We start from the raw sequence: 144179 nt of genomic DNA on the forward strand, positions 1-144179 counted from the left end.
CGTGCTCAGCCTGATAGGTTACAACAGAATATGTCCAAAGGCTCCAAGAAATCTCGGTGAAAGGCTCCAATTTGACGAAATAATCACAGAATTGACATTACAAGCAAATTCTAAGCATTTCTGTGCATTTGTCGCAAAAATCGGTACTTACCACTGAATTGCTTGATGCCCTTGGGCATTTTTTTGCTCAGCCTGACAGGATACAACAGAATATGGCCAAGGGATCCAATGGGAGTCGGTGAAAGCCTCGAATTTGGCCACATTTGGCCCAAATTTCGACGTTTTGTATGGAAATTGAGCCAAAAACGGGGTTTTGTCGCCAAATCCGGTACTTGCCAGCCTCTCTGTTGATTGTCTTTGTCATTTTCGTGCTCAGCCTGACAGGATACAACAAAATAGGGCCAAGGGATCCAAGTGGAGTCGGTGAAAGCCTCGAATTTGGCCATATTTGGCCCAAATTTCGACGTTTTGTATGGAAATTGAGCCAAAAACGGGGTTTTGTCGCCAAATCCGGTACTTTCCAGCCTCTCTGTTGATTGTCTTTGTCATTTTCGTGCTCAGCCTGACAGGATACAACAAAATAGGGCCAATGGATCCAAGAGGAGTCGGTGAAAGCCTCGAATTTGGCCACATTTTGCCCAAATTTCGACGTTTTGTATGGAAATTGAGCAAAAAACGGGGTTTTGTCGCCAAATCCGGTACTTGCCAGCGTCTCTGTTAATTGTCTTTGTCATTTTCGTGCTCAGCCTGATAGGTTACAACAGAATATGTCCAAAAGCTCCAAGAAATCTCGGTGAAAGGCTCCAACTTGACGAAATAATCACAGAATTGACATTACAAGCAAATTCTAAGCATTTCTGTGCATTTGTCGCAAAAATCGGTACTTACCACTGAATTGCTTGATGCCCTTGGGCATTTTTTTGCTCAGCCTGACAGGATACAACAGAATATGGCCAAGGGATTCAATGGGAGTCGGTGAAAGCCTCGAATTTGGCCACATTTGGCCCAAATTTCGACGTTTTGTATGGAAATTGAGTCAAAAACGGGGTTTTGTCGCCAAATCCGGTATTTGCCAGCCTCTCTGTTGATTGTCTTTGTCATTTTCGTGCTCAGCCTGACAGGATACAACAAAATAGGGCCAAGGGATCCAAGTGGAGTCGGTGAAAGCCTCGAATTTGGCCATATTTGGACCAAATTTCGACGTTTTGTATGGAAATTGAGCCAAAAACGGGGTTTTGTCGCCAAATCCGGTACTTGCCAGCCTCTCTGTTGATTGTCTTTGTCATTTTCGTGCTCAGCCTGATAGGTTACAACAGAATATGTCCAAAGGCTCCAAGAAATCTCGGTGAAAGGCTCCAATTTGACGAAATAATCACAGAATTGACATTACAAGCAAATTCTAAGCATTTCTGTGCATTTGTCGCAAAAATCGGTACTTACCACTGAATTGCTTGATGCCCTTGGGCATTTTTTTGCTCAGCCTGACAGGATACAACAGAATATGGCCAAGGGATCCAATGGGAGTCGGTGAAAGCCTCGAATTTGGCCACATTTGGCCCAAATTTCGACGTTTTGTATGGAAATTGAGCCAAAAACGGGGTTTTGTCGCCAAATCCGGTACTTGCCAGCCTCTCTGTTGATTGTCTTTGTCATTTTCGTGCTCAGCCTGATAGGTTACAACAGAATATGTCCAAAGGCTCCAAGAAATCTCGGTGAAAGGCTCCAATTTGACGAAATAATCACAGAATTGACATTACAAGCTAATTCTAAGCATTTCTGTGCATTTGTCGCAAAAATCGGTACCTACCACTGAATTGCTTGATGCCCTTGGACATTTTTTTGCTCAGCCTGACAGGATACAACAGAATATGGCCAAGGGATCCAATGGGAGTCGGTGAAAGCCTCGAATTTGGCCACATTTGGCCCAAATTTCGACGTTTTGTATGGAAATTGAGCCAAAAACGGGGTTTTGTCGCCAAATCCGGTACTTGCCAGCCTCTCTGTTGATTGTCTTTGTCATTTTCGTGCTCAGCCTGACAGGATACAACAAAATAGGGCCAAGGGATCCAAGAGGAGTCGGTGAAAGCCTCGAATTTGGCCACATTTGGCCCAAATTTCGACGTTTTGTATGGAAATTGAGCCAAAAACGGGGTTTTGTCGCCAAATCCGGTACTTGCCAGCCTCTCTGTTGATTGTCTTTGTCATTTTCGTGCTCAGCCTGACAGGATACAACAAAATAGGGCCAAGGGATCCAAGAGGAGTCGGTGAAAGCCTCGAATTTGGCCTCATTTTGCCCAAATTTCGACGTTTTGTATGGAAATTGAGCCAAAAACGGGGTTTTGTCGCCAAATCCCGTACTTGCCAGCCTCTCTGTTGATTTTCTTTGTCATTTTCGTGCTCAGCCTGATAGGTTACAACAGAATATGTCCAAAGGCTCCAAGAAATCTCGGTGAAAGGCTCCAACTTGACGAAATAATCACAGAATTGACATTACAAGCAAATTCTAAGCATTTCTGTGCATTTGTCGCAAAAATCGGTACTTACCACTGAATTGCTTGATGCCCTTGGGCATTTTTTTGCTCAGCCTGACAGGATACAACAGAATATGGCCAAGGGATCCAATGGGAGTCGGTGAAAGCCTCGAATTTGGCCACATTTGGCCCAAATTTCGACGTTTTGTATGGAAATTGAGCCAAAAACGGGGTTTTGTCGCCAAATCCGGTACATGCCAGCCTCTCTGTTGATTGTCTTTGTCATTTTCGTGCTCAGCCTGACAGGATACAACAAAATAGGGCCAAGGGATCCAAGAGGAGTCGGTGAAAGCCTCGAATTTGGCCACATTTTTTCCCAAATTTCGACGTTTTGTATGGAAATTGAGCCAAAAACGGGGTTTTGTCGCCAAATCCGGTACTTGCCAGCCTCTCTGTTGATTGTCTTTGTCATTTTCGTGCTCAGCCTGATAGGTTACAACAGAATATGTCCAAAGGCTCCAAGAAATCTCGGTGAAAGGCTCCAATTTGACGAAATAATCACAGAATTGACATTACAAGCAAATTCTAAGCATTTCTGTGCATTTGTCGCAAAAATCGGTACTTACCACTGAATTGCTTGATGCCCTTGGGCATTTTTTTGCTCAGCCTGACAGGATACAACAGAATATGGCCAAGGGATCCAATGGGAGTCGGTGAAAGCCTCGAATTTGGCCACATTTGGCCCAAATTTCGACGTTTTGTATGGAAATTGAGTCAAAAACGGGGTTTTGTCGCCAAATCCGGTACTTGCCAGCCTCTCTGTTGATTGTCTTTGTCATTTTCGTGCTCAGCCTGACAGGATACAACAAAATAGGGCCAAGGGATCCAAGTGGAGTCGGTGAAAGCCTCGAATTTGGCCATATTTGGACCAAATTTCGACGTTTTGTATGGAAATTGAGCCAAAAACGGGGTTTTGTCGCCAAATCCGGTACTTGCCAGCCTCTCTGTTGATTGTCTTTGTCATTTTCGTGCTCAGCCTGATAGGTTACAACAGAATATGTCCAAAGGCTCCAAGAAATCTCGGTGAAAGGCTCCAATTTGACGAAATAATCACAGAATTGACATTACAAGCAAATTCTAAGCATTTCTGTGCATTTGTCGCAAAAATCGGTACTTACCACTGAATTGCTTGATGCCCTTGGGCATTTTTTTGCTCAGCCTGACAGGATACAACAGAATATGGCCAAGGGATCCAATGGGAGTCGGTGAAAGCCTCGAATTTGGCCACATTTGGCGCAAATTTCGACGTTTTGTATGGAAATTGAGCCAAAAACGGGGTTTTGTCGCCAAATCCGGTACTTGCCAGCCTCTCTGTTGATTGTCTTTGTCATTTTCGTGCTCAGCCTGACAGGATACAACAAAATAGGGCCAAGGGATCCAAGTGGAGTCGGTGAAAGCCTCGAATTTGGCCATATTTGGACCAAATTTCGACGTTTTGTATGGAAATTGAGCCAAAAACGGGGTTTTGTCGCCAAATCCGGTACTTGCCAGCCTCTCTGTTGATTGTCTTTGTCATTTTCGTGCTCAGCCTGATAGGTTACAACAGAATATGTCCAAAGGCTCCAAGAAATCTCGGTGAAAGGCTCCAATTTGACGAAATAATCACAGAATTGACATTACAAGCAAATTCTAAGCATTTCTGTGCATTTGTCGCAAAAATCGGTACTTACCACTGAATTGCTTGATGCCCTTGGGCATTTTTTTGCTCAGCCTGACAGGATACAACAGAATATGGCCAAGGGATCCAATGGGAGTCGGTGAAAGCCTCGAATTTGGCCACATTTGGCCCAAATTTCGACGTTTTGTATGGAAATTGAGCCAAAAACGGGGTTTTGTCGCCAAATCCGGTACTTGCCAGCCTCTCTGTTGATTGTCTTTGTCATTTTCGTGCTCAGCCTGATAGGTTACAACAGAATATGTCCAAAGGCTCCAAGAAATCTCGGTGAAAGGCTCCAATTTGACGAAATAATCACAGAATTGACATTACAAGCTAATTCTAAGCATTTCTGTGCATTTGTCGCAAAAATCGGTACCTACCACTGAATTGCTTGATGCCCTTGGGCATTTTTTTGCTCAGCCTGACAGGATACAACAGAATATGGCCAAGGGATCCAATGGGAGTCGGTGAAAGCCTCGAATTTGGCCACATTTGGCCCAAATTTCGACGTTTTGTATGGAAATTGAGCCAAAAACGGGGTTTTGTCGCCAAATCCGGTACTTGCCAGCCTCTCTGTTGATTGTCTTTGTCATTTTCGTGCTCAGCCTGACAGGATACAACAAAATAGGGCCAAGGGATCCAAGAGGAGTCGGTGAAAGCCTCGAATTTGGCCACATTTGGCCCAAATTTCGACGTTTTGTATGGAAATTGAGCCAAAAACGGGGTTTTGTCGCCAAATCCGGTACTTGCCAGCCTCTCTGTTGATTGTCTTTGTCATTTTCGTGCTCAGCCTGACAGGATACAACAAAATAGGGCCAAGGGATCCAAGAGGAGTCGGTGAAAGCCTCGAATTTGGCCTCATTTTGCCCAAATTTCGACGTTTTGTATGGAAATTGAGCCAAAAACGGGGTTTTGTCGCCAAATCCGGTACTTGCCAGCCTCTCTGTTGATTTTCATTGTCATTTTCGTGCTCAGCCTGATAGGTTACAACAGAATATGTCCAAAGGCTCCAAGAAATCTCGGTGAAAGGCTCCAATTTGACGAAATAATCACAGAATTGACATTACAAGCAAATTCTAAGCATTTCTGTGCATTTGTCGCAAAAATCGGTACTTACCACTGAATTGCTTGATGCCCTTGAGCATTTTTTTGCTCAGCTTGACAGGATACAACAGAATATGGCCAAGGGATCCAATGGGAGTCGGTGAAAGCCTCGAATTTGGCCACATTTGGCGCAAATTTCGACGTTTTGTATGGAAATTGAGCCAAAAACGGGGTTTTGTCGCCAAATCCGGTACTTGCCAGCCTCTCTGTTGATTGTCTTTGTCATTTTCGTGCTCAGCCTGACAGGATACAACAAAATAGGGCCAAGGGATCCAAGAGGAGTCGGTGAAAGCCTCGAACTTGGCCACATTTAGCCCAAATTTCGACGTTTTGTATGGAAATTGAGCCAAAATCGGGGTTTTGTCGCCAAATCCGGTACTTGCCAGCCTCTCTGTTGATTGTCTTTGTCATTTTCGTGCTCAGCCTGACAGGATACAACAAAATAGGGCCAAGGGATCCAAGAGGAGTCGGTGAAAGCCTCGAACTTGGCCACATTTGGCCCAAATTTCGACGTTTTGTATGGAAATTGAGCCAAAAACGGGGATTTGTCGCCAAATCCGGTACTTGCCAGCCTCTCTGTTGATTGTCATTGTCATTTTCGTGCTCAGCCTGATAGGTTACAACAGAATATGTCCAAAGGCTCCAAGAAATCTCGGTGAAAGGCTCCAATTTGACGAAATAATCACAGAATTGACATTACAAGCAAATTCTAAGCATTTCTGTGCATTTGTCGCAAAAATCGGTACTTACCACTGAATTGCTTGATGCCCTTGGGCATTTTTTTGCTCAGCCTGACAGGATACAACAGAATATGGCCAAGGGATCCAATGGGAGTCGGTGAAAGCCTCGAATTTGGCCACATTTGGCGCAAATTTCGACGTTTTGTATGGAAATTGAGCCAAAAACGGGGTTTTGTCGCCAAATCCGGTACTTGCCAGCCTCTCTGTTGATTGTCTTTGTCATTTTCGTGCTCAGCCTGACAGGATACAACAAAATAGGGCCAAGGGATCCAAGAGGAGTTGGTGAAAGCCTCGAATTTGGCCACATTTTTTCCCAAATTTCGACGTTTTGTATGGAAATTGAGCCAAAAACGGGGTTTTGTCGCCAAATCCGGTACTTGCCAGCCTCTCTGTTGATTGTCTTTGTCATTTTCGTGCTCAGCCTGATAGGTTACAACAGAATATGTCCAAAGGCTCCAAGAAATCTCGGTGAAAGGCTCCAATTTGACGAAATAATCACAGAATTGACATTACAAGCAAATTCTAAGCATTTCTGTGCATTTGTCGCAAAAATCGGTACTTACCACTGAATTGCTTGATGCCCTTGGGCATTTTTTTGCTCAGCCTGACAGGATACAACAGAATATGGCCAAGGGATCCAATGGGAGTCGGTGAAAGCCTCGAATATGGCCACATTTGGCCCAAATTTCGACGTTTTGTATGGAAATTGAGTCAAAAACGGGGTTTTGTCGCCAAATCCGGTACTTGCCAGCCTCTCTGTTGATTGTCTTTGTCATTTTCGTGCTCAGCCTGACAGGATACAACAAAATAGGGCCAAGGGATCCAAGTGGAGTTGGTGAAAGCCTCGAATTTGGCCATATTTGGCCCAAATTTCGACGTTTTGTATGGAAATTGAGCCAAAAACGGGGTTTTGTCGCCAAATCCGGTACTTGCCAGCCTCTCTGTTGATTGTCTTTGTCATTTTCGTGCTCAGCCTGATAGGTTACAACAGAATATGTCCAAAGGCTCCAAGAAATCTCGGTGAAAGGCTCCAATTTGACGAAATAATCACAGAATTGACATTACAAGCAAATTCTAAGCATTTCTGTGCATTTGTCGCAAAAATCGGTACTTACCACTGAATTGCTTGATGCCCTTGGGCATTTTTTTGCTCAGCCTGACAGGATACAACAGAATATGGCCAAGGGATCCAATGGGAGTCGGTGAAAGCCTCGAATTTGGCCACATTTGGCCCAAATTTCGACGTTTTGTATGGAAATTGAGCCAAAAACGGGGTTTTGTCGCCAAATCCGGTACTTGCCAGCCTCTCTGTTGATTGTCTTTGTCATTTTCGTGCTCAGCCTGATAGGTTACAACAGAATATGTCCAAAGGCTCCAAGAAATCTCGGTGAAAGGCTCCAATTTGACGAAATAATCACAGAATTGACATTACAAGCTAATTCTAAGCATTTCTGTGCATTTGTCGCAAAAATCGGTACCTACCACTGAATTGCTTGATGCCCTTGGGCATTTTTTTGCTCAGCCTGACAGGATACAACAGAATATGGCCAAGGGATCCAATGGGAGTCGGTGAAAGCCTCGAATTTGGCCACATTTGGCCCAAATTTCGACGTTTTGTATGGAAATTGAGCCAAAAACGGGGTTTTGTCGCCAAATCCGGTACTTGCCAGCCTCTCTGTTGATTGTCTTTGTCATTTTCGTGCTCAGCCTGATAGGTTACAACAGAATATGTCCAAAGGCTCCTCGAAATCTCGGTGAAAGGCTCCAATTTGACGAAATAATCACAGAATTGACATTACAAGCAAATTCTAAGCATTTCTGTTCATTTGTCGCAAAAATCGGTACTTACCACTGAATTGCTTGATGCCCTTGGGCATTTTTTTGCTCAGCCTGACAGGATACAACAGAATATGGCCAAGGGATCCAATGGGAGTCGGTGAAAGCCTCGAATTTGGCCACATTTGGCCCAAATTTCGACGTTTTGTATGGAAATTGAGCCAAAAACGGGGTTTTGTCGCCAAATCCGGTACTTGCCAGCCTCTCTGTTGATTGTCTTTGTCATTTTCGTGCTCAGCCTGATAGGTTACAACAGAATATGTCCAAAGGCTCCAAGAAATCTCGGTGAAAGGCTCCAATTTGACGAAATAATCACAGAATTGACATTACAAGCTAATTCTAAGCATTTCTGTGCATTTGTCGCAAAAATCGGTACCTACCACTGAATTGCTTGATGCCCTTGGGCATTTTTTTGCTCAGCCTGACAGGATACAACAGAATATGGCCAAGGGATCCAATGGGAGTCGGTGAAAGCCTCGAATTTGGCCACATTTGGCCCAAATTTCGACGTTTTGTAAGGAAATTGAGCCAAAAACGGGGTTTTGTCGCCAAATCCGGTACTTGCCAGCCTCTCTGTTGATTGTCTTTGTCATTTTCGTGCTCAGCCTGACAGGATACAACAAAATAGGGCCAAGGGATCCAAGAGGAGTCGGTGAAAGCCTCGAATTTGGCCACATTTGGCCCAAATTTCGACGTTTTGTATGGAAATTGAGCCAAAAACGGGGTTTTGTCGCCAAATCCGGTACTTGCCAGCCTCTCTGTTGATTGTCTTTGTCATTTTCGTGCTCAGCCTGACAGGATACAACAAAATAGGGCCAAGGGATCCAAGAGGAGTCGGTGAAAGCCTCGAATTTGGCCACATTTTTTCCCAAATTTCGACGTTTTGTATGGAAATTGAGCCAAAAACGGGGTTTTGTCGCCAAATCCGGTACTTGCCAGCCTCTCTGTTGATTGTCTTTGTCATTTTCGTGCTCAGCCTGATAGGTTACAACAGAATATGTCCAAAGGCTCCAAGAAATCTCGGTGAAAGGCTCCAATTTGACGAAATAATCACAGAATTGACATTACAAGCAAATTCTAAGCATTTCTGTGCATTTGTCGCAAAAATCGGTACTTACCACTGAATTGCTTGATGCCCTTGGGCATTTTTTTGCTCAGCCTGACAGGATACAACAGAATATGGCCAAGGGATCCAATGGGAGTCGGTGAAAGCCTCGAATTTGGCCACATTTGGCCCAAATTTCGACGTTTTGTATGGAAATTGAGTCAAAAACGGGGTTTTGTCGCCAAATCCGGTACTTGCCAGCCTCTCTGTTGATTGTCGTTGTCATTTTCGTGCTCAGCCTGACAGGATACAACAAAATAGGGCCAAGGGATCCAAGAGGAGTCGGTGAAAGCCTCGAATTTGGCCACATTTGGCCCAAATTTCGACGTTTTGTATGGAAATTGAGCCAAAAACGGGGTTTTGTCGCCAAATCCGGTACTTGCCAGCCTCTCTGTTGATTGTCTTTGTCATTTTCGTGCTCAGCCTGATAGGTTACAACAGAATATGTCCAAAGGCTCCAAGAAATCTCGGTGAAAGGCTCCAATTTGACGAAATAATCACAGAATTGACATTACAAGCTAATTCTAAGCATTTCTGTGCATTTGTCGCAAAAATCGGTACCTACCACTGAATTGCTTGATGCCCTTGGGCATTTTTTTGCTCAGCCTGACAGGATACAACAGAATATGGCCAAGGGATCCAATGGGAGTCGGTGAAAGCCTCGAATTTGGCCACATTTGGCCCAAATTTCGACGTTTTGTATGGAAATTGAGCCAAAAACGGGGTTTTGTCGCCAAATCCGGTACTTGCCAGCCTCTCTGTTGATTGTCTTTGTCATTTTCGTGCTCAGCCTGATAGGTTACAACAGAATATGTCCAAAGGCTCCAAGAAATCTCGGTGAAAGGCTCCAATTTGACGAAATAATCACAGAATTGACATTAAAAGCTAATTCTAAGCATTTCTGTGCATTTGTCGCAAAAATCGGTACCTACCACTGAATTGCTTGATGCCCTTGGGCATTTTTTTGCTCAGCCTGACAGGATACAACAGAATATGGCCAAGGGATCCAATGGGAGTCGGTGAAAGCCTCGAATTTGGCCACATTTGGCCCAAATTTCGACGTTTTGTATGGAAATTGAGCCAAAAACGGGGTTTTGTCGCCAAATCCGGTACTTGCCAGCCTCTCTGTTGATTGTCTTTGTCATTTTCGTGCTCAGCCTGACAGGATACAACAAAATAGGGCCAAGGGATCCAAGAGGAGTCGGTGAAAGCCTCGAATTTGGCCACATTTGGCCCAAATTTCGACGTTTTGTATGGAAATTGAGCCAAAAACGGGGTTTTGTCGCCAAATCCGGTACTTGCCAGCCTCTCTGTTGATTGTCGTTGTCAATTTCGTGCTCAGCCTGACAGGATACAACAAAATAGGGCCAAGGGATCCAAGAGGAGTCGGTGAAAGCCTCGAATTTGGCCACATTTGGCCCAAATTTCGACGTTTTGTATGGAAATTGAGCCAAAAACGGGGTTTTGTCGCCAAATCCGGTACTTGCCAGCCTCTCTGTTGATTGTCTTTGTCATTTTCGTGCTCAGCCTGACAGGATACAACAAAATAGGGCCAATGGATCCAAGAGGAGTCGGTGAAAGCCTCGAATTTGGCCACATTTTGCCCAAATTTCGACGTTTTGTATGGAAATTGAGCCAAAAACGGGGTTTTGTCGCCAAATCCGGTACTTGCCAGCGTCTCTGTTAATTGTCTTTGTCATTTTCGTGCTCAGCCTGATAGGTTACAACAGAATATGTCCAAAGGCTCCAAGAAATCTCGGTGAAAGGCTCCAACTTGACGAAATAATCACAGAATTGACATTACAAGCAAATTCTAAGCATTTCTGTGCATTTGTCGCAAAAATCGGTACTTACCACTGAATTGCTTGATGCCCTTGCGCATTTTTTTGCTCAGCCTGACAGGATACAACAGAATATGGCCAAGGGATTCAATGGGAGTCGGTGAAAGCCTCGAATTTGGCCACATTTGGCCCAAATTTCGACGTTTTGTATGGAAATTGAGTCAAAAACGGGGTTTTGTCGCCAAATCCGGTACTTGCCAGCCTCTCTGTTGATTGTCTTTGTCATTTTCGTGCTCAGCCTGACAGGATACAACAAAATAGGGCCAAGGGATCCAAGTGGAGTCGGTGAAAGCCTCGAATTTGGCCATATTTGGACCAAATTTCGACGTTTTGTATGGAAATTGAGCCAAAAACGGGGTTTTGTCGCCAAATCCGGTACTTGCCAGCCTCTCTGTTGATTGTCTTTGTCATTTTCGTGCTCAGCCTGATAGGTTACAACAGAATATGTCCAAAGGCTCCAAGAAATCTCGGTGAAAGGCTCCAATTTGACGAAATAATCACAGAATTGACATTACAAGCAAATTCTAAGCATTTCTGTGCATTTGTCGCAAAAATCGGTACTTACCACTGAATTGCTTGATGCCCTTGGGCATTTTTTTGCTCAGCCTGACAGGATACAACAGAATATGGCCAAGGGATCCAATGGGAGTCGGTGAAAGCCTCGAATTTGGCCACATTTGGCCCAAATTTCGACGTTTTGTATGGAAATTGAGCCAAAAACGGGGTTTTGTCGCCAAATCCGGTACTTGCCAGCCTCTCTGTTGATTGTCTTTGTCATTTTCGTGCTCAGCCTGATAGGTTACAACAGAATATGTCCAAAGGCTCCAAGAAATCTCGGTGAAAGGCTCCAATTTGACGAAATAATCACAGAATTGACATTACAAGCTAATTCTAAGCATTTCTGTGCATTTGTCGCAAAAATCGGTACCTACCACTGAATTGCTTGATGCCCTTGGGCATTTTTTTGCTCAGCCTGACAGGATACAACAGAATATGGCCAAGGGATCCAATGGGAGTCGGTGAAAGCCTCGAATTTGGCCACATTTGGCCCAAATTTCGACGTTTTGTATGGAAATTGAGCCAAAAACGGGGTTTTGTCGCCAAATCCGGTACTTGCCAGCCTCTCTGTTGATTGTCTTTGTCATTTTCGTGCTCAGCCTGACAGGATACAACAAAATAGGGCCAAGGGATCCAAGAGGAGTCGGTGAAAGCCTCGAATTTGGCCACATTTGGCCCAAATTTCGACGTTTTGTATGGAAATTGAGCCAAAAACGGGGTTTTGTCGCCAAATCCGGTACTTGCCAGCCTCTCTGTTGATTGTCTTTGTCATTTTCGTGCTCAGCCTGACAGGATACAACAAAATAGGGCCAAGGGATCCAAGAGGAGTCGGTGAAAGCCTCGAATTTGGCCTCATTTTGCCCAAATTTCGACGTTTTGTATGGAAATTGAGCCAAAAACGGGGTTTTGTCGCCAAATCCGGTACTTGCCAGCCTCTCTGTTGATTTTCTTTGTCATTTTCGTGCTCAGCCTGATAGGTTACAACAGAATATGTCCAAAGGCTCCAAGAAATCTCGGTGAAAGGCTCCAATTTGACGAAATAATCACAGAATTGACATTACAAGCAAATTCTAAGCATTTCTGTGCATTTGTCGCAAAAATCGGTACTTACCACTGAATTGCTTGATGCCCTTGGGCATTTTTTTGCTCAGCCTGACAGGATACAACAGAATATGGCCAAGGGATCCAATGGGAGTCGGTGAAAGCCTCGAATTTGGCCACATTTGGCCCAAATTTCGACGTTTTGTATGGAAATTGAGTCAAAAACGGGGTTTTGTCGCCAAATCCGGTACTTGCCAGCCTCTCTGTTGATTGTCTTTGTCATTTTCGTGCTCAGCCTGACAGGATACAACAAAATAGGGCCAAGGGATCCAAGTGGAGTCGGTGAAAGCCTCGAATTTGGCCATATTTGGCCCAAATTTCGACGTTTTGTATGGAAATTGAGCCAAAAACGGGGTTTTGTCGCCAAATCCGGTACTTGCCAGCCTCTCTGTTGATTGTCTTTGTCATTTTCGTGCTCAGCCTGATAGGTTACAACAGAATATGTCCAAAGGCTCCAAGAAATCTCGGTGAAAGGCTCCAATTTGACGAAATAATCACAGAATTGACATTACAAGCAAATTCTAAGCATTTCTGTGCATTTGTCGAAAAAATCGGTACTTACCACTGAATTGCTTGATGCCCTTGGACATTTTTTTGCTCAGCCTGACAGGATACAACAGAATATGGCCAAGGGATCCAATGGGAGTCGGTGAAAGCCTCGAATTTGGCCACATTTGGCCCAAATTTCGACGTTTTGTATGGAAATTGAGCCAAAAACGGGGTTTTGTCGCCAAATCCGGTACTTGCCAGCCTCTCTGTTGATTGTTTTTGTCATTTTCGTGCTCAGCCTGACAGGATACAACAAAATAGGGCCAAGGGATCCAAGTGGAGTCGGTGAAAGCCTCGAATTTGGCCATATTTGGCCCAAATTTCGACGTTTTGTATGGAAATTGAGCCAAAAACGGGGTTTTGTCGCCAAATCCGGTACTTGCCAGCCTCTCTGTTGATTGTCTTTGTCATTTTCGTGCTCAGCCTGATAGGTTACAACAGAATATGTCCAAAGGCTCCAAGAAATCTCGGTGAAAGGCTCCAATTTGACGAAATAATCACAGAATTGACATTACAAGCAAATTCTAAGCATTTCTGTGCATTTGTCGCAAAAATCGGTACTTACCACTGAATTGCTTGATGCCCTTGGGCATTTTTTTGCTCAGCCTGACAGGATACAACAGAATATGGCCAAGGGATCCAATGGGAGTCGGTGAAAGCCTCGAATTTGGCCACATTTGGCCCAAATTTCGACGTTTTGTATGGAAATTGAGCCAAAAACGGGGTTTTGTCGCCAAATCCGGTACTTGCCAGCCTCTCTGTTGATTGTCTTTGTCATTTTCGTGCTCAGCCTGACAGGATATAACAAAATATGGCCAAGGGATCCAAGAGGAGTCGGTGAAAGCCTCGAATTTGGCCACATTTTTTCCCAAATTTCGACGTTTTGTATGGAAATTGAGCCAAAAACGGGGTTTTGTCGCCAAATCCGGTACTTGCCAGCCTCTCTGTTGATTGTCTTTGTCATTTTCGTGCTCAGCCTGATAGGTTACAACAGAATATGTCCAAAGGCTCCAAGAAATCTCGGTGAAAGGCTCCAATTTGACGAAATAATCACAGAATTGACATTACAAGCAAATTCTAAGCATTTCTGTGCATTTGTCGCAAAAATCGGTACTTACCACTGAATTGCTTGATGCCCTTGGGCATTTTTTTGCTCAGCCTGACAGGATACAACAGAATATGGCCAAGGGATCCAATGGGAGTCGGTGAAAGCCTCGAATTTGGCCACATTTGGCGCAAATTTCGACGTTTTGTATGGAAATTGAGCCAAAAACGGGGTTTTGTCGCCAAATCCGGTACTTGCCAGCCTCTCTGTTGATTGTCTTTGTCATTTTCGTGCTCAGCCTGACAGGATACAACAAAATAGGGCCAAGGGATCCAAGAGGAGTTGGTGAAAGCCTCGAATTTGGCCACATTTTATCCCAAATTTCGACGTTTTGTATGGAAATTGAGCCAAAAACGGGGTTTTGTCGCCAAATCCGGTACTTGCCAGCCTCTCTGTTGATTGTCTTTGTCATTTTCGTGCTCAGCCTGATAGGTTACAACAGAATATGTCCAAAGGCTCCAAGAAATCTCGGTGAAAGGCTCCAATTTGACGAAATAATCACAGAATTGACATTACAAGCAAATTCTAAGCATTTCTGTGCATTTGTCGCAAAAATCGGTACTTACCACTGAATTGCTTGATGCCCTTGGGCATTTTTTTGCTCAGCCTGACAGGATACAACAGAATATGGCCAAGGGATCCAATGGGAGTCGGTGAAAGCCTCGAATTTGGCCACATTTGGCCCAAATTTCGACGTTTTGTATGGAAATTGAGCCAAAAACGGGGTTTTGTCGCCAAATCCGGTACTTGCCAGCCTCTCTGTTGATTGTCTTTGTCATTTTCGTGCTCAGCCTGACAGGATACAACAAAATAGGGCCAAGGGATCCAAGTGGAGTCGGTGAAAGCCTCGAATTTGGCCATATTTGGCCCAAATTTCGACGTTTTGTATGGAAATTGAGCCAAAAACGGGGTTTTGTCGCCAAATCCGGTACTTGCCAGCTTCTCTGTTAATTGTCTTTGTCATTTTCGTGCTCAGCCTGATAGGTTACAACAGAATATGTCCAAAGGCTCCAAGAAATCTCGGTGAAAGGCTCCAACTTGACGAAATAATCACAGAATTGACATTACAAGCAAATTCTAAGCATTTCTGTGCATTTGTCGCAAAAATCGGTACTTACCACTGAATTGCTTGATGCCCTTGGGCATTTTTTTGCTCAGCCTGACAGGATACAACAGAATATGGCCAAGGGATTCAATGGGAGTCGGTGAAAGCCTCGAATTTGGCCACATTTGGCCCAAATTTCGACGTTTTGTATGGAAATTGAGTCAAAAACGGGGTTTTGTCGCCAAATCCGGTACTTGCCAGCCTCTCTGTTGATTGTCTTTGTCATTTTCGTGCTCAGCCTGACAGGATACAACAAAATAGGGCCAAGGGATCCAAGTGGAGTCGGTGAAAGCCTCGAATTTGGCCATATTTGGACCAAATTTCGACGTTTTGTATGGAAATTGAGCCAAAAACGGGGTTTTGTCGCCAAATCCGGTACTTGCCAGCCTCTCTGTTGATTGTCTTTGTCATTTTCGTGCTCAGCCTGATAGGTTACAACAGAATATGTCCAAAGGCTCCAAGAAATCTCGGTGAAAGGCTCCAATTTGACGAAATAATCACAGAATTGACATTACAAGCAAATTCTAAGCATTTCTGTGCATTTGTCGCAAAAATCGGTACTTACCACTGAATTGCTTGATGCCCTTGGGCATTTTTTTGCTCAGCCTGACAGGATACAACAGAATATGGCCAAGGGATCCAATGGGAGTCGGTGAAAGCCTCGAATTTGGCCACATTTGGCCCAAATTTCGACGTTTTGTATGGAAATTGAGCCAAAAACGGGGTTTTGTCGCCAAATCCGGTACTTGCCAGCCTCTCTGTTGATTGTCTTTGTCATTTTCGTGCTCAGCCTGATAGGTTACAACAGAATATGTCCAAAGGCTCCAAGAAATCTCGGTGAAAGGCTCCAATTTGACGAAATAATCACAGAATTGACATTACAAGCAAATTCTAAGCATTTCTGTGCATTTGTCGCAAAAATCGGTACTTACCACTGAATTGCTTGATGCCCTTGGGCATTTTTTTGCTCAGCCTGACAGGATACAACAGAATATGGCCAAGGGATCCAATGGGAGTCGGTGAAAGCCTCGAATTTGGCCACATTTGGCGCAAATTTCGACGTTTTGTATGGAAATTGAGCCAAAAACGGGGTTTTGTCGCCAAATCCGGTACTTGCCAGCCTCTCTGTTGATTGTCTTTGTCATTTTCGTGCTCAGCCTGACAGGATACAACAAAATAGGGCCAAGGGATCCAAGAGGAGTTGGTGAAAGCCTCGAATTTGGCCACATTTTATCCCAAATTTCGACGTTTTGTATGGAAATTGAGCCAAAAACGGGGTTTTGTCGCCAAATCCGGTACTTGCCAGCCTCTCTGTTGATTGTCTTTGTCATTTTCGTGCTCAGCCTGATAGGTTACAACAGAATATGTCCAAAGGCTCCAAGAAATCTCGGTGAAAGGCTCCAATTTGACGAAATAATCACAGAATTGACATTACAAGCAAATTCTAAGCATTTCTGTGCATTTGTCGCAAAAATCGGTACTTACCACTGAATTGCTTGATGCCCTTGGGCATTTTTTTGCTCAGCCTGACAGGATACAACAGAATATGGCCAAGGGATCCAATGGGAGTCGGTGAAAGCCTCGAATTTGGCCACATTTGGCCCAAATTTCGACGTTTTGTATGGAAATTGAGCCAAAAACGGGGTTTTGTCGCCAAATCCGGTACTTGCCAGCCTCTCTGTTGATTGTCTTTGTCATTTTCGTGCTCAGCCTGACAGGATACAACAAAATAGGGCCAAGGGATCCAAGTGGAGTCGGTGAAAGCCTCGAATTTGGCCATATTTGGCCCAAATTTCGACGTTTTGTATGGAAATTGAGCCAAAAACGGGGTTTTGTCGCCAAATCCGGTACTTGCCAGCTTCTCTGTTAATTGTCTTTGTCATTTTCGTGCTCAGCCTGATAGGTTACAACAGAATATGTCCAAAGGCTCCAAGAAATCTCGGTGAAAGGCTCCAACTTGACGAAATAATCACAGAATTGACATTACAAGCAAATTCTAAGCATTTCTGTGCATTTGTCGCAAAAATCGGTACTTACCACTGAATTGCTTGATGCCCTTGGGCATTTTTTTGCTCAGCCTGACAGGATACAACAGAATATGGCCAAGGGATTCAATGGGAGTCGGTGAAAGCCTCGAATTTGGCCACATTTGGCCCAAATTTCGACGTTTTGTATGGAAATTGAGTCAAAAACGGGGTTTTGTCGCCAAATCCGGTACTTGCCAGCCTCTCTGTTGATTGTCTTTGTCATTTTCGTGCTCAGCCTGACAGGATACAACAAAATAGGGCCAAGGGATCCAAGTGGAGTCGGTGAAAGCCTCGAATTTGGCCATATTTGGACCAAATTTCGACGTTTTGTATGGAAATTGAGCCAAAAACGGGGTTTTGTCGCCAAATCCGGTACTTGCCAGCCTCTCTGTTGATTGTCTTTGTCATTTTCGTGCTCAGCCTGATAGGTTACAACAGAATATGTCCAAAGGCTCCAAGAAATCTCGGTGAAAGGCTCCAATTTGACGAAATAATCACAGAATTGACATTACAAGCAAATTCTAAGCATTTCTGTGCATTTGTCGCAAAAATCGGTACTTACCACTGAATTGCTTGATGCCCTTGGGCATTTTTTTGCTCAGCCTGACAGGATACAACAGAATATGGCCAAGGGATCCAATGGGAGTCGGTGAAAGCCTCGAATTTGGCCACATTTGGCCCAAATTTCGACGTTTTGTATGGAAATTGAGCCAAAAACGGGGTTTTGTCGCCAAATCCGGTACTTGCCAGCCTCTCTGTTGATTGTCTTTGTCATTTTCGTGCTCAGCCTGATAGGTTACAACAGAATATGTCCAAAGGCTCCAAGAAATCTCGGTGAAAGGCTCCAATTTGACGAAATAATCACAGAATTGACATTACAAGCTAATTCTAAGCATTTCTGTGCATTTGTCGCAAAAATCGGTACCTACCACTGAATTGCTTGATGCCCTTGGGCATTTTTTTGCTCAGCCTGACAGGATACAACAGAATATGGCCAAGGGATCCAATGGGAGTCGGTGAAAGCCTCGAATTTGGCCACATTTGGCCCAAATTTCGACGTTTTGTATGGAAATTGAGCCAAAAACGGGGTTTTGTCGCCAAATCCGGTACTTGCCAGCCTCTCTGTTGATTGTCTTTGTCATTTTCGTGCTCAGCCTGACAGGATACAACAAAATAGGGCCAAGGGATCCAAGAGGAGTCGGTGAAAGCCTCGAATTTGGCCACATTTGGCCCAAATTTCGACGTTTTGTATGGAAATTGAGCAAAAAACGGGGTTTTGTCGCCAAATCCGGTACTTGCCAGCCTCTCTGTTGATTGTCTTTGTCATTTTCGTGCTCAGCCTGACAGGATACAACAAAATAGGGCCAAGGGATCCAAGAGGAGTCGGTGAAAGCCTCGAATTTGGCCACATTTTTTCCCAAATTTCGACGTTTTGTATGGAAATTGAGCCAAAAACGGGGTTTTGTCGCCAAATCCGGTACTTGCCAGCCTCTCTGTTGATTGTCTTTGTCATTTTCGTGCTCAGCCTGATAGGTTACAACAGAATATGTCCAAAGGCTCCAAGAAATCTCGGTGAAAGGCTCCAATTTGACGAAATAATCACAGAATTGACATTACAAGCAAATTCTAAGCATTTCTGTGCATTTGTCGCAAAAATCGGTACTTACCACTGAATTGCTTGATGCCCTTGGGCATTTTTTTGCTCAGCCTGACAGGATACAACAGAATATGGCCAAGGGATCCAATGGGAGTCGGTGAAAGCCTCGAATTTGGCCACATTTGGCCCAAATTTCGACGTTTTGTATGGAAATTGAGTCAAAAACGGGGTTTTGTCGCCAAATCCGGTACTTGCCAGCCTCTCTGTTGATTGTCTTTGTCATTTTCGTGCTCAGCCTGACAGGATACAACAAAATAGGGCCAAGGGATCCAAGTGGAGTCGGTGAAAGCCTCGAATTTGGCCACATTTGGCCCAAATTTCGACGTTTTGTATGGAAATTGAGCCAAAAACGGGGTTTTGTCGCCAAATCCGGTACTTGCCAGCCTCTCTGTTGATTGTCTTTGTCATTTTCGTGCTCAGCCTGATAGGTTACAACAGAATATGTCCAAAGGCTCCAAGAAATCTCGGTGAAAGGCTCCAATTTGACGAAATAATCACAGAATTGACATTACAAGCTAATTCTAAGCATTTCTGTGCATTTGTCGCAAAAATCGGTACCTACCACTGAATTGCTTGATGCCCTTGGGCATTTTTTTGCTCAGCCTGACAGGATACAACAGAATATGGCCAAGGGATCCAATGGGAGTCGGTGAAAGCCTCGAATTTGGCCACATTTGGCCCAAATTTCGACGTTTTGTATGGAAATTGAGCCAAAAACGGGGTTTTGTCGCCAAATCCGGTACTTGCCAGCCTCTCTGTTGATTGTCTTTGTCATTTTCGTGCTCAGCCTGATAGGTTACAACAGAATATGTCCAAAGGCTCCAAGAAATCTCGGTGAAAGGCTCCAATTTGACGAAATAATCACAGAATTGACATTACAAGCTAATTCTAAGCATTTCTGTGCATTTGTCGCAAAAATCGGTACCTACCACTGAATTGCTTGATGCCCTTGGGCATTTTTTTGCTCAGCCTGACAGGATACAACAGAATATGGCCAAGGGATCCAATGGGAGTCGGTGAAAGCCTCGAATTTGGCCACATTTGGCCCAAATTTCGACGTTTTGTATGGAAATTGAGCCAAAAACGGGGTTTTGTCGCCAAATCCGGTACTTGCCAGCCTCTCTGTTGATTGTCTTTGTCATTTTCGTGCTCAGCCTGACAGGATACAACAAAATAGGGCCAAGGGATCCAAGAGGAGTCGGTGAAAGCCTCGAATTTGGCCACATTTGGCCCAAATTTCGACGTTTTGTATGGAAATTGAGCAAAAAACGGGGTTTTGTCGCCAAATCCGGTACTTGCCAGCCTCTCTGTTGATTGTCTTTGTCATTTTCGTGCTCAGCCTGACAGGATACAACAAAATAGGGCCAAGGGATCCAAGAGGAGTCGGTGAAAGCCTCGAATTTGGCCACATTTTTTCCCAAATTTCGACGTTTTGTATGGAAATTGAGCCAAAAACGGGGTTTTGTCGCCAAATCCGGTACTTGCCAGCCTCTCTGTTGATTGTCTTTGTCATTTTCGTGCTCAGCCTGATAGGTTACAACAGAATATGTCCAAAGGCTCCAAGAAATCTCGGTGAAAGGCTCCAATTTGACGAAATAATCACAGAATTGACATTACAAGCAAATTCTAAGCATTTCTGTGCATTTGTCGCAAAAATCGGTACTTACCACTGAATTGCTTGATGCCCTTGGGCATTTTTTTGCTCAGCCTGACAGGATACAACAGAATATGGCCAAGGGATCCAATGGGAGTCGGTGAAAGCCTCGAATTTGGCCACATTTGGCCCAAATTTCGACGTTTTGTATGGAAATTGAGTCAAAAACGGGGTTTTGTCGCCAAATCCGGTACTTGCCAGCCTCTCTGTTGATTGTCTTTGTCATTTTCGTGCTCAGCCTGACAGGATACAACAAAATAGGGCCAAGGGATCCAAGTGGAGTCGGTGAAAGCCTCGAATTTGGCCATATTTGGCCCAAATTTCGACGTTTTGTATGGAAATTGAGCCAAAAACGGGGTTTTGTCGCCAAATCCGGTACTTGCCAGCTTCTCTGTTGATTGTCTTTGTCATTTTCGTGCTCAGCCTGATAGGTTACAACAGAATATGTCCAAAGGCTCCAAGAAATCTCGGTGAAAGGCTCCAATTTGACGAAATAATCACAGAATTGACATTACAAGCACATTCTAAGCATTTCTGTGCATTTGTCGCAAAAATCGGTACTTACCACTGAATTGCTTGATGCCCTTGGGCATTTTTTTGCTCAGCCTGACAGGATACAACAGAATATGGCCAAGGGATCCAATGGGAGTCGGTGAAAGCCTCGAATTTGGCCACATTTGGCCCAAATTTCGACGTTTTGTATGGAAATTGAGCAAAAAACGGGGTTTTGTCGCCAAATCCGGTACTTGCCAGCCTCTCTGTTGATTGTCTTTGTCATTTTCGTGCTCAGCCTGATAGGTTACAACAGAATATGTCCAAAGGCTCCAAGAAATCTCGGTGAAAGGCTCCAATTTGACGAAATAATCACAGAATTGACATTACAAGCTAATTCTAAGCATTTCTGTGCATTTGTCGCAAAAATCGGTACCTACCACTGAATTGCTTGATGCCCTTGGGCATTTTTTTGCTCAGCCTGACAGGATACAACAGAATATGGCCAAGGGATCCAATGGGAGTCGGTGAAAGCCTCGAATTTGGCCACATTTGGCCCAAATTTCGACGTTTTGTATGGAAATTGAGCCAAAAACGGGGTTTTGTCGCCAAATCCGGTACTTGCCAGCCTCTCTGTTGATTGTCTTTGTCATTTTCGTGCTCAGCCTGATAGGTTACAACAGAATATGTCCAAAGGCTCCAAGAAATCTCGGTGAAAGGCTCCAATTTGACGAAATAATCACAGAATTGACATTACAAGCTAATTCTAAGCATTTCTGTGCATTTGTCGCAAAAATCGGTACCTACCACTGAATTGCTTGATGCCCTTGGGCATTTTTTTGCTCAGCCTGACAGGATACAACAGAATATGGCCAAGGGATCCAATGGGAGTCGGTGAAAGCCTCGAATTTGGCCACATTTGGCCCAAATTTCGACGTTTTGTATGGAAATTGAGCCAAAAACGGGGTTTTGTCGCCAAATCCGGTACTTGCCAGCCTCTCTGTTGATTGTCTTTGTCATTTTCGTGCTCAGCCTGACAGGATACAACAAAATAGGGCCAAGGGATCCAAGAGGAGTCGGTGAAAGCCTCGAATTTGGCCACATTTGGCCCAAATTTCGACGTTTTGTATGGAAATTGAGCAAAAAACGGGGTTTTGTCGCCAAATCCGGTACTTGCCAGCCTCTCTGTTGATTGTCTTTGTCATTTTCGTGCTCAGCCTGACAGGATACAACAAAATAGGGCCAAGGGATCCAAGAGGAGTCGGTGAAAGCCTCGAATTTGGCCACATTTTTTCCCAAATTTCGACGTTTTGTATGGAAATTGAGCCAAAAACGGGGTTTTGTCGCCAAATCCGGTACTTGCCAGCCTCTCTGTTGATTGTCTTTGTCATTTTCGTGCTCAGCCTGATAGGTTACAACAGAATATGTCCAAAGGCTCCAAGAAATCTCGGTGAAAGGCTCCAATTTGACGAAATAATCACAGAATTGACATTACAAGCAAATTCTAAGCATTTCTGTGCATTTGTCGCAAAAATCGGTACTTACCACTGAATTGCTTGATGCCCTTGGGCATTTTTTTGCTCAGCCTGACAGGATACAACAGAATATGGCCAAGGGATCCAATGGGAGTCGGTGAAAGCCTCGAATTTGGCCACATTTGGCCCAAATTTCGACGTTTTGTATGGAAATTGAGTCAAAAACGGGGTTTTGTCGCCAAATCCGGTACTTGCCAGCCTCTCTGTTGATTGTCTTTGTCATTTTCGTGCTCAGCCTGACAGGATACAACAAAATAGGGCCAAGGGATCCAAGTGGAGTCGGTGAAAGCCTCGAATTTGGCCATATTTGGCCCAAATTTCGACGTTTTGTATGGAAATTGAGCCAAAAACGGGGTTTTGTCGCCAAATCCGGTACTTGCCAGCCTCTCTGTTGATTATCTTTGTCATTTTCGTGCTCAGCCTGATAGGTTACAACAGAATATGTCCAAAGGCTCCAAGAAATCTCGGTGAAAGGCTCCAATTTGACGAAATAATCACAGAATTGACATTACAAGCACATTCTAAGCATTTCTGTGCATTTGTCGCAAAAATCGGTACTTACCACTGAATTGCTTGATGCCCTTGGGCATTTTTTTGCTCAGCCTGACAGGATACAACAGAATATGGCCAAGGGATCCAATGGGAGTCGGTGAAAGCCTCGAATTTGGCCACATTTGGCCCAAATTTCGACGTTTTGTATGGAAATTGAGCCAAAAACGGGGTTTTGTCGCCAAATCCGGTACTTGCCAGCCTCTCTGTTGATTGTCTTTGTCATTTTCGTGCTCAGCCTGATAGGTTACAACAGAATATGTCCAAAGGCTCCAAGAAATCTCGGTGAAAGGCTCCAATTTGACGAAATAATCACAGAATTGACATTACAAGCTAATTCTAAGCATTTCTGTGCATTTGTCGCAAAAATCGGTACCTACCACTGAATTGCTTGATGCCCTTGGGCATTTTTTTGCTCAGCCTGACAGGATACAACAGAATATGGCCAAGGGATCCAATGGGAGTCGGTGAAAGCCTCGAATTTGGCCACATTTGGCCCAAATTTCGACGTTTTGTATGGAAATTGAGCCAAAAACGGGGTTTTGTCGCCAAATCCGGTACTTGCCAGCCTCTCTGTTGATTGTCTTTGTCATTTTCGTGCTCAGCCTGACAGGATACAACAAAATAGGGCCAAGGGATCCAAGAGGAGTCGGTGAAAGCCTTGAATTTGGCCACATTTTTTCCCAAATTTCGACGTTTTGTATGGAAATTGAGCCAAAAACGGGGTTTTGTCGCCAAATCCGGTACTTGCCAGCCTCTCTGTTGATTGTCTTTGTCATTTTCGTGCTCAGCCTGACAGGATACAACAAAATAGGGCCAAGGGATCCAAGAGGAGTCGGTGAAAGCCTCGAATTTGGCCTCATTTTGCCCAAATTTCGACGTTTTGTATGGAAATTGAGCCAAAAACGGGGTTTTGTCGCCAAATCCGGTACTTGCCAGCCTCTCTGTTGATTGTCTTTGTCATTTTCGTGCTCAGCCTGATAGGTTACAACAGAATATGTCCAAAGGCTCCAAGAAATCTCGGTGAAAGGCTCCAATTTGACGAAATAATCACAGAATTGACATTACAAGCAAATTCTAAGCATTTCTGTGCATTTGTCGCAAAAATCGGTACTTACCACTGAATTGCTTGATGCCCTTGAGCATTTTTTTGCTCAGCTTGACAGGATACAACAGAATATGGCCAAGGGATCCAATGGGAGTCGGTGAAAGCCTCGAATTTGGCCACATTTGGCGCAAATTTCGACGTTTTGTATGGAAATTGAGCCAAAAACGGGGTTTTGTCGCCAAATCCGGTACTTGCCAGCCTCTCTGTTGATTGTCTTTGTCATTTTCGTGCTCAGCCTGACAGGATACAACAAAATAGGGCCAAGGGATCCAAGAGGAGTCGGTGAAAGCCTCGAATTTGGCCACATTTTTTCCCAAATTTCGACGTTTTGTATGGAAATTGAGCCAAAAACGGGGTTTTGTCGCCAAATCCGGTACTTGCCAGCCTCTCTGTTGATTGTCTTTGTCATTTTCGTGCTCAGCCTGATAGGTTACAACAGAATATGTCCAAAGGCTCCAAGAAATCTCGGTGAAAGGCTCCAATTTGACGAAATAATCACAGAATTGACATTACAAGCAAATTCTAAGCATTTCTGTGCATTTGTCGCAAAAATCGGTACTTACCACTGAATTGCTTGATGCCCTTGGGCATTTTTTTGCTCAGCCTGACAGGATACAACAGAATATGGCCAAGGGATCCAATGGGAGTCGGTGAAAGCCTCGAATTTGGCCACATTTGGCGCAAATTTCGACGTTTTGTATGGAAATTGAGCCAAAAACGGGGTTTTGTCGCCAAATCCGGTACTTGCCAGCCTCTCTGTTGATTGTCTTTGTCATTTTCGTGCTCAGCCTGACAGGATACAACAAAATAGGGCCAAGGGATCCAAGAGGAGTTGGTGAAAGCCTCGAATATGGCCACATTTGGCCCAAATTTCGACGTTTTGTATGGAAATTGAGCCAAAAACGGGGTTTTGTCGCCAAATCCGGTACTTGCCAGCCTCTCTGTTGATTGTCTTTGTCATTTTCGTGCTCAGCCTGATAGGTTACAACAGAATATGTCCAAAGGCTCCAAGAAATCTCGGTGAAAGGCTCCAATTTGACGAAATAATCACAGAATTGACATTACAAGCAAATTCTAAGCATTTCTGTGCATTTGTCGCAAAAATCGGTACTTACCACTGAATTGCTTGATGCCCTTGGGCATTTTTTTGCTCAGCCTGACAGGATACAACAGAATATGGCCAAGGGATCCAATGGGAGTCGGTGAAAGCCTCGAATTTGGCCACATTTGGCCCAAATTTCAACGTTTTGTATGGAAATTGAGCCAAAAACGGGGTTTTGTCGCCAAATCCGGTACTTGCCAGCCTCTCTGTTGATTGTCTTTGTCATTTTCGTGCTCAGCCTGACAGGATACAACAAAATAGGGCCAAGGGATCCAAGTGGAGTCGGTGAAAGCCTCGAATTTGCCCATATTTGGCCCAAATTTCGACGTTTTGTATGGAAATTGAGCCAAAAACGGGGTTTTGTCGCCAAATCCGGTACTTGCCAGCCTCTCTGTTGATTGTCTTTGTCATTTTCGTGCTCAGCCTGACAGGATACAACAAAATAGGGCCAATGGTTCCAAGAGGAGTCGGTGAAAGCCTCGAATTTGGCCACATTTTGCCCAAATTTCGACGTTTTGTATGGAAATTGAGCCAAAAACGGGGTTTTGTCGCCAAATCCGGTACTTGCCAGCGTCTCTGTTGATTGTCTTTGTCATTTTCGTGCTCAGCCTGACAGGATACAACAAAATAGGGCCAATGGATCCAAGAGGAGTCGGTGAAAGCCTCGAATTTGGCCACATTTTGCCCAAATTTCGACGTTTTGTATGGAAATTGAGCAAAAAACGGGGTTTTGTCGCCAAATCCGGTACTTGCCAGCGTCTCTGTTAATTGTCTTTGTCATTTTCGTGCTCAGCCTGATAGGTTACAACAGAATATGTCCAAAGGCTCCAAGAAATCTCGGTGAAAGGCTCCAACTTGACGAAATAATCACAGAATTGACATTACAAGCAAATTCTAAGCATTTCTGTGCATTTGTCGCAAAAATCGGTACTTACCACTGAATTGCTTGATGCCCTTGGGCATTTTTTTGCTCAGCCTGACAGGATACAACAGAATATGGCCAAGGGATCCAATGGGAGTCGGTGAAAGCCTCGAATTTGGCCACATTTGGCCCAAATTTCGACGTTTTGTATGGAAATTGAGTCAAAAACGGGGTTTTGTCGCCAAATCCGGTACTTGCCAGCCTCTCTGTTGATTGTCTTTGTCATTTTCGTGCTCAGCCTGACAGGATACAACAAAATAGGGCCAAGGGATCCAAGTGGAGTCGGTGAAAGCCTCGAATTTGGCCATATTTGGCCCAAATTTCGACGTTTTGTATGGAAATTGAGCCAAAAACGGGGTTTTGTCGCCAAATCCGGTACTTGCCAGCCTCTCTGTTGATTGTCTTTGTCATTTTCGTGCTCAGCCTGATAGGTTACAACAGAATATGTCCAAAGGCTCCAAGAAATCTCGGTGAAAGGCTCCAATTTGACGAAATAATCACAGAATTGACATTACAAGCTAATTCTAAGCATTTCTGTGCATTTGTCGCAAAAATCGGTACCTACCACTGAATTGCTTGATGCCCTTGGGCATTTTTTTGCTCAGCCTGACAGGATACAACAGAATATGGCCAAGGGATCCAATGGGAGTCGGTGAAAGCCTCGAATTTGGCCACATTTGGCCCAAATTTCGACGTTTTGTATGGAAATTGAGCAAAAAACGGGGTTTTGTCGCCAAATCCGGTACTTGCCAGCCTCTCTGTTGATTGTCTTTGTCATTTTCGTGCTCAGCCTGACAGGATACAACAAAATAGGGCCAAGGGATCCAAGAGGAGTCGGTGAAAGCCTCGAATTTGGCCACATTTTGCCCAAATTTCGACGTTTTGTATGGAAATTGAGCCAAAAACGGGGTTTTGTCGCCAAATCCGGTACTTGCCAGCCTCTCTGTTGATTGTCGTTGTCATTTTCGTGCTCAGCCTGACAGGATACAACAAAATAGGGCCAAGGGATCCAAGAGGAGTCGGTGAAAGCCTCGAATTTGGCCACATTTGGCCCAAATTTCGACGTTTTGTATGGAAATTGAGCCAAAAACGGGGTTTTGTCGCCAAATCCGGTACTTGCCAGCCTCTCTGTTGATTGTCTTTGTCATTTTCGTGCTCAGCCTGACAGGATACAACAAAATAGGGCCAAGGGATATAAGAGGAGTCGGTGAAAGCCTCGAACTTGGCCACATTTAGCCCAAATTTCGACGTTTTGTATGGAAATTGAGCCAAAATAGGGGTTTTGTCGCCAAATCCGGTACTTGCCAGCCTCTCTGTTGATTGTCTTTGTCATTTTCGTGCTCAGCCTGATAGGTTACAACAGAATATGTCCAAAGGCTCCAAGAAATCTCGGTGAAAGGCTCCAATTTGACGAAATAATCACAGAATTGACATTACAAGCAAATTCTAAGCATTTCTGTGCATTTGTCGCAAAAATCGGTACTTACCACTGAATTGCTTGATGCATTTGGGCATTTTTTTGCTCAGCCTGACAGGATACAACAGAATATGGCCAAGGGATCCAATGGGAGTCGGTGAAAGCCTCGAATTTGGCCACATTTGGCCCAAATTTCGACGTTTTGTATGGAAATTGAGCCAAAAACGGGGTTTTGTCGCCAAATCCGGTACTTGCCAGCCTCTCTGTTGATTGTCTTTGTCATTTTCGTGCTCAGCCTGATAGGTTACAACAGAATATGTCCAAAGGCTCCAAGAAATATCGGTGAAAGGCTCCAATTTGACGAAATAATCACAGAATTGACATTACAAGCAAATTCTAAGCATTTCTGTGCATTTGTCGCAAAAATCGGTACTTACCACTGAATTGCTTGATGCCCTTGGGCATTTTTTTGCTCAGCCTGACAGGATACAACAGAATATGGCCAAGGGATCCAATGGGAGTCGGTGAAAGCCTCGAATTTGGCCACATTTGGCGCAAATTTCGACGTTTTGTATGGAAATTGAGCCAAAAACGGGGTTTTGTCGCCAAATCCGGTACTTGCCAGCCTCTCTGTTGATTGTCTTTGTCATTTTCGTGCTCAGCCTGACAGGATACAACAAAATAGGGCCAAGGGATCCAAGAGGAGTCGGTGAAAGCCTCGAATTTGGCCACATTTGGCCCAAATTTCGACGTTTTGTATGGAAATTGAGCCAAAAACGGGGTTTTGTCGCCAAATCCGGTACTTGCCAGCCTCTCTGTTGATTGTCTTTGTCATTTTCGTGCTCAGCCTGACAGGATACAACAAAATAGGGCCAAGGGATCCAAGAGGAGTCGGTGAAAGCCTCGAATTTGGCCACATTTTTTCCCAAATTTCGACGTTTTGTATGGAAATTGAGCCAAAAACGGGGTTTTGTCGCCAAATCCGGTACTTGCCAGCCTCTCTGTTGATTGTCTTTGTCATTTTCGTGCTCAGCCTGATAGGTTACAACAGAATATGTCCAAAGGCTCCAAGAAATCTCGGTGAAAGGCTCCAATTTGACGAAATAATCACAGAATTGACATTACAAGCAAATTCTAAGCATTTCTGTGCATTTGTCGCAAAAATCGGTACTTACCACTGAATTGCTTGATGCCCTTGGGCATTTTTTTGCTCAGCCTGACAGGATACAACAGAATATGGCCAAGGGATCCAATGGGAGTCGGTGAAAGCCTCGAATTTGGCCACATTTGGCCCAAATTTCGACGTTTTGTATGGAAATTGAGCCAAAAACGGGGTTTTGTCGCCAAATCCGGTACTTGCCAGCCTCTCTGTTGATTGTCTTTGTCATTTTCGTGCTCAGCCTGACAGGATACAACAAAATATGGCCAAGGGATCCAAGAGGAGTCGGTGAAAGCCTCGAATTTGGCCACATTTTTTCCCAAATTTCGACGTTTTGTATGGAAATTGAGCCAAAAACGGGGTTTTGTCGCCAAATCCGGTACTTGCCAGCCTCTCTGTTGATTGTCTTTGTCATTTTCGTGCTCAGCCTGATAGGTTACAACAGAATATGTCCAAAGGCTCCAAGAAATCTCGGTGAAAGGCTCCAATTTGACGAAATAATCACAGAATTGACATTACAAGCAAATTCTAAGCATTTCTGTGCATTTGTCGCAAAAATCGGTACTTACCACTGAATTGCTTGATGCCCTTGGGCATTTTTTTGCTCAGCCTGACAGGATACAACAGAATATGGCCAAGGGATCCAATGGGAGTCGGTGAAAGCCTCGAATTTGGCCACATTTGGCGCAAATTTCGACGTTTTGTATGGAAATTGAGCCAAAAACGGGGTTTTGTCGCCAAATCCGGTACTTGCCAGCCTCTCTGTTGATTGTCTTTGTCATTTTCGTGCTCAGCCTGACAGGATACAACAAAATAGGGCCAAGGGATCCAAGAGGAGTTGGTGAAAGCCTCGAATTTGGCCACATTTTTTCCCAAATTTCGACGTTTTGTATGGAAATTGAGCCAAAAACGGGGTTTTGTCGCCAAATCCGGTACTTGCCAGCCTCTCTGTTGATTGTCTTTGTCATTTTCGTGCTCAGCCTGATAGGTTACAACAGAATATGTCCAAAGGCTCCAAGAAATCTCGGTGAAAGGCTCCAATTTGACGAAATAATCACAGAATTGACATTACAAGCAAATTCTAAGCATTTCTGTGCATTTGTCGCAAAAATCGGTACTTACCACTGAATTGCTTGATGCCCTTGGGCATTTTTTTGCTCAGCCTGACAGGATACAACAGAATATGGCCAAGGGATCCAATGGGAGTCGGTGAAAGCCTCGAATTTGGCCACATTTGGCCCAAATTTCGACGTTTTGTATGGAAATTGAGCCAAAAACGGGGTTTTGTCGCCAAATCCGGTACTTGCCAGCCTCTCTGTTGATTGTCTTTGTCATTTTCGTGCTCAGCCTGACAGGATACAACAAAATAGGGCCAAGGGATCCAAGTGGAGTCGGTGAAAGCCTCGAATTTGGCCATATTTGGCCCAAATTTCGACGTTTTGTATGGAAATTGAGCCAAAAACGGGGTTTTGTCGCCAAATCCGGTACTTTCCAGCCTCTCTGTTGATTGTCTTTGTCATTTTCGTGCTCAGCCTGACAGGATACAACAAAATAGGGCCAATGGATCCAAGAGGAGTCGGTGAAAGCCTCGAATTTGGCCACATTTTGCCCAAATTTCGACGTTTTGTATGGAAATTGAGCCAAAAACGGGGTTTTGTCGCCAAATCCGGTACTTGCCAGCGTCTCTGTTAATTGTCTTTGTCATTTTCGTGCTCAGCCTGATAGGTTACAACAGAATATGTCCAAAGGCTCCAAGAAATCTCGGTGAAAGGCTCCAACTTGACGAAATAATCACAGAATTGACATTACAAGCAAATTCTAAGCATTTCTGTGCATTTGTCGCAAAAATCGGTACTTACCACTGAATTGCTTGATGCCCTTGGGCATTTTTTTGCTCAGCCTGACAGGATACAACAGAATATGGCCAAGGGATTCAATGGGAGTCGGTGAAAGCCTCGAATTTGGCCACATTTGGCCCAAATTTCGACGTTTTGTATGGAAATTGAGTCAAAAACGGGGTTTTGTCGCCAAATCCGGTACTTGCCAGCCTCTCTGTTGATTGTCTTTGTCATTTTCGTGCTCAGCCTGACAGGATACAACAAAATAGGGCCAAGGGATCCAAGTGGAGTCGGTGAAAGCCTCGAATTTGGCCATATTTGGACCAAATTTCGACGTTTTGTATGGAAATTGAGCCAAAAACGGGGTTTTGTCGCCAAATCCGGTACTTTCCAGCCTCTCTGTTGATTGTCTTTGTCATTTTCGTGCTCAGCCTGACAGGATACAACAAAATAGGGCCAATGGATCCAAGAGGAGTCGGTGAAAGCCTCGAATTTGGCCACATTTTGCCCAAATTTCGACGTTTTGTATGGAAATTGAGCCAAAAACGGGGTTTTGTCGCCAAATCCGGTACTTGCCAGCGTCTCTGTTAATTGTCTTTGTCATTTTCGTGCTCAGCCTGATAGGTTACAACAGAATATGTCCAAAGGCTCCAAGAAATCTCGGTGAAAGGCTCCAACTTGACGAAATAATCACAGAATTGACATTACAAGCAAATTCTAAGCATTTCTGTGCATTTGTCGCAAAAATCGGTACTTACCACTGAATTGCTTGATGCCCTTGCGCATTTTTTTGCTCAGCCTGACAGGATACAACAGAATATGGCCAAGGGATTCAATGGGAGTCGGTGAAAGCCTCGAATTTGGCCACATTTGGCCCAAATTTCGACGTTTTGTATGGAAATTGAGTCAAAAACGGGGTTTTGTCGCCAAATCCGGTACTTGCCAGCCTCTCTGTTGATTGTCTTTGTCATTTTCGTGCTCAGCCTGACAGGATACAACAAAATAGGGCCAAGGGATCCAAGTGGAGTCGGTGAAAGCCTCGAATTTGGCCATATTTGGACCAAATTTCGACGTTTTGTATGGAAATTGAGCCAAAAACGGGGTTTTGTCGCCAAATCCGGTACTTGCCAGCCTCTCTGTTGATTGTCTTTGTCATTTTCGTGCTCAGCCTGATAGGTTACAACAGAATATGTCCAAAGGCTCCAAGAAATCTCGGTGAAAGGCTCCAATTTGACGAAATAATCACAGAATTGACATTACAAGCAAATTCTAAGCATTTCTGTGCATTTGTCGCAAAAATCGGTACTTACCACTGAATTGCTTGATGCCCTTGGGCATTTTTTTGCTCAGCCTGACAGGATACAACAGAATATGGCCAAGGGATCCAATGGGAGTCGGTGAAAGCCTCGAATTTGGCCACATTTGGCCCAAATTTCGACGTTTTGTATGGAAATTGAGCCAAAAACGGGGTTTTGTCGCCAAATCCGGTACTTGCCAGCCTCTCTGTTGATTGTCTTTGTCATTTTCGTGCTCAGCCTGATAGGTTACAACAGAATATGTCCAAAGGCTCCAAGAAATCTCGGTGAAAGGCTCCAATTTGACGAAATAATCACAGAATTGACATTACAAGCTAATTCTAAGCATTTCTGTGCATTTGTCGCAAAAATCGGTACCTACCACTGAATTGCTTGATGCCCTTGGGCATTTTTTTGCTCAGCCTGACAGGATACAACAGAATATGGCCAAGGGATCCAATGGGAGTCGGTGAAAGCCTCGAATTTGGCCACATTTGGCCCAAATTTCGACGTTTTGTATGGAAATTGAGCCAAAAACGGGGTTTTGTCGCCAAATCCGGTACTTGCCAGCCTCTCTGTTGATTGTCTTTGTCATTTTCGTGCTCAGCCTGACAGGATACAACAAAATAGGGCCAAGGGATCCAAGAGGAGTCGGTGAAAGCCTCGAATTTGGCCACATTTGGCCCAAATTTCGACGTTTTGTATGGAAATTGAGCAAAAAACGGGGTTTTGTCGCCAAATCCGGTACTTGCCAGCCTCTCTGTTGATTGTCTTTGTCATTTTCGTGCTCAGCCTGACAGGATACAACAAAATAGGGCCAAGGGATCCAAGAGGAGTCGGTGAAAGCCTCGAATTTGGCCACATTTTTTCCCAAATTTCGACGTTTTGTATGGAAATTGAGCCAAAAACGGGGTTTTGTCGCCAAATCCGGTACTTGCCAGCCTCTCTGTTGATTGTCTTTGTCATTTTCGTGCTCAGCCTGATAGGTTACAACAGAATATGTCCAAAGGCTCCAAGAAATCTCGGTGAAAGGCTCCAATTTGACGAAATAATCACAGAATTGACATTACAAGCAAAATCTAAGCATTTCTGTGCATTTGTCGCAAAAATCGGTACTTACCACTGAATTGCTTGATGCCCTTGGGCATTTTTTTGCTCAGCCTGACAGGATACAACAGAATATGGCCAAGGGATCCAATGGGAGTCGGTGAAAGCCTCGAATTTGGCCACATTTGGCCCAAATTTCGACGTTTTGTATGGAAATTGAGTCAAAAACGGGGTTTTGTCGCCAAATCCGGTACTTGCCAGCCTCTCTGTTGATTGTCTTTGTCATTTTCGTGCTCAGCCTGACAGGATACAACAAAATAGGGCCAAGGGATCCAAGTGGAGTCGGTGAAAGCCTCGAATTTGGCCACATTTGGCCCAAATTTCGACGTTTTGTATGGAAATTGAGCCAAAAACGGGGTTTTGTCGCCAAATCCGGTACTTGCCAGCCTCTCTGTTGATTGTCTTTGTCATTTTCGTGCTCAGCCTGATAGGTTACAACAGAATATGTCCAAAGGCTCCAAGAAATCTCGGTGAAAGGCTCCAATTTGACGAAATAATCACAGAATTGACATTACAAGCTAATTCTAAGCATTTCTGTGCATTTGTCGCAAAAATCGGTACCTACCACTGAATTGCTTGATGCCCTTGGGCATTTTTTTGCTCAGCCTGACAGGATACAACAGAATATGGCCAAGGGATCCAATGGGAGTCGGTGAAAGCCTCGAATTTGGCCACATTTGGCCCAAATTTCGACGTTTTGTATGGAAATTGAGCCAAAAACGGGGTTTTGTCGCCAAATCCGGTACTTACCAGCCTCTCTGTTGATTGTCTTTGTCATTTTCGTGCTCAGCCTGACAGGATACAACAAAATAGGGCCAAGGGATCCAATAGGAGTCGGTGAAAGCCTTGAATTTGGCCACATTTTTTCCCAAAGTTCGACGTTTTGTATGGAAATTGAGCCAAAAACGGGGTTTTGTCGCCAAATCCGGTACTTGCCAGCCTCTCTGTTGATTGTCTTTGTCATTTTCGTGCTCAGCCTGACAGGATACAACAAAATAGGGCCAATGGATCCAAGAGGAGTCGGTGAAAGCCTCGAATTTGGCCACATTTTGCCCAAATTTCGACGTTTTGTATGGAAATTGAGCAAAAAACGGGGTTTTGTCGCCAAATCCGGTACTTGCCAGCGTCTCTGTTAATTGTCTTTGTCATTTTCGTGCTCAGCCTGATAGGTTACAACAGAATATGTCCAAAGGCTCCAAGAAATCTCGGTGAAAGGCTCCAACTTGACGAAATAATCACAGAATTGACATTACAAGCAAATTCTAAGCATTTCTGTGCATTTGTCGCAAAAATCGGTACTTACCACTGAATTGCTTGATGCCCTTGGGCATTTTTTTGCTCAGCCTGACAGGATACAACAGAATATGGCCAAGGGATTCAATGGGAGTCGGTGAAAGCCTCGAATTTGGCCACATTTGGCCCAAATTTCGACGTTTTGTATGGAAATTGAGTCAAAAACGGGGTTTTGTCGCCAAATCCGGTACTTGCCAGCCTCTCTGTTGATTGTCTTTGTCATTTTCGTGCTCAGCCTGACAGGATACAACAAAATAGGGCCAAGGGATCCAAGTGGAGTCGGTGAAAGCCTCGAATTTGGCCATATTTGGACCAAATTTCGACGTTTTGTATGGAAATTGAGCCAAAAACGGGGTTTTGTCGCCAAATCCGGTACTTGCCAGCCTCTCTGTTGATTGTCTTTGTCATTTTCGTGCTCAGCCTGATAGGTTACAACAGAATATGTCCAAAGGCTCCAAGAAATCTCGGTGAAAGGCTCCAATTTGACGAAATAATCACAGAATTGACATTACAAGCAAATTCTAAGCATTTCTGTGCATTTGTCGCAAAAATCGGTACTTACCACTGAATTGCTTGATGCCCTTGGGCATTTTTTTGCTCAGCCTGACAGGATACAACAGAATATGGCCAAGGGATCCAATGGGAGTCGGTGAAAGCCTCGAATTTGGCCACATTTGGCCCAAATTTCGACGTTTTGTATGGAAATTGAGCCAAAAACGGGGTTTTGTCGCCAAATCCGGTACTTGCCAGCCTCTCTGTTGATTGTCTTTGTCATTTTCGTGCTCAGCCTGATAGGTTACAACAGAATATGTCCAAAGGCTCCAAGAAATCTCGGTGAAAGGCTCCAATTTGACGAAATAATCACAGAATTGACATTACAAGCTAATTCTAAGCATTTCTGTGCATTTGTCGCAAAAATCGGTACCTACCACTGAATTGCTTGATGCCCTTGGGCATTTTTTTGCTCAGCCTGACAGGATACAACAGAATATGGCCAAGGGATCCAATGGGAGTCGGTGAAAGCCTCGAATTTGGCCACATTTGGCCCAAATTTCGACGTTTTGTATGGAAATTGAGCCAAAAACGGGGTTTTGTCGCCAAATCCGGTACTTGCCAGCCTCTCTGTTGATTGTCTTTGTCATTTTCGTGCTCAGCCTGACAGGATACAACAAAATAGGGCCAAGGGATCCAAGAGGAGTCGGTGAAAGCCTCGAATTTGGCCACATTTTTTCCCAAATTTCGACGTTTTGTATGGAAATTGAGCCAAAAACGGGGTTTTGTCGCCAAATCCGGTACTTGCCAGCCTCTCTGTTGATTGTCTTTGTCATTTTCGTGCTCAGCCTGATAGGTTACAACAGAATATGTCCAAAGGCTCCAAGAAATCTCGGTGAAAGGCTCCAATTTGACGAAATAATCACAGAATTGACATTACAAGCAAATTCTAAGCATTTCTGTGCATTTGTCGCAAAAATCGGTACTTACCACTGAATTGCTTGATGCCCTTGGGCATTTTTTTGCTCAGCCTGACAGGATACAACAGAATATGGCCAAGGGATCCAATGGGAGTCGGTGAAAGCCTCGAATTTGGCCACATTTGGCCCAAATTTCGACGTTTTGTATGGAAATTGAGTCAAAAACGGGGTTTTGTCGCCAAATCCGGTACTTGCCAGCCTCTCTGTTGATTGTCTTTGTCATTTTCGTGCTCAGCCTGACAGGATACAACAAAATAGGGCCAAGGGATCCAAGTGGAGTCGGTGAAAGCCTCGAATTTGGCCATATTTGGCCCAAATTTCGACGTTTTGTATGGAAATTGAGCCAAAAACGGGGTTTTGTCGCCAAATCCGGTACTTGCCAGCGTCTCTGTTGATTGTCTTTGTCATTTTCGTGCTCAGCCTGATAGGTTACAACAGAATATGTCCAAAGGCTCCAAGAAATCTCGGTGAAAGGCTCCAATTTGACGAAATAATCACAGAATTGACATTACAAGCAAATTCTAAGCATTTCTGTGCATTTGTCGCAAAAATCGGTACTTACCACTGAATTGCTTGATGCCCTTGGGCATTTTTTTGCTCAGCCTGACAGGATACAACAGAATATGGCCAAGGGATCCAATGGGAGTCGGTGAAAGCCTCGAATTTGGCCACATTTGGCCCAAATTTCGACGTTTTGTATGGAAATTGAGTCAAAAACGGGGTTTTGTCGCCAAATCCGGTACTTGCCAGCCTCTCTGTTGATTGTCTTTGTCATTTTCGTGCTCAGCCTGACAGGATACAACAAAATAGGGCCAAGGGATCCAAGTGGAGTCGGTGAAAGCCTCGAATTTGGCCATATTTGGCCCAAATTTCGACGTTTTGTATGGAAATTGAGCCAAAAACGGGGTTTTGTCGCCAAATCCGGTACTTGCCAGCGTCTCTGTTGATTGTCTTTGTCATTTTCGTGCTCAGCCTGATAGGTTACAACAGAATATGTCCAAAGGCTCCAAGAAATCTCGGTGAAAGGCTCCAATTTGACGAAATAATCACAGAATTGACATTACAAGCAAATTCTAAGCATTTCTGTGCATTTGTCGCAAAAATCGGTGTTTACCACTGAATTGCTTGATGCCCTTGGGCATTTTTTTGCTCAGCCTGACAGGATACAACAGAATATGGCCAAGGGATCCAATGGGAGTCGGTGAAAGCCTCGAATTTGGCCACATTTGGCCCAAATTTCGACGTTTTGTATGGAAATTGAGCCAAAAACGGGGTTTTGTCGCCAAATCCGGTACTTGCCAGCCTCTCTGTTGATTGTCTTTGTCATTTTCGTGCTCAGCCTGATAGGTTACAACAGAATATGTCCAAAGGCTCCAAGAAATCTCGGTGAAAGGCTCCAATTTGACGAAATAATCACAGAATTGACATTACAAGCTAATTCTAAGCATTTCTGTGCATTTGTCGCAAAAATCGGTACCTACCACTGAATTGCTTGATGCCCTTGGGCATTTTTTTGCTCAGCCTGACAGGATACAACAGAATATGGCCAAGGGATCCAATGGGAGTCGGTGAAAGCCTCGAATTTGGTCACATTTGGCCCAAATTTCGACGTTTTGTATGGAAATTGAGCCAAAAACGGGGTTTTGTCGCCAAATCCGGTACTTGCCATCCTCTCTGTTGATTGTCTTTGTCATTTTCGTGCTCAGCCTGACAGGATACAACAAAATAGGGCCAAGGGATCCAAGAGGAGTCGGTGAAAGCCTCGATTTTGGCCACATTTGGCCCAAATTTCGACGTTTTGTATGGAAATTGAGCCAAAAACGGGGTTTTGTCGCCAAATCCGGTACTTGCCAGCCTCTCTGTTGATTGTCGTTGTCATTTTCGTGCTCAGCCTGACAGGATACAACAAAATAGGGCCAAGGGATCCAAGAGGAGTCGGTGAAAGCCTCGAATTTGGCCACATTTGGCCCAAATTTCGACGTTTTGTATGGAAATTGAGCCAAAAACGGGGTTTTGTCGCCAAATCCGGTACTTGCCAGCCTCTCTGTTGATTGTCTTTGTCATTTTCGTGCTCAGCCTGACAGGATACAACAAAATAGGGCCAATGGATCCAAGAGGAGTCGGTGAAAGCCTCGAATTTGGCCACATTTTGCCCAAATTTCGACGTTTTGTATGGAAATTGAGCCAAAAACGGGGTTTTGTCGCCAAATCCGGTACTTGCCAGCGTCTCTGTTAATTGTCTTTGTCATTTTCGTGCTCAGCCTGATAGGTTACAACAGAATATGTCCAAAGGCTCCAAGAAATCTCGGTGAAAGGCTCCAACTTGACGAAATAATCACAGAATTGACATTACAAGCAAATTCTAAGCATTTCTGTGCATTTGTCGCAAAAATCGGTACTTACCACTGAATTGCTTGATGCCCTTGCGCATTTTTTTGCTCAGCCTGACAGGATACAACAGAATATGGCCAAGGGATTCAATGGGAGTCGGTGAAAGCCTCGAATTTGGCCACATTTGGCCCAAATTTCGACGTTTTGTATGGAAATTGAGTCAAAAACGGGGTTTTGTCGCCAAATCCGGTACTTGCCAGCCTCTCTGTTGATTGTCTTTGTCATTTTCGTGCTCAGCCTGACAGGATACAACAAAATAGGGCCAAGGGATCCAAGTGGAGTCGGTGAAAGCCTCGAATTTGGCCATATTTGGACCAAATTTCGACGTTTTGTATGGAAATTGAGCCAAAAACGGGGTTTTGTCGCCAAATCCGGTACTTGCCAGCCTCTCTGTTGATTGTCTTTGTCATTTTCGTGCTCAGCCTGATAGGTTACAACAGAATATGTCCAAAGGCTCCAAGAAATCTCGGTGAAAGGCTCCAATTTGACGAAATAATCACAGAATTGACATTACAAGCAAATTCTAAGCATTTCTGTGCATTTGTCGCAAAAATCGGTACTTACCACTGAATTGCTTGATGCCCTTGGGCATTTTTTTGCTCAGCCTGACAGGATACAACAGAATATGGCCAAGGGATCCAATGGGAGTCGGTGAAAGCCTCGAATTTGGCCACATTTGGCGCAAATTTCGACGTTTTGTATGGAAATTGAGCCAAAAACGGGGTTTTGTCGCCAAATCCGGTACTTGCCAGCCTCTCTGTTGATTGTCTTTGTCATTTTCGTGCTCAGCCTGACAGGATACAACAAAATAGGGCCAAGGGATCCAAGAGGAGTTGGTGAAAGCCTCGAATATGGCCACATTTGGCCCAAATTTCGACGTTTTGTATGGAAATTGAGCCAAAAACGGGGTTTTGTCGCCAAATCCGGTACTTGCCAGCCTCTCTGTTGATTGTCTTTGTCATTTTCGTGCTCAGCCTGATAGGTTACAACAGAATATGTCCAAAGGCTCCAAGAAATCTCGGTGAAAGGCTCCAATTTGACGAAATAATCACAGAATTGACATTACAAGCAAATTCTAAGCATTTCTGTGCATTTGTCGCAAAAATCGGTACTTACCACTGAATTGCTTGATGCCCTTGGGCATTTTTTTGCTCAGCCTGACAGGATACAACAGAATATGGCCAAGGGATCCAATGGGAGTCGGTGAAAGCCTCGAATTTGGCCACATTTGGAGCAAATTTCGACGTTTTGTATGGAAATTGAGCCAAAAACGGGGTTTTGTCGCCAAATCCGGTACTTGCCAGCCTCTCTGTTGATTGTCTTTGTCATTTTCGTGCTCAGCCTGACAGGATACAACAAAATAGGGCCAAGGGATCCAAGAGGAGTCGGTGAAAGCCTCGAACTTGGCCACATTTAGCCCAAATTTCGACGTTTTGTATGGAAATTGAGCCAAAATCGGGGTTTTGTCGCCAAATCCGGTACTTGCCAGCCTCTCTGTTGATTGTCTTTGTCATTTTCGTGCTCAGCCTGACAGGATACAACAAAATAGGGCCAAGGGATCCAAGAGGAGTCGGTGAAAGCCTCGAACTTGGCCACATTTGGCCCAAATTTCGACGTTTTGTATGGAAATTGAGCCAAAAACGGGGTTTTGTCGCCAAATCTGGTACTTGCCAGCCTCTCTGTTGATTGTCATTGTCATTTTCGTGCTCAGCCTGATAGGTTACAACAGAATATGTCCAAAGGCTCCAAGAAATCTCGGTGAAAGGCTCCAATTTGACGAAATAATCACAGAATTGACATTACAAGCAAATTCTAAGCATTTCTGTGCATTTGTCGCAAAAATCGGTACTTACCACTGAATTGCTTGATGCCCTTGGGCATTTTTTTGCTCAGCCTGACAGGATACAACAGAATATGGCCAAGGGATCCAATGGGAGTCGGTGAAAGCCTCGAATTTGGCCACATTTGGCCCAAATTTCGACGTTTTGTATGGAAATTGAGCCCAAAACGGGGTTTTGTCGCCAAATCCGGTACTTGCCAGCCTCTCTGTTGATTGTCTTTGTCATTTTCGTGCTCAGCCTGACAGGATACAACAAAATAGGGCCAAGGGATCCAAGAGGAGTCGGTGAAAGCCTCGAATTTGGCCACATTTTTTCCCAAATTTCGACGTTTTGTATGGAAATTGAGCCAAAAACGGGGTTTTGTCGCCAAATCCGGTACTTGCCAGCCTCTCTGTTGATTGTCTTTGTCATTTTCGTGCTCAGCCTGATAGGTTACAACAGAATATGTCCAAAGGCTCCAAGAAATCTCGGTGAAAGGCTCCAATTTGACGAAATAATCACAGAATTGACATTACAAGCAAATTCTAAGCATTTCTGTGCATTTGTCGCAAAAATCGGTACTTACCACTGAATTGCTTGATGCCCTTGGGCATTTTTTTGCTCAGCCTGACAGGATACAACAGAATATGGCCAAGGGATCCAATGGGAGTCGGTGAAAGCCTCGAATTTGGCCACATTTGGCCCAAATTTCGACGTTTTGTATGGAAATTGAGCCAAAAACGGGGTTTTGTCGCCAAATCCGGTACTTGCCAGCCTCTCTGTTGATTGTCTTTGTCATTTTCGTGCTCAGCCTGATAGGTTACAACAGAATATGTCCAAAGGCTCCAAGAAATCTCGGTGAAAGGCTCCAATTTGACGAAATAATCACAGAATTGACATTACAAGCTAATTCTAAGCATTTCTGTGCATTTGTCGCAAAAATCGGTACCTACCACTGAATTGCTTGATGCCCTTGGGCATTTTTTTGCTCAGCCTGACAGGATACAACAGAATATGGCCAAGGGATCCAATGGGAGTCGGTGAAAGCCTCGAATTTGGCCACATTTGGCCCAAATTTCAACGTTTTGTATGGAAATTGAGCCAAAAACGGGGTTTTGTCGCCAAATCCGGTACTTGCCAGCCTCTCTGTTGATTGTCTTTGTCATTTTCGTGCTCAGCCTGACAGGATACAACAAAATAGGGCCAAGGGATCCAATTGGAGTCGGTGAAAGCCTCGAATTTGCCCATATTTGGCCCAAATTTCGACGTTTTGTATGGAAATTGAGCCAAAAACGGGGTTTTGTCGCCAAATCCGGTACTTGCCAGCCTCTCTGTTGATTGTCTTTGTCATTTTCGTGCTCAGCCTGACAGGATACAACAAAATAGGGCCAATGGTTCCAAGAGGAGTCGGTGAAAGCCTCGAATTTGGCCACATTTTGCCCAAATTTCGACGTTTTGTATGGAAATTGAGCCAAAAACGGGGTTTTGTCGCCAAATCCGGTACTTGCCAGCGTCTCTGTTGATTGTCTTTGTCATTTTCGTGCTCAGCCTGATAGGTTACAACAGAATATGTCCAAAGGCTCCAAGAAATCTCGGTGAAAGGCTCCAATTTGACGAAATAATCACAGAATTGACATTACAAGCAAATTCTAAGCATTTCTGTGCATTTGTCGCAAAAATCGGTACTTACCACTGAATTGCTTGATGCCCTTGGGCATTTTTTTGCTCAGCCTGACAGGATACAACAGAATATGGCCAAGGGATCCAATGGGAGTCGGTGAAAGCCTCGAATTTGGCCACATTTGGCCCAAATTTCGACGTTTTGTATGGAAATTGAGTCAAAAACGGGGTTTTGTCGCCAAATCCGGTACTTGCCAGCCTCTCTGTTGATTGTCTTTGTCATTTTCGTGCTCAGCCTGACAGGATACAACAAAATAGGGCCAAGGGATCCAAGTGGAGTTGGTGAAAGCCTCGAATTTGGCCACATTTGGCCCAAATTTCGACGTTTTGTATGGAAATTGAGCCAAAATCGGGGTTTTGTCGCCAAATCCGGTACTTGCCAGCCTCTCTGTTGATTGTCTTTGTCATTTTCGTGCTCAGCCTGATAGGTTACAACAGAATATGTCCAAAGGCTCCAAGAAATCTCGGTGAAAGGCTCCAATTTGACGAAATAATCACAGAATTGACATTACAAGCAAATTCTAAGCATTTCTGTGCATTTGTCGAAAAAATCGGTACTTACCACTGAATTGCTTGATGCCCTTGGACATTTTTTTGCTCAGCCTGACAGGATACAACAGAATATGGCCAAGGGATCCAATGGGAGTCGGTGAAAGCCTCGAATTTGGCCACATTTGGCCCAAATTTCGACGTTTTGTATGGAAATTGAGCCAAAAACGGGGTTTTGTCGCCAAATCCGGTACTTGCCAGCCTCTCTGTTGATTGTCTTTGTCATTTTCGTGCTCAGCCTGACAGGATACAACAAAATAGGGCCAAGGGATCCAAGTGGAGTCGGTGAAAGCCTCGAATTTGGCCATATTTGGCCCAAATTTCGACGTTTTGTATGGAAATTGAGCCAAAAACGGGGTTTTGTCGCCAAATCCGGTACTTGCCAGCCTCTCTGTTGATTGTCTTTGTCATTTTCGTGCTCAGCCTGATAGGTTACAACAGAATATGTCCAAAGGCTCCAAGAAATCTCGGTGAAAGGCTCCAATTTGACGAAATAATCACAGAATTGACATTACAAGCAAATTCTAAGCATTTCTGTGCATTTGTCGCAAAAATCGGTACTTACCACTGAATTGCTTGATGCCCTTGGGCATTTTTTTGCTCAGCCTGACAGGATACAACAGAATATGGCCAAGGGATCCAATGGGAGTCGGTGAAAGCCTCGAATTTGGTCACATTTTTTCCCAAATTTCGACGTTTTGTATGGAAATTGAGCCAAAAACGGGGTTTTGTCGCCAAATCCGGTACTTGCCAGCCTCTCTGTTGATTGTCTTTGTCATTTTCGTGCTCAGCCTGATAGGTTACAACAGAATATGTCCAAAGGCTCCAAGAAATCTCGGTGAAAGGCTCCAATTTGACGAAATAATCACAGAATTGACATTACAAGCAAATTCTAAGCATTTCTGTGCATTTGTCGCAAAAATCGGTACTTACCACTGAATTGCTTGATGCCCTTGGGCATTTTTTTGCTCAGCCTGACAGGATACAACAGAATATGGCCAAGGGATCCAATGGGAGTCGGTGAAAGCCTCGAATTTGGCCACATTTGGCCCAAATTTCGACGTTTTGTATGGAAATTGAGCCAAAAACGGGGTTTTGTCGCCAAATCCGGTACTTGCCAGCCTCTCTGTTGATTGTCTTTGTCATTTTCGTGCTCAGCCTGACAGGATACAACAAAATAGGGCCAAGGGATCCAAGAGGAGTCGGTGAAAGCCTCGAATTTGGCCACATTTTTTCCCAAATTTCGACGTTTTGTATGGAAATTGAGCCAAAAACGGGGTTTTGTCGCCAAATCCGGTACTTGCCAGCCTCTCTGTTGATTGTCTTTGTCATTTTCGTGCTCAGCCTGATAGGTTACAACAGAATATGTCCAAAGGCTCCAAGAAATCTCGGTGAAAGGCTCCAATTTGACGAAATAATCACAGAATTGACATTACAAGCAAATTCTAAGCATTTCTGTGCATTTGTCGCAAAAATCGGTACTTACCACTGAATTGCTTGATGCCCATGGGCATTTTTTTGCTCAGCCTGACAGGATACAACAGAATATGGCCAAGGGATCCAATGGGAGTCGGTGAAAGCCTCGAATTTGGCCACATTTGGCCCAAATTTCGACGTTTTGTATGGAAATTGAGCCAAAAACGGGGTTTTGTCGCCAAATCCGGTACTTGCCAGCCTCTCTGTTGATTGTCTTTGTCATTTTCGTGCTCAGCCTGACAGGATACAACAAAATAGGGCCAAGGGATCCAAGTGGAGTCGGTGAAAGCCTCGAATTTGGCCATATTTGGCCCAAATTTCGACGTTTTGTATGGAAATTGAGCCAAAAACGGGGTTTTGTCGCCAAATCCGGTACTTTCCAGCCTCTCTGTTGATTGTCTTTGTCATTTTCGTGCTCAGCCTGACAGGATACAACAAAATAGGGCCAATGGATCCAAGAGGAGTCGGTGAAAGCCTCGAATTTGGCCACATTTTGCCCAAATTTCGACGTTTTGTATGGAAATTGAGCCAAAAACGGGGTTTTGTCGCCAAATCCGGTACTTGCCAGCGTCTCTGTTAATTGTCTTTGTCATTTTCGTGCTCAGCCTGATAGGTTACAACAGAATATGTCCAAAGGCTCCAAGAAATCTCGGTGAAAGGCTCCAATTTGACGAAATAATCACAGAATTGACATTACAAGCAAATTCTAAGCATTTCTGTGCATTTGTCGCAAAAATCGGTACTTACCACTGAATTGCTTGATGCCCTTGGGCATTTTTTTGCTCAGCCTGACAGGATACAACAGAATATGGCCAAGGGATTCAATGGGAGTCGGTGAAAGCCTCGAATTTGGCCACATTTGGCCCAAATTTCGACGTTTTGTATGGAAATTGAGTCAAAAACGGGGTTTTGTCGCCAAATCCGGTACTTGCCAGCCTCTCTGTTGATTGTCTTTGTCATTTTCGTGCTCAGCCTGACAGGATACAACAAAATAGGGCCAAGGGATCCAAGTGGAGTCGGTGAAAGTCTCGAATTTGGCCATATTTGGACCAAATTTCGACGTTTTGTATGGAAATTGAGCCAAAAACGGGGTTTTGTCGCCAAATCCGGTACTTGCCAGCCTCTCTGTTGATTGTCTTTGTCATTTTCGTGCTCAGCCTGATAGGTTACAACAGAATATGTCCAAAGGCTCCAAGAAATCTCGGTGAAAGGCTCCAATTTGACGAAATAATCACAGAATTGACATTACAAGCAAATTCTAAGCATTTCTGTGCATTTGTCGCAAAAATCGGTACTTACCACTGAATTGCTTGATGCCCTTGGGCATTTTTTTGCTCAGCCTGACAGGATACAACAAAATAGGGCCAAGGGATCCAATGGGAGTCGGTGAAAGCTTCGAATTTGGCCACATTTGGCCCAAATTTCGACGTTTTGTATGGAAATTGAGCCAAAAACGGGGTTTTGTCGCCAAATCCGGTACTTGCCAGCCTCTCTGTTGATTGTCTTTGTCATTTTCGTGCTCAGCCTGACAGGATACAACAAAATAGGGCCAAGGGATCCAAGTGGAGTCGGTGAAAGCCTCGAATTTGGCCATATTTGGCCCAAATTTCGACGTTTTGTATGGAAATTGAGCCAAAAACGGGGTTTTGTCGCCAAATCCGGTACTTTCCAGCCTCTCTGTTGATTGTCTTTGTCATTTTCGTGCTCAGCCTGACAGGATACAACAAAATAGGGCCAATGGATCCAAGAGGAGTCGGTGAAAGCCTCGAATTTGGCCACATTTTGCCCAAATTTCGACGTTTTGTATGGAAATTGAGCAAAAAACGGGGTTTTGTCGCCAAATCCGGTACTTGCCAGCGTCTCTGTTAAATGTCTTTGTCATTTTCGTGCTCAGCCTGATAGGTTACAACAGAATATGTCCAAAGGCTCCAAGAAATCTCGGTGAAAGGCTCCAATTTGACGAAATAATCACAGAATTGACATTACAAGCTAATTCTAAGCATTTCTGTGCATTTGTCGCAAAAATCGGTACCTACCACTGAATTGCTTGATGCCCTTGGGCATTTTTTTGCTCAGCCTGACAGGATACAACAGAATATGGCCAAGGGATCCAATGGGAGTCGGTGAAAGCCTCGAATATGGCCACATTTGGCCCAAATTTCGACGTTTTGTATGGAAATTGAGCCAAAAACGGGGTTTTGTCGCCAAATCCGGTACTTGCCAGCCTCTCTGTTGATTGTCTTTGTCATTTTCGTGCTCAGCCTGACAGGATACAACAAAATAGGGCCAAGGGATCCAAGAGGAGTCGGTGAAAGCCTCGAATTTGGCCACATTTGGCCCAAATTTCGACGTTTTGTATGGAAATTGAGCCAAAAACGGGGTTTTGTCGCCAAATCCGGTACTTGCCAGCCTCTCTGTTGATTGTCTTTGTCATTTTCGTGCTCAGCTTGACAGGATACAACAAAATAGGGCCAAGGGATCCAAGAGGAGTCGGTGAAAGCCTCGAATTTGGCCTCATTTTGCCCAAATTTCGACGTTTTGTATGGAAATTGAGCCAAAAACGGGGTTTTGTCGCCAAATCCGGTACTTGCCAGCCTCTCTGTTGATTTTCTTTGTCATTTTCGTGCTCAGCCTGATAGGTTACAACAGAATATGTCCAAAGGCTCCAAGAAATCTCGGTGAAAGGCTCCAACTTGACGAAATAATCACAGAATTGACATTACAAGCAAATTCTAAGCATTTCTGTGCATTTGTCGCAAAAATCGGTACTTACCACTGAATTGCTTGATGCCCTTGAGCATTTTTTTGCTCAGCTTGACAGGATACAACAGAATATGGCCAAGGGATCCAATGGGAGTCGGTGAAAGCCTCGAATTTGGCCACATTTGGCGCAAATTTCGACGTTTTGTATGGAAATTGAGCCAAAAACGGGGTTTTGTCGCCAAATCCGGTACTTGCCAGCCTCTCTGTTGATTGTCTTTGTCATTTTCGTGCTCAGCTTGACAGGATACAACAAAATAGGGCCAAGGGATATAAGAGGAGTCGGTGAAAGCCTCGAACTTGGCCACATTTAGCCCAAATTTCGACGTTTTGTATGGAAATTGAGCCAAAATCGGGGTTTTGTCGCCAAATCCGGTACTTGTCAGCCTCTCTGTTGATTGTCTTTGTCATTTTCGTGCTCAGCCTGATAGGTTACAACAGAATATGTCCAAAGGCTCCAAGAAATCTCGGTGAAAGGCTCCAATTTGACGAAATAATCACAGAATTGACATTACAAGCAAATTCTAAGCATTTCTGTGCATTTGTCGCAAAAATCGGTACTTACCACTGAATTGCTTGATGCCCTTGGGCATTTTTTTGCTCAGCCTGACAGGATACAACAGAATATGGCCAAGGGATCCAATGGGAGTCGGTGAAAGCCTCGAATTTGGCCACATTTGGCCCAAATTTCGACGTTTTGTATGGAAATTGAGCCAAAAACGGGGTTTTGTCGCCAAATCCGGTACTTGCCAGCCTCTCTGTTGATTGTCTTTGTCATTTTCGTGCTCAGCCTGATAGGTTACAACAGAATATGTCCAAAGGCTCCAAGAAATCTCGGTGAAAGGCTCCAATTTGACGAAATAATCACAGAATTGAAATTACAAGCAAATTCTAAGCATTTTTGTGCATTTGTCGCAAAAATCGGTACTTACCACTGAATTGCTTGATGCCCTTGGACATTTTTTTGCTCAGCCTGACAGGATACAACAGAATATGGCCAAGGGATCCAATGGGACGCGGTGAAAGCCTCGAATTTGGCCACATTTGGCCCAAATTTCGACGTTTTGTATGGAAATTGAGCCAAAAACGGGGTTTTGTCGCCAAATCCGGTACTTGCCAGCCTCTCTGTTGATTGTCTTTGTCATTTTCGTGCTCAGCCTGACAGGATACAACAAAATAGGGCCAAGGGATCCAAGAGGAGTCGGTGAAAGCCTCGAATTTGGCCACATTTGGCCCAAATTTCGACGTTTTGTATGGAAATTGAGCCAAAAACTGGGTTTTGTCGCCAAATCCGGTACTTGCCAGCCTCTCTGTTGATTGTCTTTGTCATTTTCGTGCTCAGCCTGACAGGATACAACAAAATAGGGCCAAGGGATCCAAGAGGAGTCGGTGAAAGCCTCGAATTTGGCCTCATTTTGCCCAAATTTCGACGTTTTGTATGGAAATTGAGCCAAAAACGGGGTTTTGTCGCCAAATCCGGTACTTGCCAGCCTCTCTGTTGATTTTCTTTGTCATTTTCGTGCTCAGCCTGATAGGTTACAACAGAATATGTCCAAAGGCTCCAAGAAATCTCGGTGAAAGGCTCCAATTTGACGAAATAATCACAGAATTGACATTACAAGCAAATTCTAAGCATTTCTGTGCATTTGTCGCAAAAATCGGTACTTACCACTAAATTGCTTGATGCCCTTGAGCATTTTTTTGCTCAGCTTGACAGGATACAACAGAATATGGCCAAGGGATCCAATGGGAGTCGGTGAAAGCCTCGAATTTGGCCACATTTGGCGCAAATTTCGACGTTTTGTATGGAAATTGAGCCAAAAACGGGGTTTTGTCGCCAAATCCGGTACTTGCCAGCCTCTCTGTTGATTGTCTTTGTCATTTTCGTGCTCAGCCTGACAGGATACAACAAAATAGGGCCAAGGGATATAAGAGGAGTCGGTGAAAGCCTCGAACTTGGCCACATTTAGCCCAAATTTCGACGTTTTGTATGGAAATTGAGCCAAAATCGGGGTTTTGTCGCCAAATCCGGTACTTGCCAGCCTCTCTGTTGATTGTCTTTGTCATTTTCGTGCTCAGCCTGATAGGTTACAACAGAATATGTCCAAAGGCTCCAAGAAATCTCGGTGAAAGGCTCCAATTTGACGAAATAATCACAGAATTGACATTACAAGCAAATTCTAAGCATTTCTGTGCATTTGTCGCAAAAATCGGTACTTACCACTGAATTGCTTGATGCCCTTGGGCATTTTTTTGCTCAGCCTGACAGGATACAACAGAATATGGCCAAGGGATCCAATGGGAGTCGGTGAAAGCCTCGAATTTGGCCACATTTGGCCCAAATTTCGACGTTTTGTATGGAAATTGAGCCAAAAACGGGGTTTTGTCGCCAAATCCGGTACTTGCCAGCCTCTCTGTTGATTGTCTTTGTCATTTTCGTGCTCAGCCTGATAGGTTACAACAGAATATGTCCAAAGGCTCCAAGAAATATTGGTGAAAGGCTCCAATTTGACGAAATAATCACAGAATTGACATTACAAGCAAATTCTAAGCATTTCTGTGCATTTGTCGCAAAAATCGGTACTTACCACTGAATTGCTTGATGCCCTTGGGCATTTTTTTGCTCAGCCTGACAGGATACAACAGAATATGGCCAAGGGATCCAATGGGAGTCGGTGAAAGCCTCGAATTTGGCCACATTTGGCGCAAATTTCGACGTTTTGTATGGAAATTGAGCCAAAAACGGGGTTTTGTCGCCAAATCCGGTACTTGCCAGCCTCTCTGTTGATTGTCTTTGTCATTTTCGTGCTCAGCCTGACAGGATACAACAAAATAGGGCCAAGGGATCCAAGAGGAGTCGGTGAAAGCCTCGAATTTGGCCACATTTTTTCCCAAATTTCGACGTTTTGTATGGAAATTGAGCCAAAAACGGGGTTTTGTCGCCAAATCCGGTACTTGCCAGCCTCTCTGTTGATTGTCTTTGTCATTTTCGTGCTCAGCCTGATAGGTTACAACAGAATATGTCCAAAGGCTCCAAGAAATCTCGGTGAAAGGCTCCAATTTGACGAAATAATCACAGAATTGACATTACAAGCAAATTCTAAGCATTTCTGTGCATTTGTCGCAAAAATCGGTACTTACCACTGAATTGCTTGATGCCCTTGGGCATTTTTTTGCTCAGCCTGACAGGATACAACAGAATATGGCCAAGGGATCCAATGGGAGTCGGTGAAAGCCTCGAATTTGGCCACATTTGGCCCAAATTTCGACGTTTTGTATGGAAATTGAGTCAAAAACGGGGTTTTGTCGCCAAATCCGGTACTTGCCAGCCTCTCTGTTGATTGTCTTTGTCATTTTCGTGCTCAGCCTGACAGGATACAACAAAATAGGGCCAAGGGATCCAAGTGGAGTCGGTGAAAGCCTCGAATTTGGCCATATTTGGCCCAAATTTCGACGTTTTGTATGGAAATTGAGCCAAAAACGGGGTTTTGTCGCCAAATCCGGTACTTGCCAGCCTCTCTGTTGATTGTCTTTGTCATTTTCGTGCTCAGCCTGATAGGTTACAACAGAATATGTCCAAAGGCTCCAAGAAATCTCGGTGAAAGGCTCCAATTTGACGAAATAATCACAGAATTGACATTACAAGCAAATTCTAAGCATTTCTGTGCATTTGTCGCAAAAATCGGTACTTACCACTGAATTGCTTGATGCCCTTGGGCATTTTTTTGCTCAGCCTGACAGGATACAACAGAATATGGCCAAGGGATCCAATGGGAGTCGGTGAAAGCCTCGAATTTGGCCACATTTGGCCCAAATTTCGACGTTTTGTATGGAAATTGAGCCAAAAACGGGGTTTTGTCGCCAAATCCGGTACTTGCCAGCCTCTCTGTTGATTGTCTTTGTCATTTTCGTGCTCAGCCTGATAGGTTACAACAGAATATGTCCAAAGGCTCCAAGAAATCTCGGTGAAAGGCTCCAATTTGACGAAATAATCACAGAATTGACATTACAAGCTAATTCTAAGCATTTCTGTGCATTTGTCGCAAAAATCGGTACCTGCCACTGAATTGCTTGATGCCCTTGGGCATTTTTTTGCTCAGCCTGACAGGATACAACAGAATATGGCCAAGGGATCCAATGGGAGTCGGTGAAAGCCTCGAATTTGGCCACATTTGGCCCAAATTTCGACGTTTTGTATGGAAATTGAGCCAAAAACGGGGTTTTGTCGCCAAATCCGGTACTTGCCAGCCTCTCTGTTGATTGTCTTTGTCATTTTCGTGCTCAGCCTGACAGGATACAACAAAATAGGGCCAAGGGATCCAAGAGGAGTCGGTGAAAGCCTCGAATTTGGCCACATTTGGCCCAAATTTCGACGTTTTGTATGGAAATTGAGCCAAAAACGGGGTTTTGTCGCCAAATCCGGTACTTGCCAGCCTCTCTGTTGATTGTCTTTGTCATTTTCGTGCTCAGCCTGACAGGATACAACAAAATAGGGCCAAGGGATCCAAGAGGAGTCGGTGAAAGCCTCGAATTTGGCCACATTTTTTCCCAAATTTCGACGTTTTGTATGGAAATTGAGCCAAAAACGGGGTTTTGTCGCCAAATCCGGTACTTGCCAGCCTCTCTGTTGATTGTCTTTGTCATTTTCGTGCTCAGCCTGATAGGTTACAACAGAATATGTCCAAAGGCTCCAAGAAATCTCGGTGAAAGGCTCCAATTTGACGAAATAATCACAGAATTGACATTACAAGCAAATTCTAAGCATTTCTGTGCATTTGTCGCAAAAATCGGTACTTACCACTGAATTGCTTGATGCCCTTGGGCATTTTTTTACTCAGCCTGACAGGATACAACAGAATATGGCCAAGGGATCCAATGGGAGTCGGTGAAAGCCTCGAATTTGGCCACATTTGGCCCAAATTTCGACGTTTTGTATGGAAATTGAGTCAAAAACGGGGTTTTGTCGCCAAATCCGGTACTTGCCAGCCTCTCTGTTGATTGTCTTTGTCATTTTCGTGCTCAGCCTGACAGGATACAACAAAATAGGGCCAAGGGATCCAAGTGGAGTCGGTGAAAGCCTCGAATTTGGCCATATTTGGCCCAAATTTCGACGTTTTGTATGGAAATTGAGCCAAAAACGGGGTTTTGTCGCCAAATCCGGTACTTGCCAGCCTCTCTGTTGATTGTCTTTGTCATTTTCGTGCTCAGCCTGATAGGTTACAACAGAATATGTCCAAAGGCTCCAAGAAATCTCGGTGAAAGGCTCCAATTTGACGAAATAATCACAGAATTGACATTACAAGCAAATTCTAAGCATTTCTGTGCATTTGTCGCAAAAATCGGTACTTACCACTGAATTGCTTGATGCCCTTGGGCATTTTTTTGCTCAGCCTGACAGGATACAACAGAATATGGCCAAGGGATTCAATGGGAGTCGTTGAAAGCCTCGAATTTGGCCACATTTGGCCCAAATTTCGACGTTTTGTATGGAAATTGAGTCAAAAACGGGGTTTTGTCGCCAAATCCGGTACTTGCCAGCCTCTCTGTTGATTGTCTTTGTCATTTTCGTGCTCAGCCTGACAGGATACAACAAAATAGGGCCAAGGGATCCAAGTGGAGTCGGTGAAAGCCTCGAATTTGGCCATATTTGGACCAAATTTCGACGTTTTGTATGGAAATTGAGCCAAAAACGGGGTTTTGTCGCCAAATCCGGTACTTGCCAGCCTCTCTGTTGATTGTCTTTGTCATTTTCGTGCTCAGCCTGATAGGTTACAACAGAATATGTCCAAAGGCTCCAAGAAATCTCGGTGAAAGGCTCCAATTTGACGAAATAATCACAGAATTGACATTACAAGCAAATTCTAAGCATTTCTGTGCATTTGTCGCAAAAATCGGTACTTACCACTGAATTGCTTGATGCCCTTGGGCATTTTTTTGCTCAGCCTGACAGGATACAACAGAATATGGCCAAGGGATCCAATGGGAGTCGGTGAAAGCCTCGAATTTGGCCACATTTGGCCCAAATTTCGACGTTTTGTATGGAAATTGAGCCAAAAACGGGGTTTTGTCGCCAAATCCGGTACTTGCCAGCCTCTCTGTTGATTGTCTTTGTCATTTTCGTGCTCAGCCTGATAGGTTACAACAGAATATGTCCAAAGGCTCCAAGAAATCTCGGTGAAAGGCTCCAATTTGACGAAATAATCACAGAATTGACATTACAAGCTAATTCTAAGCATTTCTGTGCATTTGTCGCAAAAATCGGTACCTACCACTGAATTGCTTGATGCCCTTGGGCATTTTTTTGCTCAGCCTGACAGGATACAACAGAATATGGCCAAGGGATCCAATGGGAGTCGGTGAAAGCCTCGAATTTGGCCACATTTGGCCCAAATTTCGACGTTTTGTATGGAAATTGAGCCAAAAACGGGGTTTTGTCGCCAAATCCGGTACTTGCCAGCCTCTCTGTTGATTGTCTTTGTCATTTTCGTGCTCAGCCTGACAGGATACAACAAAATAGGGCCAAGGGATCCAAGAGGAGTCGGTGAAAGCCTCGAATTTGGCCACATTTGGCCCAAATTTCGACGTTTTGTATGGAAATTGAGCAAAAAACGGGGTTTTGTCGCCAAATCCGGTACTTGCCAGCCTCTCTGTTGATTGTCTTTGTCATTTTCGTGCTCAGCCTGACAGGATACAACAAAATAGGGCCAAGGGATCCAAGAGGAGTCGGTGAAAGCCTCGAATTTGGCCACATTTTTTCCCAAATTTCGACGTTTTGTATGGAAATTGAGCCAAAAACGGGGTTTTGTCGCCAAATCCGGTACTTGCCAGCCTCTCTGTTGATTGTCTTTGTCATTTTCGTGCTCAGCCTGATAGGTTACAACAGAATATGTCCAAAGGCTCCAAGAAATCTCGGTGAAAGGCTCCAATTTGACGAAATAATCACAGAATTGACATTACAAGCAAATTCTAAGCATTTCTGTGCATTTGTCGCAAAAATCGGTACTTACCACTGAATTGCTTGATGCCCTTGGGCATTTTTTTGCTCAGCCTGACAGGATACAACAGAATATGGCCAAGGGATCCAATGGGAGTCGGTGAAAGCCTCGAATTTGGCCACATTTGGCGCAAATTTCGACGTTTTGTATGGAAATTGAGCCAAAAACGGGGTTTTGTCGCCAAATCCGGTACTTGCCAGCCTCTCTGTTGATTGTCTTTGTCATTTTCGTGCTCAGCCTGACAGGATACAACAAAATAGGGCCAAGGGATCCAAGAGGAGTCGGTGAAAGCCTCGAATATGGCCACATTTGGCCCAAATTTCGACGTTTTGTATGGAAATTGAGCCAAAAACGGGGTTTTGTCGCCAAATCCGGTACTTGCCAGCCTCTCTGTTGATTGTCTTTGTCATTTTCGTGCTCAGCCTGATAGGTTACAACAGAATATGTCCAAAGGCTCCAAGAAATCTCGGTGAAAGGCTCCAATTTGACGAAATAATCACAGAATTGACATTACAAGCAAATTCTAAGCATTTCTGTGCATTTGTCGCAAAAATCGGTACTTACCACTGAATTGCTTGATGCCCTTGGGCATTTTTTTGCTCAGCCTGACAGGATACAACAGAATATGGCCAAGGGATCCAATGGGAGTCGGTGAAAGCCTCGAATTTGGCCACATTTGGCCCAAATTTCAACGTTTTGTATGGAAATTGAGCCAAAAACGGGGTTTTGTCGCCAAATCCGGTACTTGCCAGCCTCTCTGTTGATTGTCTTTGTCATTTTCGTGCTCAGCCTGACAGGATACAACAAAATAGGGCCAAGGGATCCAAGTGGAGTCGGTGAAAGCCTCGAATTTGCCCATATTTGGCCCAAATTTCGACGTTTTGTATGGAAATTGAGCCAAAAACGGGGTTTTGTCGCCAAATCCGGTACTTGCCAGCCTCTCTGTTGATTGTCTTTGTCATTTTCGTGCTCAGCCTGACAGGATACAACAAAATAGGGCCAATGGTTCCAAGAGGAGTCGGTGAAAGCCTCGAATTTGGCCACATTTTGCCCAAATTTCGACGTTTTGTATGGAAATTGAGCCAAAAACGGGGTTTTGTCGCCAAATCCGGTACTTGCCAGCGTCTCTGTTGATTGTCTTTGTCATTTTCGTGCTCAGCCTGATAGGTTACAACAGAATATGTCCAAAGGCTCCAAGAAATCTCGGTGAAAGGCTCCAATTTGACGAAATAATCACAGAATTGACATTACAAGCAAATTCTAAGCATTTCTGTGCATTTGTCGCAAAAATCGGTACTTACCACTGAATTGCTTGATGCCCTTGGGCATTTTTTTGCTCAGCCTGACAGGATACAACAGAATATGGCCAAGGGATCCAATGGGAGTCGGTGAAAGCCTCGAATTTGGCCACATTTGGCCCAAATTTCGACGTTTTGTATGGAAATTGAGTCAAAAACGGGGTTTTGTCGCCAAATCCGGTACTTGCCAGCCTCTCTGTTGATTGTCTTTGTCATTTTCGTGCTCAGCCTGACAGGATACAACAAAATAGGGCCAAGGGATCCAAGTGGAGTCGGTGAAAGCCTCGAATTTGGCCACATTTGGCCCAAATTTCGACGTTTTGTATGGAAATTGAGCCAAAATCGGGGTTTTGTCGCCAAATCCGGTACTTGCCAGCCTCTCTGTTGATTGTCTTTGTCATTTTCGTGCTCAGCCTGATAGGTTACAACAGAATATGTCCAAAGGCTCCAAGAAATCTCGGTGAAAGGCTCCAATTTGACGAAATAATCACAGAATTGACATTACAAGCAAATTCTAAGCATTTCTGTGCATTTGTCGCAAAAATCGGTACTTACCACTGAATTGCTTGATGCCCTTGGGCATTTTTTTGCTCAGCCTGACAGGATACAACAGAATATGGCCAAGGGATCCAATGGGAGTCGGTGAAAGCCTCGAATTTGGCCACATTTGGCGCAAATTTCGACGTTTTGTATGGAAATTGAGCCAAAAACGGGGTTTTGTCGCCAAATCCGGTACTTGCCAGCCTCTCTGTTGATTGTCTTTGTCATTTTCGTGCTCAGCCTGACAGGATACAACAAAATAGGGCCAAGGGATCCAAGAGGAGTTGGTGAAAGATCGAATTTGGCCACATTTTTTCCCAAATTTCGACGTTTTGTATGGAAATTGAGCCAAAAACGGGGTTTTGTCGCCAAATCCGGTACTTGCCAGCCTCTCTGTTGATTGTCTTTGTCATTTTCGTGCTCAGCCTGATAGGTTACAACAGAATATGTCCAAAGGCTCCAAGAAATCTCGGTGAAAGGCTCCAATTTGACGAAATAATCACAGAATTGACATTACAAGCAAATTCTAAGCATTTCTGTGCATTTGTCGCAAAAATCGGTACTTACCACTGAATTGCTTGATGCCCTTGCGCATTTTTTTGCTCAGCCTGACAGGATACAACAGAATATGGCCAAGGGATCCAATGGGAGTCGGTGAAAGCCTCGAATTTGGCCACATTTGGCCCAAATTTCGACGTTTTGTATGGAAATTGAGCCAAAAACGGGGTTTTGTCGCCAAATCCGGTACTTGCCAACCTCTCTGTTGATTGTCTTTGTCATTTTCGTGCTCAGCCTGACAGGATACAACAAAATAGGGCCAAGGGATCCAAGTGGAGTCGGTGAAAGCCTCGAATTTGGCCATATTTGGCCCAAATTTCGACGTTTTGTATGGAAATTGAGCCAAAAACGGGGTTTTGTCGCCAAATCCGGTACTTTCCAGCCTCTCTGTTGATTGTCTTTGTCATTTTCGTGCTCAGCCTGACAGGATACAACAAAATAGGGCCAATGGATCCAAGAGGAGTCGGTGAAAGCCTCGAATTTGGCCACATTTTGCCCAAATTTCGACGTTTTGTATGGAAATTGAGCAAAAAACGGGGTTTTGTCGCCAAATCCGGTACTTGCCAGCCTCTCTGTTGATTGTCTTTGTCATTTTCGTGCTCAGCCTGATAGGTTACAACAGAATATGTCCAAAGGCTCCAAGAAATCTCGGTGAAAGGCTCCAATTTGACGAAATAATCACAGAATTGACATTACAAGCAAATTCTAAGCATTTCTGTGCATTTGTCGCAAAAATCGGTACTTACCACTGAATTGCTTGATGCCCTTGGGCATTTTTTTGCTCAGCCTGACAGGATACAACAGAATATGGCCAAGGGATCCAATGGGAGTCGGTGAAAGCCTCGAATTTGGCCACATTTGGCCCAAATTTCGACGTTTTGTATGGAAATTGAGCCAAAAACGGGGTTTTGTCGCCAAATCCGGTACTTGCCAGCCTCTCTGTTGATTGTCTTTGTCATTTTCGTGCTCAGCCTGACAGGATACAACGAAATAGGGCCAAGGGATCCAAGTGGAGTCGGTGAAAGCCTCGAATTTGGCCATATTTGGCCCAAATTTCGACGTTTTGTATGGAAATTGAGCCAAAAACGGGGTTTTGTCGCCAAATCCGGTACTTTCCAGCCTCTCTGTTGATTGTCTTTGTCATTTTCGTGCTCAGCCTGACAGGATACAACAAAATAGGGCCAATGGATCCAAGAGGAGTCGGTGAAAGCCTCGAATTTGGCCACATTTTGCCCAAATTTCGACGTTTTGTATGGAAATTGAGCAAAAAACGGGGTTTTGTCGCCAAATCCGGTACTTGCCAGCGTCTCTGTTAATTGTCTTTGTCATTTTCGTGCTCAGCCTGATAGGTTACAACAGAATATGTCCAATGGCTCCAAGAAATCTCGGTGAAAGGCTCCAACTTGACGAAATAATCACAGAATTGACATTACAAGCAAATTCTAAGCATTTCTGTGCATTTGTCGCAAAAATCGGTACTTACCACTGAATTGCTTGATGCCCTTGGGCATTTTTTTGCTCAGCCTGACAGGATACAACAGAATATGGCCAAGGGATTCAATGGGAGTCGGTGAAAGCCTCGAATTTGGCCACATTTGGCCCAAATTTCGACGTTTTGTATGGAAATTGAGTCAAAAACGGGGTTTTGTCGCCAAATCCGGTACTTGCCAGCCTCTCTGTTGATTGTCTTTGTCATTTTCGTGCTCACCCTGACAGGATACAACAAAATAGGGCCAAGGGATCCAAGTGGAGTCGGTGAAAGCCTCGAATTTGGCCATATTTGGCCCAAATTTCGACGTTTTGTATGGAAATTGAGCCAAAAACGGGGTTTTGTCGCCAAATCCGGTACTTGCCAGCCTCTCTGTTGATTGTCTTTGTCATTTTCGTGCTCAGCCTGATAGGTTACAACAGAATATGTCCAAAGGCTCCAAGAAATCTCGGTGAAAGGCTCCAATTTGACGAAATAATCACAGAATTGACATTACAAGCAAATTCTAAGCATTTCTGTGCATTTGTCGCAAAAATCGGTACTTACCACTGAATTGCTTGATGCCCTTGGGCATTTTTTTGCTCAGCCTGACAGGATACAACAGAATATGGCCAAGGGATCCAATGGGAGTCGGTGAAAGCCTCGAATTTGGCCACATTTGGCGCAAATTTCGACGTTTTGTATGGAAATTGAGCCAAAAACGGGGTTTTGTCGCCAAATCCGGTACTTGCCAGCCTCTCTGTTGATTGTCTTTGTCATTTTCGTGCTCAGCCTGATAGGTTACAACAGAATATGTCCAAAGGCTCCAAGAAATCTCGGTGAAAGGCTCCAATTTGACGAAATAATCACAGAATTGACATTACAAGCTAATTCTAAGCATTTCTGTGCATTTGTCGCAAAAATCGGTACCTACCACTGAATTGCTTGATGCCCTTGGGCATTTTTTTGCTCAGCCTGACAGGATACAACAGAATATGGCCAAGGGATCCAATGGGAGTCGGTGAAAGCCTCGAATTTGGCCACATTTGGCCCAAATTTCGACGTTTTGTATGGAAATTGAGCCAAAAACGGGGTTTTGTCGCCAAATCCGGTACTTGCCAGCCTCTCTGTTGATTGTCTTTGTCATTTTCGTGCTCAGCCTGACAGGATACAACAAAATAGGGCCAAGGGATCCAAGAGGAGTCGGTGAAAGCCTCGAATTTGGCCACATTTGGCCCAAATTTCGACGTTTTGTATGGAAATTGAGCCAAAAACGGGGTTTTGTCGCCAAATCCGGTACTTGCCAGCCTCTCTGTTGATTGTCTTTGTCATTTTCGTGCTCAGCCTGACAGGATACAACAAAATAGGGCCAAGGGATCCAAGAGGAGTCGGTGAAAGCCTCGAATTTGGCCACATTTTTTCCCAAATTTCGACGTTTTGTATGGAAATTGAGCCAAAAACGGGGTTTTGTCGCCAAATCCGGTACTTGCCAGCCTCTCTGTTGATTGTCTTTGTCATTTTCGTGCTCAGCCTGATAGGTTACAACAGAATATGTCCAAAGGCTCCAAGAAATCTCGGTGAAAGGCTCCAATTTGACGAAATAATCACAGAATTGACATTACAAGCAAATTCTAAGCATTTCTGTGCATTTGTCGCAAAAATCGGTACTTACCACTGAATTGCTTGATGCCCTTGGTCATTTTTTTGCTCAGCCTGACAGGATACAACAGAATATGGCCAAGGGATCCAATGGGAGTCGGTGAAAGCCTCGAATTTGGCCACATTTGGCCCAAATTTCGACGTTTTGTATGGAAATTGAGTCAAAAACGGGGTTTTGTCGCCAAATCCGGTACTTGCCAGCCTCTCTGTTGATTGTCTTTGTCATTTTCGTGCTCAGCCTGACAGGATACAACAAAATAGGGCCAAGGGATCCAAGTGGAGTCGGTGAAAGCCTCGAATTTGGCCATATTTGGCCCAAATTTCGACGTTTTGTATGGAAATTGAGCCAAAAACGGGGTTTTGTCGCCAAATCCGGTACTTGCCAGCCTCTCTGTTGATTGTCTTTGTCATTTTCGTGCTCAGCCTGATAGGTTACAACAGAATATGTCCAAAGGCTCCAAGAAATCTCGGTGAAAGGCTCCAATTTGACGAAATAATCACAGAATTGACATTACAAGCAAATTCTAAGCATTTCTGTGCATTTGTCGAAAAAATCGGTACTTACCACTGAATTGCTTGATGCCCTTGGACATTTTTTTGCTCAGCCTGACAGGATACAACAGAATATGGCCAAGGGATCCAATGGGAGTCGGTGAAAGCCTCGAATTTGGCGACATTTGGCCCAAATTTCGACGTTTTGTATGGAAATTGAGCCAAAAACGGGGTTTTGTCGCCAAATCCGGTACTTGCCAGCCTCTCTGTTGATTGTCTTTGTCATTTTCGTGCTCAGCCTGACAGGATACAACAAAATAGGGCCAAGGGATCCAAGTGGAGTCGGTGAAAGCCTCGAATTTGGCCATATTTGGCCCAAATTTCGACAATTTGTATGGAAATTGAGCCAAAAACGGGGTTTTGTCGCCAAATCCGGTACTTGCCAGCCTCTCTGTTGATTGTCTTTGTCATTTTCGTGCTCAGCCTGATAGGTTACAACAGAATATGTCCAAAGGCTCCAAGAAATCTCGGTGAAAGGCTCCAATTTGACGAAATAATCACAGAATTGACATTACAAGCAAATTCTAAGCATTTCTGTGCATTTGTCGCAAAAATCGGTACTTACCACTGAATTGCTTGATGCCCTTGGGCATTTTTTTGCTCAGCCTGACAGGATACAACAGAATATGGCCAAGGGATCCAATGGGAGTCGGTGAAAGCCTCGAATTTGGCCACATTTGGCGCAAATTTCGACGTTTTGTATGGAAATTGAGCCAAAAACGGGGTTTTGTCGCCAAATCCGGTACTTGCCAGCCTCTCTGTTGATTGTCTTTGTCATTTTCGTGCTCAGCCTGACAGGATACAACAAAATAGGGCCAAGGGATCCAAGAGGAGTCAGTGAAAGCCTCGAATTTGGCCACATTTTTTCCCAAATTTCGACGTTTTGTATGGAAATTGAGCCAAAAACGGGGTTTTGTCGCCAAATCCGGTACTTGCCAGCCTCTCTGTTGATTGTCTTTGTCATTTTCGTGCTCAGCCTGATAGGTTACAACAGAATATGTCCAAAGGCTCCAAGAAATCTCGGTGAAAGGCTCCAATTTGACGAAATAATCACAGAATTGACATTACAAGCAAATTCTAAGCATTTCTGTGCATTTGTCGCAAAAATCGGTACTTACCACTGAATTGCTTGATGCCCTTGGGCATTTTTTTGCTCAGCCTGACAGGATACAACAGAATATGGCCAAGGGATCCAATGGGAGTCGGTGAAAGCCTCGAATTTGGCCACATTTGCCCCAAATTTCGACGTTTTGTATGGAAATTGAGCCAAAAACGGGGTTTTGTCGCCAAATCCGGTACTTGCCAGCCTCTCTGTTGATTGTCTTTGTCATTTTCGTGCTCAGCCTGACAGGATACAACAAAATAGGGCCAAGGGATCCAAGTGGAGTCGGTGAAAGCCTCGAATTTGGCCATATTTGGCCCAAATTTCGACGTTTTGTATGGAAATTGAGCCAAAAACGGGGTTTTGTCGCCAAATCCGGTACTTTCCAGCCTCTCTGTTGATTGTCTTTGTCATTTTCGTGCTCAGCCTGACAGGATACAACAAAATAGGGCCAATGGATCCAAGAGGAGTCGGTGAAAGCCTCGAATTTGGCCACATTTTGCCCAAATTTCGACGTTTTGTATGGAAATTGAGCCAAAAACGGGGTTTTGTAGCCAAATCCGGTACTTGCCAGCGTCTCTGTTAATTGTCTTTGTCATTTTCGTGCTCAGCCTGATAGGTTACAACAGAATATGTCCAAAGGCTCCAAGAAATCTCGGTGAAAGGCTCCAACTTGACGAAATAATCACAGAATTGACATTACAAGCAAATTCTAAGCATTTCTGTGCATTTGTCGCAAAAATCGGTACTTACCACTGAATTGCTTGATGCCCTTGGGCATTTTTTTGCTCAGCCTGACAGGATACAACAGAATATGGCCAAGGGATTCAATGGGAGTCGTTGAAAGCCTCGAATTTGGCCACATTTGGCCCAAATTTCGACGTTTTGTATGGAAATTGAGTCAAAAACGGGGTTTTGTCGCCAAATCCGGTACTTGCCAGCCTCTCTGTTGATTGTCTTTGTCATTTTCGTGCTCAGACTGACAGGATACAACAAAATAGGGCCAAGGGATCCAAGTGGAGTCGGTGAAAGCCTCGAATTTGGCCATATTTGGACCAAATTTCGACGTTTTGTATGGAAATTGAGCCAAAAACGGGGTTTTGTCGCCAAATCCGGTACTTGCCAGCCTCTCTGTTGATTGTCTTTGTCATTTTCGTGCTCAGCCTGATAGGTTACAACAGAATATGTCCAAAGGCTCCAAGAAATCTCGGTGAAAGGCTCCAATTTGACGAAATAATCACAGAATTGACATTACAAGCAAATTCTAAGCATTTCTGTGCATTTGTCGCAAAAATCGGTACTTACCACTGAATTGCTTGATGCCCTTGGGCATTTTTTTGCTCAGCCTGACAGGATACAACAGAATATGGCCAAGGGATCCAATGGGAGTCGGTGAAAGCCTCGAATTTGGCCACATTTGGCCCAAATTTCGACGTTTTGTATGGAAATTGAGCCAAAAACGGGGTTTTGTCGCCAAATCCGGTACTTGCCAGCCTCTCTGTTGATTGTCTTTGTCATTTTCGTGCTCAGCCTGATAGGTTACAACAGAATATGTCCAAAGGCTCCAAGAAATCTCGGTGAAAGGCTCCAATTTGACGAAATAATCACAGAATTGACATTACAAGCTAATTCTAAGCATTTCTGTGCATTTGTCGCAAAAATCGGTACCTACCACTGAATTGCTTGATGCCCTTGGGCATTTTTTTGCTCAGCCTGACAGGATACAACAGAATAAGGCCAAGGGATCCAATGGGAGTCGGTGAAAGCCTCGAATTTGGCCACATTTGGCCCAAATTTCGACGTTTTGTATGGAAATTGAGCCAAAAACGGGGTTTTGTCGCCAAATCCGGTACTTGCCAGCCTCTCTGTTGATTGTCTTTGTCATTTTCGTGCTCAGCCTGACAGGATACAACAAAATAGGGCCAAGGGATCCAAGAGGAGTCGGTGAAAGCCTCGAATTTGGCCACATTTGGCCCAAATTTCGACGTTTTGTATGGAAATTGAGCAAAAAACGGGGTTTTGTCGCCAAATCCGGTACTTGCCAGCCTCTCTGTTGATTGTCTTTGTCATTTTCGTGCTCAGCCTGACAGGATACAACAAAATAGGGCCAAGGGATCCAAGAGGAGTCGGTGAAAGCCTCGAATTTGGCCACATTTTTTCCCAAATTTCGACGTTTTGTATGGAAATTGAGCCAAAAACGGGGTTTTGTCGCCAAATCCGGTACTTGCCAGCCTCTCTGTTGATTGTCTTTGTCATTTTCGTGCTCAGCCTGATAGGTTACAACAGAATATGTCCAAAGGCTCCAAGAAATCTCGGTGAAAGGCTCCAATTTGACGAAATAATCACAGAATTGACATTACAAGCAAATTCTAAGCATTTCTGTGCATTTGTCGCAAAAATCGGTACTTACCACTGAATTGCTTGATGCCCTTGGGCATTTTTTTGCTCAGCCTGACAGGATACAACAGAATATGGCCAAGGGATCCAATGGGAGTCGGTGAAAGCCTCGAATTTGGCCACATTTGGCGCAAATTTCGACGTTTTGTATGGAAATTGAGCCAAAAACGGGGTTTTGTCGCCAAATCCGGTACTTGCCAGCCTCTCTGTTGATTGTCTTTGTCATTTTCGTGCTCAGCCTGACAGGATACAACAAAATAGGGCCAAGGGATCCAAGAGGAGTCGGTGAAAGCCTCGAATATGGCCACATTTGGCCCAAATTTCGACGTTTTGTATGGAAATTGAGCCAAAAACGGGGTTTTGTCGCCAAATCCGGTACTTGCCAGCCTCTCTGTTGATTGTCTTTGTCATTTTCGTGCTCAGCCTGATAGGTTACAACAGAATATGTCCAAAGGCTCCAAGAAATCTCGGTGAAAGGCTCCAATTTGACGAAATAATCACAGAATTGACATTACAAGCAAATTCTAAGCATTTCTGTGCATTTGTCGCAAAAATCGGTACTTACCACTGAATTGCTTGATGCCCTTGGGCATTTTTTTGCTCAGCCTGACAGGATACAACAGAATATGGCCAAGGGATCCAATGGGAGTCGGTGAAAGCCTCGAATTTGGCCACATTTGGCGCAAATTTCGACGTTTTGTATGGAAATTGAGCCAAAAACGGGGTTTTGTCGCCAAATCCGGTACTTGCCAGCCTCTCTGTTGATTGTCTTTGTCATTTTCGTGCTCAGCCTGACAGGATACAACAAAATAGGGCCAAGGGATCCAAGAGGAGTTGGTGAAAGCCTCGAATTTGGCCACATTTTTTCCCAAATTTCGACGTTTTGTATGGAAATTGAGCCAAAAACGGGGTTTTGTCGCCAAATCCGGTACTTGCCAGCCTCTCTGTTGATTGTCTTTGTCATTTTCGTGCTCAGCCTGATAGGTTACAACAGAATATGTCCAAAGGCTCCAAGAAATCTCGGTGAAAGGCTCCAATTTGACGAAATAATCACAGAATTGACATTACAAGCAAATTCTAAGCATTTCTGTGCATTTGTCGCAAAAATCGGTACTTACCACTGAATTGCTTGATGCCCTTGGGCATTTTTTTGCTCAGCCTGACAGGATACAACAGAATATGGCCAAGGGATCCAATGGGAGTCGGTGAAAGCCTCGAATTTGGCCACATTTGGCCCAAATTTCGACGTTTTGTATGGAAATTGAGCCAAAAACGGGGTTTTGTCGCCAAATCCGGTACTTGCCAGCCTCTCTGTTGATTGTCTTTGTCATTTTCGTGCTCAGCCTGACAGGATACAACAAAATAGGGCCAAGGGATCCAAGTGGAGTCGGTGAAAGCCTCGAATTTGGCCATATTTGGCCCAAATTTCGACGTTTTGTATGGAAATTGAGCCAAAAACGGGGTTTTGTCGCCAAATCCGGTACTTTCCAGCCTCTCTGTTGATTGTCTTTGTCATTTTCGTGCTCAGCCTGACAGGATACAACAAAATAGGGCCAATGGATCCAAGAGGAGTCGGTGAAAGCCTCGAATTTGGCCACATTTGGCCCAAATTTCGACGTTTTGTATGGAAATTGAGCAAAAAACGGGGTTTTGTCGCCAAATCCGGTACTTGCCAGCGTCTCTGTTAATTGTCTTTGTCATTTTCGTGCTCAGCCTGATAGGTTACAACAGAATATGTCCAAAGGCTCCAAGAAATCTCGGTGAAAGGCTCCAACTTGACGAAATAATCACAGAATTGACATTACAAGCAAATTCTAAGCATTTCTGTGCATTTGTCGCAAAAATCGGTACTTACCACTGAATTGCTTGATGCCCTTGGGCATTTTTTTGCTCAGCCTGACAGGATACAACAGAATATGGCCAAGGGATTCAATGGGAGTCGGTGAAAGCCTCGAATTTGGCCACATTTGGCCCAAATTTCGACGTTTTGTATGGAAATTGAGTCAAAAACGGGGTTTTGTCGCCAAATCCGGTACTTGCCAGCCTCTCTGTTGATTGTCTTTGTCATTTTCGTGCTCAGCCTGACAGGATACAACAAAATAGGGCCAAGGGATCCAAGTGGAGTCGGTGAAAGCCTCGAATTTGGCCATATTTGGACCAAATTTCGACGTTTTGTATGGAAATTGAGCCAAAAACGGGGTTTTGTCGCCAAATCCGGTACTTGCCAGCCTCTCTGTTGATTGTCTTTGTCATTTTCGTGCTCAGCCTGATAGGTTACAACAGAATATGTCCAAAGGCTCCAAGAAATCTCGGTGAAAGGCTCCAATTTGACGAAATAATCACAGAATTGACATTACAAGCAAATTCTAAGCATTTCTGTGCATTTGTCGCAAAAATCGGTACTTACCACTGAATTGCTTGATGCCCTTGGGCATTTTTTTGCTCAGCCTGACAGGATACAACAGAATATGGCCAAGGGATCCAATGGGAGTCGGTGAAAGCCTCGAATTTGGCCACATTTGGCCCAAATTTCGACGTTTTGTATGGAAATTGAGCCAAAAACGGGGTTTTGTCGCCAAATCCGGTACTTGCCAGCCTCTCTGTTGATTGTCTTTGTCATTTTCGTGCTCAGCCTGACAGGATACAACAAAATAGGGCCAAGGGATCCAAGTGGAGTCGGTGAAAGCCTCGAATTTGGCCATATTTGGCCCAAATTTCGACGTTTTGTATGGAAATTGAGCCAAAAACGGGGTTTTGTCGCCAAATCCGGTACTTTCCAGCCTCTCTGTTGATTGTCTTTGTCATTTTCGTGCTCAGCCTGACAGGATACAACAAAATAGGGCCAATGGATCCAAGAGGAGTCGGTGAAAGCCTCGAATTTGGCCACATTTTGCCCAAATTTCGACGTTTTGTATGGAAATTGAGCAAAAAACGGGGTTTTGTCGCCAAATCCGGTACTTGCCAGCGTCTCTGTTAATTGTCTTTGTCATTTTCGTGCTCAGCCTGATAGGTTACAACAGAATATGTCCAAAGGCTCCAAGAAATCTCGGTGAAAGGCTCCAACTTGACGAAATAATCACAGAATTGACATTACAAGCAAATTCTAAGCATTTCTGTGCATTTGTCGCAAAAATCGGTACTTACCACTGAATTGCTTGATGCCCTTGGGCATTTTTTTGCTCAGCCTGACAGGATACAACAGAATATGGCCAAGGGATTCAATGGGAGTCGGTGAAAGCCTCGAATTTGGCCACATTTGGCCCAAATTTCGACGTTTTGTATGGAAATTGAGTCAAAAACGGGGTTTTGTCGCCAAATCCGGTACTTGCCAGCCTCTCTGTTGATTGTCTTTGTCATTTTCGTGCTCAGCCTGACAGGATACAACAAAATAGGGCCAAGGGATCCAAGTGGAGTCGGTGAAAGCCTCGAATTTGGCCATATTTGGACCAAATTTCGACGTTTTGTATGGAAATTGAGCCAAAAACGGGGTTTTGTCGCCAAATCCGGTACTTGCCAGCCTCTCTGTTGATTGTCTTTGTCATTTTCGTGCTCAGCCTGATAGGTTACAACAGAATATGTCCAAAGGCTCCAAGAAATCTCGGTGAAAGGCTCCAATTTGACGAAATAATCACAGAATTGACATTACAAGCAAATTCTAAGCATTTCTGTGCATTTGTCGCAAAAATCGGTACTTACCACTGAATTGCTTGATGCCCTTGGGCATTTTTTTGCTCAGCCTGACAGGATACAACAGAATATGGCCAAGGGATCCAATGGGAGTCGGTGAAAGCCTCGAATTTGGCCACATTTGGCCCAAATTTCGACGTTTTGTATGGAAATTGAGCCAAAAACGGGGTTTTGTCGCCAAATCCGGTACTTGCCAGCCTCTCTGTTGATTGTCTTTGTCATTTTCGTGCTCAGCCTGATAGGTTACAACAGAATATGTCCAAAGGCTCCAAGAAATCTCGGTGAAAGGCTCCAATTTGACGAAATAATCACAGAATTGACATTACAAGCTAATTCTAAGCATTTCTGTGCATTTGTCGCAAAAATCGGTACCTACCACTGAATTGCTTGATGCCCTTGGGCATTTTTTTGCTCAGCCTGACAGGATACAACAGAATATGGCCAAGGGATCCAATGGGAGTCGGTGAAAGCCTCGAATTTGGCCACATTTGGCCCAAATTTCGACGTTTTGTATGGAAATTGAGCCAAAAACGGGGTTTTGTCGCCAAATCCGGTACTTGCCAGCCTCTCTGTTGATTGTCTTTGTCATTTTCGTGCTCAGCCTGACAGGATACAACAAAATAGGGCCAAGGGATCCAAGAGGAGTCGGTGAAAGCCTCGAATTTGGCCACATTTTTTCCCAAATTTCGACGTTTTGTATGGAAATTGAGCCAAAAACGGGGTTTTGTCGCCAAATCCGGTACTTGCCAGCCTCTCTGTTGATTGTCTTTGTCATTTTCGTGCTCAGCCTGATAGGTTACAACAGAATATGTCCAAAGGCTCCAAGAAATCTCGGTGAAAGGCTCCAATTTGACGAAATAATCACAGAATTGACATTACAAGCAAATTCTAAGCATTTCTGTGCATTTGTCGCAAAAATCGGTACTTACCACTGAATTGCTTGATGCCCTTGGGCATTTTTTTGCTCAGCCTGACAGGATACAACAGAATATGGCCAAGGGATCCAATGGGAGTCGGTGAAAGCCTCGAATTTGGCCACATTTGGCCCAAATTTCGACGTTTTGTATGGAAATTGAGTCAAAAACGGGGTTTTGTCGCCAAATCCGGTACTTGCCAGCCTCTCTGTTGATTGTCTTTGTCATTTTCGTGCTCAGCCTGACAGGATACAACAAAATAGGGCCAAGGGATCCAAGTGGAGTCGGTGAAAGCCTCGAATTTGGCCATATTTGGACCAAATTTCGACGTTTTGTATGGAAATTGAGCCAAAAACGGGGTTTTGTCGCCAAATCCGGTACTTGCCAGCCTCTCTGTTGATTGTCTTTGTCATTTTCGTGCTCAGCCTGATAGGTTACAACAGAATATGTCCAAAGGCTCCAAGAAATCTCGGTGAAAGGCTCCAATTTGACGAAATAATCACAGAATTGACATTACAAGCAAATTCTAAGCATTTCTGTGCATTTGTCGCAAAAATCGGTACTTACCACTGAATTGCTTGATGCCCTTGGGCATTTTTTTGCTCAGCCTGACAGGATACAACAGAATATGGCCAAGGGATCCAATGGGAGTCGGTGAAAGCCTCGAATTTGGCCACATTTGGCCCAAATTTCGACGTTTTGTATGGAAATTGAGCCAAAAACGGGGTTTTGTCGCCAAATCCGGTACTTGCCAGCCTCTCTGTTGATTGTCTTTGTCATTTTCGTGCTCAGCCTGATAGGTTACAACAGAATATGTCCAAAGGCTCCAAGAAATCTCGGTGAAAGGCTCCAATTTGACGAAATAATCACAGAATTGACATTACAAGCTAATTCTAAGCATTTCTGTGCATTTGTCGCAAAAATCGGTACCTACCACTGAATTGCTTGATGCCCTTGGGCATTTTTTTGCTCAGCCTGACAGGATACAACAGAATATGGCCAAGGGATCCAATGGGAGTCGGTGAAAGCCTCGAATTTGGCCACATTTGGCCCAAATTTCGACGTTTTGTATGGAAATTGAGCCAAAAACGGGGTTTTGTCGCCAAATCCGGTACTTGCCAGCCTCTCTGTTGATTGTCTTTGTCATTTTCGTGCTCAGCCTGACAGGATACAACAAAATAGGGCCAAGGGATCCAAGAGGAGTCGGTGAAAGCCTCGAATTTGGCCACATTTGGCCCAAATTTCGACGTTTTGTATGGAAATTGAGCCAAAAACGGGGTTTTGTCGCCAAATCCGGTACTTGCCAGCCTCTCTGTTGATTGTCGTTGTCATTTTCGTGCTCAGCCTGACAGGATACAACAAAATAGGGCCAAGGGATCCAAGAGGAGTCGGTGAAAGCCTCGAATTTGGCCACATTTGGCCCAAATTTCGACGTTTTGTATGGAAATTGAGCCAAAAACGGGGTTTTGTCGCCAAATCCGGTACTTGCCAGCCTCTCTGTTGATTGTCTTTGTCATTTTCGTGCTCAGCCTGACAGGATACAACAAAATAGGGCCAATGGATCCAAGAGGAGTCGGTGAAAGCCTCGAATTTGGCCACATTTTGCCCAAATTTCGACGTTTTGTATGGAAATTGAGCCAAAAACGGGGTTTTGTCGCCAAATCCGGTACTTGCCAGCGTCTCTGTTAATTGTCTTTGTCATTTTCGTGCTCAGCCTGATAGGTTACAACAGAATATGTCCAAAGGCTCCAAGAAATCTCGGTGAAAGGCTCCAACTTGACGAAATAATCACAGAATTGACATTACAAGCAAATTCTAAGCATTTCTGTGCATTTGTCGCAAAAATCGGTACTTACCAATGAATTGCTTGATGCCCTTGCGCATTTTTTTGCTCAGCCTGACAGGATACAACAGAATATGGCCAAGGGATTCAATGGGAGTCGGTGAAAGCCTCGAATTTGGCCACATTTGGCGCAAATTTCGACGTTTTGTATGGAAATTGAGTCAAAAACGGGGTTTTGTCGCCAAATCCGGTACTTGCCAGCCTCTCTGTTGATTGTCTTTGTCATTTTCGTGCTCAGCCTGACAGGATACAACAAAATAGGGCCAAGGGATCCAAGTGGAGTCGGTGAAAGCCTCGAATTTGGCCATATTTGGCCCAAATTTCGACGTTTTGTATGGAAATTGAGCCAAAAACGGGGTTTTGTCGCCAAATCCGGTACTTGCCAGCCTCTCTGTTGATTGTCTTTGTCATTTTCGTGCTCAGCCTGACAGGATACAACAAAATAGGGCCAAGGGATCCAAGTGGAGTCGGTGAAAGCCTCGAATTTGGCCATATTTGGACCAAATTTCGACGTTTTGTATGGAAATTGAGCCAAAAACGGGGTTTTGTCGCCAAATCCGGTACTTTCCAGCCTCTCTGTTGATTGTCTTTGTCATTTTCGTGCTCAGCCTGACAGGATACAACAAAATAGGGCCAATGGATCCAAGAGGAGTCGGTGAAAGCCTCGAATTTGGCCACATTTTGCCCAAATTTCGACGTTTTGTATGGAAATTGAGCAAAAAACGGGGTTTTGTCGCCAAATCCGGTACTTGCCAGCGTCTCTGTTAATTGTCTTTGTCATTTTCGTGCTCAGCCTGATAGGTTACAACAGAATATGTCCAAAGGCTCCAAGAAATCTCGGTGAAAGGCTCCAACTTGACGAAATAATCACAGAATTGACATTACAAGCAAATTCTAAGCATTTCTGTGCATTTGTCGCAAAAATCGGTACTTACCACTGAATTGCTTGATGCCCTTGGGCATTTTTTTGCTCAGCCTGACAGGATACAACAGAATATGGCCAAGGGATTCAATGGGAGTCGGTGAAAGCCTCGAATTTGGCCACATTTGGCCCAAATTTCGACGTTTTGTATGGAAATTGAGTCAAAAACGGGGTTTTGTCGCCAAATCCGGTACTTGCCAGCCTCTCTGTTGATTGTCTTTGTCATTTTCGTGCTCAGCCTGACAGGATACAACAAAATAGGGCCAAGGGATCCAAGTGGAGTCGGTGAAAGCCTCGAATTTGGCCATATTTGGACCAAATTTCGACGTTTTGTATGGAAATTGAGCCAAAAACGGGGTTTTGTCGCCAAATCCGGTACTTGCCAGCCTCTCTGTTGATTGTCTTTGTCATTTTCGTGCTCAGCCTGATAGGTTACAACAGAATATGTCCAAAGGCTCCAAGAAATCTCGGTGAAAGGCTCCAATTTGACGAAATAATCACAGAATTGACATTACAAGCAAATTCTAAGCATTTCTGTGCATTTGTCGCAAAAATCGGTACTTACCACTGAATTGCTTGATGCCCTTGGGCATTTTTTTGCTCAGCCTGACAGGATACAACAGAATATGGCCAAGGGATCCAATGGGAGTCGGTGAAAGCCTCGAATTTGGCCACATTTGGCCCAAATTTCGACGTTTTGTATGGAAATTGAGCCAAAAACGGGGTTTTGTCGCCAAATCCGGTACTTGCCAGCCTCTCTGTTGATTGTCTTTGTCATTTTCGTGCTCAGCCTGATAGGTTACAACAGAATATGTCCAAAGGCTCCAAGAAATCTCGGTGAAAGGCTCCAATTTGACGAAATAATCACAGAATTGACATTACAAGCTAATTCTAAGCATTTCTGTGCATTTGTCGCAAAAATCGGTACCTACCACTGAATTGCTTGATGCCCTTGGGCATTTTTTTGCTCAGCCTGACAGGATACAACAGAATATGGCCAAGGGATCCAATGGGAGTCGGTGAAAGCCTCGAATTTGGCCACATTTGGCCCAAATTTCGACGTTTTGTATGGAAATTGAGCCAAAAACGGGGTTTTGTCGCCAAATCCGGTACTTGCCAGCCTCTCTGTTGATTGTCTTTGTCATTTTCGTGCTCAGCCTGACAGGATACAACAAAATAGGGCCAAGGGATCCAAGAGGAGTCGGTGAAAGCCTCGAATTTGGCCACATTTGGCCCAAATTTCGACGTTTTGTATGGAAATTGAGCCAAAAACGGGGTTTTGTCGCCAAATCCGGTACTTGCCAGCCTCTCTGTTGATTGTCTTTGTCATTTTCGTGCTCAGCCTGACAGGATACAACAAAATAGGGCCAAGGGATCCAAGAGGAGTCGGTGAAAGCCTCGAATTTGGCCTCATTTTGCCCAAATTTCGACGTTTTGTATGGAAATTGAGCCAAAAACGGGGTTTTGTCGCCAAATCCGGTACTTGCCAGCCTCTCTGTTGATTTTCTTTGTCATTTTCGTGCTCAGCCTGATAGGTTACAACAGAATATGTCCAAAGGCTCCAAGAAATCTTGGTGAAAGGCTCCAACTTGACGAAATAATCACAGAATTGACATTACAAGCAAATTCTAAGCATTTCTGTGCATTTGTCGCAAAAATCGGTACTTACCACTGAATTGCTTGATGCCCTTGGGCATTTTTTTGCTCAGCCTGACAGGATACAACAGAATATGGCCAAGGGATCCAATGGGAGTCGGTGAAAGCCTCGAACTTGGCCACATTTGGCCCAAATTTCGACGTTTTGTATGGAAATTGAGCCAAAAACGGGGTTTTGTCGCCAAATCCGGTACTTGCCAGCCTCTCTGTTAATTGTCTTTGTCATTTTCGTGCTCAGCCTGACAGGATACAACAAAATAGGGCCAAGGGATCCAAGAGGAGTCGGTGAAAGCCTCGAATTTGGCCACATTTTTTCCCAAATTTCGACGTTTTGTATGGAAATTGAGCCAAAAACGGGGTTTTGTCGCCAAATCCGGTACTTGCCAGCCTCTCTGTTGATTGTCTTTGTCATTTTCGTGCTCAGCCTGATAGGTTACAACAGAATATGTCCAAAGGCTCCAAGAAATCTCGGTGAAAGGCTCCAATTTGACGAAATAATCACAGAATTGACATTACAAGCAAATTCTAAGCATTTCTGTGCATTTGTCGCAAAAATCGGTACTTACCACTGAATTGCTTGATGCCCTTGGGCATTTTTTTGCTCAGCCTGACAGGATACAACAGAATATGGCCAAGGGATCCAATGGGAGTCGGTGAAAGCCTCGAATTTGGCCACATTTGGCCCAAATTTCGACGTTTTGTATGGAAATTGAGTCAAAAACGGGGTTTTGTCGCCAAATCCGGTACTTGCCAGCCTCTCTGTTGATTGTCTTTGTCATTTTCGTGCTCAGCCTGACAGGATACAACAAAATAGGGCCAAGGGATCCAAGTGGAGTCGGTGAAAGCCTCGAATTTGGCCATATTTGGACCAAATTTCGACGTTTTGTATGGAAATTGAGCCAAAAACGGGGTTTTGTCGCCAAATCCGGTACTTGCCAGCCTCTCTGTTGATTGTCTTTGTCATTTTCGTGCTCAGCCTGATAGGTTACAACAGAATATGTCCAAAGGCTCCAAGAAATCTCGGTGAAAGGCTCCAATTTGACGAAATAATCACAGAATTGACATTACAAGCAAATTCTAAGCATTTCTGTGCATTTGTCGCAAAAATCGGTACTTACCACTGAATTGCTTGATGCCCTTGGACATTTTTTTGCTCAGCCTGACAGGATACAACAGAATATGGCCAAGGGATCCAATGGGAGTCGGTGAAAGCCTCGAATTTGGCCACATTTGGCCCAAATTTCGACGTTTTGTATGGAAATTGAGCCAAAAACGGGGTTTTGTCGCCAAATCCGGTACTTGCCAGCCTCTCTGTTGATTGTCTTTGTCATTTTCGTGCTCAGCCTGATAGGTTACAACAGAATATGTCCAAAGGCTCCAAGAAATCTCGGTGAAAGGCTCCAATTTGACGAAATAATCACAGAATTGACATTACAAGCTAATTCTAAGCATTTCTGTGCATTTGTCGCAAAAATCGGTACCTACCACTGAATTGCTTGATGCCCTTGGGCATTTTTTTGCTCAGCCTGACAGGATACAACAGAATATGGCCAAGGGATCCAATGGGAGTCGGTGAAAGCTTCGAATTTGGCCACATTTGGCCCAAATTTCGACGTTTTGTATGGAAATTGAGCCAAAAACGGGGTTTTGTCGCCAAATCCGGTACTTGCCAGCCTCTCTGTTGATTGTCTTTGTCATTTTCGTGCTCAGCCTGACAGGATACAACAAAATAGGGCCAAGGGATCCAAGAGGAGTCGGTGAAAGCCTCGAATTTGGCCACATTTGGCCCAAATTTCGACGTTTTGTATGGAAATTGAGCCAAAAACGGGGTTTTGTCGCCAAATCCGGTACTTGCCAGCCTCTCTGTTGATTGTCGTTGTCATTTTCGTGCTCAGCCTGACAGGATACAACAAAATAGGGCCAAGGGATCCAAGAGGAGTCGGTGAAAGCCTCGAATTTGGCCACATTTGGCCCAAATTTCGACGTTTTGTATGGAAATTGAGCCAAAAACGGGGTTTTGTCGCCAAATCCGGTACTTGCCAGCCTCTCTGTTGATTGTCTTTGTCATTTTCGTGCTCAGCCTGACAGGATACAACAAAATAGGGCCAATGGATCCAAGAGGAGTCGGTGAAAGCCTCGAATTTGGCCACATTTTGCCCAAATTTCGACGTTTTGTATGGAAATTGAGCCAAAAACGGGGTTTTGTCGCCAAATCCGGTACTTGCCAGCGTCTCTGTTAATTGTCTTTGTCATTTTCGTGCTCAGCCTGATAGGTTACAACAGAATATGTCCAAAGGCTCCAAGAAATCTCGGTGAAAGGCTCCAACTTGACGAAATAATCACAGAATTGACATTACAAGCAAATTCTAAGCATTTCTGTGCATTTGTCGCAAAAATCGGTACTTACCACTGAATTGCTTGATGCCCTTGGGCATTTTTTTGCTCAGCCTGACAGGATACAACAGAATATGGCCAAGGGATTCAATGGGAGTCGGTGAAAGCCTCGAATTTGGCCACATTTGGCCCAAATTTCGACGTTTTGTATGGAAATTGAGTCAAAAACGGGGTTTTGTCGCCAAATCCGGTACTTGCCAGCCTCTCTGTTGATTGTCTTTGTCATTTTCGTGCTCAGCCTGACAGGATACAACAAAATAGGGCCAAGGGATCCAAGTGGAGTCGGTGAAAGCCTCGAATTTGGCCATATTTGGACCAAATTTCGACGTTTTGTATGGAAATTGAGCCAAAAACGGGGTTTTGTCGCCAAATCCGGTACTTGCCAGCCTCTCTGTTGATTGTCTTTGTCATTTTCGTGCTCAGCCTGATAGGTTACAACAGAATATGTCCAAAGGCTCCAAGAAATCTCGGTGAAAGGCTCCAATTTGACGAAATAATCACAGAATTGACATTACAAGCAAATTCTAAGCATTTCTGTGCATTTGTCGCAAAAATCGGTACTTACCACTGAATTGCTTGATGCCCTTGGGCATTTTTTTGCTCAGCCTGACAGGATACAACAGAATATGGCCAAGGGATCCAATGGGAGTCGGTGAAAGCCTCGAATTTGGCCACATTTGGCCCAAATTTCGACGTTTTGTATGGAAATTGAGCCAAAAACGGGGTTTTGTCGCCAAATCCGGTACTTGCCAGCCTCTCTGTTGATTGTCTTTGTCATTTTCGTGCTCAGCCTGATAGGTTACAACAGAATATGTCCAAAGGCTCCAAGAAATCTCGGTGAAAGGCTCCAATTTGACGAAATAATCACAGAATTGACATTACAAGCTAATTCTAAGCATTTCTGTGCATTTGTCGCAAAAATCGGTACCTACCACTGAATTGCTTGATGCCCTTGGGCATTTTTTTGCTCAGCCTGACAGGATACAACAGAATATGGCCAAGGGATCCAATGGGAGTCGGTGAAAGCCTCGAATTTGGCCACATTTGGCCCAAATTTCGACGTTTTGTATGGAAATTGAGCCAAAAACGGGGTTTTGTCGCCAAATCCGGTACTTGCCAGCCTCTCTGTTGATTGTCTTTGTCATTTTCGTGCTCAGCCTGACAGGATACAACAAAATAGGGCCAAGGGATCCAAGAGGAGTCGGTGAAAGCCTCGAATTTGGCCACATTTGGCCCAAATTTCGACGTTTTGTATGGAAATTGAGCCAAAAACGGGGTTTTGTCGCCAAATCCGGTACTTGCCAGCCTCTCTGTTGATTGTCTTTGTCATTTTCGTGCTCAGCCTGACAGGATACAACAAAATAGGGCCAAGGGATCCAAGAGGAGTCGGTGAAAGCCTCGAATTTGGCCTCATTTTGCCCAAATTTCGACGTTTTGTATGGAAATTGAGCCAAAAACGGGGTTTTGTCGCCAAATCCGGTACTTGCCAGCCTCTCTGTTGATTTTCTTTGTCATTTTCGTGCTCAGCCTGATAGGTTACAACAGAATATGTCCAAAGGCTCCAAGAAATCTCGGTGAAAGGCTCCAACTTGACGAAATAATCACAGAATTGACATTACAAGCAAATTCTAAGCATTTCTGTGCATTTGTCGCAAAAATCGGTACTTACCACTGAATTGCTTGATGCCCTTGGGCATTTTTTTGCTCAGCCTGACAGGATACAACAGAATATGGCCAAGGGATCCAATGGGAGTCGGTGAAAGCCTCGAATTTGGCCACATTTGGCCCAAATTTCGACGTTTTGTATGGAAATTGAGCCAAAAACGGGGTTTTGTCGCCAAATCCGGTACTTGCCAGCCTCTCTGTTGATTGTCTTTGTCATTTTCGTGCTCAGCCTGACAGGATACAACAAAATAGGGCCAAGGGATCCAAGAGGAGTCGGTGAAAGCCTCGAATTTGGCCACATTTTTTCCCAAATTTCGACGTTTTGTATGGAAATTGAGCCAAAAACGGGGTTTTGTCGCCAAATCCGGTACTTGCCAGCCTCTCTGTTGATTGTCTTTGTCATTTTCGTGCTCAGCCTGATAGGTTACAACAGAATATGTCCAAAGGCTCCAAGAAATCTCGGTGAAAGGCTCCAATTTGACGAAATAATCACAGAATTGACATTACAAGCAAATTCTAAGCATTTCTGTGCATTTGTCGCAAAAATCGGTACTTACCACTGAATTGCTTGATGCCCTTGGGCATTTTTTTGCTCAGCCTGACAGGATACAACAGAATATGGCCAAGGGATCCAATGGGAGTCGGTGAAAGCCTCGAATTTGGCCACATTTGGCCCAAATTTCGACGTTTTGTATGGAAATTGAGTCAAAAACGGGGTTTTGTCGCCAAATCCGGTACTTGCCAGCCTCTCTGTTGATTGTCTTTGTCATTTTCGTGCTCAGCCTGACAGGATACAACAAAATAGGGCCAAGGGATCCAAGTGGAGTCGGTGAAAGCCTCGAATTTGGCCATATTTGGACCAAATTTCGACGTTTTGTATGGAAATTGAGCCAAAAACGGGGTTTTGTCGCCAAATCCGGTACTTGCCAGCCTCTCTGTTGATTGTCTTTGTCATTTTCGTGCTCAGCCTGATAGGTTACAACAGAATATGTCCAAAGGCTCCAAGAAATCTCGGTGAAAGGCTCCAATTTGACGAAATAATCACAGAATTGACATTACAAGCAAATTCTAAGCATTTCTGTGCATTTGTCGCAAAAATCGGTACTTACCACTGAATTGCTTGATGCCCTTGGGCATTTTTTTGCTCAGCCTGACAGGATACAACAGAATATGGCCAAGGGATCCAATGGGAGTCGGTGAAAGCCTCGAATTTGGCCACATTTGGCCCAAATTTCGACGTTTTGTATGGAAATTGAGCCAAAAACGGGGTTTTGTCGCCAAATCCGGTACTTGCCAGCCTCTCTGTTGATTGTCTTTGTCATTTTCGTGCTCAGCCTGATAGGTTACAACAGAATATGTCCAAAGGCTCCAAGAAATCTCGGTGAAAGGCTCCAATTTGACGAAATAATCACAGAATTGACATTACAAGCTAATTCTAAGCATTTCTGTGCATTTGTCGCAAAAATCGGTACCTACCACTGAATTGCTTGATGCCCTTGGGCATTTTTTTGCTCAGCCTGACAGGATACAACAGAATATGGCCAAGGGATCCAATGGGAGTCGGTGAAAGCCTCGAATTTGGCCACATTTGGCCCAAATTTCGACGTTTTGTATGGAAATTGAGCCAAAAACGGGGTTTTGTCGCCAAATCCGGTACTTGCCAGCCTCTCTGTTGATTGTCTTTGTCATTTTCGTGCTCAGCCTGACAGGATACAACAAAATAGGGCCAAGGGATCCAAGAGGAGTCGGTGAAAGCCTCGAATTTGGCCACATTTGGCCCAAATTTCGACGTTTTGTATGGAAATTGAGCCAAAAACGGGGTTTTGTCGCCAAATCCGGTACTTGCCAGCCTCTCTGTTGATTGTCGTTGTCATTTTCGTGCTCAGCCTGACAGGATACAACAAAATAGGGCCAAGGGATCCAAGAGGAGTCGGTGAAAGCCTCGAATTTGGCCACATTTGGCCCAAATTTCGACGTTTTGTATGGAAATTGAGCCAAAAACGGGGTTTTGTCGCCAAATCCGGTACTTTCCAGCCTCTCTGTTGATTGTCTTTGTCATTTTCGTGCTCAGCCTGACAGGATACAACAAAATAGGGCCAATGGATCCAAGAGGAGTCGGTGAAAGCCTCGAATTTGGCCACATTTTGCCCAAATTTCGACGTTTTGTATGGAAATTGAGCCAAAAACGGGGTTTTGTCGCCAAATCCGGTACTTGCCAGCGTCTCTGTTAATTGTCTTTGTCATTTTCGTGCTCAGCCTGATAGGTTACAACAGAATATGTCCAAAGGCTCCAAGAAATCTCGGTGAAAGGCTCCAACTTGACGAAATAATCACAGAATTGACATTACAAGCAAATTCTAAGCATTTCTGTGCATTTGTCGCAAAAATCGGTACTTACCACTGAATTGCTTGATGCCCTTGCGCATTTTTTTGCTCAGCCTGACAGGATACAACAGAATATGGCCAAGGGATTCAATGGGAGTCGGTGAAAGCCTCGAATTTGGCCACATTTGGCCCAAATTTCGACGTTTTGTATGGAAATTGAGTCAAAAACGGGGTTTTGTCGCCAAATCCGGTACTTGCCAGCCTCTCTGTTGATTGTCTTTGTCATTTTCGTGCTCAGCCTGACAGGATACAACAAAATAGGGCCAAGGGATCCAAGTGGAGTCGGTGAAAGCCTCGAATTTGGCCATATTTGGACCAAATTTCGACGTTTTGTATGGAAATTGAGCCAAAAACGGGGTTTTGTCGCCAAATCCGGTACTTGCCAGCCTCTCTGTTGATTGTCTTTGTCATTTTCGTGCTCAGCCTGATAGGTTACAACAGAATATGTCCAAAGGCTCCAAGAAATCTCGGTGAAAGGCTCCAATTTGACGAAATAATCACAGAATTGACATTACAAGCAAATTCTAAGCATTTCTGTGCATTTGTCGCAAAAATCGGTACTTACCACTGAATTGCTTGATGCCCTTGGGCATTTTTTTGCTCAGCCTGACAGGATACAACAGAATATGGCCAAGGGATCCAATGGGAGTCGGTGAAAGCCTCGAATTTGGCCACATTTGGCCCAAATTTCGACGTTTTGTATGGAAATTGAGCCAAAAACGGGGTTTTGTCGCCAAATCCGGTACTTGCCAGCCTCTCTGTTGATTGTCTTTGTCATTTTCGTGCTCAGCCTGATAGGTTACAACAGAATATGTCCAAAGGCTCCAAGAAATCTCGGTGAAAGGCTCCAATTTGACGAAATAATCACAGAATTGACATTACAAGCTAATTCTAAGCATTTCTGTGCATTTGTCGCAAAAATCGGTACCTACCACTGAATTGCTTGATGCCCTTGGGCATTTTTTTGCTCAGCCTGACAGGATACAACAGAATATGGCCAAGGGATCCAATGGGAGTCGGTGAAAGCCTCGAATTTGGCCACATTTGGCCCAAATTTCGACGTTTTGTATGGAAATTGAGCCAAAAACGGGGTTTTGTCGCCAAATCCGGTACTTGCCAGCCTCTCTGTTGATTGTCTTTGTCATTTTCGTGCTCAGCCTGACAGGATACAACAAAGTAGGGCCAAGGGATCCAAGAGGAGTCGGTGAAAGCCTCGAATTTGGCCACATTTGGCCCAAATTTCGACGTTTTGTATGGAAATTGAGCCAAAAACGGGGTTTTGTCGCCAAATCCGGTACTTGCCAGCCTCTCTGTTGATTGTCTTTGTCATTTTCGTGCTCAGCCTGACAGGATACAACAAAATAGGACCAAGGGATCTAAGAGGAGTCGGTGAAAGCCTCGAATTTGGCCTCATTTTGCCCAAATTTCGACGTTTTGTATGGAAATTGAGCCAAAAACGGGGTTTTGTCGCCAAATCCGGTACTTGCCAGCCTCTCTGTTGATTTTCTTTGTCATTTTCGTGCTCAGCCTGATAGGTTACAACAGAATATGTCCAAAGGCTCCAAGAAATCTCGGTGAAAGGCTCCAATTTGACGAAATAATCACAGAATTGACATTACAAGCAAATTCTAAGCATTTCTGTGCATTTGTCGCAAAAATCGGTACTTACCACTGAATTGCTTGATGCCCTTGAGCATTTTTTTGCTCAGCTTGACAGGATACAACAGAATATGGCCAAGGGATCCAATGGGAGTCGGTGAAAGCCTCGAATTTGGCCACATTTGGCGCAAATTTCGACGTTTTGTATGGAAATTGAGCCAAAAACGGGATTTTGTCGCCAAATCCGGTACTTGCCAGCCTCTCTGTTGATTGTCTTTGTCATTTTCGTGCTCAGCCTGACAGGATACAACAAAATAGGGCCAAGGGATCCAAGAGGAGTCGGTGAAAGCCTCGAACTTGGCCACATTTAGCCCAAATTTCGACGTTTTGTATGGAAATTGAGCCAAAATCGGGGTTTTGTCGCCAAATCCGGTACTTGCCAGCCTCTCTGTTGATTGTCTTTGTCATTTTCGTGCTCAGCCTGACAGGATACAACAAAATAGGGCCAAGGGATCCAAGAGGAGTCGGTGAAAGCCTCGAACTTGGCCACATTTGGCCCAAATTTCGACGTTTTGTATGGAAATTGAGCCAAAAACGGGGTTTTGTCGCCAAATCCGGTACTTGCCAGCCTCTCTGTTGATTGTCATTGTCATTTTCGTGCTCAGCCTGATAGGTTACAACAGAATATGTCCAAAGGCTCCAAGAAATCTCGGTGAAAGGCTCCAATTTGACGAAATAATCACAGAATTGACATTACAAGCAAATTCTAAGCATTTCTGTGCATTTGTCGCAAAAATCGGTACTTACCACTGAATTGCTTGATGCCCTTGGGCATTTTTTTGCTCAGCCTGACAGGATACAACAGAATATGGCCAAGGGATCCAATGGGAGTCGGTGAAAGCCTCGAATTTGGCCACATTTGGCGCAAATTTCGACGTTTTGTATGGAAATTGAGCCAAAAACGGGGTTTTGTCGCCAAATCCGGTACTTGCCAGCCTCTCTGTTGATTGTCTTTGTCATTTTCGTGCTCAGCCTGACAGGATACAACAAAATAGGGCCAAGGGATCCAAGAGGAGTCGGTGAAAGCCTCGAATTTGGCCACATTTTTTCCCAAATTTCGACGTTTTGTATGGAAATTGAGCCAAAAACGGGGTTTTGTCGCCAAATCCGGTACTTGCCAGCCTCTCTGTTGATTGTCTTTGTCATTTTCGTGCTCAGCCTGATAGGTTACAACAGAATATGTCCAAAGGCTCCAAGAAATCTCGGTGAAAGGCTCCAATTTGACGAAATAATCACAGAATTGACATTACAAGCAAATTCTAAGCATTTCTGTGCATTTGTCGCAAAAATCGGTACTTACCACTGAATTGCTTGATGCCCTTGGGCATTTTTTTGCTCAGCCTGACAGGATACAACAGAATATGGCCAAGGGATCCAATGGGAGTCGGTGAAAGCCTCGAATATGGCCACATTTGGCCCAAATTTCGACGTTTTGTATGGAAATTGAGTCAAAAACGGGGTTTTGTCGCCAAATCCGGTACTTGCCAGCCTCTCTGTTGATTGTCTTTGTCATTTTCGTGCTCAGCCTGACAGGATACAACAAAATAGGGCCAAGGGATCCAAGTGGAGTCGGTGAAAGCCTCGAATTTGGCCATATTTGGCCCAAATTTCGACGTTTTGTATGGAAATTGAGCCAAAAACGGGGTTTTGTCGCCAAATCCGGTACTTGCCAGCCTCTCTGTTGATTGTCTTTGTCATTTTCGTGCTCAGCCTGATAGGTTACAACAGAATATGTCCAAAGGCTCCAAGAAATCTCGGTGAAAGGCTCCAATTTGACGAAATAATCACAGAATTGACATTACAAGCAAATTCTAAGCATTTCTGTGCATTTGTCGCAAAAATCGGTACTTACCACTGAATTGCTTGATGCCCTTGGGCATTTTTTTGCTCAGCCTGACAGGATACAACAGAATATGGCCAAGGGATCCAATGGGAGTCGGTGAAAGCCTCGAATTTGGCCACATTTGGCCCAAATTTCGACGTTTTGTATGGAAATTGAGCCAAAAACGGGGTTTTGTCGCCAAATCCGGTACTTGCCAGCCTCTCTGTTGATTGTCTTTGTCATTTTCGTGCTCAGCCTGATAGGTTACAACAGAATATGTCCAAAGGCTCCAAGAAATCTCGGTGAAAGGCTCCAATTTGACGAAATAATCACAGAATTGACATTACAAGCTAATTCTAAGCATTTCTGTGCATTTGTCGCAAAAATCGGTACCTACCACTGAATTGCTTGATGCCCTTGGGCATTTTTTTGCTCAGCCTGACAGGATACAACAGAATATGGCCAAGGGATCCAATGGGAGTCGGTGAAAGCCTCGAATTTGGCCACATTTGGCCCAAATTTCGACGTTTTGTATGGAAATTGAGCCAAAAACGGGGTTTTGTCGCCAAATCCGGTACTTGCCAGCCTCTCTGTTGATTGTCTTTGTCATTTTCGTGCTCAGCCTGATAGGTTACAACAGAATATGTCCAAAGGCTCCTCGAAATCTCGGTGAAAGGCTCCAATTTGACGAAATAATCACAGAATTGACATTACAAGCAAATTCTAAGCATTTCTGTGCATTTGTCGCAAAAATCGGTACTTACCACTGAATTGCTTGATGCCCTTGGGCATTTTTTTGCTCAGCCTGACAGGATACAACAGAATATGGCCAAGGGATCCAATGGGAGTCGGTGAAAGCCTCGAATTTGGCCACATTTGGCCCAAATTTCGACGTTTTGTATGGAAATTGAGCCAAAAACGGGGTTTTGTCGCCAAATCCGGTACTTGCCAGCCTCTCTGTTGATTGTCTTTGTCATTTTCGTGCTCAGCCTGATAGGTTACAACAGAATATGTCCAAAGGCTCCAAGAAATCTCGGTGAAAGGCTCCAATTTGACGAAATAATCACAGAATTGACATTACAAGCTAATTCTAAGCATTTCTGTGCATTTGTCGCAAAAATCGGTACCTACCACTGAATTGCTTGATGCCCTTGGGCATTTTTTTGCTCAGCCTGACAGGATACAACAGAATATGGCCAAGGGATCCAATGGGAGTCGGTGAAAGCCTCGAATTTGGCCACATTTGGCCCAAATTTCGACGTTTTGTATGGAAATTGAGCCAAAAACGGGGTTTTGTCGCCAAATCCGGTACTTGCCAGCCTCTCTGTTGATTGTCTTTGTCATTTTCGTGCTCAGCCTGACAGGATACAACAAAATAGGGCCAAGGGATCCAAGAGGAGTCGGTGAAAGCCTCGAATTTGGCCACATTTGGCCCAAATTTCGACGTTTTGTATGGAAATTGAGCCAAAAACGGGGTTTTGTCGCCAAATCCGGTACTTGCCAGCCTCTCTGTTGATTGTCTTTGTCATTTTCGTGCTCAGCCTGACAGGATACAACAAAATAGGGCCAAGGGATCCAAGAGGAGTCGGTGAAAGCCTCGAATTTGGCCACATTTTTTCCCAAATTTCGACGTTTTGTATGGAAATTGAGCCAAAAACGGGGTTTTGTCGCCAAATCCGGTACTTGCCAGCCTCTCTGTTGATTGTCTTTGTCATTTTCGTGCTCAGCCTGATAGGTTACAACAGAATATGTCCAAAGGCTCCAAGAAATCTCGGTGAAAGGCTCCAATTTGACGAAATAATCACAGAATTGACATTACAAGCAAATTCTAAGCATTTCTGTGCATTTGTCGCAAAAATCGGTACTTACCACTGAATTGCTTGATGCCCTTGGGCATTTTTTTGCTCAGCCTGACAGGATACAACAGAATATGGCCAAGGGATCCAATGGGAGTCGGTGAAAGCCTCGAATTTGGCCACATTTGGCCCAAATTTCGACGTTTTGTATGGAAATTGAGCCAAAAACGGGGTTTTGTCGCCAAATCCGGTACTTGCCAGCCTCTCTGTTGATTGTCTTTGTCATTTTCGTGCTCAGCCTGACAGGATACAACAAAATAGGGCCAAGGGATCCAAGTGGAGTCGGTGAAAGCCTCGAATTTGGCCATATTTGGCCCAAATTTCGACGTTTTGTATGGAAATTGAGCCAAAAACGGGGTTTTGTCGCCAAATCCGGTACTTGCCAGCCTCTCTGTTGATTGTCTTTGTCATTTTCGTGCTCAGCCTGATAGGTTACAACAGAATATGTCCAAAGGCTCCAAGAAATCTCGGTGAAAGGCTCCAATTTGACGAAATAATCACAGAATTGACATTACAAGCAAATTCTAAGCATTTCTGTGCATTTGTCGCAAAAATCGGTACTTACCACTGAATTGCTTGATGCCCTTGGGCATTTTTTTGCTCAGCCTGACAGGATACAACAGAATATGGCCAAGGGATCCAATGGGAGTCGGTGAAAGCCTCGAATTTGGCCACATTTGGCCCAAATTTCGACGTTTTGTATGGAAATTGAGCCAAAAACGGGGTTTTGTCGCCAAATCCGGTACTTGCCAGCCTCTCTGTTGATTGTCTTTGTCATTTTCGTGCTCAGCCTGATAGGTTACAACAGAATATGTCCAAAGGCTCCAAGAAATCTCGGTGAAAGGCTCCAATTTGACGAAATAATCACAGAATTGACATTACAAGCTAATTCTAAGCATTTCTGTGCATTTGTCGCAAAAATCGGTACCTACCACTGAATTGCTTGATGCCCTTGGGCATTTTTTTGCTCAGCCTGACAGGATACAACAGAATATGGCCAAGGGATCCAATGGGAGTCGGTGAAAGCCTCGAATTTGGCCACATTTGGCCCAAATTTCGACGTTTTGTATGGAAATTGAGCCAAAAACGGGGTTTTGTCGCCAAATCCGGTACTTGCCAGCCTCTCTGTTGATTGTCTTTGTCATTTTCGTGCTCAGCCTGACAGGATACAACAAAATAGGGCCAAGGGATCCAAGAGGAGTCGGTGAAAGCCTCGAATTTGGCCACATTTTGCCCAAATTTCGACGTTTTGTATGGAAATTGAGCCAAAAACGGGGTTTTGTCGCCAAATCCGGTACTTGCCAGCCTCTCTGTTGATTGTCGTTGTCATTTTCGTGCTCAGCCTGACAGGATACAACAAAATAGGGCCAAGGGATCCAAGAGGAGTCGGTGAAAGCCTCGAATTTGGCCACATTTGGCCCAAATTTCGACGTTTTGTATGGAAATTGAGCCAAAAACGGGGTTTTGTCGCCAAATCCGGTACTTGCCAGCCTCTCTGTTGATTGTCTTTGTCATTTTCGTGCTCAGCCTGATAGGTTACAACAGAATATGTCCAAAGGCTCCAAGAAATCTCGGTGAAAGGCTCCAATTTGACGAAATAATCACAGAATTGACATTACAAGCAAATTCTAAGCATTTCTGTGCATTTGTCGCAAAAATCGGTACTTACCACTGAATTGCTTGATGCCCTTGGGCATTTTTTTGCTCAGCCTGACAGGATACAACAGAATATGGCCAAGGGATCCAATGGGAGTCGGTGAAAGCCTCGAATTTGGCCACATTTGGCCCAAATTTCGACGTTTTGTATGGAAATTGAGCCAAAAACGGGGTTTTGTCGCCAAATCCGGTACTTGCCAGCCTCTCTGTTGATTGTCTTTGTCATTTTCGTGCTCAGCCTGATAGGTTACAACAGAATATGTCCAAAGGCTCCAAGAAATCTCGGTGAAAGGCTCCAATTTGACGAAATAATCACAGAATTGACATTACAAGCTAATTCTAAGCATTTCTGTGCATTTGTCGCAAAAATCGGTACCTACCACTGAATTGCTTGATGCCCTTGGGCATTTTTTTGCTCAGCCTGACAGGATACAACAGAATATGGCCAAGGGATCCAATGGGAGTCGGTGAAAGCCTCGAATTTGGCCACATTTGGCCCAAATTTCGACGTTTTGTATGGAAATTGAGCCAAAAACGGGGTTTTGTCGCCAAATCCGGTACTTGCCAGCCTCTCTGTTGATTGTCTTTGTCATTTTCGTGCTCAGCCTGATAGGATACAACAAAATAGGGCCAAGGGATCCAAGAGGAGTCGGTGAAAGCCTCGAATTTGGCCACATTTGGCCCAAATTTCGACGTTTTGTATGGAAATTGAGCCAAAAACGGGGTTTTGTCGCCAAATCCGGTACTTGCCAGCCTCTCTGTTGATTGTCTTTGTCATTTTCGTGCTCAGCCTGACAGGATACAACAAAATAGGGCCAAGGGATCCAAGAGGAGTCGGTGAAAGCCTCGAATTTGGCCTCATTTTGCCCAAATTTCGACGTTTTGTATGGAAATTGAGCCAAAAACGGGGTTTTGTCGCCAAATCCGGTACTTGCCAGCCTCTCTGTTGATTTTCTTTGTCATTTTCGTGCTCAGCCTGATAGGTTACAACAGAATATGTCCAAAGGCTCCAAGAAATCTCGGTGAAAGGCTCCAACTTGACGAAATAATCACAGAATTGACATTACAAGCAAATTCTAAGCATTTCTGTGCATTTGTCGCAAAAATCGGTACTTACCACTGAATTGCTTGATGCCCTTGGGCATTTTTTTGCTCAGCCTGACAGGATACAACAGAATATGGCCAAGGGATCCAATGGGAGTCGGTGAAAGCCTCGAATTTGGCCACATTTGGCCCAAATTTCGACGTTTTGTATGGAAATTGAGCCAAAAACGGGGTTTTGTCGCCAAATCCGGTACTTGCCAGCCTCTCTGTTGATTGTCTTTGTCATTTTCGTGCTCAGCCTGACAGGATACAACAAAATAGGGCCAAGGGATCCAAGAGGAGTCGGTGAAAGCCTCGAATTTGGCCACATTTTTTCCCAAATTTCGACGTTTTGTATGGAAATTGAGCCAAAAACGGGGTTTTGTCGCCAAATCCGGTACTTGCCAGCCTCTCTGTTGATTGTCTTTGTCATTTTCGTGCTCAGCCTGATAGGTTACAACAGAATATGTCCAAAGGCTCCAAGAAATCTCGGTGAAAGGCTCCAATTTGACGAAATAATCACAGAATTGACATTACAAGCAAATTCTAAGCATTTCTGTGCATTTGTCGCAAAAATCGGTACTTACCACTGAATTGCTTGATGCCCTTGGGCATTTTTTTGCTCAGCCTGACAGGATACAACAGAATATGGCCAAGGGATCCAATGGGAGTCGGTGAAAGCCTCGAATTTGGCCACATTTGGCCCAAATTTCGACGTTTTGTATGGAAATTGAGTCAAAAACGGGGTTTTGTCGCCAAATCCGGTACTTGCCAGCCTCTCTGTTGATTGTCTTTGTCATTTTCGTGCTCAGCCTGACAGGATACAACAAAATAGGGCCAAGGGATCCAAGTGGAGTCGGTGAAAGCCTCGAATTTGGCCATATTTGGACCAAATTTCGACGTTTTGTATGGAAATTGAGCCAAAAACGGGGTTTTGTCGCCAAATCCGGTACTTGCCAGCCTCTCTGTTGATTGTCTTTGTCATTTTCGTGCTCAGCCTGATAGGTTACAACAGAATATGTCCAAAGGCTCCAAGAAATCTCGGTGAAAGGCTCCAATTTGACGAAATAATCACAGAATTGACATTACAAGCAAATTCTAAGCATTTCTGTGCATTTGTCGCAAAAATCGGTACTTACCACTGAATTGCTTGATGCCCTTGGGCATTTTTTTGCTCAGCCTGACAGGATACAACAGAATATGGCCAAGGGATCCAATGGGAGTCGGTGAAAGCCTCGAATTTGGCCACATTTGGCCCAAATTTCGACGTTTTGTATGGAAATTGAGCCAAAAACGGGGTTTTGTCGCCAAATCCGGTACTTGCCAGCCTCTCTGTTGATTGTCTTTGTCATTTTCGTGCTCAGCCTGATAGGTTACAACAGAATATGTCCAAAGGCTCCAAGAAATCTCGGTGAAAGGCTCCAATTTGACGAAATAATCACAGAATTGACATTACAAGCTAATTCTAAGCATTTCTGTGCATTTGTCGCAAAAATCGGTACCTACCACTGAATTGCTTGATGCCCTTGGGCATTTTTTTGCTCAGCCTGACAGGATACAACAGAATATGGCCAAGGGATCCAATGGGAGTCGGTGAAAGCCTCGAATTTGGCCACATTTGGCCCAAATTTCGACGTTTTGTATGGAAATTGAGCCAAAAACGGGGTTTTGTCGCCAAATCCGGTACTTGCCAGCCTCTCTGTTGATTGTCTTTGTCATTTTCGTGCTCAGCCTGACAGGATACAACAAAATAGGGCCAAGGGATCCAAGAGGAGTCGGTGAAAGCCTCGAATTTGGCCACATTTGGCCCAAATTTCGACGTTTTGTATGGAAATTGAGCCAAAAACGGGGTTTTGTCGCCAAATCCGGTACTTGCCAGCCTCTCTGTTGATTGTCGTTGTCATTTTCGTGCTCAGCCTGACAGGATACAACAAAATAGGGCCAAGGGATCCAAGAGGAGTCGGTGAAAGCCTCGAATTTGGCCACATTTGGCCCAAATTTCGACGTTTTGTATGGAAATTGAGCCAAAAACGGGGTTTTGTCGCCAAATCCGGTACTTGCCAGCCTCTCTGTTGATTGTCTTTGTCATTTTCGTGCTCAGCCTGACAGGATACAACAAAATAGGGCCAATGGATCCAAGAGGAGTCGGTGAAAGCCTCGAATTTGGCCACATTTTGCCCAAATTTCGACGTTTTGTATGGAAATTGAGCCAAAAACGGGGTTTTGTCGCCAAATCCGGTACTTGCCAGCGTCTCTGTTAATTGTCTTTGTCATTTTCGTGCTCAGCCTGATAGGTTACAACAGAATATGTCCAAAGGCTCCAAGAAATCTCGGTGAAAGGCTCCAACTTGACGAAATAATCACAGAATTGACATTACAAGCAAATTCTAAGCATTTCTGTGCATTTGTCGCAAAAATCGGTACTTACCAATGAATTGCTTGATGCCCTTGCGCATTTTTTTGCTCAGCCTGACAGGATACAACAGAATATGGCCAAGGGATTCAATGGGAGTCGGTGAAAGCCTCGAATTTGGCCACATTTGGCCCAAATTTCGACGTTTTGTATGGAAATTGAGTCAAAAACGGGGTTTTGTCGCCAAATCCGGTACTTGCCAGCCTCTCTGTTGATTGTCTTTGTCATTTTCGTGCTCAGCCTGACAGGATACAACAAAATAGGGCCAAGGGATCCAAGTGGAGTCGGTGAAAGCCTCGAATTTGGCCATATTTGGCCCAAATTTCGACGTTTTGTATGGAAATTGAGCCAAAAACGGGGTTTTGTCGCCAAATCCGGTACTTGCCAGCCTCTCTGTTGATTGTCTTTGTCATTTTCGTGCTCAGCCTGACAGGATACAACAAAATAGGGCCAAGGGATCCAAGTGGAGTCGGTGAAAGCCTCGAATTTGGCCATATTTGGCCCAAATTTCGACGTTTTGTATGGAAATTGAGCCAAAAACGGGGTTTTGTCGCCAAATCCGGTACTTTCCAGCCTCTCTGTTGATTGTCTTTGTCATTTTCGTGCTCAGCCTGACAGGATACAACAAAATAGGGCCAATGGATCCAAGAGGAGTCGGTGAAAGCCTCGAATTTGGCCACATTTTGCCCAAATTTCGACGTTTTGTATGGAAATTGAGCAAAAAACGGGGTTTTGTCGCCAAATCCGGTACTTGCCAGCGTCTCTGTTAATTGTCTTTGTCATTTTCGTGCTCAGCCTGATAGGTTACAACAGAATATGTCCAAAGGCTCCAAGAAATCTCGGTGAAAGGCTCCAACTTGACGAAATAATCACAGAATTGACATTACAAGCAAATTCTAAGCATTTCTGTGCATTTGTCGCAAAAATCGGTACTTACCACTGAATTGCTTGATGCCCTTGGGCATTTTTTTGCTCAGCCTGACAGGATACAACAGAATATGGCCAAGGGATTCAATGGGAGTCGGTGAAAGCCTCGAATTTGGCCACATTTGGCCCAAATTTCGACGTTTTGTATGGAAATTGAGTCAAAAACGGGGTTTTGTCGCCAAATCCGGTACTTGCCAGCCTCTCTGTTGATTGTCTTTGTCATTTTCGTGCTCAGCCTGACAGGATACAACAAAATAGGGCCAAGGGATCCAAGTGGAGTCGGTGAAAGCCTCGAATTTGGCCATATTTGGACCAAATTTCGACGTTTTGTATGGAAATTGAGCCAAAAACGGGGTTTTGTCGCCAAATCCGGTACTTGCCAGCCTCTCTGTTGATTGTCTTTGTCATTTTCGTGCTCAGCCTGATAGGTTACAACAGAATATGTCCAAAGGCTCCAAGAAATCTCGGTGAAAGGCTCCAATTTGACGAAATAATCACAGAATTGACATTACAAGCAAATTCTAAGCATTTCTGTGCATTTGTCGCAAAAATCGGTACTTACCACTGAATTGCTTGATGCCCTTGGGCATTTTTTTGCTCAGCCTGACAGGATACAACAGAATATGGCCAAGGGATCCAATGGGAGTCGGTGAAAGCCTCGAATTTGGCCACATTTGGCCCAAATTTCGACGTTTTGTATGGAAATTGAGCCAAAAACGGGGTTTTGTCGCCAAATCCGGTACTTGCCAGCCTCTCTGTTGATTGTCTTTGTCATTTTCGTGCTCAGCCTGATAGGTTACAACAGAATATGTCCAAAGGCTCCAAGAAATCTCGGTGAAAGGCTCCAATTTGACGAAATAATCACAGAATTGACATTACAAGCTAATTCTAAGCATTTCTGTGCATTTGTCGCAAAAATCGGTACCTACCACTGAATTGCTTGATGCCCTTGGGCATTTTTTTGCTCAGCCTGACAGGATACAACAGAATATGGCCAAGGGATCCAATGGGAGTCGGTGAAAGCCTCGAATTTGGCCACATTTGGCCCAAATTTCGACGTTTTGTATGGAAATTGAGCCAAAAACGGGGTTTTGTCGCCAAATCCGGTACTTGCCAGCCTCTCTGTTGATTGTCTTTGTCATTTTCGTGCTCAGCCTGACAGGATACAACAAAATAGGGCCAAGGGATCCAAGAGGAGTCGGTGAAAGCCTCGAATTTGGCCACATTTGGCCCAAATTTCGACGTTTTGTATGGAAATTGAGCCAAAAACGGGGTTTTGTCGCCAAATCCGGTACTTGCCAGCCTCTCTGTTGATTGTCTTTGTCATTTTCGTGCTCAGCCTGACAGGATACAACAAAATAGGGCCAAGGGATCCAAGAGGAGTCGGTGAAAGCCTCGAATTTGGCCTCATTTTGCCCAAATTTCGACGTTTTGTATGGAAATTGAGCCAAAAACGGGGTTTTGTCGCCAAATCCGGTACTTGCCAGCCTCTCTGTTGATTTTCTTTGTCATTTTCGTGCTCAGCCTGATAGGTTACAACAGAATATGTCCAAAGGCTCCAAGAAATCTTGGTGAAAGGCTCCAACTTGACGAAATAATCACAGAATTGACATTACAAGCAAATTCTAAGCATTTCTGTGCATTTGTCGCAAAAATCGGTACTTACCACTGAATTGCTTGATGCCCTTGGGCATTTTTTTGCTCAGCCTGACAGGATACAACAGAATATGGCCAAGGGATCCAATGGGAGTCGGTGAAAGCCTCGAACTTGGCCACATTTGGCCCAAATTTCGACGTTTTGTATGGAAATTGAGCCAAAAACGGGGTTTTGTCGCCAAATCCGGTACTTGCCAGCCTCTCTGTTAATTGTCTTTGTCATTTTCGTGCTCAGCCTGACAGGATACAACAAAATAGGGCCAAGGGATCCAAGAGGAGTCGGTGAAAGCCTCGAATTTGGCCACATTTTTTCCCAAATTTCGACGTTTTGTATGGAAATTGAGCCAAAAACGGGGTTTTGTCGCCAAATCCGGTACTTGCCAGCCTCTCTGTTGATTGTCTTTGTCATTTTCGTGCTCAGCCTGATAGGTTACAACAGAATATGTCCAAAGGCTCCAAGAAATCTCGGTGAAAGGCTCCAATTTGACGAAATAATCACAGAATTGACATTACAAGCAAATTCTAAGCATTTCTGTGCATTTGTCGCAAAAATCGGTACTTACCACTGAATTGCTTGATGCCCTTGGGCATTTTTTTGCTCAGCCTGACAGGATACAACAGAATATGGCCAAGGGATCCAATGGGAGTCGGTGAAAGCCTCGAATTTGGCCACATTTGGCCCAAATTTCGACGTTTTGTATGGAAATTGAGTCAAAAACGGGGTTTTGTCGCCAAATCCGGTACTTGCCAGCCTCTCTGTTGATTGTCTTTGTCATTTTCGTGCTCAGCCTGACAGGATACAACAAAATAGGGCCAAGGGATCCAAGTGGAGTCGGTGAAAGCCTCGAATTTGGCCATATTTGGACCAAATTTCGACGTTTTGTATGGAAATTGAGCCAAAAACGGGGTTTTGTCGCCAAATCCGGTACTTGCCAGCCTCTCTGTTGATTGTCTTTGTCATTTTCGTGCTCAGCCTGATAGGTTACAACAGAATATGTCCAAAGGCTCCAAGAAATCTCGGTGAAAGGCTCCAATTTGACGAAATAATCACAGAATTGACATTACAAGCAAATTCTAAGCATTTCTGTGCATTTGTCGCAAAAATCGGTACTTACCACTGAATTGCTTGATGCCCTTGGGCATTTTTTTGCTCAGCCTGACAGGATACAACAGAATATGGCCAAGGGATCCAATGGGAGTCGGTGAAAGCCTCGAATTTGGCCACATTTGGCCCAAATTTCGACGTTTTGTATGGAAATTGAGCCAAAAACGGGGTTTTGTCGCCAAATCCGGTACTTGCCAGCCTCTCTGTTGATTGTCTTTGTCATTTTCGTGCTCAGCCTGATAGGTTACAACAGAATATGTCCAAAGGCTCCAAGAAATCTCGGTGAAAGGCTCCAATTTGACGAAATAATCACAGAATTGACATTACAAGCTAATTCTAAGCATTTCTGTGCATTTGTCGCAAAAATCGGTACCTACCACTGAATTGCTTGATGCCCTTGGGCATTTTTTTGCTCAGCCTGACAGGATACAACAGAATATGGCCAAGGGATCCAATGGGAGTCGGTGAAAGCCTCGAATTTGGCCACATTTGGCCCAAATTTCGACGTTTTGTATGGAAATTGAGCCAAAAACGGGGTTTTGTCGCCAAATCCGGTACTTGCCAGCCTCTCTGTTGATTGTCTTTGTCATTTTCGTGCTCAGCCTGACAGGATACAACAAAATAGGGCCAAGGGATCCAAGAGGAGTCGGTGAAAGCCTCGAATTTGGCCACATTTGGCCCAAATTTCGACGTTTTGTATGGAAATTGAGCCAAAAACGGGGTTTTGTCGCCAAATCCGGTACTTGCCAGCCTCTCTGTTGATTGTCGTTGTCATTTTCGTGCTCAGCCTGACAGGATACAACAAAATAGGGCCAAGGGATCCAAGAGGAGTCGGTGAAAGCCTCGAATTTGGCCACATTTGGCCCAAATTTCGACGTTTTGTATGGAAATTGAGCCAAAAACGGGGTTTTGTCGCCAAATCCGGTACTTGCCAGCCTCTCTGTTGATTGTCTTTGTCATTTTCGTGCTCAGCCTGACAGGATACAACAAAATAGGGCCAATGGATCCAAGAGGAGTCGGTGAAAGCCTCGAATTTGGCCACATTTTGCCCAAATTTCGACGTTTTGTATGGAAATTGAGCCAAAAACGGGGTTTTGTCGCCAAATCCGGTACTTGCCAGCGTCTCTGTTAATTGTCTTTGTCATTTTCGTGCTCAGCCTGATAGGTTACAACAGAATATGTCCAAAGGCTCCAAGAAATCTCGGTGAAAGGCTCCAACTTGACGAAATAATCACAGAATTGACATTACAAGCAAATTCTAAGCATTTCTGTGCATTTGTCGCAAAAATCGGTACTTACCACTGAATTGCTTGATGCCCTTGGGCATTTTTTTGCTCAGCCTGACAGGATACAACAGAATATGGCCAAGGGATTCAATGGGAGTCGGTGAAAGCCTCGAATTTGGCCACATTTGGCCCAAATTTCGACGTTTTGTATGGAAATTGAGTCAAAAACGGGGTTTTGTCGCCAAATCCGGTACTTGCCAGCCTCTCTGTTGATTGTCTTTGTCATTTTCGTGCTCAGCCTGACAGGATACAACAAAATAGGGCCAAGGGATCCAAGTGGAGTCGGTGAAAGCCTCGAATTTGGCCATATTTGGACCAAATTTCGACGTTTTGTATGGAAATTGAGCCAAAAACGGGGTTTTGTCGCCAAATCCGGTACTTGCCAGCCTCTCTGTTGATTGTCTTTGTCATTTTCGTGCTCAGCCTGATAGGTTACAACAGAATATGTCCAAAGGCTCCAAGAAATCTCGGTGAAAGGCTCCAATTTGACGAAATAATCACAGAATTGACATTACAAGCAAATTCTAAGCATTTCTGTGCATTTGTCGCAAAAATCGGTACTTACCACTGAATTGCTTGATGCCCTTGGGCATTTTTTTGCTCAGCCTGACAGGATACAACAGAATATGGCCAAGGGATCCAATGGGAGTCGGTGAAAGCCTCGAATTTGGCCACATTTGGCCCAAATTTCGACGTTTTGTATGGAAATTGAGCCAAAAACGGGGTTTTGTCGCCAAATCCGGTACTTGCCAGCCTCTCTGTTGATTGTCTTTGTCATTTTCGTGCTCAGCCTGATAGGTTACAACAGAATATGTCCAAAGGCTCCAAGAAATCTCGGTGAAAGGCTCCAATTTGACGAAATAATCACAGAATTGACATTACAAGCTAATTCTAAGCATTTCTGTGCATTTGTCGCAAAAATCGGTACCTACCACTGAATTGCTTGATGCCCTTGGGCATTTTTTTGCTCAGCCTGACAGGATACAACAGAATATGGCCAAGGGATCCAATGGGAGTCGGTGAAAGCCTCGAATTTGGCCACATTTGGCCCAAATTTCGACGTTTTGTATGGAAATTGAGCCAAAAACGGGGTTTTGTCGCCAAATCCGGTACTTGCCAGCCTCTCTGTTGATTGTCTTTGTCATTTTCGTGCTCAGCCTGACAGGATACAACAAAATAGGGCCAAGGGATCCAAGAGGAGTCGGTGAAAGCCTCGAATTTGGCCACATTTGGCCCAAATTTCGACGTTTTGTATGGAAATTGAGCCAAAAACGGGGTTTTGTCGCCAAATCCGGTACTTGCCAGCCTCTCTGTTGATTGTCTTTGTCATTTTCGTGCTCAGCCTGACAGGATACAACAAAATAGGGCCAAGGGATCCAAGAGGAGTCGGTGAAAGCCTCGAATTTGGCCTCATTTTGCCCAAATTTCGACGTTTTGTATGGAAATTGAGCCAAAAACGGGGTTTTGTCGCCAAATCCGGTACTTGCCAGCCTCTCTGTTGATTTTCTTTGTCATTTTCGTGCTCAGCCTGATAGGTTACAACAGAATATGTCCAAAGGCTCCAAGAAATCTCGGTGAAAGGCTCCAACTTGACGAAATAATCACAGAATTGACATTACAAGCAAATTCTAAGCATTTCTGTGCATTTGTCGCAAAAATCGGTACTTACCACTGAATTGCTTGATGCCCTTGGGCATTTTTTTGCTCAGCCTGACAGGATACAACAGAATATGGCCAAGGGATCCAATGGGAGTCGGTGAAAGCCTCGAATTTGGCCACATTTGGCCCAAATTTCGACGTTTTGTATGGAAATTGAGCCAAAAACGGGGTTTTGTCGCCAAATCCGGTACTTGCCAGCCTCTCTGTTGATTGTCTTTGTCATTTTCGTGCTCAGCCTGACAGGATACAACAAAATAGGGCCAAGGGATCCAAGAGGAGTCGGTGAAAGCCTCGAATTTGGCCACATTTTTTCCCAAATTTCGACGTTTTGTATGGAAATTGAGCCAAAAACGGGGTTTTGTCGCCAAATCCGGTACTTGCCAGCCTCTCTGTTGATTGTCTTTGTCATTTTCGTGCTCAGCCTGATAGGTTACAACAGAATATGTCCAAAGGCTCCAAGAAATCTCGGTGAAAGGCTCCAATTTGACGAAATAATCACAGAATTGACATTACAAGCAAATTCTAAGCATTTCTGTGCATTTGTCGCAAAAATCGGTACTTACCACTGAATTGCTTGATGCCCTTGGGCATTTTTTTGCTCAGCCTGACAGGATACAACAGAATATGGCCAAGGGATCCAATGGGAGTCGGTGAAAGCCTCGAATTTGGCCACATTTGGCCCAAATTTCGACGTTTTGTATGGAAATTGAGTCAAAAACGGGGTTTTGTCGCCAAATCCGGTACTTGCCAGCCTCTCTGTTGATTGTCTTTGTCATTTTCGTGCTCAGCCTGACAGGATACAACAAAATAGGGCCAAGGGATCCAAGTGGAGTCGGTGAAAGCCTCGAATTTGGCCATATTTGGACCAAATTTCGACGTTTTGTATGGAAATTGAGCCAAAAACGGGGTTTTGTCGCCAAATCCGGTACTTGCCAGCCTCTCTGTTGATTGTCTTTGTCATTTTCGTGCTCAGCCTGATAGGTTACAACAGAATATGTCCAAAGGCTCCAAGAAATCTCGGTGAAAGGCTCCAATTTGACGAAATAATCACAGAATTGACATTACAAGCAAATTCTAAGCATTTCTGTGCATTTGTCGCAAAAATCGGTACTTACCACTGAATTGCTTGATGCCCTTGGGCATTTTTTTGCTCAGCCTGACAGGATACAACAGAATATGGCCAAGGGATCCAATGGGAGTCGGTGAAAGCCTCGAATTTGGCCACATTTGGCCCAAATTTCGACGTTTTGTATGGAAATTGAGCCAAAAACGGGGTTTTGTCGCCAAATCCGGTACTTGCCAGCCTCTCTGTTGATTGTCTTTGTCATTTTCGTGCTCAGCCTGATAGGTTACAACAGAATATGTCCAAAGGCTCCAAGAAATCTCGGTGAAAGGCTCCAATTTGACGAAATAATCACAGAATTGACATTACAAGCTAATTCTAAGCATTTCTGTGCATTTGTCGCAAAAATCGGTACCTACCACTGAATTGCTTGATGCCCTTGGGCATTTTTTTGCTCAGCCTGACAGGATACAACAGAATATGGCCAAGGGATCCAATGGGAGTCGGTGAAAGCCTCGAATTTGGCCACATTTGGCCCAAATTTCGACGTTTTGTATGGAAATTGAGCCAAAAACGGGGTTTTGTCGCCAAATCCGGTACTTGCCAGCCTCTCTGTTGATTGTCTTTGTCATTTTCGTGCTCAGCCTGACAGGATACAACAAAATAGGGCCAAGGGATCCAAGAGGAGTCGGTGAAAGCCTCGAATTTGGCCACATTTGGCCCAAATTTCGACGTTTTGTATGGAAATTGAGCCAAAAACGGGGTTTTGTCGCCAAATCCGGTACTTGCCAGCCTCTCTGTTGATTGTCGTTGTCATTTTCGTGCTCAGCCTGACAGGATACAACAAAATAGGGCCAAGGGATCCAAGAGGAGTCGGTGAAAGCCTCGAATTTGGCCACATTTGGCCCAAATTTCGACGTTTTGTATGGAAATTGAGCCAAAAACGGGGTTTTGTCGCCAAATCCGGTACTTTCCAGCCTCTCTGTTGATTGTCTTTGTCATTTTCGTGCTCAGCCTGACAGGATACAACAAAATAGGGCCAATGGATCCAAGAGGAGTCGGTGAAAGCCTCGAATTTGGCCACATTTTGCCCAAATTTCGACGTTTTGTATGGAAATTGAGCCAAAAACGGGGTTTTGTCGCCAAATCCGGTACTTGCCAGCGTCTCTGTTAATTGTCTTTGTCATTTTCGTGCTCAGCCTGATAGGTTACAACAGAATATGTCCAAAGGCTCCAAGAAATCTCGGTGAAAGGCTCCAACTTGACGAAATAATCACAGAATTGACATTACAAGCAAATTCTAAGCATTTCTGTGCATTTGTCGCAAAAATCGGTACTTACCACTGAATTGCTTGATGCCCTTGCGCATTTTTTTGCTCAGCCTGACAGGATACAACAGAATATGGCCAAGGGATTCAATGGGAGTCGGTGAAAGCCTCGAATTTGGCCACATTTGGCCCAAATTTCGACGTTTTGTATGGAAATTGAGTCAAAAACGGGGTTTTGTCGCCAAATCCGGTACTTGCCAGCCTCTCTGTTGATTGTCTTTGTCATTTTCGTGCTCAGCCTGACAGGATACAACAAAATAGGGCCAAGGGATCCAAGTGGAGTCGGTGAAAGCCTCGAATTTGGCCATATTTGGACCAAATTTCGACGTTTTGTATGGAAATTGAGCCAAAAACGGGGTTTTGTCGCCAAATCCGGTACTTGCCAGCCTCTCTGTTGATTGTCTTTGTCATTTTCGTGCTCAGCCTGATAGGTTACAACAGAATATGTCCAAAGGCTCCAAGAAATCTCGGTGAAAGGCTCCAATTTGACGAAATAATCACAGAATTGACATTACAAGCAAATTCTAAGCATTTCTGTGCATTTGTCGCAAAAATCGGTACTTACCACTGAATTGCTTGATGCCCTTGGGCATTTTTTTGCTCAGCCTGACAGGATACAACAGAATATGGCCAAGGGATCCAATGGGAGTCGGTGAAAGCCTCGAATTTGGCCACATTTGGCCCAAATTTCGACGTTTTGTATGGAAATTGAGCCAAAAACGGGGTTTTGTCGCCAAATCCGGTACTTGCCAGCCTCTCTGTTGATTGTCTTTGTCATTTTCGTGCTCAGCCTGATAGGTTACAACAGAATATGTCCAAAGGCTCCAAGAAATCTCGGTGAAAGGCTCCAATTTGACGAAATAATCACAGAATTGACATTACAAGCTAATTCTAAGCATTTCTGTGCATTTGTCGCAAAAATCGGTACCTACCACTGAATTGCTTGATGCCCTTGGGCATTTTTTTGCTCAGCCTGACAGGATACAACAGAATATGGCCAAGGGATCCAATGGGAGTCGGTGAAAGCCTCGAATTTGGCCACATTTGGCCCAAATTTCGACGTTTTGTATGGAAATTGAGCCAAAAACGGGGTTTTGTCGCCAAATCCGGTACTTGCCAGCCTCTCTGTTGATTGTCTTTGTCATTTTCGTGCTCAGCCTGACAGGATACAACAAAGTAGGGCCAAGGGATCCAAGAGGAGTCGGTGAAAGCCTCGAATTTGGCCACATTTGGCCCAAATTTCGACGTTTTGTATGGAAATTGAGCCAAAAACGGGGTTTTGTCGCCAAATCCGGTACTTGCCAGCCTCTCTGTTGATTGTCTTTGTCATTTTCGTGCTCAGCCTGACAGGATACAACAAAATAGGGCCAAGGGATCCAAGAGGAGTCGGTGAAAGCCTCGAATTTGGCCTCATTTTGCCCAAATTTCGACGTTTTGTATGGAAATTGAGCCAAAAACGGGGTTTTGTCGCCAAATCCGGTACTTGCCAGCCTCTCTGTTGATTTTCTTTGTCATTTTCGTGCTCAGCCTGATAGGTTACAACAGAATATGTCCAAAGGCTCCAAGAAATCTCGGTGAAAGGCTCCAATTTGACGAAATAATCACAGAATTGACATTACAAGCAAATTCTAAGCATTTCTGTGCATTTGTCGCAAAAATCGGTACTTACCACTGAATTGCTTGATGCCCTTGAGCATTTTTTTGCTCAGCTTGACAGGATACAACAGAATATGGCCAAGGGATCCAATGGGAGTCGGTGAAAGCCTCGAATTTGGCCACATTTGGCGCAAATTTCGACGTTTTGTATGGAAATTGAGCCAAAAACGGGATTTTGTCGCCAAATCCGGTACTTGCCAGCCTCTCTGTTGATTGTCTTTGTCATTTTCGTGCTCAGCCTGACAGGATACAACAAAATAGGGCCAAGGGATCCAAGAGGAGTCGGTGAAAGCCTCGAACTTGGCCACATTTAGCCCAAATTTCGACGTTTTGTATGGAAATTGAGCCAAAATCGGGGTTTTGTCGCCAAATCCGGTACTTGCCAGCCTCTCTGTTGATTGTCTTTGTCATTTTCGTGCTCAGCCTGACAGGATACAACAAAATAGGGCCAAGGGATCCAAGAGGAGTCGGTGAAAGCCTCGAACTTGGCCACATTTGGCCCAAATTTCGACGTTTTGTATGGAAATTGAGCCAAAAACGGGGTTTTGTCGCCAAATCCGGTACTTGCCAGCCTCTCTGTTGATTGTCATTGTCATTTTCGTGCTCAGCCTGATAGGTTACAACAGAATATGTCCAAAGGCTCCAAGAAATCTCGGTGAAAGGCTCCAATTTGACGAAATAATCACAGAATTGACATTACAAGCAAATTCTAAGCATTTCTGTGCATTTGTCGCAAAAATCGGTACTTACCACTGAATTGCTTGATGCCCTTGGGCATTTTTTTGCTCAGCCTGACAGGATACAACAGAATATGGCCAAGGGATCCAATGGGAGTCGGTGAAAGCCTCGAATTTGGCCACATTTGGCGCAAATTTCGACGTTTTGTATGGAAATTGAGCCAAAAACGGGGTTTTGTCGCCAAATCCGGTACTTGCCAGCCTCTCTGTTGATTGTCTTTGTCATTTTCGTGCTCAGCCTGACAGGATACAACAAAATAGGGCCAAGGGATCCAAGAGGAGTCGGTGAAAGCCTCGAATTTGGCCACATTTTTTCCCAAATTTCGACGTTTTGTATGGAAATTGAGCCAAAAACGGGGTTTTGTCGCCAAATCCGGTACTTGCCAGCCTCTCTGTTGATTGTCTTTGTCATTTTCGTGCTCAGCCTGATAGGTTACAACAGAATATGTCCAAAGGCTCCAAGAAATCTCGGTGAAAGGCTCCAATTTGACGAAATAATCACAGAATTGACATTACAAGCAAATTCTAAGCATTTCTGTGCATTTGTCGCAAAAATCGGTACTTACCACTGAATTGCTTGATGCCCTTGGGCATTTTTTTGCTCAGCCTGACAGGATACAACAGAATATGGCCAAGGGATCCAATGGGAATCGGTGAAAGCCTCGAATATGGCCACATTTGGCCCAAATTTCGACGTTTTGTATGGAAATTGAGTCAAAAACGGGGTTTTGTCGCCAAATCCGGTACTTGCCAGCCTCTCTGTTGATTGTCTTTGTCATTTTCGTGCTCAGCCTGACAGGATACAACAAAATAGGGCCAAGGGATCCAAGTGGAGTCGGTGAAAGCCTCGAATTTGGCCATATTTGGCCCAAATTTCGACGTTTTGTATGGAAATTGAGCCAAAAACGGGGTTTTGTCGCCAAATCCGGTACTTGCCAGCCTCTCTGTTGATTGTCTTTGTCATTTTCGTGCTCAGCCTGATAGGTTACAACAGAATATGTCCAAAGGCTCCAAGAAATCTCGGTGAAAGGCTCCAATTTGACGAAATAATCACAGAATTGACATTACAAGCAAATTCTAAGCATTTCTGTGCATTTGTCGCAAAAATCGGTACTTACCACTGAATTGCTTGATGCCCTTGGGCATTTTTTTGCTCAGCCTGACAGGATACAACAGAATATGGCCAAGGGATCCAATGGGAGTCGGTGAAAGCCTCGAATTTGGCCACATTTGGCCCAAATTTCGACGTTTTGTATGGAAATTGAGCCAAAAACGGGGTTTTGTCGCCAAATCCGGTACTTGCCAGCCTCTCTGTTGATTGTCTTTGTCATTTTCGTGCTCAGCCTGATAGGTTACAACAGAATATGTCCAAAGGCTCCAAGAAATCTCGGTGAAAGGCTCCAATTTGACGAAATAATCACAGAATTGACATTACAAGCTAATTCTAAGCATTTCTGTGCATTTGTCGCAAAAATCGGTACCTACCACTGAATTGCTTGATGCCCTTGGGCATTTTTTTGCTCAGCCTGACAGGATACAACAGAATATGGCCAAGGGATCCAATGGGAGTCGGTGAAAGCCTCGAATTTGGCCACATTTGGCCCAAATTTCGACGTTTTGTATGGAAATTGAGCCAAAAACGGGGTTTTGTCGCCAAATCCGGTACTTGCCAGCCTCTCTGTTGATTGTCTTTGTCATTTTCGTGCTCAGCCTGATAGGTTACAACAGAATATGTCCAAAGGCTCCTCGAAATCTCGGTGAAAGGCTCCAATTTGACGAAATAATCACAGAATTGACATTACAAGCAAATTCTAAGCATTTCTGTGCATTTGTCGCAAAAATCGGTACTTACCACTGAATTGCTTGATGCCCTTGGGCATTTTTTTGCTCAGCCTGACAGGATACAACAGAATATGGCCAAGGGATCCAATGGGAGTCGGTGAAAGCCTCGAATTTGGCCACATTTGGCCCAAATTTCGACGTTTTGTATGGAAATTGAGCCAAAAACGGGGTTTTGTCGCCAAATCCGGTACTTGCCAGCCTCTCTGTTGATTGTCTTTGTCATTTTCGTGCTCAGCCTGATAGGTTACAACAGAATATGTCCAAAGGCTCCAAGAAATCTCGGTGAAAGGCTCCAATTTGACGAAATAATCACAGAATTGACATTACAAGCTAATTCTAAGCATTTCTGTGCATTTGTCGCAAAAATCGGTACCTACCACTGAATTGCTTGATGCCCTTGGGCATTTTTTTGCTCAGCCTGACAGGATACAACAGAATATGGCCAAGGGATCCAATGGGAGTCGGTGAAAGCCTCGAATTTGGCCACATTTGGCCCAAATTTCGACGTTTTGTATGGAAATTGAGCCAAAAACGGGGTTTTGTCGCCAAATCCGGTACTTGCCAGCCTCTCTGTTGATTGTCTTTGTCATTTTCGTGCTCAGCCTGACAGGATACAACAAAATAGGGCCAAGGGATCCAAGAGGAGTCGGTGAAAGCCTCGAATTTGGCCACATTTGGCCCAAATTTCGACGTTTTGTATGGAAATTGAGCCAAAAACGGGGTTTTGTCGCCAAATCCGGTACTTGCCAGCCTCTCTGTTGATTGTCTTTGTCATTTTCGTGCTCAGCCTGACAGGATACAACAAAATAGGGCCAAGGGATCCAAGAGGAGTCGGTGAAAGCCTCGAATTTGGCCACATTTTTTCCCAAATTTCGACGTTTTGTATGGAAATTGAGCCAAAAACGGGGTTTTGTCGCCAAATCCGGTACTTGCCAGCCTCTCTGTTGATTGTCTTTGTCATTTTCGTGCTCAGCCTGATAGGTTACAACAGAATATGTCCAAAGGCTCCAAGAAATCTCGGTGAAAGGCTCCAATTTGACGAAATAATCACAGAATTGACATTACAAGCAAATTCTAAGCATTTCTGTGCATTTGTCGCAAAAATCGGTACTTACCACTGAATTGCTTGATGCCCTTGGGCATTTTTTTGCTCAGCCTGACAGGATACAACAGAATATGGCCAAGGGATCCAATGGGAGTCGGTGAAAGCCTCGAATTTGGCCACATTTGGCCCAAATTTCGACGTTTTGTATGGAAATTGAGTCAAAAACGGGGTTTTGTCGCCAAATCCGGTACTTGCCAGCCTCTCTGTTGATTGTCTTTGTCATTTTCGTGCTCAGCCTGACAGGATACAACAAAATAGGGCCAAGGGATCCAAGTGGAGTCGGTGAAAGCCTCGAATTTGGCCATATTTGGCCCAAATTTCGACGTTTTGTATGGAAATTGAGCCAAAAACGGGGTTTTGTCGCCAAATCCGGTACTTGCCAGCGTCTCTGTTGATTGTCTTTGTCATTTTCGTGCTCAGCCTGATAGGTTACAACAGAATATGTCCAAAGGCTCCAAGAAATCTCGGTGAAAGGCTCCAATTTGACGAAATAATCACAGAATTGACATTACAAGCAAATTCTAAGCATTTCTGTGCATTTGTCGCAAAAATCGGTGTTTACCACTGAATTGCTTGATGCCCTTGGGCATTTTTTTGCTCAGCCTGACAGGATACAACAGAATATGGCCAAGGGATCCAATGGGAGTCGGTGAAAGCCTCGAATTTGGCCACATTTGGCCCAAATTTCGACGTTTTGTATGGAAATTGAGCCAAAAACGGGGTTTTGTCGCCAAATCCGGTACTTGCCAGCCTCTCTGTTGATTGTCTTTGTCATTTTCGTGCTCAGCCTGATAGGTTACAACAGAATATGTCCAAAGGCTCCAAGAAATCTCGGTGAAAGGCTCCAATTTGACGAAATAATCACAGAATTGACATTACAAGCTAATTCTAAGCATTTCTGTGCATTTGTCGCAAAAATCGGTACCTACCACTGAATTGCTTGATGCCCTTGGGCATTTTTTTGCTCAGCCTGACAGGATACAACAGAATATGGCCAAGGGATCCAATGGGAGTCGGTGAAAGCCTCGAATTTGGTCACATTTGGCCCAAATTTCGACGTTTTGTATGGAAATTGAGCCAAAAACGGGGTTTTGTCGCCAAATCCGGTACTTGCCATCCTCTCTGTTGATTGTCTTTGTCATTTTCGTGCTCAGCCTGACAGGATACAACAAAATAGGGCCAAGGGATCCAAGAGGAGTCGGTGAAAGCCTCGATTTTGGCCACATTTGGCCCAAATTTCGACGTTTTGTATGGAAATTGAGCCAAAAACGGGGTTTTGTCGCCAAATCCGGTACTTGCCAGCCTCTCTGTTGATTGTCGTTGTCATTTTCGTGCTCAGCCTGACAGGATACAACAAAATAGGGCCAAGGGATCCAAGAGGAGTCGGTGAAAGCCTCGAATTTGGCCACATTTGGCCCAAATTTCGACGTTTTGTATGGAAATTGAGCCAAAAACGGGGTTTTGTCGCCAAATCCGGTACTTGCCAGCCTCTCTGTTGATTGTCTTTGTCATTTTCGTGCTCAGCCTGACAGGATACAACAAAATAGGGCCAATGGATCCAAGAGGAGTCGGTGAAAGCCTCGAATTTGGCCACATTTTGCCCAAATTTCGACGTTTTGTATGGAAATTGAGCCAAAAACGGGGTTTTGTCGCCAAATCCGGTACTTGCCAGCGTCTCTGTTAATTGTCTTTGTCATTTTCGTGCTCAGCCTGATAGGTTACAACAGAATATGTCCAAAGGCTCCAAGAAATCTCGGTGAAAGGCTCCAACTTGACGAAATAATCACAGAATTGACATTACAAGCAAATTCTAAGCATTTCTGTGCATTTGTCGCAAAAATCGGTACTTACCACTGAATTGCTTGATGCCCTTGCGCATTTTTTTGCTCAGCCTGACAGGATACAACAGAATATGGCCAAGGGATTCAATGGGAGTCGGTGAAAGCCTCGAATTTGGCCACATTTGGCCCAAATTTCGACGTTTTGTATGGAAATTGAGTCAAAAACGGGGTTTTGTCGCCAAATCCGGTACTTGCCAGCCTCTCTGTTGATTGTCTTTGTCATTTTCGTGCTCAGCCTGACAGGATACAACAAAATAGGGCCAAGGGATCCAAGTGGAGTCGGTGAAAGCCTCGAATTTGGCCATATTTGGACCAAATTTCGACGTTTTGTATGGAAATTGAGCCAAAAACGGGGTTTTGTCGCCAAATCCGGTACTTGCCAGCCTCTCTGTTGATTGTCTTTGTCATTTTCGTGCTCAGCCTGATAGGTTACAACAGAATATGTCCAAAGGCTCCAAGAAATCTCGGTGAAAGGCTCCAATTTGACGAAATAATCACAGAATTGACATTACAAGCAAATTCTAAGCATTTCTGTGCATTTGTCGCAAAAATCGGTACTTACCACTGAATTGCTTGATGCCCTTGGGCATTTTTTTGCTCAGCCTGACAGGATACAACAGAATATGGCCAAGGGATCCAATGGGAGTCGGTGAAAGCCTCGAATTTGGCCACATTTGGCGCAAATTTCGACGTTTTGTATGGAAATTGAGCCAAAAACGGGGTTTTGTCGCCAAATCCGGTACTTGCCAGCCTCTCTGTTGATTGTCTTTGTCATTTTCGTGCTCAGCCTGACAGGATACAACAAAATAGGGCCAAGGGATCCAAGAGGAGTTGGTGAAAGCCTCGAATATGGCCACATTTGGCCCAAATTTCGACGTTTTGTATGGAAATTGAGCCAAAAACGGGGTTTTGTCGCCAAATCCGGTACTTGCCAGCCTCTCTGTTGATTGTCTTTGTCATTTTCGTGCTCAGCCTGATAGGTTACAACAGAATATGTCCAAAGGCTCCAAGAAATCTCGGTGAAAGGCTCCAATTTGACGAAATAATCACAGAATTGACATTACAAGCAAATTCTAAGCATTTCTGTGCATTTGTCGCAAAAATCGGTACTTACCACTGAATTGCTTGATGCCCTTGGGCATTTTTTTGCTCAGCCTGACAGGATACAACAGAATATGGCCAAGGGATCCAATGGGAGTCGGTGAAAGCCTCGAATTTGGCCACATTTGGAGCAAATTTCGACGTTTTGTATGGAAATTGAGCCAAAAACGGGGTTTTGTCGCCAAATCCGGTACTTGCCAGCCTCTCTGTTGATTGTCTTTGTCATTTTCGTGCTCAGCCTGACAGGATACAACAAAATAGGGCCAAGGGATCCAAGAGGAGTCGGTGAAAGCCTCGAACTTGGCCACATTTAGCCCAAATTTCGACGTTTTGTATGGAAATTGAGCCAAAATCGGGGTTTTGTCGCCAAATCCGGTACTTGCCAGCCTCTCTGTTGATTGTCTTTGTCATTTTCGTGCTCAGCCTGACAGGATACAACAAAATAGGGCCAAGGGATCCAAGAGGAGTCGGTGAAAGCCTCGAACTTGGCCACATTTGGCCCAAATTTCGACGTTTTGTATGGAAATTGAGCCAAAAACGGGGTTTTGTCGCCAAATCTGGTACTTGCCAGCCTCTCTGTTGATTGTCATTGTCATTTTCGTGCTCAGCCTGATAGGTTACAACAGAATATGTCCAAAGGCTCCAAGAAATCTCGGTGAAAGGCTCCAATTTGACGAAATAATCACAGAATTGACATTACAAGCAAATTCTAAGCATTTCTGTGCATTTGTCGCAAAAATCGGTACTTACCACTGAATTGCTTGATGCCCTTGGGCATTTTTTTGCTCAGCCTGACAGGATACAACAGAATATGGCCAAGGGATCCAATGGGAGTCGGTGAAAGCCTCGAATTTGGCCACATTTGGCCCAAATTTCGACGTTTTGTATGGAAATTGAGCCCAAAACGGGGTTTTGTCGCCAAATCCGGTACTTGCCAGCCTCTCTGTTGATTGTCTTTGTCATTTTCGTGCTCAGCCTGACAGGATACAACAAAATAGGGCCAAGGGATCCAAGAGGAGTCGGTGAAAGCCTCGAATTTGGCCACATTTTTTCCCAAATTTCGACGTTTTGTATGGAAATTGAGCCAAAAACGGGGTTTTGTCGCCAAATCCGGTACTTGCCAGCCTCTCTGTTGATTGTCTTTGTCATTTTCGTGCTCAGCCTGATAGGTTACAACAGAATATGTCCAAAGGCTCCAAGAAATCTCGGTGAAAGGCTCCAATTTGACGAAATAATCACAGAATTGACATTACAAGCAAATTCTAAGCATTTCTGTGCATTTGTCGCAAAAATCGGTACTTACCACTGAATTGCTTGATGCCCTTGGGCATTTTTTTGCTCAGCCTGACAGGATACAACAGAATATGGCCAAGGGATCCAATGGGAGTCGGTGAAAGCCTCGAATTTGGCCACATTTGGCCCAAATTTCGACGTTTTGTATGGAAATTGAGCCAAAAACGGGGTTTTGTCGCCAAATCCGGTACTTGCCAGCCTCTCTGTTGATTGTCTTTGTCATTTTCGTGCTCAGCCTGATAGGTTACAACAGAATATGTCCAAAGGCTCCAAGAAATCTCGGTGAAAGGCTCCAATTTGACGAAATAATCACAGAATTGACATTACAAGCTAATTCTAAGCATTTCTGTGCATTTGTCGCAAAAATCGGTACCTACCACTGAATTGCTTGATGCCCTTGGGCATTTTTTTGCTCAGCCTGACAGGATACAACAGAATATGGCCAAGGGATCCAATGGGAGTCGGTGAAAGCCTCGAATTTGGCCACATTTGGCCCAAATTTCAACGTTTTGTATGGAAATTGAGCCAAAAACGGGGTTTTGTCGCCAAATCCGGTACTTGCCAGCCTCTCTGTTGATTGTCTTTGTCATTTTCGTGCTCAGCCTGACAGGATACAACAAAATAGGGCCAAGGGATCCAATTGGAGTCGGTGAAAGCCTCGAATTTGCCCATATTTGGCCCAAATTTCGACGTTTTGTATGGAAATTGAGCCAAAAACGGGGTTTTGTCGCCAAATCCGGTACTTGCCAGCCTCTCTGTTGATTGTCTTTGTCATTTTCGTGCTCAGCCTGACAGGATACAACAAAATAGGGCCAATGGTTCCAAGAGGAGTCGGTGAAAGCCTCGAATTTGGCCACATTTTGCCCAAATTTCGACGTTTTGTATGGAAATTGAGCCAAAAACGGGGTTTTGTCGCCAAATCCGGTACTTGCCAGCGTCTCTGTTGATTGTCTTTGTCATTTTCGTGCTCAGCCTGATAGGTTACAACAGAATATGTCCAAAGGCTCCAAGAAATCTCGGTGAAAGGCTCCAATTTGACGAAATAATCACAGAATTGACATTACAAGCAAATTCTAAGCATTTCTGTGCATTTGTCGCAAAAATCGGTACTTACCACTGAATTGCTTGATGCCCTTGGGCATTTTTTTGCTCAGCCTGACAGGATACAACAGAATATGGCCAAGGGATCCAATGGGAGTCGGTGAAAGCCTCGAATTTGGCCACATTTGGCCCAAATTTCGACGTTTTGTATGGAAATTGAGTCAAAAACGGGGTTTTGTCGCCAAATCCGGTACTTGCCAGCCTCTCTGTTGATTGTCTTTGTCATTTTCGTGCTCAGCCTGACAGGATACAACAAAATAGGGCCAAGGGATCCAAGTGGAGTTGGTGAAAGCCTCGAATTTGGCCACATTTGGCCCAAATTTCGACGTTTTGTATGGAAATTGAGCCAAAATCGGGGTTTTGTCGCCAAATCCGGTACTTGCCAGCCTCTCTGTTGATTGTCTTTGTCATTTTCGTGCTCAGCCTGATAGGTTACAACAGAATATGTCCAAAGGCTCCAAGAAATCTCGGTGAAAGGCTCCAATTTGACGAAATAATCACAGAATTGACATTACAAGCAAATTCTAAGCATTTCTGTGCATTTGTCGAAAAAATCGGTACTTACCACTGAATTGCTTGATGCCCTTGGACATTTTTTTGCTCAGCCTGACAGGATACAACAGAATATGGCCAAGGGATCCAATGGGAGTCGGTGAAAGCCTCGAATTTGGCCACATTTGGCCCAAATTTCGACGTTTTGTATGGAAATTGAGCCAAAAACGGGGTTTTGTCGCCAAATCCGGTACTTGCCAGCCTCTCTGTTGATTGTCTTTGTCATTTTCGTGCTCAGCCTGACAGGATACAACAAAATAGGGCCAAGGGATCCAAGTGGAGTCGGTGAAAGCCTCGAATTTGGCCATATTTGGCCCAAATTTCGACGTTTTGTATGGAAATTGAGCCAAAAACGGGGTTTTGTCGCCAAATCCGGTACTTGCCAGCCTCTCTGTTGATTGTCTTTGTCATTTTCGTGCTCAGCCTGATAGGTTACAACAGAATATGTCCAAAGGCTCCAAGAAATCTCGGTGAAAGGCTCCAATTTGACGAAATAATCACAGAATTGACATTACAAGCAAATTCTAAGCATTTCTGTGCATTTGTCGCAAAAATCGGTACTTACCACTGAATTGCTTGATGCCCTTGGGCATTTTTTTGCTCAGCCTGACAGGATACAACAGAATATGGCCAAGGGATCCAATGGGAGTCGGTGAAAGCCTCGAATTTGGTCACATTTTTTCCCAAATTTCGACGTTTTGTATGGAAATTGAGCCAAAAACGGGGTTTTGTCGCCAAATCCGGTACTTGCCAGCCTCTCTGTTGATTGTCTTTGTCATTTTCGTGCTCAGCCTGATAGGTTACAACAGAATATGTCCAAAGGCTCCAAGAAATCTCGGTGAAAGGCTCCAATTTGACGAAATAATCACAGAATTGACATTACAAGCAAATTCTAAGCATTTCTGTGCATTTGTCGCAAAAATCGGTACTTACCACTGAATTGCTTGATGCCCTTGGGCATTTTTTTGCTCAGCCTGACAGGATACAACAGAATATGGCCAAGGGATCCAATGGGAGTCGGTGAAAGCCTCGAATTTGGCCACATTTGGCCCAAATTTCGACGTTTTGTATGGAAATTGAGCCAAAAACGGGGTTTTGTCGCCAAATCCGGTACTTGCCAGCCTCTCTGTTGATTGTCTTTGTCATTTTCGTGCTCAGCCTGACAGGATACAACAAAATAGGGCCAAGGGATCCAAGAGGAGTCGGTGAAAGCCTCGAATTTGGCCACATTTTTTCCCAAATTTCGACGTTTTGTATGGAAATTGAGCCAAAAACGGGGTTTTGTCGCCAAATCCGGTACTTGCCAGCCTCTCTGTTGATTGTCTTTGTCATTTTCGTGCTCAGCCTGATAGGTTACAACAGAATATGTCCAAAGGCTCCAAGAAATCTCGGTGAAAGGCTCCAATTTGACGAAATAATCACAGAATTGACATTACAAGCAAATTCTAAGCATTTCTGTGCATTTGTCGCAAAAATCGGTACTTACCACTGAATTGCTTGATGCCCATGGGCATTTTTTTGCTCAGCCTGACAGGATACAACAGAATATGGCCAAGGGATCCAATGGGAGTCGGTGAAAGCCTCGAATTTGGCCACATTTGGCCCAAATTTCGACGTTTTGTATGGAAATTGAGCCAAAAACGGGGTTTTGTCGCCAAATCCGGTACTTGCCAGCCTCTCTGTTGATTGTCTTTGTCATTTTCGTGCTCAGCCTGACAGGATACAACAAAATAGGGCCAAGGGATCCAAGTGGAGTCGGTGAAAGCCTCGAATTTGGCCATATTTGGCCCAAATTTCGACGTTTTGTATGGAAATTGAGCCAAAAACGGGGTTTTGTCGCCAAATCCGGTACTTTCCAGCCTCTCTGTTGATTGTCTTTGTCATTTTCGTGCTCAGCCTGACAGGATACAACAAAATAGGGCCAATGGATCCAAGAGGAGTCGGTGAAAGCCTCGAATTTGGCCACATTTTGCCCAAATTTCGACGTTTTGTATGGAAATTGAGCCAAAAACGGGGTTTTGTCGCCAAATCCGGTACTTGCCAGCGTCTCTGTTAATTGTCTTTGTCATTTTCGTGCTCAGCCTGATAGGTTACAACAGAATATGTCCAAAGGCTCCAAGAAATCTCGGTGAAAGGCTCCAATTTGACGAAATAATCACAGAATTGACATTACAAGCAAATTCTAAGCATTTCTGTGCATTTGTCGCAAAAATCGGTACTTACCACTGAATTGCTTGATGCCCTTGGGCATTTTTTTGCTCAGCCTGACAGGATACAACAGAATATGGCCAAGGGATTCAATGGGAGTCGGTGAAAGCCTCGAATTTGGCCACATTTGGCCCAAATTTCGACGTTTTGTATGGAAATTGAGTCAAAAACGGGGTTTTGTCGCCAAATCCGGTACTTGCCAGCCTCTCTGTTGATTGTCTTTGTCATTTTCGTGCTCAGCCTGACAGGATACAACAAAATAGGGCCAAGGGATCCAAGTGGAGTCGGTGAAAGTCTCGAATTTGGCCATATTTGGACCAAATTTCGACGTTTTGTATGGAAATTGAGCCAAAAACGGGGTTTTGTCGCCAAATCCGGTACTTGCCAGCCTCTCTGTTGATTGTCTTTGTCATTTTCGTGCTCAGCCTGATAGGTTACAACAGAATATGTCCAAAGGCTCCAAGAAATCTCGGTGAAAGGCTCCAATTTGACGAAATAATCACAGAATTGACATTACAAGCAAATTCTAAGCATTTCTGTGCATTTGTCGCAAAAATCGGTACTTACCACTGAATTGCTTGATGCCCTTGGGCATTTTTTTGCTCAGCCTGACAGGATACAACAAAATAGGGCCAAGGGATCCAATGGGAGTCGGTGAAAGCTTCGAATTTGGCCACATTTGGCCCAAATTTCGACGTTTTGTATGGAAATTGAGCCAAAAACGGGGTTTTGTCGCCAAATCCGGTACTTGCCAGCCTCTCTGTTGATTGTCTTTGTCATTTTCGTGCTCAGCCTGACAGGATACAACAAAATAGGGCCAAGGGATCCAAGTGGAGTCGGTGAAAGCCTCGAATTTGGCCATATTTGGCCCAAATTTCGACGTTTTGTATGGAAATTGAGCCAAAAACGGGGTTTTGTCGCCAAATCCGGTACTTTCCAGCCTCTCTGTTGATTGTCTTTGTCATTTTCGTGCTCAGCCTGACAGGATACAACAAAATAGGGCCAATGGATCCAAGAGGAGTCGGTGAAAGCCTCGAATTTGGCCACATTTTGCCCAAATTTCGACGTTTTGTATGGAAATTGAGCAAAAAACGGGGTTTTGTCGCCAAATCCGGTACTTGCCAGCGTCTCTGTTAAATGTCTTTGTCATTTTCGTGCTCAGCCTGATAGGTTACAACAGAATATGTCCAAAGGCTCCAAGAAATCTCGGTGAAAGGCTCCAATTTGACGAAATAATCACAGAATTGACATTACAAGCTAATTCTAAGCATTTCTGTGCATTTGTCGCAAAAATCGGTACCTACCACTGAATTGCTTGATGCCCTTGGGCATTTTTTTGCTCAGCCTGACAGGATACAACAGAATATGGCCAAGGGATCCAATGGGAGTCGGTGAAAGCCTCGAATATGGCCACATTTGGCCCAAATTTCGACGTTTTGTATGGAAATTGAGCCAAAAACGGGGTTTTGTCGCCAAATCCGGTACTTGCCAGCCTCTCTGTTGATTGTCTTTGTCATTTTCGTGCTCAGCCTGACAGGATACAACAAAATAGGGCCAAGGGATCCAAGAGGAGTCGGTGAAAGCCTCGAATTTGGCCACATTTGGCCCAAATTTCGACGTTTTGTATGGAAATTGAGCCAAAAACGGGGTTTTGTCGCCAAATCCGGTACTTGCCAGCCTCTCTGTTGATTGTCTTTGTCATTTTCGTGCTCAGCCTGACAGGATACAACAAAATAGGGCCAAGGGATCCAAGAGGAGTCGGTGAAAGCCTCGAATTTGGCCTCATTTTGCCCAAATTTCGACGTTTTGTATGGAAATTGAGCCAAAAACGGGGTTTTGTCGCCAAATCCGGTACTTGCCAGCCTCTCTGTTGATTTTCTTTGTCATTTTCGTGCTCAGCCTGATAGGTTACAACAGAATATGTCCAAAGGCTCCAAGAAATCTCGGTGAAAGGCTCCAACTTGACGAAATAATCACAGAATTGACATTACAAGCAAATTCTAAGCATTTCTGTGCATTTGTCGCAAAAATCGGTACTTACCACTGAATTGCTTGATGCCCTTGAGCATTTTTTTGCTCAGCTTGACAGGATACAACAGAATATGGCCAAGGGATCCAATGGGAGTCGGTGAAAGCCTCGAATTTGGCCACATTTGGCGCAAATTTCGACGTTTTGTATGGAAATTGAGCCAAAAACGGGGTTTTGTCGCCAAATCCGGTACTTGCCAGCCTCTCTGTTGATTGTCTTTGTCATTTTCGTGCTCAGCTTGACAGGATACAACAAAATAGGGCCAAGGGATATAAGAGGAGTCGGTGAAAGCCTCGAACTTGGCCACATTTAGCCCAAATTTCGACGTTTTGTATGGAAATTGAGCCAAAATCGGGGTTTTGTCGCCAAATCCGGTACTTGTCAGCCTCTCTGTTGATTGTCTTTGTCATTTTCGTGCTCAGCCTGATAGGTTACAACAGAATATGTCCAAAGGCTCCAAGAAATCTCGGTGAAAGGCTCCAATTTGACGAAATAATCACAGAATTGACATTACAAGCAAATTCTAAGCATTTCTGTGCATTTGTCGCAAAAATCGGTACTTACCACTGAATTGCTTGATGCCCTTGGGCATTTTTTTGCTCAGCCTGACAGGATACAACAGAATATGGCCAAGGGATCCAATGGGAGTCGGTGAAAGCCTCGAATTTGGCCACATTTGGCCCAAATTTCGACGTTTTGTATGGAAATTGAGCCAAAAACGGGGTTTTGTCGCCAAATCCGGTACTTGCCAGCCTCTCTGTTGATTGTCTTTGTCATTTTCGTGCTCAGCCTGATAGGTTACAACAGAATATGTCCAAAGGCTCCAAGAAATCTCGGTGAAAGGCTCCAATTTGACGAAATAATCACAGAATTGACATTACAAGCAAATTCTAAGCATTTTTGTGCATTTGTCGCAAAAATCGGTACTTACCACTGAATTGCTTGATGCCCTTGGACATTTTTTTGCTCAGCCTGACAGGATACAACAGAATATGGCCAAGGGATCCAATGGGACGCGGTGAAAGCCTCGAATTTGGCCACATTTGGCCCAAATTTCGACGTTTTGTATGGAAATTGAGCCAAAAACGGGGTTTTGTCGCCAAATCCGGTACTTGCCAGCCTCTCTGTTGATTGTCTTTGTCATTTTCGTGCTCAGCCTGACAGGATACAACAAAATAGGGCCAAGGGATCCAAGAGGAGTCGGTGAAAGCCTCGAATTTGGCCACATTTGGCCCAAATTTCGACGTTTTGTATGGAAATTGAGCCAAAAACTGGGTTTTGTCGCCAAATCCGGTACTTGCCAGCCTCTCTGTTGATTGTCTTTGTCATTTTCGTGCTCAGCCTGACAGGATACAACAAAATAGGGCCAAGGGATCCAAGAGGAGTCGGTGAAAGCCTCGAATTTGGCCTCATTTTGCCCAAATTTCGACGTTTTGTATGGAAATTGAGCCAAAAACGGGGTTTTGTCGCCAAATCCGGTACTTGCCAGCCTCTCTGTTGATTTTCTTTGTCATTTTCGTGCTCAGCCTGATAGGTTACAACAGAATATGTCCAAAGGCTCCAAGAAATCTCGGTGAAAGGCTCCAATTTGACGAAATAATCACAGAATTGACATTACAAGCAAATTCTAAGCATTTCTGTGCATTTGTCGCAAAAATCGGTACTTACCACTAAATTGCTTGATGCCCTTGAGCATTTTTTTGCTCAGCTTGACAGGATACAACAGAATATGGCCAAGGGATCCAATGGGAGTCGGTGAAAGCCTCGAATTTGGCCACATTTGGCGCAAATTTCGACGTTTTGTATGGAAATTGAGCCAAAAACGGGGTTTTGTCGCCAAATCCGGTACTTGCCAGCCTCTCTGTTGATTGTCTTTGTCATTTTCGTGCTCAGCCTGACAGGATACAACAAAATAGGGCCAAGGGATATAAGAGGAGTCGGTGAAAGCCTCGAACTTGGCCACATTTAGCCCAAATTTCGACGTTTTGTATGGAAATTGAGCCAAAATCGGGGTTTTGTCGCCAAATCCGGTACTTGCCAGCCTCTCTGTTGATTGTCTTTGTCATTTTCGTGCTCAGCCTGATAGGTTACAACAGAATATGTCCAAAGGCTCCAAGAAATCTCGGTGAAAGGCTCCAATTTGACGAAATAATCACAGAATTGACATTACAAGCAAATTCTAAGCATTTCTGTGCATTTGTCGCAAAAATCGGTACTTACCACTGAATTGCTTGATGCCCTTGGGCATTTTTTTGCTCAGCCTGACAGGATACAACAGAATATGGCCAAGGGATCCAATGGGAGTCGGTGAAAGCCTCGAATTTGGCCACATTTGGCCCAAATTTCGACGTTTTGTATGGAAATTGAGCCAAAAACGGGGTTTTGTCGCCAAATCCGGTACTTGCCAGCCTCTCTGTTGATTGTCTTTGTCATTTTCGTGCTCAGCCTGATAGGTTACAACAGAATATGTCCAAAGGCTCCAAGAAATATTGGTGAAAGGCTCCAATTTGACGAAATAATCACAGAATTGACATTACAAGCAAATTCTAAGCATTTCTGTGCATTTGTCGCAAAAATCGGTACTTACCACTGAATTGCTTGATGCCCTTGGGCATTTTTTTGCTCAGCCTGACAGGATACAACAGAATATGGCCAAGGGATCCAATGGGAGTCGGTGAAAGCCTCGAATTTGGCCACATTTGGCCCAAATTTCGACGTTTTGTATGGAAATTGAGCCAAAAACGGGGTTTTGTCGCCAAATCCGGTACTTGCCAGCCTCTCTGTTGATTGTCTTTGTCATTTTCGTGCTCAGCCTGATAGGTTACAACAGAATATGTCCAAAGGCTCCAAGAAATCTCGGTGAAAGGCTCCAATTTGACGAAATAATCACAGAATTGACATTACAAGCTAATTCTAAGCATTTCTGTGCATTTGTCGCAAAAATCGGTACCTGCCACTGAATTGCTTGATGCCCTTGGGCATTTTTTTGCTCAGCCTGACAGGATACAACAGAATATGGCCAAGGGATCCAATGGGAGTCGGTGAAAGCCTCGAATTTGGCCACATTTGGCCCAAATTTCGACGTTTTGTATGGAAATTGAGCCAAAAACGGGGTTTTGTCGCCAAATCCGGTACTTGCCAGCCTCTCTGTTGATTGTCTTTGTCATTTTCGTGCTCAGCCTGACAGGATACAACAAAATAGGGCCAAGGGATCCAAGAGGAGTCGGTGAAAGCCTCGAATTTGGCCACATTTGGCCCAAATTTCGACGTTTTGTATGGAAATTGAGCCAAAAACGGGGTTTTGTCGCCAAATCCGGTACTTGCCAGCCTCTCTGTTGATTGTCTTTGTCATTTTCGTGCTCAGCCTGACAGGATACAACAAAATAGGGCCAAGGGATCCAAGAGGAGTCGGTGAAAGCCTCGAATTTGGCCACATTTTTTCCCAAATTTCGACGTTTTGTATGGAAATTGAGCCAAAAACGGGGTTTTGTCGCCAAATCCGGTACTTGCCAGCCTCTCTGTTGATTGTCTTTGTCATTTTCGTGCTCAGCCTGATAGGTTACAACAGAATATGTCCAAAGGCTCCAAGAAATCTCGGTGAAAGGCTCCAATTTGACGAAATAATCACAGAATTGACATTACAAGCAAATTCTAAGCATTTCTGTGCATTTGTCGCAAAAATCGGTACTTACCACTGAATTGCTTGATGCCCTTGGGCATTTTTTTACTCAGCCTGACAGGATACAACAGAATATGGCCAAGGGATCCAATGGGAGTCGGTGAAAGCCTCGAATTTGGCCACATTTGGCCCAAATTTCGACGTTTTGTATGGAAATTGAGTCAAAAACGGGGTTTTGTCGCCAAATCCGGTACTTGCCAGCCTCTCTGTTGATTGTCTTTGTCATTTTCGTGCTCAGCCTGACAGGATACAACAAAATAGGGCCAAGGGATCCAAGTGGAGTCGGTGAAAGCCTCGAATTTGGCCATATTTGGCCCAAATTTCGACGTTTTGTATGGAAATTGAGCCAAAAACGGGGTTTTGTCGCCAAATCCGGTACTTGCCAGCCTCTCTGTTGATTGTCTTTGTCATTTTCGTGCTCAGCCTGATAGGTTACAACAGAATATGTCCAAAGGCTCCAAGAAATCTCGGTGAAAGGCTCCAATTTGACGAAATAATCACAGAATTGACATTACAAGCAAATTCTAAGCATTTCTGTGCATTTGTCGAAAAAATCGGTACTTACCACTGAATTGCTTGATGCCCTTGGACATTTTTTTGCTCAGCCTGACAGGATACAACAGAATATGGCCAAGGGATCCAATGGGAGTCGGTGAAAGCCTCGAATTTGGCGACATTTGGCCCAAATTTCGACGTTTTGTATGGAAATTGAGCCAAAAACGGGGTTTTGTCGCCAAATCCGGTACTTGCCAGCCTCTCTGTTGATTGTCTTTGTCATTTTCGTGCTCAGCCTGACAGGATACAACAAAATAGGGCCAAGGGATCCAAGTGGAGTCGGTGAAAGCCTCGAATTTGGCCATATTTGGCCCAAATTTCGACGTTTTGTATGGAAATTGAGCCAAAAACGGGGTTTTGTCGCCAAATCCGGTACTTGCCAGCCTCTCTGTTGATTGTCTTTGTCATTTTCGTGCTCAGCCTGATAGGTTACAACAGAATATGTCCAAAGGCTCCAAGAAATCTCGGTGAAAGGCTCCAATTTGACGAAATAATCACAGAATTGACATTACAAGCAAATTCTAAGCATTTCTGTGCATTTGTCGCAAAAATCGGTACCTGCCACTGAATTGCTTGATGCCCTTGGGCATTTTTTTGCTCAGCCTGACAGGATACAACAGAATATGGCCAAGGGATCCAATGGGAGTCGGTGAAAGCCTCGAATTTGGCCACATTTGGCCCAAATTTCGACGTTTTGTATGGAAATTGAGCCAAAAACGGGGTTTTGTCGCCAAATCCGGTACTTGCCAGCCTCTCTGTTGATTGTCTTTGTCATTTTCGTGCTCAGCCTGACAGGATACAACAAAATAGGGCCAAGGGATCCAAGAGGAGTCGGTGAAAGCCTCGAATTTGGCCACATTTGGCCCAAATTTCGACGTTTTGTATGGAAATTGAGCCAAAAACGGGGTTTTGTCGCCAAATCCGGTACTTGCCAGCCTCTCTGTTGATTGTCTTTGTCATTTTCGTGCTCAGCCTGACAGGATACAACAAAATAGGGCCAAGGGATCCAAGAGGAGTTGGTGAAAGCCTCGAATTTGGCCACATTTTTTCCCAAATTTCGACGTTTTGTATGGAAATTGAGCCAAAAACGGGGTTTTGTCGCCAAATCCGGTACTTGCCAGCCTCTCTGTTGATTGTCTTTGTCATTTTCGTGCTCAGCCTGATAGGTTACAACAGAATATGTCCAAAGGCTCCAAGAAATCTCGGTGAAAGGCTCCAATTTGACGAAATAATCACAGAATTGACATTACAAGCAAATTCTAAGCATTTCTGTGCATTTGTCGCAAAAATCGGTACTTACCACTGAATTGCTTGATGCCCTTGGGCATTTTTTTGCTCAGCCTGACAGGATACAACAGAATATGGCCAAGGGATCCAATGGGAGTCGGTGAAAGCCTCGAATTTGGCCACATTTGGCCCAAATTTCGACGTTTTGTATGGAAATTGAGTCAAAAACGGGGTTTTGTCGCCAAATCCGGTACTTGCCAGCCTCTCTGTTGATTGTCTTTGTCATTTTCGTGCTCAGCCTGACAGGATACAACAAAATAGGGCCAAGGGATCCAAGTGGAGTCGGTGAAAGCCTCGAATTTGGCCATATTTGGCCCAAATTTCGACGTTTTGTATGGAAATTGAGCCAAAAACGGGGTTTTGTCGCCAAATCCGGTACTTGCCAGCCTCTCTGTTGATTGTCTTTGTCATTTTCGTGCTCAGCCTGATAGGTTACAACAGAATATGTCCAAAGGCTCCAAGAAATCTCGGTGAAAGGCTCCAATTTGACGAAATAATCACAGAATTGACATTACAAGCAAATTCTAAGCATTTCTGTGCATTTGTCGAAAAAATCGGTACTTACCACTGAATTGCTTGATGCCCTTGGACATTTTTTTGCTCAGCCTGACAGGATACAACAGAATATGGCCAAGGGATCCAATGGGAGTCGGTGAAAGCCTCGAATTTGGCGACATTTGGCCCAAATTTCGACGTTTTGTATGGAAATTGAGCCAAAAACGGGGTTTTGTCGCCAAATCCGGTACTTGCCAGCCTCTCTGTTGATTGTCTTTGTCATTTTCGTGCTCAGCCTGACAGGATACAACAAAATAGGGCCAAGGGATCCAAGTGGAGTCGGTGAAAGCCTCGAATTTGGCCATATTTGGCCCAAATTTCGACGTTTTGTATGGAAATTGAGCCAAAAACGGGGTTTTGTCGCCAAATCCGGTACTTGCCAGCCTCTCTGTTGATTGTCTTTGTCATTTTCGTGCTCAGCCTGATAGGTTACAACAGAATATGTCCAAAGGCTCCAAGAAATCTCGGTGAAAGGCTCCAATTTGACGAAATAATCACAGAATTGACATTACAAGCAAATTCTAAGCATTTCTGTGCATTTGTCGCAAAAATCGGTACTTACCACTGAATTGCTTGATGCCCTTGGGCATTTTTTTGCTCAGCCTGACAGGATACAACAGAATATGGCCAAGGGATCCAATGGGAGTCGGTGAAAGCCTCGAATTTGGCCACATTTGGCCCAAATTTCGACGTTTTGTATGGAAATTGAGCCAAAAACGGGGTTTTGTCGCCAAATCCGGTACTTGCCAGCCTCTCTGTTGATTGTCTTTGTCATTTTCGTGCTCAGCCTGACAGGATACAACAAAATAGGGCCAAGGGATCCAAGAGGAGTCGGTGAAAGCCTCGAATTTGGCCACATTCTTTCCCAAATTTCGACGTTTTGTATGGAAATTGAGCCAAAAACGGGGTTTTGTCGCCAAATCCGGTACTTGCCAGCCTCTCTGTTGATTGTCTTTGTCATTTTCGTGCTCAGCCTGATAGGTTACAACAGAATATGTCCAAAGGCTCCAAGAAATCTCGGTGAAAGGCTCCAATTTGACGAAATAATCACAGAATTGACATTACAAGCAAATTCTAAGCATTTCTGTGCATTTGTCGCAAAAATCGGTACTTACCACTGAATTGCTTGATGCCCTTGGGCATTTTTTTGCTCAGCCTGACAGGATACAACAGAATATGGCCAAGGGATCCAATGGGAGTCGGTGAAAGCCTCGAATTTGGCCACATTTGGCCCAAATTTCGACGTTTTGTATGGAAATTGAGCCAAAAACGGGGTTTTGTCGCCAAATCCGGTACTTGCCAGCCTCTCTGTTGATTGTCTTTGTCATTTTCGTGCTCAGCCTGACAGGATACAACAAAATAGGGCCAAGGGATCCAAGTGGAGTCGGTGAAAGCCTCGAATTTGGCCATATTTGGCCCAAATTTCGACGTTTTGTATGGAAATTGAGCCAAAAACGGGGTTTTGTCGCCAAATCCGGTACTTTCCAGCTTCTCTGTTGATTGTCTTTGTCATTTTCGTGCTCAGCCTGACAGGATACAACAAAATAGGGCCAATGGATCCAAGAGGAGTCGGTGAAAGCCTCGAATTTGGCCACATTTTGCCCAAATTTCGACGTTTTGTATGGAAATTGAGCCAAAAACGGGGTTTTGTCGCCAAATCCGGTACTTGCCAGCGTCTCTGTTAATTGTCTTTGTCATTTTCGTGCTCAGCCTGATAGGTTACAACAGAATATGTCCAAAGGCTCCAAGAAATCTCGGTGAAAGGCTCCAACTTGACGAAATAATCACAGAATTGACATTACAAGCAAATTCTAAGCATTTCTGTGCATTTGTCGCAAAAATCGGTACTTACCACTGAATTGCTTGATGCCCTTGGGCATTTTTTTGCTCAGCCTGACAGGATACAACAGAATATGGCCAAGGGATTCAATGGGAGTCGTTGAAAGCCTCGAATTTGGCCACATTTGGCCCAAATTTCGACGTTTTGTATGGAAATTGAGTCAAAAACGGGGTTTTGTCGCCAAATCCGGTACTTGCCAGCCTCTCTGTTGATTGTCTTTGTCATTTTCGTGCTCAGCCTGACAGGATACAACAAAATAGGGCCAAGGGATCCAAGTGGAGTCGGTGAAAGCCTCGAATTTGGCCATATTTGGACCAAATTTCGACGTTTTGTATGGAAATTGAGCCAAAAACGGGGTTTTGTCGCCAAATCCGGTACTTGCCAGCCTCTCTGTTGATTGTCTTTGTCATTTTCGTGCTCAGCCTGATAGGTTACAACAGAATATGTCCAAAGGCTCCAAGAAATCTCGGTGAAAGGCTCCAATTTGACGAAATAATCACAGAATTGACATTACAAGCAAATTCTAAGCATTTCTGTGCATTTGTCGCAAAAATCGGTACTTACCACTGAATTGCTTGATGCCCTTGGGCATTTTTTTGCTCAGCCTGACAGGATACAACAGAATATGGCCAAGGGATCCAATGGGAGTCGGTGAAAGCCTCGAATTTGGCCACATTTGGCCCAAATTTCGACGTTTTGTATGGAAATTGAGCCAAAAACGGGGTTTTGTCGCCAAATCCGGTACTTGCCAGCCTCTCTGTTGATTGTCTTTGTCATTTTCGTGCTCAGCCTGATAGGTTACAACAGAATATGTCCAAAGGCTCCAAGAAATCTCGGTGAAAGGCTCCAATTTGACGAAATAATCACAGAATTGACATTACAAGCTAATTCTAAGCATTTCTGTGCATTTGTCGCAAAAATCGGTACCTACCACTGAATTGCTTGATGCCCTTGGGCATTTTTTTGCTCAGCCTGACAGGATACAACAGAATATGGCCAAGGGATCCAATGGGAGTCGGTGAAAGCCTCGAATTTGGCCACATTTGGCCCAAATTTCGACGTTTTGTATGGAAATTGAGCCAAAAACGGGGTTTTGTCGCCAAATCCGGTACTTGCCAGCCTCTCTGTTGATTGTCTTTGTCATTTTCGTGCTCAGCCTGACAGGATACAACAAAATAGGGCCAAGGGATCCAAGAGGAGTCGGTGAAAGCCTCGAATTTGGCCACATTTGGCCCAAATTTCGACGTTTTGTATGGAAATTGAGCAAAAAACGGGGTTTTGTCGCCAAATCCGGTACTTGCCAGCCTCTCTGTTGATTGTCTTTGTCATTTTCGTGCTCAGCCTGACAGGATACAACAAAATAGGGCCAAGGGATCCAAGAGGAGTCGGTGAAAGCCTCGAATTTGGCCACATTTTTTCCCAAATTTCGACGTTTTGTATGGAAATTGAGCCAAAAACGGGGTTTTGTCGCCAAATCCGGTACTTGCCAGCCTCTCTGTTGATTGTCTTTGTCATTTTCGTGCTCAGCCTGATAGGTTACAACAGAATATGTCCAAAGGCTCCAAGAAATCTCGGTGAAAGGCTCCAATTTGACGAAATAATCACAGAATTGACATTACAAGCAAATTCTAAGCATTTCTGTGCATTTGTCGCAAAAATCGGTACTTACCACTGAATTGCTTGATGCCCTTGGGCATTTTTTTGCTCAGCCTGACAGGATACAACAGAATATGGCCAAGGGATCCAATGGGAGTCGGTGAAAGCCTCGAATTTGGCCACATTTGGCGCAAATTTCGACGTTTTGTATGGAAATTGAGCCAAAAACGGGGTTTTGTCGCCAAATCCGGTACTTGCCAGCCTCTCTGTTGATTGTCTTTGTCATTTTCGTGCTCAGCCTGACAGGATACAACAAAATAGGGCCAAGGGATCCAAGAGGAGTCGGTGAAAGCCTCGAATATGGCCACATTTGGCCCAAATTTCGACGTTTTGTATGGAAATTGAGCCAAAAACGGGGTTTTGTCGCCAAATCCGGTACTTGCCAGCCTCTCTGTTGATTGTCTTTGTCATTTTCGTGCTCAGCCTGATAGGTTACAACAGAATATGTCCAAAGGCTCCAAGAAATCTCGGTGAAAGGCTCCAATTTGACGAAATAATCACAGAATTGACATTACAAGCAAATTCTAAGCATTTCTGTGCATTTGTCGCAAAAATCGGTACTTACCACTGAATTGCTTGATGCCCTTGGGCATTTTTTTGCTCAGCCTGACAGGATACAACAGAATATGGCCAAGGGATCCAATGGGAGTCGGTGAAAGCCTCGAATTTGGCCACATTTGGCCCAAATTTCAACGTTTTGTATGGAAATTGAGCCAAAAACGGGGTTTTGTCGCCAAATCCGGTACTTGCCAGCCTCTCTGTTGATTGTCTTTGTCATTTTCGTGCTCAGCCTGACAGGATACAACAAAATAGGGCCAAGGGATCCAAGTGGAGTCGGTGAAAGCCTCGAATTTGCCCATATTTGGCCCAAATTTCGACGTTTTGTATGGAAATTGAGCCAAAAACGGGGTTTTGTCGCCAAATCCGGTACTTGCCAGCCTCTCTGTTGATTGTCTTTGTCATTTTCGTGCTCAGCCTGACAGGATACAACAAAATAGGGCCAATGGTTCCAAGAGGAGTCGGTGAAAGCCTCGAATTTGGCCACATTTTGCCCAAATTTCGACGTTTTGTATGGAAATTGAGCCAAAAACGGGGTTTTGTCGCCAAATCCGGTACTTGCCAGCGTCTCTGTTGATTGTCTTTGTCATTTTCGTGCTCAGCCTGATAGGTTACAACAGAATATGTCCAAAGGCTCCAAGAAATCTCGGTGAAAGGCTCCAATTTGACGAAATAATCACAGAATTGACATTACAAGCAAATTCTAAGCATTTCTGTGCATTTGTCGCAAAAATCGGTACTTACCACTGAATTGCTTGATGCCCTTGGGCATTTTTTTGCTCAGCCTGACAGGATACAACAGAATATGGCCAAGGGATCCAATGGGAGTCGGTGAAAGCCTCGAATTTGGCCACATTTGGCCCAAATTTCGACGTTTTGTATGGAAATTGAGTCAAAAACGGGGTTTTGTCGCCAAATCCGGTACTTGCCAGCCTCTCTGTTGATTGTCTTTGTCATTTTCGTGCTCAGCCTGACAGGATACAACAAAATAGGGCCAAGGGATCCAAGTGGAGTCGGTGAAAGCCTCGAATTTGGCCACATTTGGCCCAAATTTCGACGTTTTGTATGGAAATTGAGCCAAAATCGGGGTTTTGTCGCCAAATCCGGTACTTGCCAGCCTCTCTGTTGATTGTCTTTGTCATTTTCGTGCTCAGCCTGATAGGTTACAACAGAATATGTCCAAAGGCTCCAAGAAATCTCGGTGAAAGGCTCCAATTTGACGAAATAATCACAGAATTGACATTACAAGCAAATTCTAAGCATTTCTGTGCATTTGTCGCAAAAATCGGTACTTACCACTGAATTGCTTGATGCCCTTGGGCATTTTTTTGCTCAGCCTGACAGGATACAACAGAATATGGCCAAGGGATCCAATGGGAGTCGGTGAAAGCCTCGAATTTGGCCACATTTGGCGCAAATTTCGACGTTTTGTATGGAAATTGAGCCAAAAACGGGGTTTTGTCGCCAAATCCGGTACTTGCCAGCCTCTCTGTTGATTGTCTTTGTCATTTTCGTGCTCAGCCTGACAGGATACAACAAAATAGGGCCAAGGGATCCAAGAGGAGTTGGTGAAAGATCGAATTTGGCCACATTTTTTCCCAAATTTCGACGTTTTGTATGGAAATTGAGCCAAAAACGGGGTTTTGTCGCCAAATCCGGTACTTGCCAGCCTCTCTGTTGATTGTCTTTGTCATTTTCGTGCTCAGCCTGATAGGTTACAACAGAATATGTCCAAAGGCTCCAAGAAATCTCGGTGAAAGGCTCCAATTTGACGAAATAATCACAGAATTGACATTACAAGCAAATTCTAAGCATTTCTGTGCATTTGTCGCAAAAATCGGTACTTACCACTGAATTGCTTGATGCCCTTGCGCATTTTTTTGCTCAGCCTGACAGGATACAACAGAATATGGCCAAGGGATCCAATGGGAGTCGGTGAAAGCCTCGAATTTGGCCACATTTGGCCCAAATTTCGACGTTTTGTATGGAAATTGAGCCAAAAACGGGGTTTTGTCGCCAAATCCGGTACTTGCCAACCTCTCTGTTGATTGTCTTTGTCATTTTCGTGCTCAGCCTGACAGGATACAACAAAATAGGGCCAAGGGATCCAAGTGGAGTCGGTGAAAGCCTCGAATTTGGCCATATTTGGCCCAAATTTCGACGTTTTGTATGGAAATTGAGCCAAAAACGGGGTTTTGTCGCCAAATCCGGTACTTTCCAGCCTCTCTGTTGATTGTCTTTGTCATTTTCGTGCTCAGCCTGACAGGATACAACAAAATAGGGCCAATGGATCCAAGAGGAGTCGGTGAAAGCCTCGAATTTGGCCACATTTTGCCCAAATTTCGACGTTTTGTATGGAAATTGAGCAAAAAACGGGGTTTTGTCGCCAAATCCGGTACTTGCCAGCCTCTCTGTTGATTGTCTTTGTCATTTTCGTGCTCAGCCTGATAGGTTACAACAGAATATGTCCAAAGGCTCCAAGAAATCTCGGTGAAAGGCTCCAATTTGACGAAATAATCACAGAATTGACATTACAAGCAAATTCTAAGCATTTCTGTGCATTTGTCGCAAAAATCGGTACTTACCACTGAATTGCTTGATGCCCTTGGGCATTTTTTTGCTCAGCCTGACAGGATACAACAGAATATGGCCAAGGGATCCAATGGGAGTCGGTGAAAGCCTCGAATTTGGCCACATTTGGCCCAAATTTCGACGTTTTGTATGGAAATTGAGCCAAAAACGGGGTTTTGTCGCCAAATCCGGTACTTGCCAGCCTCTCTGTTGATTGTCTTTGTCATTTTCGTGCTCAGCCTGACAGGATACAACGAAATAGGGCCAAGGGATCCAAGTGGAGTCGGTGAAAGCCTCGAATTTGGCCATATTTGGCCCAAATTTCGACGTTTTGTATGGAAATTGAGCCAAAAACGGGGTTTTGTCGCCAAATCCGGTACTTTCCAGCCTCTCTGTTGATTGTCTTTGTCATTTTCGTGCTCAGCCTGACAGGATACAACAAAATAGGGCCAATGGATCCAAGAGGAGTCGGTGAAAGCCTCGAATTTGGCCACATTTTGCCCAAATTTCGACGTTTTGTATGGAAATTGAGCAAAAAACGGGGTTTTGTCGCCAAATCCGGTACTTGCCAGCGTCTCTGTTAATTGTCTTTGTCATTTTCGTGCTCAGCCTGATAGGTTACAACAGAATATGTCCAAAGGCTCCAAGAAATCTCGGTGAAAGGCTCCAACTTGACGAAATAATCACAGAATTGACATTACAAGCAAATTCTAAGCATTTCTGTGCATTTGTCGCAAAAATCGGTACTTACCACTGAATTGCTTGATGCCCTTGGGCATTTTTTTGCTCAGCCTGACAGGATACAACAGAATATGGCCAAGGGATTCAATGGGAGTCGGTGAAAGCCTCGAATTTGGCCACATTTGGCCCAAATTTCGACGTTTTGTATGGAAATTGAGTCAAAAACGGGGTTTTGTCGCCAAATCCGGTACTTGCCAGCCTCTCTGTTGATTGTCTTTGTCATTTTCGTGCTCACCCTGACAGGATACAACAAAATAGGGCCAAGGGATCCAAGTGGAGTCGGTGAAAGCCTCGAATTTGGCCATATTTGGCCCAAATTTCGACGTTTTGTATGGAAATTGAGCCAAAAACGGGGTTTTGTCGCCAAATCCGGTACTTGCCAGCCTCTCTGTTGATTGTCTTTGTCATTTTCGTGCTCAGCCTGATAGGTTACAACAGAATATGTCCAAAGGCTCCAAGAAATCTCGGTGAAAGGCTCCAATTTGACGAAATAATCACAGAATTGACATTACAAGCAAATTCTAAGCATTTCTGTGCATTTGTCGCAAAAATCGGTACTTACCACTGAATTGCTTGATGCCCTTGGGCATTTTTTTGCTCAGCCTGACAGGATACAACAGAATATGGCCAAGGGATCCAATGGGAGTCGGTGAAAGCCTCGAATTTGGCCACATTTGGCGCAAATTTCGACGTTTTGTATGGAAATTGAGCCAAAAACGGGGTTTTGTCGCCAAATCCGGTACTTGCCAGCCTCTCTGTTGATTGTCTTTGTCATTTTCGTGCTCAGCCTGATAGGTTACAACAGAATATGTCCAAAGGCTCCAAGAAATCTCGGTGAAAGGCTCCAATTTGACGAAATAATCACAGAATTGACATTACAAGCTAATTCTAAGCATTTCTGTGCATTTGTCGCAAAAATCGGTACCTACCACTGAATTGCTTGATGCCCTTGGGCATTTTTTTGCTCAGCCTGACAGGATACAACAGAATATGGCCAAGGGATCCAATGGGAGTCGGTGAAAGCCTCGAATTTGGCCACATTTGGCCCAAATTTCGACGTTTTGTATGGAAATTGAGCCAAAAACGGGGTTTTGTCGCCAAATCCGGTACTTGCCAGCCTCTCTGTTGATTGTCTTTGTCATTTTCGTGCTCAGCCTGACAGGATACAACAAAATAGGGCCAAGGGATCCAAGAGGAGTCGGTGAAAGCCTCGAATTTGGCCACATTTGGCCCAAATTTCGACGTTTTGTATGGAAATTGAGCCAAAAACGGGGTTTTGTCGCCAAATCCGGTACTTGCCAGCCTCTCTGTTGATTGTCTTTGTCATTTTCGTGCTCAGCCTGACAGGATACAACAAAATAGGGCCAAGGGATCCAAGAGGAGTCGGTGAAAGCCTCGAATTTGGCCACATTTTTTCCCAAATTTCGACGTTTTGTATGGAAATTGAGCCAAAAACGGGGTTTTGTCGCCAAATCCGGTACTTGCCAGCCTCTCTGTTGATTGTCTTTGTCATTTTCGTGCTCAGCCTGATAGGTTACAACAGAATATGTCCAAAGGCTCCAAGAAATCTCGGTGAAAGGCTCCAATTTGACGAAATAATCACAGAATTGACATTACAAGCAAATTCTAAGCATTTCTGTGCATTTGTCGCAAAAATCGGTACTTACCACTGAATTGCTTGATGCCCTTGGTCATTTTTTTGCTCAGCCTGACAGGATACAACAGAATATGGCCAAGGGATCCAATGGGAGTCGGTGAAAGCCTCGAATTTGGCCACATTTGGCCCAAATTTCGACGTTTTGTATGGAAATTGAGTCAAAAACGGGGTTTTGTCGCCAAATCCGGTACTTGCCAGCCTCTCTGTTGATTGTCTTTGTCATTTTCGTGCTCAGCCTGACAGGATACAACAAAATAGGGCCAAGGGATCCAAGTGGAGTCGGTGAAAGCCTCGAATTTGGCCATATTTGGCCCAAATTTCGACGTTTTGTATGGAAATTGAGCCAAAAACGGGGTTTTGTCGCCAAATCCGGTACTTGCCAGCCTCTCTGTTGATTGTCTTTGTCATTTTCGTGCTCAGCCTGATAGGTTACAACAGAATATGTCCAAAGGCTCCAAGAAATCTCGGTGAAAGGCTCCAATTTGACGAAATAATCACAGAATTGACATTACAAGCAAATTCTAAGCATTTCTGTGCATTTGTCGAAAAAATCGGTACTTACCACTGAATTGCTTGATGCCCTTGGACATTTTTTTGCTCAGCCTGACAGGATACAACAGAATATGGCCAAGGGATCCAATGGGAGTCGGTGAAAGCCTCGAATTTGGCGACATTTGGCCCAAATTTCGACGTTTTGTATGGAAATTGAGCCAAAAACGGGGTTTTGTCGCCAAATCCGGTACTTGCCAGCCTCTCTGTTGATTGTCTTTGTCATTTTCGTGCTCAGCCTGACAGGATACAACAAAATAGGGCCAAGGGATCCAAGTGGAGTCGGTGAAAGCCTCGAATTTGGCCATATTTGGCCCAAATTTCGACAATTTGTATGGAAATTGAGCCAAAAACGGGGTTTTGTCGCCAAATCCGGTACTTGCCAGCCTCTCTGTTGATTGTCTTTGTCATTTTCGTGCTCAGCCTGATAGGTTACAACAGAATATGTCCAAAGGCTCCAAGAAATCTCGGTGAAAGGCTCCAATTTGACGAAATAATCACAGAATTGACATTACAAGCAAATTCTAAGCATTTCTGTGCATTTGTCGCAAAAATCGGTACTTACCACTGAATTGCTTGATGCCCTTGGGCATTTTTTTGCTCAGCCTGACAGGATACAACAGAATATGGCCAAGGGATCCAATGGGAGTCGGTGAAAGCCTCGAATTTGGCCACATTTGGCGCAAATTTCGACGTTTTGTATGGAAATTGAGCCAAAAACGGGGTTTTGTCGCCAAATCCGGTACTTGCCAGCCTCTCTGTTGATTGTCTTTGTCATTTTCGTGCTCAGCCTGACAGGATACAACAAAATAGGGCCAAGGGATCCAAGAGGAGTCGGTGAAAGCCTCGAATTTGGCCACATTTTTTCCCAAATTTCGACGTTTTGTATGGAAATTGAGCCAAAAACGGGGTTTTGTCGCCAAATCCGGTACTTGCCAGCCTCTCTGTTGATTGTCTTTGTCATTTTCGTGCTCAGCCTGATAGGTTACAACAGAATATGTCCAAAGGCTCCAAGAAATCTCGGTGAAAGGCTCCAATTTGACGAAATAATCACAGAATTGACATTACAAGCAAATTCTAAGCATTTCTGTGCATTTGTCGCAAAAATCGGTACTTACCACTGAATTGCTTGATGCCCTTGGGCATTTTTTTGCTCAGCCTGACAGGATACAACAGAATATGGCCAAGGGATCCAATGGGAGTCGGTGAAAGCCTCGAATTTGGCCACATTTGCCCCAAATTTCGACGTTTTAAATGGAAATTGAGCCAAAAACGGGGTTTTGTCGCCAAATCCGGTACTTGCCAGCCTCTCTGTTGATTGTCTTTGTCATTTTCGTGCTCAGCCTGACAGGATACAACAAAATAGGGCCAAGGGATCCAAGTGGAGTCGGTGAAAGCCTCGAATTTGGCCATATTTGGCCCAAATTTCGACGTTTTGTATGGAAATTGAGCCAAAAACGGGGTTTTGTCGCCAAATCCGGTACTTTCCAGCCTCTCTGTTGATTGTCTTTGTCATTTTCGTGCTCAGCCTGACAGGATACAACAAAATAGGGCCAATGGATCCAAGAGGAGTCGGTGAAAGCCTCGAATTTGGCCACATTTTGCCCAAATTTCGACGTTTTGTATGGAAATTGAGCCAAAAACGGGGTTTTGTAGCCAAATCCGGTACTTGCCAGCGTCTCTGTTAATTGTCTTTGTCATTTTCGTGCTCAGCCTGATAGGTTACAACAGAATATGTCCAAAGGCTCCAAGAAATCTCGGTGAAAGGCTCCAACTTGACGAAATAATCACAGAATTGACATTACAAGCAAATTCTAAGCATTTCTGTGCATTTGTCGCAAAAATCGGTACTTACCACTGAATTGCTTGATGCCCTTGGGCATTTTTTTGCTCAGCCTGACAGGATACAACAGAATATGGCCAAGGGATTCAATGGGAGTCGTTGAAAGCCTCGAATTTGGCCACATTTGGCCCAAATTTCGACGTTTTGTATGGAAATTGAGTCAAAAACGGGGTTTTGTCGCCAAATCCGGTACTTGCCAGCCTCTCTGTTGATTGTCTTTGTCATTTTCGTGCTCAGACTGACAGGATACAACAAAATAGGGCCAAGGGATCCAAGTGGAGTCGGTGAAAGCCTCGAATTTGGCCATATTTGGACCAAATTTCGACGTTTTGTATGGAAATTGAGCCAAAAACGGGGTTTTGTCGCCAAATCCGGTACTTGCCAGCCTCTCTGTTGATTGTCTTTGTCATTTTCGTGCTCAGCCTGATAGGTTACAACAGAATATGTCCAAAGGCTCCAAGAAATCTCGGTGAAAGGCTCCAATTTGACGAAATAATCACAGAATTGACATTACAAGCAAATTCTAAGCATTTCTGTGCATTTGTCGCAAAAATCGGTACTTACCACTGAATTGCTTGATGCCCTTGGGCATTTTTTTGCTCAGCCTGACAGGATACAACAGAATATGGCCAAGGGATCCAATGGGAGTCGGTGAAAGCCTCGAATTTGGCCACATTTGGCCCAAATTTCGACGTTTTGTATGGAAATTGAGCCAAAAACGGGGTTTTGTCGCCAAATCCGGTACTTGCCAGCCTCTCTGTTGATTGTCTTTGTCATTTTCGTGCTCAGCCTGATAGGTTACAACAGAATATGTCCAAAGGCTCCAAGAAATCTCGGTGAAAGGCTCCAATTTGACGAAATAATCACAGAATTGACATTACAAGCTAATTCTAAGCATTTCTGTGCATTTGTCGCAAAAATCGGTACCTACCACTGAATTGCTTGATGCCCTTGGGCATTTTTTTGCTCAGCCTGACAGGATACAACAGAATAAGGCCAAGGGATCCAATGGGAGTCGGTGAAAGCCTCGAATTTGGCCACATTTGGCCCAAATTTCGACGTTTTGTATGGAAATTGAGCCAAAAACGGGGTTTTGTCGCCAAATCCGGTACTTGCCAGCCTCTCTGTTGATTGTCTTTGTCATTTTCGTGCTCAGCCTGACAGGATACAACAAAATAGGGCCAAGGGATCCAAGAGGAGTCGGTGAAAGCCTCGAATTTGGCCACATTTGGCCCAAATTTCGACGTTTTGTATGGAAATTGAGCAAAAAACGGGGTTTTGTCGCCAAATCCGGTACTTGCCAGCCTCTCTGTTGATTGTCTTTGTCATTTTCGTGCTCAGCCTGACAGGATACAACAAAATAGGGCCAAGGGATCCAAGAGGAGTCGGTGAAAGCCTCGAATTTGGCCACATTTTTTCCCAAATTTCGACGTTTTGTATGGAAATTGAGCCAAAAACGGGGTTTTGTCGCCAAATCCGGTACTTGCCAGCCTCTCTGTTGATTGTCTTTGTCATTTTCGTGCTCAGCCTGATAGGTTACAACAGAATATGTCCAAAGGCTCCAAGAAATCTCGGTGAAAGGCTCCAATTTGACGAAATAATCACAGAATTGACATTACAAGCAAATTCTAAGCATTTCTGTGCATTTGTCGCAAAAATCGGTACTTACCACTGAATTGCTTGATGCCCTTGGGCATTTTTTTGCTCAGCCTGACAGGATACAACAGAATATGGCCAAGGGATCCAATGGGAGTCGGTGAAAGCCTCGAATTTGGCCACATTTGGCGCAAATTTCGACGTTTTGTATGGAAATTGAGCCAAAAACGGGGTTTTGTCGCCAAATCCGGTACTTGCCAGCCTCTCTGTTGATTGTCTTTGTCATTTTCGTGCTCAGCCTGACAGGATACAACAAAATAGGGCCAAGGGATCCAAGAGGAGTCGGTGAAAGCCTCGAATATGGCCACATTTGGCCCAAATTTCGACGTTTTGTATGGAAATTGAGCCAAAAACGGGGTTTTGTCGCCAAATCCGGTACTTGCCAGCCTCTCTGTTGATTGTCTTTGTCATTTTCGTGCTCAGCCTGATAGGTTACAACAGAATATGTCCAAAGGCTCCAAGAAATCTCGGTGAAAGGCTCCAATTTGACGAAATAATCACAGAATTGACATTACAAGCAAATTCTAAGCATTTCTGTGCATTTGTCGCAAAAATCGGTACTTACCACTGAATTGCTTGATGCCCTTGGGCATTTTTTTGCTCAGCCTGACAGGATACAACAGAATATGGCCAAGGGATCCAATGGGAGTCGGTGAAAGCCTCGAATTTGGCCACATTTGGCGCAAATTTCGACGTTTTGTATGGAAATTGAGCCAAAAACGGGGTTTTGTCGCCAAATCCGGTACTTGCCAGCCTCTCTGTTGATTGTCTTTGTCATTTTCGTGCTCAGCCTGACAGGATACAACAAAATAGGGCCAAGGGATCCAAGAGGAGTTGGTGAAAGCCTCGAATTTGGCCACATTTTTTCCCAAATTTCGACGTTTTGTATGGAAATTGAGCCAAAAACGGGGTTTTGTCGCCAAATCCGGTACTTGCCAGCCTCTCTGTTGATTGTCTTTGTCATTTTCGTGCTCAGCCTGATAGGTTACAACAGAATATGTCCAAAGGCTCCAAGAAATCTCGGTGAAAGGCTCCAATTTGACGAAATAATCACAGAATTGACATTACAAGCAAATTCTAAGCATTTCTGTGCATTTGTCGCAAAAATCGGTACTTACCACTGAATTGCTTGATGCCCTTGGGCATTTTTTTGCTCAGCCTGACAGGATACAACAGAATATGGCCAAGGGATCCAATGGGAGTCGGTGAAAGCCTCGAATTTGGCCACATTTGGCCCAAATTTCGACGTTTTGTATGGAAATTGAGCCAAAAACGGGGTTTTGTCGCCAAATCCGGTACTTGCCAGCCTCTCTGTTGATTGTCTTTGTCATTTTCGTGCTCAGCCTGACAGGATACAACAAAATAGGGCCAAGGGATCCAAGTGGAGTCGGTGAAAGCCTCGAATTTGGCCATATTTGGCCCAAATTTCGACGTTTTGTATGGAAATTGAGCCAAAAACGGGGTTTTGTCGCCAAATCCGGTACTTTCCAGCCTCTCTGTTGATTGTCTTTGTCATTTTCGTGCTCAGCCTGACAGGATACAACAAAATAGGGCCAATGGATCCAAGAGGAGTCGGTGAAAGCCTCGAATTTGGCCACATTTGGCCCAAATTTCGACGTTTTGTATGGAAATTGAGCAAAAAACGGGGTTTTGTCGCCAAATCCGGTACTTGCCAGCGTCTCTGTTAATTGTCTTTGTCATTTTCGTGCTCAGCCTGATAGGTTACAACAGAATATGTCCAAAGGCTCCAAGAAATCTCGGTGAAAGGCTCCAACTTGACGAAATAATCACAGAATTGACATTACAAGCAAATTCTAAGCATTTCTGTGCATTTGTCGCAAAAATCGGTACTTACCACTGAATTGCTTGATGCCCTTGGGCATTTTTTTGCTCAGCCTGACAGGATACAACAGAATATGGCCAAGGGATTCAATGGGAGTCGGTGAAAGCCTCGAATTTGGCCACATTTGGCCCAAATTTCGACGTTTTGTATGGAAATTGAGCCAAAAACGGGGTTTTGTCGCCAAATCCGGTACTTGCCAGCCTCTCTGTTGATTGTCTTTGTCATTTTCGTGCTCAGCCTGACAGGATACAACAAAATAGGGCCAAGGGATCCAAGTGGAGTCGGTGAAAGCCTCGAATTTGGCCATATTTGGCCCAAATTTCGACGTTTTGTATGGAAATTGAGCCAAAAACGGGGTTTTGTCGCCAAATCCGGTACTTTCCAGCCTCTCTGTTGATTGTCTTTGTCATTTTCGTGCTCAGCCTGACAGGATACAACAAAATAGGGCCAATGGATCCAAGAGGAGTCGGTGAAAGCCTCGAATTTGGCCACATTTTGCCCAAATTTCGACGTTTTGTATGGAAATTGAGCAAAAAACGGGGTTTTGTCGCCAAATCCGGTACTTGCCAGCGTCTCTGTTAATTGTCTTTGTCATTTTCGTGCTCAGCCTGATAGGTTACAACAGAATATGTCCAAAGGCTCCAAGAAATCTCGGTGAAAGGCTCCAACTTGACGAAATAATCACAGAATTGACATTACAAGCAAATTCTAAGCATTTCTGTGCATTTGTCGCAAAAATCGGTACTTACCACTGAATTGCTTGATGCCCTTGGGCATTTTTTTGCTCAGCCTGACAGGATACAACAGAATATGGCCAAGGGATTCAATGGGAGTCGGTGAAAGCCTCGAATTTGGCCACATTTGGCCCAAATTTCGACGTTTTGTATGGAAATTGAGTCAAAAACGGGGTTTTGTCGCCAAATCCGGTACTTGCCAGCCTCTCTGTTGATTGTCTTTGTCATTTTCGTGCTCAGCCTGACAGGATACAACAAAATAGGGCCAAGGGATCCAAGTGGAGTCGGTGAAAGCCTCGAATTTGGCCATATTTGGACCAAATTTCGACGTTTTGTATGGAAATTGAGCCAAAAACGGGGTTTTGTCGCCAAATCCGGTACTTGCCAGCCTCTCTGTTGATTGTCTTTGTCATTTTCGTGCTCAGCCTGATAGGTTACAACAGAATATGTCCAAAGGCTCCAAGAAATCTCGGTGAAAGGCTCCAATTTGACGAAATAATCACAGAATTGACATTACAAGCAAATTCTAAGCATTTCTGTGCATTTGTCGCAAAAATCGGTACTTACCACTGAATTGCTTGATGCCCTTGGGCATTTTTTTGCTCAGCCTGACAGGATACAACAGAATATGGCCAAGGGATCCAATGGGAGTCGGTGAAAGCCTCGAATTTGGCCACATTTGGCCCAAATTTCGACGTTTTGTATGGAAATTGAGCCAAAAACGGGGTTTTGTCGCCAAATCCGGTACTTGCCAGCCTCTCTGTTGATTGTCTTTGTCATTTTCGTGCTCAGCCTGATAGGTTACAACAGAATATGTCCAAAGGCTCCAAGAAATCTCGGTGAAAGGCTCCAATTTGACGAAATAATCACAGAATTGACATTACAAGCTAATTCTAAGCATTTCTGTGCATTTGTCGCAAAAATCGGTACCTACCACTGAATTGCTTGATGCCCTTGGGCATTTTTTTGCTCAGCCTGACAGGATACAACAGAATATGGCCAAGGGATCCAATGGGAGTCGGTGAAAGCCTCGAATTTGGCCACATTTGGCCCAAATTTCGACGTTTTGTATGGAAATTGAGCCAAAAACGGGGTTTTGTCGCCAAATCCGGTACTTGCCAGCCTCTCTGTTGATTGTCTTTGTCATTTTCGTGCTCAGCCTGACAGGATACAACAAAATAGGGCCAAGGGATCCAAGAGGAGTCGGTGAAAGCCTCGAATTTGGCCACATTTTTTCCCAAATTTCGACGTTTTGTATGGAAATTGAGCCAAAAACGGGGTTTTGTCGCCAAATCCGGTACTTGCCAGCCTCTCTGTTGATTGTCTTTGTCATTTTCGTGCTCAGCCTGATAGGTTACAACAGAATATGTCCAAAGGCTCCAAGAAATCTCGGTGAAAGGCTCCAATTTGACGAAATAATCACAGAATTGACATTACAAGCAAATTCTAAGCATTTCTGTGCATTTGTCGCAAAAATCGGTACTTACCACTGAATTGCTTGATGCCCTTGGGCATTTTTTTTCTCAGCCTGACAGGATACAACAGAATATGGCCAAGGGATCCAATGGGAGTCGGTGAAAGCCTCGAATTTGGCCACATTTGGCCCAAATTTCGACGTTTTGTATGGAAATTGAGTCAAAAACGGGGTTTTGTCGCCAAATCCGGTACTTGCCAGCCTCTCTGTTGATTGTCTTTGTCATTTTCGTGCTCAGCCTGACAGGATACAACAAAATAGGGCCAAGGGATCCAAGTGGAGTCGGTGAAAGCCTCGAATTTGGCCATATTTGGACCAAATTTCGACGTTTTGTATGGAAATTGAGCCAAAAACGGGGTTTTGTCGCCAAATCCGGTACTTGCCAGCCTCTCTGTTGATTGTCTTTGTCATTTTCGTGCTCAGCCTGATAGGTTACAACAGAATATGTCCAAAGGCTCCAAGAAATCTCGGTGAAAGGCTCCAATTTGACGAAATAATCACAGAATTGACATTACAAGCAAATTCTAAGCATTTCTGTGCATTTGTCGCAAAAATCGGTACTTACCACTGAATTGCTTGATGCCCTTGGGCATTTTTTTGCTCAGCCTGACAGGATACAACAGAATATGGCCAAGGGATCCAATGGGAGTCGGTGAAAGCCTCGAATTTGGCCACATTTGGCCCAAATTTCGACGTTTTGTATGGAAATTGAGCCAAAAACGGGGTTTTGTCGCCAAATCCGGTACTTGCCAGCCTCTCTGTTGATTGTCTTTGTCATTTTCGTGCTCAGCCTGATAGGTTACAACAGAATATGTCCAAAGGCTCCAAGAAATCTCGGTGAAAGGCTCCAATTTGACGAAATAATCACAGAATTGACATTACAAGCTAATTCTAAGCATTTCTGTGCATTTGTCGCAAAAATCGGTACCTACCACTGAATTGCTTGATGCCCTTGGGCATTTTTTTGCTCAGCCTGACAGGATACAACAGAATATGGCCAAGGGATCCAATGGGAGTCGGTGAAAGCCTCGAATTTGGCCACATTTGGCCCAAATTTCGACGTTTTGTATGGAAATTGAGCCAAAAACGGGGTTTTGTCGCCAAATCCGGTACTTGCCAGCCTCTCTGTTGATTGTCTTTGTCATTTTCGTGCTCAGCCTGACAGGATACAACAAAATAGGGCCAAGGGATCCAAGAGGAGTCGGTGAAAGCCTCGAATTTGGCCACATTTGGCCCAAATTTCGACGTTTTGTATGGAAATTGAGCCAAAAACGGGGTTTTGTCGCCAAATCCGGTACTTGCCAGCCTCTCTGTTGATTGTCGTTGTCATTTTCGTGCTCAGCCTGACAGGATACAACAAAATAGGGCCAAGGGATCCAAGAGGAGTCGGTGAAAGCCTCGAATTTGGCCACATTTGGCCCAAATTTCGACGTTTTGTATGGAAATTGAGCCAAAAACGGGGTTTTGTCGCCAAATCCGGTACTTGCCAGCCTCTCTGTTGATTGTCTTTGTCATTTTCGTGCTCAGCCTGACAGGATACAACAAAATAGGGCCAATGGATCCAAGAGGAGTCGGTGAAAGCCTCGAATTTGGCCACATTTTGCCCAAATTTCGACGTTTTGTATGGAAATTGAGCCAAAAACGGGGTTTTGTCGCCAAATCCGGTACTTGCCAGCGTCTCTGTTAATTGTCTTTGTCATTTTCGTGCTCAGCCTGATAGGTTACAACAGAATATGTCCAAAGGCTCCAAGAAATCTCGGTGAAAGGCTCCAACTTGACGAAATAATCACAGAATTGACATTACAAGCAAATTCTAAGCATTTCTGTGCATTTGTCGCAAAAATCGGTACTTACCAATGAATTGCTTGATGCCCTTGCGCATTTTTTTGCTCAGCCTGACAGGATACAACAGAATATGGCCAAGGGATTCAATGGGAGTCGGTGAAAGCCTCGAATTTGGCCACATTTGGCGCAAATTTCGACGTTTTGTATGGAAATTGAGTCAAAAACGGGGTTTTGTCGCCAAATCCGGTACTTGCCAGCCTCTCTGTTGATTGTCTTTGTCATTTTCGTGCTCAGCCTGACAGGATACAACAAAATAGGGCCAAGGGATCCAAGTGGAGTCGGTGAAAGCCTCGAATTTGGCCATATTTGGCCCAAATTTCGACGTTTTGTATGGAAATTGAGCCAAAAACGGGGTTTTGTCGCCAAATCCGGTACTTGCCAGCCTCTCTGTTGATTGTCTTTGTCATTTTCGTGCTCAGCCTGACAGGATACAACAAAATAGGGCCAAGGGATCCAAGTGGAGTCGGTGAAAGCCTCGAATTTGGCCATATTTGGACCAAATTTCGACGTTTTGTATGGAAATTGAGCCAAAAACGGGGTTTTGTCGCCAAATCCGGTACTTTCCAGCCTCTCTGTTGATTGTCTTTGTCATTTTCGTGCTCAGCCTGACAGGATACAACAAAATAGGGCCAATGGATCCAAGAGGAGTCGGTGAAAGCCTCGAATTTGGCCACATTTTGCCCAAATTTCGACGTTTTGTATGGAAATTGAGCAAAAAACGGGGTTTTGTCGCCAAATCCGGTACTTGCCAGCGTCTCTGTTAATTGTCTTTGTCATTTTCGTGCTCAGCCTGATAGGTTACAACAGAATATGTCCAAAGGCTCCAAGAAATCTCGGTGAAAGGCTCCAACTTGACGAAATAATCACAGAATTGACATTACAAGCAAATTCTAAGCATTTCTGTGCATTTGTCGCAAAAATCGGTACTTACCACTGAATTGCTTGATGCCCTTGGGCATTTTTTTGCTCAGCCTGACAGGATACAACAGAATATGGCCAAGGGATTCAATGGGAGTCGGTGAAAGCCTCGAATTTGGCCACATTTGGCCCAAATTTCGACGTTTTGTATGGAAATTGAGTCAAAAACGGGGTTTTGTCGCCAAATCCGGTACTTGCCAGCCTCTCTGTTGATTGTCTTTGTCATTTTCGTGCTCAGCCTGACAGGATACAACAAAATAGGGCCAAGGGATCCAAGTGGAGTCGGTGAAAGCCTCGAATTTGGCCATATTTGGACCAAATTTCGACGTTTTGTATGGAAATTGAGCCAAAAACGGGGTTTTGTCGCCAAATCCGGTACTTGCCAGCCTCTCTGTTGATTGTCTTTGTCATTTTCGTGCTCAGCCTGATAGGTTACAACAGAATATGTCCAAAGGCTCCAAGAAATCTCGGTGAAAGGCTCCAATTTGACGAAATAATCACAGAATTGACATTACAAGCAAATTCTAAGCATTTCTGTGCATTTGTCGCAAAAATCGGTACTTACCACTGAATTGCTTGATGCCCTTGGGCATTTTTTTGCTCAGCCTGACAGGATACAACAGAATATGGCCAAGGGATCCAATGGGAGTCGGTGAAAGCCTCGAATTTGGCCACATTTGGCCCAAATTTCGACGTTTTGTATGGAAATTGAGCCAAAAACGGGGTTTTGTCGCCAAATCCGGTACTTGCCAGCCTCTCTGTTGATTGTCTTTGTCATTTTCGTGCTCAGCCTGATAGGTTACAACAGAATATGTCCAAAGGCTCCAAGAAATCTCGGTGAAAGGCTCCAATTTGACGAAATAATCACAGAATTGACATTACAAGCTAATTCTAAGCATTTCTGTGCATTTGTCGCAAAAATCGGTACCTACCACTGAATTGCTTGATGCCCTTGGGCATTTTTTTGCTCAGCCTGACAGGATACAACAGAATATGGCCAAGGGATCCAATGGGAGTCGGTGAAAGCCTCGAATTTGGCCACATTTGGCCCAAATTTCGACGTTTTGTATGGAAATTGAGCCAAAAACGGGGTTTTGTCGCCAAATCCGGTACTTGCCAGCCTCTCTGTTGATTGTCTTTGTCATTTTCGTGCTCAGCCTGACAGGATACAACAAAATAGGGCCAAGGGATCCAAGAGGAGTCGGTGAAAGCCTCGAATTTGGCCACATTTGGCCCAAATTTCGACGTTTTGTATGGAAATTGAGCCAAAAACGGGGTTTTGTCGCCAAATCCGGTACTTGCCAGCCTCTCTGTTGATTGTCTTTGTCATTTTCGTGCTCAGCCTGACAGGATACAACAAAATAGGGCCAAGGGATCCAAGAGGAGTCGGTGAAAGCCTCGAATTTGGCCTCATTTTGCCCAAATTTCGACGTTTTGTATGGAAATTGAGCCAAAAACGGGGTTTTGTCGCCAAATCCGGTACTTGCCAGCCTCTCTGTTGATTTTCTTTGTCATTTTCGTGCTCAGCCTGATAGGTTACAACAGAATATGTCCAAAGGCTCCAAGAAATCTTGGTGAAAGGCTCCAACTTGACGAAATAATCACAGAATTGACATTACAAGCAAATTCTAAGCATTTCTGTGCATTTGTCGCAAAAATCGGTACTTACCACTGAATTGCTTGATGCCCTTGGGCATTTTTTTGCTCAGCCTGACAGGATACAACAGAATATGGCCAAGGGATCCAATGGGAGTCGGTGAAAGCCTCGAACTTGGCCACATTTGGCCCAAATTTCGACGTTTTGTATGGAAATTGAGCCAAAAACGGGGTTTTGTCGCCAAATCCGGTACTTGCCAGCCTCTCTGTTAATTGTCTTTGTCATTTTCGTGCTCAGCCTGACAGGATACAACAAAATAGGGCCAAGGGATCCAAGAGGAGTCGGTGAAAGCCTCGAATTTGGCCACATTTTTTCCCAAATTTCGACGTTTTGTATGGAAATTGAGCCAAAAACGGGGTTTTGTCGCCAAATCCGGTACTTGCCAGCCTCTCTGTTGATTGTCTTTGTCATTTTCGTGCTCAGCCTGATAGGTTACAACAGAATATGTCCAAAGGCTCCAAGAAATCTCGGTGAAAGGCTCCAATTTGACGAAATAATCACAGAATTGACATTACAAGCAAATTCTAAGCATTTCTGTGCATTTGTCGCAAAAATCGGTACTTACCACTGAATTGCTTGATGCCCTTGGGCATTTTTTTGCTCAGCCTGACAGGATACAACAGAATATGGCCAAGGGATCCAATGGGAGTCGGTGAAAGCCTCGAATTTGGCCACATTTGGCCCAAATTTCGACGTTTTGTATGGAAATTGAGTCAAAAACGGGGTTTTGTCGCCAAATCCGGTACTTGCCAGCCTCTCTGTTGATTGTCTTTGTCATTTTCGTGCTCAGCCTGACAGGATACAACAAAATAGGGCCAAGGGATCCAAGTGGAGTCGGTGAAAGCCTCGAATTTGGCCATATTTGGACCAAATTTCGACGTTTTGTATGGAAATTGAGCCAAAAACGGGGTTTTGTCGCCAAATCCGGTACTTGCCAGCCTCTCTGTTGATTGTCTTTGTCATTTTCGTGCTCAGCCTGATAGGTTACAACAGAATATGTCCAAAGGCTCCAAGAAATCTCGGTGAAAGGCTCCAATTTGACGAAATAATCACAGAATTGACATTACAAGCAAATTCTAAGCATTTCTGTGCATTTGTCGCAAAAATCGGTACTTACCACTGAATTGCTTGATGCCCTTGGGCATTTTTTTGCTCAGCCTGACAGGATACAACAGAATATGGCCAAGGGATCCAATGGGAGTCGGTGAAAGCCTCGAATTTGGCCACATTTGGCCCAAATTTCGACGTTTTGTATGGAAATTGAGCCAAAAACGGGGTTTTGTCGCCAAATCCGGTACTTGCCAGCCTCTCTGTTGATTGTCTTTGTCATTTTCGTGCTCAGCCTGATAGGTTACAACAGAATATGTCCAAAGGCTCCAAGAAATCTCGGTGAAAGGCTCCAATTTGACGAAATAATCACAGAATTGACATTACAAGCTAATTCTAAGCATTTCTGTGCATTTGTCGCAAAAATCGGTACCTACCACTGAATTGCTTGATGCCCTTGGGCATTTTTTTGCTCAGCCTGACAGGATACAACAGAATATGGCCAAGGGATCCAATGGGAGTCGGTGAAAGCCTCGAATTTGGCCACATTTGGCCCAAATTTCGACGTTTTGTATGGAAATTGAGCCAAAAACGGGGTTTTGTCGCCAAATCCGGTACTTGCCAGCCTCTCTGTTGATTGTCTTTGTCATTTTCGTGCTCAGCCTGACAGGATACAACAAAATAGGGCCAAGGGATCCAAGAGGAGTCGGTGAAAGCCTCGAATTTGGCCACATTTGGCCCAAATTTCGACGTTTTGTATGGAAATTGAGCCAAAAACGGGGTTTTGTCGCCAAATCCGGTACTTGCCAGCCTCTCTGTTGATTGTCGTTGTCATTTTCGTGCTCAGCCTGACAGGATACAACAAAATAGGGCCAAGGGATCCAAGAGGAGTCGGTGAAAGCCTCGAATTTGGCCACATTTGGCCCAAATTTCGACGTTTTGTATGGAAATTGAGCCAAAAACGGGGTTTTGTCGCCAAATCCGGTACTTGCCAGCCTCTCTGTTGATTGTCTTTGTCATTTTCGTGCTCAGCCTGACAGGATACAACAAAATAGGGCCAATGGATCCAAGAGGAGTCGGTGAAAGCCTCGAATTTGGCCACATTTTGCCCAAATTTCGACGTTTTGTATGGAAATTGAGCCAAAAACGGGGTTTTGTCGCCAAATCCGGTACTTGCCAGCGTCTCTGTTAATTGTCTTTGTCATTTTCGTGCTCAGCCTGATAGGTTACAACAGAATATGTCCAAAGGCTCCAAGAAATCTCGGTGAAAGGCTCCAACTTGACGAAATAATCACAGAATTGACATTACAAGCAAATTCTAAGCATTTCTGTGCATTTGTCGCAAAAATCGGTACTTACCACTGAATTGCTTGATGCCCTTGGGCATTTTTTTGCTCAGCCTGACAGGATACAACAGAATATGGCCAAGGGATTCAATGGGAGTCGGTGAAAGCCTCGAATTTGGCCACATTTGGCCCAAATTTCGACGTTTTGTATGGAAATTGAGTCAAAAACGGGGTTTTGTCGCCAAATCCGGTACTTGCCAGCCTCTCTGTTGATTGTCTTTGTCATTTTCGTGCTCAGCCTGACAGGATACAACAAAATAGGGCCAAGGGATCCAAGTGGAGTCGGTGAAAGCCTCGAATTTGGCCATATTTGGACCAAATTTCGACGTTTTGTATGGAAATTGAGCCAAAAACGGGGTTTTGTCGCCAAATCCGGTACTTGCCAGCCTCTCTGTTGATTGTCTTTGTCATTTTCGTGCTCAGCCTGATAGGTTACAACAGAATATGTCCAAAGGCTCCAAGAAATCTCGGTGAAAGGCTCCAATTTGACGAAATAATCACAGAATTGACATTACAAGCAAATTCTAAGCATTTCTGTGCATTTGTCGCAAAAATCGGTACTTACCACTGAATTGCTTGATGCCCTTGGGCATTTTTTTGCTCAGCCTGACAGGATACAA

Source organism: Hydra viridissima, unplaced genomic scaffold, assembly GCF_058129835.1.
Source record: "Hydra viridissima isolate aposymbiotic clone 2 unplaced genomic scaffold, HvirCarnegie_v1 scaffold_3, whole genome shotgun sequence".
NCBI lineage: Eukaryota > Metazoa > Cnidaria > Hydrozoa > Anthoathecata > Hydridae > Hydra > Hydra viridissima.